This window comes from Balearica regulorum, chromosome 3, assembly GCF_011004875.1.
Source record: "Balearica regulorum gibbericeps isolate bBalReg1 chromosome 3, bBalReg1.pri, whole genome shotgun sequence".
In the NCBI taxonomy this organism is placed as follows: Eukaryota; Metazoa; Chordata; class Aves; order Gruiformes; family Gruidae; genus Balearica; species Balearica regulorum.
The window spans coordinates 97,661,727-97,801,484 of NC_046186.1; the positions used below are offsets into that span (position 1 = coordinate 97,661,727).

Genomic DNA, 139,758 nt, shown 5'->3' on the forward strand with positions numbered 1-139,758 from the left:
TCTTGTGTATAGGGGTGACTGATACCAGCACAGGTTGTTTTTTTGTTCACCTGTAGTGCCTGTCCACCAGGGTTTGAGTAGCTGCAGTGCCTGTTGGTCTGATTTCCCTCTCCTCCCCCTGAGGGTGCTGCCTAATATCGAGCAGTGCTTGACAGATACTGGCCAGGGCCCAGTGCAGCACGGTAAATTGTGCCTCTTTGGAATAGCCACGGCATTTTCCTTTCAAATATTCTATCACTTTATCAGGGTCCTGTATTTAGCAGTGAAGTTCCAAACCACTGGAGGTGAGAAGTTCTCTAGGTACCTGCCCATATTCTCCCACATGCCATGCCACCCATGACTATGCAGCCTTGCGGCAGATCTCTGGGTGGAATTCATAAAACAATTTTTTGTAACCCTAAACAAGACCTAGAATGTATTCAGGAGACATAGCAATAGGAACATGCTGGCTTGAACATCCCAAGGGTATTCTAAATTCTTAAAAACTGTAAGGCAAGTAAGGATTTACATAACACAAGCACGTGAACAAACATAACACTGTTGTGATCAGCGACTATTTAACTAAAATAATAAATGTGTATAACAAATTTGTTTTAACACACTCTGGTCAGATCTGTCATTATCTCAGCCCTTCAAGCCCCATGTTGGGTACCAAAAAGGACTGTCATGGTTTAGCCCCAGCCAGCAGCTAAGCACTATGTGGCTGCTTGCTCACTCCTCCCCCCCATCTTGGTGGGATGGAGAGGACAATCGGAAGAAAAAGGTAAAACTCAGGGGTTAGGATAAGGACAGTTTAATGACAGCAGAGGGAGAAGAAAATAACAATACTTATAAAAGAATATACAAAGCAAGTGATACACAGTGCAATTTGCTCACCGCCCAGAGCCCAATGCCCAGCCTGTCTCTGAGCAGCGACCCCTCCTCCCTGGCCAGCCCCCCTTATATAATAAACATGACATCATATGGTACGGGATATCTCTTTGGCTAGTTTGGGTCAGCTGTCCTGGCTGTGACTCCTCCCAGCTTCTTGTGAAAATTAATTCTATCCCAGCTGAAACCCATGACAACAGCACGCCTCTGAAGATCTAAAACCAGGAAACAGACACACTGCACGAAGAGATTAGGTAGACTATGAGCATCTGGATGAATCTATAGCATACCCTCACAGCTCACTGGAAAAGTCCATACACAGAAAAAAACGCTGTTCCAACTTGTATTATAAATAGGCAGTATTTTCAAATGGAAAACTTTTCTTCTGAAGTCTTCCAGCATCAATAAGTATAAGCTTAGAAAATGGAAAATTAAGGCTTTATAAAGCTCTAAACAATTTTGTATTTGACTTTTCACCCAGCTGCAAATTTAAGGCAACCTGCATATAGTGTTGTGGGGTTGGGGTTTTGGTTGGCTGGTTTGTGGCTTTTTGTTTTGGTTTGGGTTTTCCTTGTTGTTTTGTTTTATAATCTTGCAAAAATGTCACTTAATGGTGGTCACTTGTTTGTGTTAGATCTTAGTTTCTAAGATTGACTTTAAATTAAAGGTCACAGTTAAGTAAAAATGCACTTTACAATTTTGATGATTCAGGCTCTCCAGAATATCCTCTGCTGTGCACAGAATGCAAGATTTACACCCTCAGCAGGGCTAATTAGGGGCTGCAAGACAAGCATTGATTCAGGGATGTTTAAGTTACTGTTGCAATGATACCTGTTGAGACAAAACCAAGTCATAGATATGTACAAAACTGAACAAGGAAAAGGAAACCAAAGCAGGAGGAAAGGAAAAAAACCAAACCAAACAAAAACCCAAATAGTAATGAATGGGAGCTATACGTTTTTCTGTTTTGCTAAAGCTACTGAGAGTTCATTAACATTCCTTCAGATGTTTTTTTGAAGGGCAGTTCGGGGCATTTTTAGTTTTGTGTGCTTTTTTTTTTTAATGCAGATATCTTCATGTTTTACCTGCTCTAATATAAAACATATTTCTTCATTAGCCATAAACCATTTCTGTAAGAAGAGGAAATTTTTTCTTTTGTTTTGCAAATTGACTTCCAAATTATCATTGAGTTTTACAAGAACTATTAGGAAGAAAACTGAATAAAATATAAATCACTACCAAAAAGCTTTTAGAACTAATGAATAACATCATGTCATTAAAATTTTATTAAGATTACAAGTAAAGCTGTTCAGATTTTTACATCCTATTTATATGTGAAAAATGTCAAAACAGAAAGCTATTAGAAATATAAAATAAATGTTAATATTTGCATTTTGTTAAAGGTACAGTCATCGATATTTTCATTCAAGTGCTGCCACTTCAATGAAATGTACCAGAAAAAAAAACAGACAAACTGTTTACTGTAACAAACAACTAAAAATAACATCTAACAGTTTATTTGTAAACCATGCCCTAGTTATACAAAACACTGGAAGAATGACTAACTGGAAGAATAACTTTATATTTGAGGCCTGTACAAGATCTTAGGAAGTACTTAAAACTTAAATGATGGTTACCTTAAGGACACACTATACTCAGGATAAAAGATGCTTTTATACTGAACCCAGGTCCCAGTTTCCTCTTCAGTATTCTGGTCTTCTATTGCAAAGAGATTGAACGATGTGAACCTTCTTACAGACACTTGTTGGAGATGCACATCTTTCAAGTGTTTTTTCTTCAGAACCTTTGAAATACAGAACAAATTAAACATTAAGAATAAAACTTTCCAAAAAAAGAACAAACACAGGCTTATTTAACTGAAGAGACAAGTCTGGAATCAACCATAATAGCTATGCTATTAGCTAATAGCTATGAGCACCTAGTCCAAGTATGTCAAGCCTGGAAAATAATAGTGGTATTGATGGTAGGGGTCAAGAGAATAGGTTATGAATTTATTATGTATCTCTCTATATATATTTTATCTCAATAACTGTAAAGCATATGAACTGTGTTCATAAGTACACAAAGTTGCTTTTTTAATTCCCGTTCCAGCAAACCCATGCCAGAAGTTGAGGGGCAGACTGGGTTCTTCCCTATCCTCCCACCACCAGTGTGAAACTTTCTGTGCCACTCACTGTCCCTATAGATTAAAAAAATCTGAGTGATATGTATTTACCAGGTAGACTACTTCCTAACTTAGAAGTCTACTGCTGCACACTTGCAGAACTGCTGCCAAACTTGCTACCTATCCCAGGCCCCACACATTCAGATGCCACAACTGCATATTCCCCTACCAGGGCCCCGTAAGGGGACTGATACATTAGCCAACTTTGACATGATCCCCAAAACACACTGACAGCACCATGTTCAGCGCTCAGAGACTGAAGAATTCAAAGCAGTGGCAGAAGCAGAATGTTCCCATTTGCATTTTATGTAATAGCTAAATGATTAAAACTCTTGTTCAGGAAAGTGAAAACATGGATGCTCTGTCCTGCATAGTTGGCTGCACTCAACCATGTCTTCAGGGAGTGAGGTATCAACTCCTCTGTACAGGAAAACCCGGCACCCAGTCCGTTTGAGCTGTATTGCTGCACAGAAGACAACTAGCGTTTCCCTACCAAAAAGGCTTATCCTTTAGGTCAGTGATGTGGAAAGAGAGATGTCCTGGGTTTAACTTCTTTCTCCTAATGTTGGATGGAATACATAAATAATTTTCATTGCATTTTTTAAATGAAGGTGCATAAGCAGTCCACGGAAATGAAAAAAAAAAAAAAAAGGGAGCAGAAAATAAACTCATCACTATAAATAGAGCTACAAAGAATCCTTTACTGAGTAGGACAGTATCACAATTTAATTTTCGTGCCAACCAGAGCTAAAACTGAAGTCCTATGGAAGTGGCTGTCCAGAATTACGCAACTTGAAGTGGAAGCTTTCCATATAGGATGTGTACAACAAAATAAAGGGTCATAGATTTATTCTTTTTTTTGCTGCATCCAACCTTTGTCAACCATGCTTTAACTGGAAATGCACTCACATCCAACAGCCTTACAATTTGGTGCCATAACCTATTATTTTGCAGAATACTTGGAAATACTACATATGTGAGCAGAACAATTGTATTTGCTATGCTCTTAGTTTCTAGCAGTAGGTCTGCTGCATCAGGCTTTCTGCTTTTGGATCTATTTTCATTGGCAGGTTTCAGCATATGAAAGGCACAGGCATTTTCATCAAAGTATTAAAAATGGCTGTTTGCTGTCCACATTATTTCTTCTACTTCTGTAACACATGGGAAAAATACACACATGAAGGAAATTGCAAAAATAGCAAACCAGGAGAACCATATTAAAAGACTAGCAGAATTAAGACCTTTGTATAATATCAGCATGCCTGGAAACAAACCAGACCAACTTGACAACTAAAGAAAACCACCAAGATCTAATTTTCATAAAAGTGTATTGTTTTACAGCTTTTTTTTTTAAAGCAAAGGCAAGCCATTACTAACAGGAAAAAAAAAAAATTCCAGCAGTGACAACACTTTTCTGTTTTCAAGGTTTTTCTCTACAGAGACACCTTCTAGCCGCTCTGTAAAATGCATTCTCTGAGTTAACAGAAAATTTCATGAGCATTTGAGTACTCAAAAAATTTCTCCTACAGCCTCCAACTAAAATCAAGAGGTCTAAGATCTGAAAATTACAACAGCAGGTCAAATCTTTTAAAAACTGAGAAAACAGAGCACAAAGGAAGAGTATGTTATATTATTTATACCTAACTTTGCATTTTTACACAGGGATTTACTTTTTTTCCTCAAGTCAGTTCCTAAAAGCATGACATTTGTGTTACAACCTACAGAGATATGCTGCTGCTATAGGATAATCCACTGACAAAACCCAAAAGGTGACATATTTAAACTCATAATAATGTTTTGAAGAGGTTGAAAGATAGTCTCCGTTTTCATAATGTCCTTCCAACGAAGGTGAAGCTCCCTAACTTCCTGCGGACTGCCATTATAAATGAACATGTCCCAAGAACCTATAAAACCAGCTAAATATCAAAGCAAGCTAAAGGCTTCTCAGCAGAATGGACACAATTCTTCTTTTTAATGATGGCAGAGTAGACCTATGGTGGGGAGGAATCACTGGACACCACTGTTCTTTGGCTAGGGCTGGTGGCCTCTTCATCTCATCCCTCAGTAGTTTTCAGCTAATTTTCTCTGCATATTTTTATTTTAAAAACTACCAGAAGCCTTGTTTCACTCTCTTCAAGGTCTTCTTTTAGTACTGAAAGGCCCTGTCTTCTGCACAAGATCTTTATAGGCATACACAAATGCTGAGCTTGAACATGAGTCATACATACAAATATTACCTTAATAAATAATAATAGTTTAGGTTCTGTAATGAAAAATTCCCTTACAACAGTTAGGTTCCTTAAAAGAAAAACACTCCAAGAACAACAACGAAAAACCCCAATGCAAGCTCACACTGATACCCTGTGGTTTTCCCTCTGTCAAACTCGCATTTTCTTTCCTCTCTAACTTCACCTAGTAATAAAGAAGTCTAAGGTGATTCTTTCTTCATTAACACTTTTAACATCTAAAAAAAAAAAAAGCCAGAAAGCATCACCACACTGTCTCCTGTTTTAGAAAGATTCTAGTAAAATACTACCACAGATCTAAATTACAGGCCCCTTGGTATTTAATTGCAATATTAAGAATCCTGATAAAACCTAAAGATGTTTGATCACTTAAAAAAAATTTAAAAAAAATCAAACAATAAAACATAAGGCGAAAGACAGTCGCTTGAAATTTCCTATATTTCTTCCATCTCATTGTGTATGGCCTAGTTGCACTAAAAGCCAAATTCAGTAACAGCTGACATTCTACAACTCTCTGCTCAGTTCTACAGCACTTACCTGAACACACTATTTTGTACATGCAAGAAAGTTTCTACATAATCAGCTACAGCATAATCTGTAACTACACCATCTCTAAATATTGTCAGTAGGACTGTGCATTATTTATTTTTACAAATACTTTATTTACCAAATTGGTTTATTCAACTGTAAACAAATTACAAACTCAAGAGTAACAAAAACATGGAAAAAGATCTGGCACATATAGGCACTCTTCACAGAGAGAGGAGCAGGAAGAAAAGAAAAATTGTTTTAGAACTTCTTGTGTTGAGGGGAAAAAAAAAAGGCAACTGCCCTGTCCTCACTTTAGCTTTTACTTTTCAATTCTGAAAGCTAAAGCACATTAGCAGGTGATCAAGACTTCTGTGAGAAGAAGAGCAAGAGGAAGGTAACAGGCAGGATAAAAATATAAAGCTTACAGATTTCAGGCAAGTCTTCATTAAACTTTCTATAGGGAGTAACTTAGTTTATGCCTATTCCTCTAACTTCTCTGCTAAAGACTACAGACTGGATAATGCCATCAATTGCACAGACTGAAAGAGCTCAAAACACAGCCTGACAGAATTTACTTGTCATTTATAAATGCACACTGCACATGTAACTTATTTTCCTTGATTCTGACAAGCTAAGTTTCAAAATACTGCCAAACTTCAAACTCAGTACATACGTAAATTTTATTGATAAAAAACACATAGGAAATTATGCAGACCCCTGGTTCTTTATGCTAGCTTCGTAGGATACCTGATAAAAGGGCTTTTTTCTTAATTAAATCAGCAAGCACACATTCAAGCATCTTTACCATAGCAAATCAATTTGTGTATGCATTGAATGAAAGTAAATTCAATATATAAACACATCACAGAACTGATTTTGCATAAGGCGTTATTATAAGCAGTATGAAAAGCATTTTTAAAAGCACTGTAAGAAACACTTTGACAGTGCTCCTTTAAAAATGGATATTAAAGAACGTTGATACCTTCTTCCAATCCATAGATAGATCTGAGCAACACTGTAGTAAAGAGTGATTTTTACTTCAGATGTACCAGTAAGATTAAATTGATCCTTGCTCATCATACCATATAAAAATCAACAGAAAAGCTAAAGAACATAGAAAAACCCAGAGAATCTGCAGAGGAAAAGGCCAGAGATACATGTAGTTTGAGGAAGAAACAGAAGCCGTCTCCCCAAATACCTACACACACCCCACAACCCCCCAATTCAATTGTTATGAAAAGTTCCTTATGACTTTAAGAGTCAGGGACATGCCAAAGGCAGTATGTTGAAAAGAAATAACAACTAGTATAGCCGCAGAGCGCAGTTTACATAGTCTGCTAGAACAGAAACCTACAAAGACAAACCTGATATTCCCACCAATGACTTTGACATTTCCTGCTTTACAGTACAATAGAACAGAAGTTTGTCCTGTTGAACAGGACCGAGGAATTTACAAATGAAAAACACATACAAAGAAAAGGTCAATATTAACATCCCCACGCCTCTCCAGTTACCTGACTGCAGCCAGGTGCCCCTTTCAACCCAGCTGCTGCCATCAGCCCCACTGCCGGCACTCTGCCTTCTGGGGAGAGCTTGGGGTGGGCAGCTCCATTCGCACAAAACTAAACATTTACCTTAGGTGGTAAATATCACTTCCCATAATAATAACAACTAACGAAACTGATTCGTGTGTTAAGCCTTTACGTATCTGCTTATCCACAGAGGAATCCCTTCCAACCTTGCACGGCTCCTAAAGGGTCAAAAAAAGTATGGAAGGCCAAAGCGACAAGCTGCTGTTCACCCAGAGCACAGGTGTACCTGCTTGCTGCTGCTTCTTCCTCCTCCAGGCCGGGCCCCATGACTCACCAGGCTGCCAGCAGCTGCAGGTAAAGAGCAGTTTTGCATGCCAGGTGAGTGGGGTCTTAGCCCAGCACCTCATGAAAGGCACTTTAGGGGGGGCAAAGGGTGGAAATTGGGTAGCAGCTACGATAACCAACTCCAGCAGTATCCAGAAATGGTGTCTAGCCAGTGTCGGAAAATCCCAAGCTAGGGCCCTCAGGCTGTGGGGTGCCAAGGGGGTACCGGCCCTCCTCCCCTTAGCCGGCAGACTGCTTTTGGGATCTATTGAAGGCACACTTTTAAAAGCCGTGTGTTTGTATGTATCTGTATATATATACATTATTACTTTTTTTTCCAGGAAGAGGACTGCAAACCTCTCTGCAAGCCCCAGCGTACTATTCCTCGCAATCTCCTGTCAGGGGTGCGAGCAGCTCGGCTTCCCGCACGCCTCCAGCGGCGGCGGGATTCCACACCCGCACTCCGAACGGCGACAGAGCCCACTCCCTCAGGCACTGCGCTAGTCCTGCGCAGAGGAACGGGAAGGGACGCGAACCCGCCCCGCCATCCCGGCAGCCCCTCCCGCCCACGGGCTCCCCCTACCTGTCCGAGCAGCCGCCAGCGGGCTCTCGCCGCTCCCGCACGGCTCGCCTCGCACCTGTCGGCGGCGGGGCGGCGCGGACAGCCGGCATCTTCGGCCATACGGCGGCGGGGAGCGCCTGGAGCCGAAGCGGCGGGAGCGCACAGACCCCCTCTGCGCGCGGGGAGCGCTGCCCTGGCTGGCGGGGACTTGCCGCCGAGCCTCCAGCGGCTACCGGGACCGGCCGGGCTAGGGCTTGAGGGAGAGGAAGTGGGTGGCCATCTTTATTAAGGGCAGCGCTGAAGAGCTAAGCTGCTGACGAGACGCGCACTGCTGCTGCGCTACGCCCGGCTCTTCAGGCGCACCGGAGGGGCGGGAGCGCGCCTCAAAATAGGTGGCCTGTGGCTTCCGCGCGCGGTGGCGAAACTGTGTGAAACGAGAGCGACCTGAGAAAGTCGCGCCCGCGATCGTGCTAGCGTGCCCGGCGTGCGGCCCTATGGCCGCTGCTCCGCGCCTCCGCGCTGACATCAGCGGTGCTCGCCCGTCGCGGCTTGCTGAAGCGCCCTGCGCCATCTTGGCTACGGGTAGTCCCGCGAGGTAGCCCGGAGCCGCTCGGGCTCGCCTGCCATCTTATTCCGGGCACCCCGCCGGAGGGGGAGCGGGCCCAGCCTCGCCTGAGACGGCGAGTCCTTGCGCGGCTTTGGCACGGCCCTGCCGCGGCGGTGAGGGGCAGGGCTGGTGGGGAGCGGGACCGAGTCGGGGCTGGGCCGGACGGGGGAACGGGACGGCGAGCGGTGAAACACGGAGGGCCTTTCCCCCCGCAGGGCTGCAAACCTGTCAAGTTTTCCTGCGAGGGGAGTTCAGCTCTTGAGATGATGTGATTTTATTGTTATACTTACTTACAAAAGGGGGGAAAACTCACCAAAACCTTCCCGGTTTTTGATTCTTCAGCATTTAAACGTGCACAGTTGCACCTTTTCTGTTCAGTAGTAGTTTCACTAGAGGTAAACTCAACCAGCAGGAACCACATTTTTGAGTAACATAGCAGGTTAATATGCAGGCCTAGCTGTGTGTACCAGTTGTTAAGAAACAGCTTAAGTTTTACCATGCCTTCTCACCTGCAAATAATTTTAATTTCTTTGAAAGAGACGTTTTACCTTCAGTTTATGTTACGTATATTTCACATACGCAGTGTAAATGATCAGTTTGGGATTTTCAGAAATTTCAGGTCACCTATCAAGAAATGAAGGCTAGGACGTCATGTGTTGGACTGAAAAATCTGCTCCAAGGGCTGAGCTTCAGTGTCAAATACTACTCTAAGCACAACCATCTTCAGACAATACGTCTTTCTAGTAAAATAAAACCAAAAAAATGCTACATCCTGGACTGTTCAGGAAGTACATATACATGCAGGACTGCACCACCTGGAAGCATCCTGCCATGGAGATTCTTTTCCTGCAAGGTACGCTGTTTAAGTATAGGCTTAATGTCAACAACCACCTTGGCATATCTGTTAAGGAAGCCAGCCATATTTTTCAAATGTCAAGGAAACACATTTTTCCTAAAGAGTTTGAAGCCGGGGGATAAATACGAGGATTTCACTTGTGTTCAAAGACATATACTGTTGTTCAACTTTCCTGTCCTGTTTTGAGATAAAGCTGCATTTTGGTTGATTTTCCTGCTGTAGCAACTTTTTAAAAATTGGTATCTTCCTAAAAGATTCGGTTAAAGTGTCAGGAGAAAACTGCAGGGCGGGATCAGCTAGCATAGAGGCAAAGTGGCCAAACTCATGCTGCCAGGCCTAACCACTGTGAGCTGGCTCAACAAAATTTGACCTTTTCTGTGCTCACTAGTAAGTCATGGTTTGCACCATATTAATACTAAAATATTCTATTGACTTCTCATAATTGTATTCACATGTGATAAACTGTACTTTAAAAGGTACTTGGATTTCTTTCTGTAAGTAAATATTGTGTAAATGAGTGGCAATTTATGATGCACAGAGTCAGAAAATGGTCTGAAATAATTTCAGGTCTTTCTGTTTTTTCTAATACAGCATTTGCTAAAGGCATTGTAAAAGCTTAACTGCAGTATGACAGCCTATAAGCCAATTGGTGCTTTGGTTTATCTTAAACATATTTTCAGATGCATGTGTGGTTGTTCTAAAATTGTTTCAAGTTGAAGTGTTTCTTCAGAGGTGACCCAAATATCATCTTGTTGTAACCCTCTTATTTCTAACCATAACGCAAGCAGTTCCTAAGTCTGCATCTGAAATACAAACAAATGTTTCAAGGAGAATGTATGAAATCTTGATGGATAAGAACGTGTGGTTCTGTTTATTCATTGGCAGTTCACTAATGGTTACAACAGTTACAAATGCTGATCTGTGACACTGGTTCCAGGATACAAATAGGTGGGTTTCACCTGAAAGGAGGCTGTGCTTCTTTGCTTTGGAGCAAATGTTTGCAAACCGATTGTCACAGAGATCCTCTGCTATCCTCAAAATCTTCCTAGATGCTCTTCTAGATAACTGTTTTTTCCCCAGGCAGGGAGGTGTACAGTAACTCTAATATATACCTACACTGTGGCCACCAGCTTTATATAATATTTCCAAATAAATACAGTGGGAACTGTTGAAAATAGAAGGAGGGGAGTCATTAAAAGATTCATAAAGTGTGGAACTTGCCAGAATAAGTTGTGGATGCTAAAATTTTATGTAAGTATAAGGAGAGGTGATGCATGTACATGAAACAGACTTTTTAAATATCCAGAAACCACGTCCAGCTCAGGAAATTGCTGAGCTAAAATTGTTGAAGTCTGGGGGAATACCTGTTGGGGAATATGATCTGTGCTTGTCCCATTCTTATGCTTCTGTAAGTATCCATATGTGGCCACTGTGGGGTTTTTGTTTGATTGCTTCTGGTTTGGGGAATGGTGTTTTCTTACAGGAATTTTCCAGTGACTGGGGAGAGGGTATTACAACTAACGTGTCCTGCAGTTTCTTTACCTTGACCAATTATGCAGTTGCTCCAGAGCTTCTCTAAGGGCTTTCATGGTTACTTTGACTTGTGCTTCTGATTTGAAATACTAGACTAGAGGGACCATTGGTCTGAACCAGTAATGACCACTCATATGCTCTCATGAATGATGTAGTTTACATTCATAGGGAGTTTGGCAACTGGAACAGATAGTTTTGCCTCCTTTCAAAGTCTACTTGTAACATTCACATTTTAGATTTCACACATTTGTGAAGACAAACCAGGAACAAACCAACAGTTCTTGATGCACAGTGAGGATGGGGTAAAAAGTATGTGATGCTTTTAAAGTTTAGACACATTCACATAACACATTGAATGTTATGAAATGGTACTTTGTGTGATCTGCGCAGTGTTATATACTGTGATATATGTTAAGCTTATTATTTGACCAAACGAGACTTTACAGCAAGCAAAAATAAGTAGCATTGTGCTAGCAATTTTAACACTTTTTAAATATTTTTACAAGAGAAGACAGCTTTGTTGGCACTGAGGTAGCAGTAGTCTGTTCATGGATCATGGAAAACCAGAAGCTTATTCCTGATAAAATTGTTGCAGAACCCGTATCAGCTCACTGCTTCACTTCATTCTGTGCCATATGAACATTTATACCAACGCTTTTGAGCAAGTGGAGCAAGAACCTGAACAAGCTGATGGGACTCCTAGGTACAGGGACAGAGGTGTGGGCAACATTGTTGTCCAGAAAAGGCAATGAGAAATTACACTCTTAAGACAGGAAAATTACAAGAAAACACCTCTGAAGAAGGAAAACTGAAAGAATTCCGTAAAAATTAACTAAAACCTAGTTCTAGAACAAGAACAAACATTTATATATAATCAATTAAAAACATACATTAATAGTACATTCAATTTTGAAGAGACAACCTCAATAAATGTGTCAAGTAAAGCACATTTGTCAATGCCTCCCTAAAAGATCAGGAAGAATTGAAAAGAAAAATTGATTCCAACTGTGTTTTTTCTTTTTAATGGCATATACTATCGTAATAATGCAAAGTTGGTTTTAGTTCTGAAGCTGGGGAAATACCATCATTGCCTCAACAGATTCATGTTGGAATAGAGAGTCCTGGGTTGTAGCTGTTATTCTTTCCTTACTTAGCAGGAAGGAACAAAAATCCCTTCCAAAAGGAAGCAAAATACATCCATAATAACATCAGAGCTTTTGTACAAGAATCTTGTGAAATCAGAGCAGGAAAACTGGAATAACATTTCAGCAAGATACGAAGCTATGACAAAAAGAATCAAAGCAAAATTAGAAGAATTGCACAACAGATATACCTTCAATTCAGGAAGCCCAAGGGTAAGTGGCAAAAAATACAAACATTTCTCATCACTGAGTACAAACAAAAGGCAGTGAAGCCATGCCTGCTATAAAATGCTGGTTTACAGATCATTTTATGGCGGTAGTTTTGAATATTTTAGTAATTGTGGATAGTAACAGCATGTGTTTAGAACAGGTTGCATGTGTTATGATAGTGTATTTACCTTAATTTCACCATAGGCAAAAGCAAGTAAAGATACAATAATCATCTGACTTTTTGATAAAGGATACAAGATGTTGTAAGTTACAAGAGCAGCTGCAGGTGACCTGAGCCTTTTGTTCAATTTAGAGGAGGTATAGGAAGCTTAAGTACCCTAACTTTGAAAGAACCTTTCTGATGTCTGCAATTCCTTCTTCAGTATCAGATGTATGTGCTATATTCTGTCATTTGTGTATGCTACAATTCTGTTCTACAGAACAATGATTGAATATAGGGATCCTAAGGAAATAGTCTAACTATATGGTGGACTTGAAACATGTTTGTTTTGTGTTGAACAGATCAAGTTTGGAGAGAACGTGTACTTTGAAGAGAATGGCTGTATATTTCTTTCAAAAGCAGATGATGGTAAGGGATTTCGCTTCATAACACGGGACGATTGTTAAAAGTGTTGTACATGTATCACTTAGTGTACTTCACTTATATTAAAGCTTAATTGCTCTCTTTCTTAAAATAACTAAAGATATAAAATTTACAAAATTCTTTCATGATTGATTAATTTTAGAATCCCAAATCTGAAAAAGTGAAGAGAGTTAGGGAATAGTATATATTGATACTAAAGCAAGTTTCTGAAGAGGAAAGAGAGAAGTCGCTGCTTTTCAGAGCCCTAACTTAACATTGCAAAAAAAGGATAAGCACATTCATGGCTTTTTTATTTCTGAGGGGGTGGGGAAAAAATTACTAATTGTATCTAGTAAAAACAACTGTGCTTTAAATATCTGAACTTTAAATTTTAATACATTTATTAGAAGCCAAGATCTATACTTGTAAAATATTTTTAACAACAACTACAAGACTTTTTTTGTCCCCTGGAACTGTAATTTTTTTGTTTATTTTTACAACGTGCATTTGCAAATACCTTGCAAGACAAATATTTGGTGTTAATAAATTCCAGTAGTACGTTTGTGAACATTACAGGCAGGCTTGTTAAATATAGGCATTAACAACCACTGCTCATTTTGACAGTACCTTAATTACAGGATATTTTTGCTATCTCCTTTTTTTTTTTTTATATATAGTAGATGAAGGAAATGTTGACATTTTATTCAGTACTGAAGATCTTGGTTTTTCTGATGCTTTTATTCAACGGATCAGAATTTCACCAGATCAGAGATACATGGCTATCAGCGTAAAAAGTGAAAATTCTGAAGAGGCAACCTGTGTTATTATGAAACTTGGTCATTTTCCCATCATGGAAAAAGTAATTCCAAATGTATTTAGTTTTGGTAAGTTGTTTATAAATATCCTGTGGATCACACCAGCTTTCAGCACAACATTTTTGTTAGTCTACAAATAATATTAAAATATTTAAATTTTAAAAAAAGGTAGAAACATTTTAGCTTTAATCCTTACAGCTGTTGAATTGTTTCTTATATAAGATTTCTTCCACCTTGTATAAGATTTCTTCCACACTACACGATTACAGGTTATCTGCTGTGGATGAAAGTGACTGCTTTTGTGATACAAGTTTTCCTTCATTGTAAAAGCAAGCATTTATACATTTTTGAACAGTCATGCGTATCATTCTTTTTATTTAATTCAATGCACTTTAAAAATTTACTGACATAACTGTTGCAAAATAAAGATCTTTTTGAGACATTATCTAGTTATTAAATCCTTAGAGCTACAAGTCACTTAGCTTCGCTGAAGAGTGTGCAAGTGCTACTTGCTATTAAGTATTGGCTGGAATTTCAACTGGACTCTAGTATGTGGGTCACAATTCAGAGCCCAAAGAAGTCAGGCCGTGAGTCAGTTCTTTCAGAATAGATTATAGAGCTTTACCTTGCTGTTAAAATAAGCAGAGGTAAACTGAAGTGAATGGGAAATCTTTTGGGTTTTTTTTTTTTTACAGTATGTTCAAGAATATAGCAAAAAGAGAGCAATAGTGTGTATCCAAGTTCTATATCTTGTATTTTGGATTATACTGTTAGATGTTATCAAGTATATGTGGTACAGTAAGCAATTTGCCTGGGTAGGGCACGAATTTAAAACTCTAGGTAAAACTTTCTTGTTACAAAAATGAAAGATAGCAAGAATTTAATGTTGTGATTGCGCAACTGAAGTTTATAATGCCTGTTGAAAGCCAGGCCTGAAAATTTGCCAGTGACATTTTTTCACTGTACTTGATTCGAACATGTTTCTAAGTTTGTCTGGAAGAATCAGTACATTTAAGAAACCAACTCCCTGTTGCCTACACAGGCAGATAAGAGTACAAAAAAATGACTGTCAGAATGGTAGAGCTTACTCCCATTTTGTAAACTTACTCAGGTGTAAGCGAGGTACAGAGGTATCATGAAGTACAGAGGTATCATGAAGTACAGAGGTACCTCAGTCATGACCAAGAGAATTAGGTCTTACAACCACTTGCAAAGTATGTGCTTCTATTGCATGATACACAATAGCATGCAACAAATGAAAAGTTCTTGAAAATTTACATCTGTGGGTTTTTTAAATGCTAGGCTTGGATTTCCCTTCTAAAGGCTTGTGTTCATAGTGAGCCCTCAGCTACCTGCATGCTTTGGAGCCACATTGCTGTTCAGATAGATAGCAAATTGTTTGCATTACTTCAGTGTGGTACTTCCTTGGGTTTTGTACTGAAAATTAGTATTTATGCATAAGACAGCATACAATAACTTTTTAAAGCACATCTGTTAAACATCATTGTGGTGGCTGTAGGAGCAACAGAGATGTCAGTAATTTGCCTGGATCCACTAGATTACTAAACTTCAGAATAGCAAGGTTCCCATATTTATACATTTCTAATGTTGATGAGCACATACAGAAGCATAGAAAACTGGAGAATTTTTATCTCAGCAGTACCCATGGGGTACATGCATCATCTCTTTTTCTCTAAATGGTTTGCATGCAGTCACATGCAGTGCTACTCCCTTTATTATCTTGCTGACTCCATGTAAACCTCTGTTTCTCTGATCAGTTTTAAATAGCCACATATCTTCTAATTTCCTGTTACGTCCAGAACCCACAGGGTCAAGAGCTTCCTCTTACTGGGCCTTGGAATATTGTCCTCTGCCTTTTTTTTTAATGCATTACAAGTTTCTTGTTCTGTGGGATTCAGAGAAAACATTGAAAATTCTTTTTGTGGCTTACCTCAGCCTCTTGGATGTAGAAGTCCTGTCCTCAGTTCCGTGTCAGCTGCAACCCACCTTTTTCAGCATTGGGTCCAGTGTTCATGGAGCTCTGTTTTCTCTCAGTAATAGTATGTACAGTTCCAACTTTGATATGCCTTTGTCTTTTTTCCAGAATGGGCTACAAATGATGTTCTGTATTATACAAGTCAGAAGAACCTTAAATGCCAGAATGTGTTTATGACCACTTTCACTAATCAGAAACATACAAAGTTAGTTTATACAGAACAAGATGCAAGGTAATACTTACCTAAAATATAGCAAGTCCTTTACATATTCTAGAGAATTTTATATGTAAAACATAACTGGTTTGGAAAACAAATTCTTCCGCATCATACCCCAAATGGTAAAAGGCATTTTTAAGTTGTGTTCTGCTGTCAGTAGTGCCTTATACAGTCTGAGAATGTGCTCTGTTCTCCTCTTGATAGGTGATCAACAGAGATTTAACTTTCCTCTCTTACCTCACGAGTTCAGCTGAGTTTATAAATGTCAAGGTCAGTCTCAGGTCAGGGTGTCCTTTAATGAATGCGTGACAGTTTCATACGGGGTAAATCAGACTGTGGATTTCATTTTGTTTTCTCTGCTATTGATGTCTGATACATCTTTTAAAAAAACATAGAAGTTCAGGCTAATCCTTGCTCTGGGTAATGGATGAGCAAAATCATTAAAGCATTCCCAGAGATAGAACTATTGTTGACTGAATACCCTCTCAATAACCTTTCTTTAAGCAGTGGTTTAGGAATCACAGAATCACATGAAGACAAGAAGGCGCTTGCTAAATTGAGTGCAGAGCTAGTTTTTCAGCCACGTAGCACATGGTAGATTTATACAACATTCCATAAATGTTTGTGATTATTCTTAATTCAAGTTACATATTCAGTAAAGAAATTTCAATTATACTTTCATCTAAAAAAAAAAACAACAAACCACCCAGGAAAAAATATCTGCAGTTGAGCTGGAGTAAATAAGATCCTTCTGTTCTAGCTGCATTTAATGCATACTTTTAGAAAAATCAAGTTGCACTGACCTGACACTTCCCCACAGGGAAACTGTTGGCATAATTCTGAAGGTCATAGTCATTACAGTAAATCTACTCGAAACTTACTCTAAAGGTTCATGTGCTATTGCAGCTTGTAACAGAACTCCCTTGTTCATCAGAGATGGCTAGACATGCTTTGGCATTGCCATTCAGCAGTTCCATTCTACATTTCACCACCTCTTTTAGGTACAATCAAATATTACTATTTTTTTTTTAGAAGCTGAAAACTTCTTTACTTCCTTTAAAAAAAAAGCTACAAAGACAAAAAAACCCCATTGTAATATCAAAGTCAGAGTCCTAGGGGAGAAGTGTAACCTGCATTTCAGCTTGACTCTCTTAGAGGTAAGGTCAACAGAGCTGAACTTCTGGAATCTCAACTGAATGCAGTGCTGCGCTCCTGCCAAATTCATGTGTATTAGAGAGGCAGGAGGTTGATTCCTTACAGACTTTAGATCCCTGCTGTGCCTGTCCTCCTAAAGATGGCAAGAGGGTGGAATCAGGAAAAAACCCAATAGTACCAGAAAAATTTGAGGTTCCACCTGCAAATAATTAAAGGCACTGAAAATGCTATTTAAAGCACCCTTTCCTTCACCAGTCAAATATTTTGGAAGTCTAGAGGAATCATTATTGCAGCCATGTATCTGATCTGTATAATGCAGATTACGGTACTCAACCCTGTAATTTCTTAATGAAATCTTCTGGATCTTTGTGTTGGACATAGTTTTGCTTTTAGAGACATCTAGTCTCAAAGATTCAAAATGGTGAAGGAACTGCTGTGTCCCAAGATGTGACATTCCAATTAATTAGGATGACTTGCAGAAATTTGAATCTGAATTTCAGCCTGAACTTGTCTAATATTAGCATCCAGCCACTGGTTATCAATCTGTTTGCTCTTTCTAGATATTAGAAGCATTTAAAGCCTGTAGGTAATTTCAAAACCAGTTCCTAGTTTCCAGCTTTATCACAGCAATACTGTCCATCTTGTCTCATATAAGCCTCTGTACTTTAAGAATTCTTTTTTGTCTTACTTGCTCCAGAGTTAGGGTCAGTAACACTTAGACTTCTTCTCAATTTATCTTTATAATAGCTCCTACTTTTCTTTTGTTATTGCTATTCCCACATGATGTCCTTTATTAATTTTATATTAATTATTTGTTACTACTTTTTTCTTTTTAATAGGGCTGGTTATCAGCTCAATAAAAAGTTCTATGTCTTTGCCTGAATTTTAAAGCCTGTATACATGAATGAGGTTCCAGACTACCTCAGTGATGCAAAAAACCTGGATTCAGTTGGGCAACATGAATTGCTTTCCTCGCAGATTTCAGGTTGCACACACAAGATTGTGGATTTTTGAATCCCAGGATAAATGCAGCAGGAGTGGGTTTGGGAACCAAGTAGTCTGGAATTTCTCCAGCCCACTTACAGGCATGCTGTTTCTTACCTTGCAGATGGAGGCCCGTAAGTCTGAAACAACCGATGTATGTTTAAAATACTAATAAAGTTTAAGTTGGTTTTTTTTTAATTATTCCTTACAGATTCTTTGTGGATATATATTGTACAAAAGACAGGCGTTTTCTCACTATCAACAGCAACAGCAAGACAACCTCAGAAGTTTGGCTGATTGACTGTAGACAACCTTTTAAGTTACCTGCTCTTGTACAAGCACGAACAAAAGGGGTCATTTACCACATTGAGCACAGAAATGACGAGTTATATATTCTTACTACATATGGAGAACCTGCAGAATATAAGGTAATTTTAACCGATATTAAGATTCATAGGATTTATTCAGATATCTGTTGCAGATCATATAGAAATAGTAAGTCTGGCTGTCAGTTCTGTGCTTCACAGCTTACTGAGAGAATTCAAGAGAGTTAAGAGAGCTGTGTGGATTGAAAGACTGATAGCAGTACATGGAGCCTCACCTGTAGCATGCCAATTTGATTCTAACTCCTTTAGCAAGATCAGGAAATGAGTATGCTTTAACAGTCATTTCCCCTATGTTAAAATTTCAGTTGGTGATCTCAGTCTGTACAACCAAGCCACCTACAGTTCTGCTGGCCACACTGAAAGCACTTACTGCATGAAAATCTTCTATAGGTTAATCTGTGAAAATTGAACTTACTTTACTAAAAGTTACTAAATTGTTCTTCCATTTTGCCAAAGGGAGTTTAAAACCCACCAGTTTTAGTCAGGCAAAACCCCCCAATACAAACCAGTAATTTTTTTGCAATAAAAATGTTGCATGAGATCACCTATATGTCTGTACATCTCATTGTTAACTCTTGCTACATCTTAGTAATGCAAAGTTATTTTTTGTTTTTATAGTTGATGAAGGCACCAGTAGCTTCCAGTGGCTTGGAGAACTGGCAGTTAGTTTATGCACTGGAAGAGAAAACCAAGCTAGTAGACTTGGAGATGTTCAGTGATCACTCTGTTATGTTCCTGAAGAAGGCTGGTTGTCTTTATTTAAATGTGATTTCTTTTGTTTCACATTCCGTTCATTCAGTAAAGGTATGGTTTAGCTTGGCTTAAGCAACATAGTGTTTTTCCAGCACTATTTAATTATTTTTTTTAAACATTATAATGAAAGCAAAGATAAATTCCAAGAGTAGAAGTGGGTTAGGAAAACTATAATACTGCCAAGTTTGTCATTATGACGAATTGTATTACCTGTGTCTGTTCTTCAGGATTTCATGTGGTGGCTTATTGTAGCACTTACAAAGTTACAGATCAGCTATCCTATGAGTCAGTTCTTTCTTCAAGTTATTACTGTCAACCTCTTTACAATACAGTCGATTTCTAATGTGAAATAGGACTTGATTCCCTAAACACTCTACTTCCTTTTACTGGGCCTATTTTTGGTTACACTCATCAGTGTAAGCAAGGAAATAAGCCTGGCTCTCCCACAGAAGAAACATTTGTCTTCTGAATGTTCTAACATGGACACTGTCCCATTATAAATGGGATGAGTTGATATTGCAGTACAATTTGTGCAAAGTATTTCTTCTTTTCTCTGGTTGTTGCTAAATACCTGTGGATTAAAACCAAAGTGATCCAATTCAAAACCATGATTTCTGGAGACCATTCAGATGAAATATTTAATTGATTTGTTTGCCTGAAATATACAATCTCAACTGCTTGCAAGTTTATTGCGACAAGCTACCAATGCTGTGTTTTGTAAAACTGCTACAGAAAAAAGGTTTTCAAAGTACACTGTATGGTCTCTGAAACCTTCTTTTTTGAAAATGGTCATAGTTTATTTATTCAGAAAGGGTCTGCAGTTACTCTGGAGAACTTGGACTTTTGCTGCCATTTCAGAAGTCTCTAGCAACCTAACCTAAGTAGTGGCCTGGCAGAAGGTTTGACTATGTCCCTGCTGCTCTCAAAGAATGAATCTTGATTTCTTTTATTCTTAGCAGAGTCAAAAATCTTAAATATAATAGCAGTAAGTGTCTAAGGGTGAATGTGCCAGAAAAAGGTTTTGTTCTTCACAATGGCTGGCACTAGGAACAAAGTTAAGAGGCAGGGGTTTTCAATGGCTTAGCATTACTGAGCTAACTCACAGCAAAAGCATAACAACTGACATGGACTTGGCTGTATAATATGTTGAAGTAGGACTGGAAATCAGAGGGGAAATAGGATCTAAAAAATAAAAACAATGCAGAATCATTTCAAAGAATGTTTTAATTTTTTAAAAAAATCTGCGCTAATGCCCATTTTAAACTGAATTTGGATTTATTTTTCTGTTTTATTTCATTGTTGAACTTTATCCAATGGCCTTAGGGGAAAAGTTTGCTAAAGTCTTTCACTTTTTGACTGTTTCATTACTGAATTTAAAAGAAATGCAGATTGTGCTACACACAAACTGAAGATAATTAGCTTGATATTGAAAATCTTTTCCTCTGAAGGACACACTAGGCAAAATTAACAGAAACAGTGTAAGAGTCTCACTTGAAATGCTGTGTTTTCTCAGCTACCTACATGGGCCTGTGAATTTGAATTGGAATCTCATCCTGAACATACCACCAGCACTTGCTATTTTCAGCTCACCTCCCCAGTACACCCCCCTAAGCGTTTTGCATATTCATTTAAAGAAAATAATCTCATTGAGCAAGCTGTGCAAGAGGTACCAATTATTACGAATTGTCACACTACACGTTTACTAGCTAAAAGCAAGGTAAGATTTTTAGTCCTTTTCCCATTCCCTTTATTCTTCCCTTCCTCCCCACCCATTTAAAGAAAATGCATTTGGCAGGGAACAGAGATTAAAAAAAAAAAAACGTAAAGAGCAGTTGGTGCTATAGTTACTAAACAGTGGGTGTTTTCTTCAGTGCTATAGAGAAGAACAAGAGAGTCGTGATAAGATTTTTTTTTTTCCATTAACCTGGGTATGCTGGAGGAGATAACTGTACATGATGAGTCCAGAATCTTAGTATAGTATGACTTTGAATTGCTGGTTGGTGTACAGTATCATACTTTCCATGATAAATGAAAAAGATGCCAGCTGCTGAAAAGAACACCCCACAACCAGCTGCACAGCACAGATCAAGAAAGGAAAGTTTTAACAGCCTGAGCTTTAAAAAAATTGGAGATGTTAATAAAGAGTTTGTGCTGCAGTAAGTGGTAAACTATTTTGTTAATAATAGATATTCTTGGTGTTAAAGGGGGAAGAAAAACTTGGGTGCTTTGGTAGTTTAAAAACTCCTCAGGTGTTGCACTTAAATGAATTTTATACTCTGCATCCATAAGCCTACACAGCAGAGGTTCAGTCTCTTGCTTTATTTTTCAAGAGTGCTTTGTACATTCTAAGTGAAAAAAATTACTGTAATCAAAAAACACATTTTAAAATAAATAATTGAAGTTTTCATTGCCATGTGTCATTGAGATTTCTGAAATGTCCTTTATTGTAAAATACTCCTTCATTTCCAGGATGAAACTTTGGTGCCAATTACAGTTTTTCATAATATGAATTCTAAAGAGCTACACAGGAAACCACTTCTAGTTCATGTATATGGAGCTTATGGCATAGATTTGAACATGAGCTTTAAAGAAGAGAAGCTGATGTTAATTGAAGAGGGTTGGATATTAGCATATTGCCATGTTAGGTAAGTCAAATATAAAATGGAATTAAGATTTTTAATCTGTGGGATATACCGATATTTCTTGATGTGCAACTCAAGAAGCACAGAAATTTTTTTCATGTAGCTATACCTAATTCTTCATGCTTTTCACTTCCATCTCTTTTTAGATTTTTTTTTTAAAGTAGTTTTTAACAAAAAAAATTACCTCAGGGAAAAAACATACTTTGAAGATTACATACTGCATTTAGGTTACTTAACAGGATGGTTTCACCTACCAATCTTTCAAAGTCTTATTACTTCTTGTCTCGTCTACACTCAAGAAAAATTTTGATAACATTCAAATTGCATTTGCTACCTCCCTCTCTTTCCAAGGGCATTGTGTGCTAATACTAATGTTCAGTCTGCATCTTCTGAAAGCCATTTGCTTTCTACAGCAACAGCTAAGCATTTAACCTGCATCCCTTGTGCTTTTATTGGCTAAATCCTCTGTCTCCAGTTCAGCTACAAATCTACTAGTTTTATAAAACCACTATGCGCAATAGACTTCACATTTTCATTGCAATAATAATTCAGTAGGTAAAGATAACAAAAGAATCACTTTAGGGAGGGGAAGGAAGTGGGAGAATGAACAATTCTTTGAAATACCAGTTCCAAAACAAATTCAGCATACAAATATATTCAGTCTGCTATATTCAGTGGCAAGCATTGTGCTGTTCTTCCTCCCACCTCTCTTTTAGTATCTTAAGATGCAAATCAGTCCTAAATGAAGATGGATTCTTCATCCGAAGATGAAGAATTTTGGCAGACTAATCAGTTAATTCATTTTAAACTTGAAACCTGAATAAGGATACTTAGAACCAAAACAGTGATTGCATAGAAAGGAATATAAATAAACTTAAAAGTTCTGTATTACAAAATTTAACATTTCAAGTAGTACTTGAAAGTAACAAATTAGAAAAAAGAGAAACTTTCTAACAGTGTCAAAATTCAAGCTATGCAGAAGACAAATCCTGAGAGTCTCAGTGTGGAGCTGAGAAATACTATTTTACTGTTTTTAGTAAGTGCTAGTGTTAGTGCTATAAGTATTGAAAATGTTTTGGTTATTTTAATAGTTTTCTATGTGAAAAGATAATGTTAGTGTCTGGTTTTGTATTGCCTACAATGAGTGTCATTTCCTAAATTGGTGCTTTTCCTGTGAGTTGCAGGACACAAGCTCACAATTTTCACCAATCATGAACAGATTTTGTTTGTTTGTTTGCATGTTGTGTATTTTAGCCATAAAGGAAGGTAATGACAAGAATAGAGAAGTGTTAATTGGAAAGGCAAATTATGATTTTGCAATTCTGTGGCTGCTGCTGTCCTTTCATTATCTGAGGCTTTGCCATGTAACGTTTTCCAAAGAGACTCCAACTTGAATTGTTTTAAATTTCAGGGGCGGAGGAGAGCTCGGCCTTAGCTGGCACAAAGATGGATGTCAGCATAATAAACTCAAAGGTCTCTATGACCTTAAGGCTTGCATCGTGCTGTTGCACGAACTAGGATTTTCTCAGCCAAGATACACAGCACTAGCAGCTGCCAGTGCTGGAGGAGTTCTTGCAGGAGCCCTGTGCAACTCTGATCCAGAACTTATCAGAGCCATGGTTTTACAGGTGAGGTGCTGCAGACCTGTTATGGCTTATGATGTTAAACTGTATTTTCTGTTTCATTCTACCAGTTTCAGAATTGGAAACACTCCAATTCAGAGTTCACTTTTCTCATTTGTTTGAGAAAACCTTGACCTAGGCATTTGAGGTCCTGTGTCCTGTTTGCTAACTTTTTTTTTTAATAACTTCTAAGGCTCCTTTTGTAGATGTTCTAAATATAATGATGAAAACTCATCTGCCACTGACAATTGAAGAACAGGAAGAATGGGGAAATCCATTAGCAGATGAAAAATATATGAAGTACATCAAAAGCTATTGTCCATACCAGAATATTAAGTCGCAGGTAAAAGTATGCTTTCTGTGTGGAATCCTACAGTAAAGCGTAGCAGTTTATAAGAAAACAAAAGTAGATAACTGGAATTTAAAAAAAAAAAAAGTCTGTTTTACTTTTTCAGGGCTTTAAAGCCCAGTATTTCAGAATTCTTAGCTGCTGCTTTGTGTTAAAATGAATCATTAAAAGTACAAATATAAACTATTTCAGTAGTAATCTTAGCAATATTTGGAGTCATAAGTGACTGCTGAAATTAACCAAATGCCTTCTCCTAAATAATCAATAGATTTCAAATACTGTTTTTGTTACAGGACTGCCAGAAAGTAATAGATTATTCTATTGTATAACAAACCTTAACATGTAAAAATACCTTCTTTTGTGGGGCGGTTCTGTTGTTCTACTGGCTTTTGCAGACTTTGTCACAGGAGGAAGGAGGTATTTTCCACTGATTAAATACCTTTTCAGAGGCAAACAATGAAATGGAAAAGCAGCTATAGCTTTGACATTGTTATCTCAGAGGAAATTTTTCTTTATTTGAAGTAATGTGTTAGCTATGTTGCACAGCTTCATTAAGTAAAATCTTAGTGTATAAAAACAACTACTTCTTATGTGTAGAAAGATTGCAAAAGTAAATTTCAGCTACTGTCCTAAGGTGAACCATTCCATGATTATTACTCCCTTTTTTTTTTTTTTGCAATCATTAGCAAGCAGGCATGTATCAGACCTTTACCAGTGGAGAGAGGATGTTTTTCATTACCTTTTGCAAGTAAATGATCCCCTAATATGAAGTAATTTTTCAGACCAAAATACTTTTTTGCAGTTAGAGTGATAAAAGTGCTTTTTTAAGAGCAGGTAATTATGTAATAGATGTAGTTTTAGATAAACCTTAACAAGTAGTACAGTAAGACAGAGAAAAATTTGGTACTCACTTTATGAAAAAATCAGTTGTCAAGTATTTAACTGGTTTTGTTTTTTAATGTCAGTGTTATCCTTCAGTTTTTATCACGGCATATGAAAATGATCAACGGATACCACTAACAGGAGTTCTACGATATGTTCAGAAACTTAGGAAGGCTGCACTAGATCATGCCAGGAGAACAAATAAGAAAGGTAAGAGTATTAAAGATACATGGAGTTAACTAAACCAGAGTATTAAGTCATGTAATTAAACATCATCAATATTGACTCCTCCTTAAATGCATTCATTTGTACAATACGATCCAGTATTCAAAGCTCTGAAGTAATTCCTCTTATCTGCAAAGATGAGATGTGCAGTCATACTGACAAATAGATAAACCTTAGCTTCTACAATGCACTCTCCAGAGATGTAAGAGGCACCAGACACCTCTGTATTGCAGAGCTGCCTTGAAATAATATTTAACACATATGGGTTTGACTAACAGCAACAAACCACAAGAGGCTCAGGAAACCCTCTGAGATGAGGGGAAAAAAAAAAAAAGGAGAATATAAGTTCGGCTTCATCTTTCCTAGGCCTCAACATATGGCGACTGTTGGGCAGGGCTAGGTGAACCCACACTGTCTAGTCCAGCTACTGATACGGTCAGACTGCAGGTAACAACACATGAATAAAATTCTTATTTTTGCTGCTCTATAAAAACCTACTCTTCCCAGTTTACTAAAACTGCAGGTGTTAGTCCAAGTTAGAATGACAACAATGCCAAAACATTGATGCTTTTATACCTGAAACGTCACCCTAGCTTTGGGACTGTTTCTACCAAAAGGCACATTCAGGCCTTATTATTTTTCTAGTACCATCTAATCTGGGGAGAGGCTTTTGCCATCAGTACCAAAATAGATCTTGAATTAGCTTTTCTAAATTTCATTACGTCCCTTCCCTGCTAGCAGCACAACTGCAATGGTTGAGAAAGGATAGCAGATACCGCAATTGCTGTTGCAGTCTTTGCACAGAAAGAAAAAGCACGTCTTTCCAAAAAGACTCAGAGAACAAACATGCTAAATATATAAGCATTTTTCAAATATGTAGTTAATAGAAATACAAATAGTTCATCCAGCAAGCCCCTATATGATTTTTTTTTTCTTAAGAAACAACAGAAATTGTCAGGACAGAAGGCAGAATTATCCCTAAACAACTCACATCCCCACTTACCTTTTTCCTTGTTCATTCAATGTCAAGTGATCGCTAGCTTCATTGTTCCAGGAAACTGCATCCCTAACATCATCTTAGACATCCAGGCAAATGGCAGTCATTGTATTTCATCTTGGGAGGATTCACTGAATGAGGTATGTTCCTTTTATTGCACACATCCATAACATGTTGAGGGGAGGTCTCCCCTTGACTGGTATTTCACCTTCAGTAGTTCATGCAGTCATTGAATGTATGTTTCAAGTATTACAAGAGAAAAAAACCACCTGCTAGAATTAAGGTTGCTCTTGAAACCTTTTATACATATTGCAGGAACAACTTATATATATTACGTGTGTATATATATACACACACATATATATGTATATTAATATGTATACATATATCTAAACCCAGCCATTTTGTATATACATAAAAATATATATCTATATATATTTTTAGGTATCTTTGTACATATTTTTTTATATATATAAAAAAGAGAGCCAGTGACAGAGCCAGGTTATTGACGAAAGGTTCTAAGTTGTGCAAAACATTGTTCCAGCAGGAAAAGTCTTGCACTGTAGAGAATTAGGTGCTTAAAATTGACATACTAGCTATTTCCTTCCATTTCCTTATGAGTACAACATATACGATGGGTTTGATCTTTACATTTGAAATGCATGATCTGCACTATCAAAGGACACTACTACAATGAGATTTCAATGTTTTGCACTTTGTACAAGCATGCGTGCATGCCAAAAGCAATGTACCACCAAGACCAGTAACATTGTTACTGATGTCTCAAGACTGTCACAGTTGGATACAGATTTTATTACTGTTAATTTTAACAAATCCTAGCAAATGTTATTTGGTTGTTGTGGCAGTTAGGCCCAAAATGAATTCTTTCAGGAAAAGCCTCATTCTGTCCTAGGGTAAGGGATTACTTAACATTAGTATGGGAAAGGGAGAACATTAGAATAGCTGCGCAAGAACCTGAAGGTTTATAGTGCAAAGATTTTTTTTTTAATTTTGTAATAAAATATTTTCATTATTTAGGTTGCCAGACACCTTGCTTTTCTGAACAAAGAGCTTGAAGTATGCCATCTCCAGCATCAAACAAAGTCCTGCAAATAAACACATTGACCACCTGAAAAACTTCAGGTCAGATTTCTATGTACATGAAAAGCGAATACCTGCTCCAGAGGATGCCTCCTCTTGGATCCGTGCTTTATGGGTGTAAGCAGACAAGAAGTTCAAAGTTGGGTGTGGCACTGGCATATAAACATACAAACTAAGGGCTGAATTTCTCCCCTAACAGACAGCACAGAAGTAGCCACCTGCATTAATCAATTTGTTCAGTACAGCAATGCGGCGCTATACAAGTGGAACTGAAGCGCAATGGTTGGTGCTTAAAGCCTAACATGTGAGGGCACGCACTTTGTACAGGCAGCCTTTCCAGTCTAAGCCCTCTTTTCCAAGACCACATTTTACACAAGGCAGTAAAAGTCCTAAGGAGTATTTGATTTAAGTCTCACTAGGGTCTTCTAAAATGAATTCCAATACATAGGTGATGATGACTTTAAAAGTTACTATGAACTGCCACAGGCTTTGGATTCCATAGGAGCTCTTAATGACTAGCAACTGTAAGGGGCAGCACCCAGAAAGCAACTTTACTCTTTCCTCACAAAAATGCACACACTTGAACAGGACAGTTTTTAGAACAGGTTTACTTTTCTTTTCCATAGAACCTAAGGGAGAGTTTATACCATACTTTTTCCTTTTCATCACCAATACAGATAGAAGACAATTAGGTATCCGTTTTATTTTTTCAGGATGTTTATTTTGTACACAAAGTTTTAAAACTGAAAGAAAACTGAAAATTTTTAGCATTTCCCTGAAACCAACACTTTCTAAATTAACATGAAAGCTTGGTTATTCTACATCGGCACTTAACAGTTCATGTAGAGTAAATTGAAGGCACTGGAATAACAAGCTTTTTCTGCAACAAAACAATTTCCTTTAAAACCTTCCATAGTATGAACAGGCTCTGCTGTTTTATATTCAAGGACCAGGCCTTCTCCCATTTCGGTTTTAATTAGTTTGGTATTGACAGCTTTACCAGCATTGCTAAAATTAGTACTCAGTCTTATAACAGCTTCAGATGGAAGGCTAGGAACTATAGCTTGCAGGTCAATTGTCGATTCCTGCCCAAAATTGAGAACCATCATAAAGACTCTGTCTAGCCCATCCAATTCCCTCACATAGACAAAAACATTTCTGTCATTCCAGATGTAGCACATCCACCCCCGATGAATGGGTAGCTCATTGTTACGAAGTAAAGTTAGCTCTCTGTACAGATTCAGGGTTGAATTGGACCAGGTCATCTGGATCTGCAACAGTCAGCATTAACAGGGTCATTTCTTTACAATGAGTGTAGGAAATACTACTTACCCCTCTCACCCACACAGTCTGCTGAAAACACACCTATAAGAATTCTGTTTTGACAATTATCCCTCTTCAGATTTGTCTGCAAATTCCACTAAAAAATTGCTTTTTCTCATGCACTTCCTTGGCACTTGTGGAGCAGCAGAGACAGAGGATATTAACCAGGACAGAATTTCCCCAGCACTAATGCTATTTTCTTCCTCCCACAGTGTCCTTTACTGTACTGTTTATTTGGGAGAAAGCCACAGCCATTCAAAGCTTGATAGTTAAATTTTTTCATTGAGTCTAATCTACTGAAGCCACAGGGTTTGTTTTGTGTTTTATTTTTCCTATCCGATTTATTTTTTTTTCTGTCTTCAATTCTGGTCAGCACTGTACATGAGCAAAATCTGTTTGGTTCACTGCTCAACTGCCTTGAAAAAGGTTTTGTTTACTTATGTTAGAGATGGTCTATGTTAAGTTCTTGTTACAAGGCCAGTGCTTTCTATAGTCATAGAAGTGAAAAAAGACCAGATTTCAATATTAACATACTTTTAATAATTTTAAAGGACCAAATTGCCACATCTACATTATAGTTGTAGATATCCTGGTTAAATGAATGTAGATGAAGTAGGCTCCTCGCTCATGCTAGGATTTCCTTTTCTAATAAAATTTGTTAGGATTCAATGCCTTTTTATTTTCCTCCCTTGAGTTTGTTCTTACCACCTACACTACCAATTCCCACTAAGTAAAGGAAGTCAGAGCAAAATAGATACATTAAAATATTTTTAAACCATCAAGAGTTAGTCACACTTACAGATACCTACCTCAACATTTACACTTTGATAGTCAGAGTTAACAGGTAACCAGCTACTGTTGCCTTCAGTAAAACCAGCATTCGCTTTGCCATCCCACTGCATTGGGGATTTCTCTGGAAAGGTCACCTAGAAAATAAAGCGGTGTCAGAGCCATTACCAAGAAGTTAGTTGTTTTAATTAGTATATTAAAAAGTTATCCCTGGAATAGCATCTTCTCACATCTTCCAAACAATCACCATTTCAAGTATTGCTTTCTTTGGTTTAAGTTAAGCTTTAATAAGGAGGATGTAATCCTGCTCCAAATCTAAAGAGAAAATAAGAATTGGACAGTTCCTGAAAGAGAGGATAATGGATGGTCTCATGGATACAGCATCACTGGCTAAAATGTCAAATTCCCAAATGACTCCACTAGAGTTGTCTCCCCTTGCAACTGATGGTTGGATAAAAATTTACTAATGACAGCTAGGATATTCTGATAAATACCTAGATGTGCAGTGAGTGAATATGTGAGGTAATGAGTCCTAAGAAGAGAGGCATTAAAATAACAGTAAGCAACTAGTAAATGCTATTCAGTGTGTGTTCTTTCAAACTATCACACTTTTCACCTTAGAACTCTTCAAGCTTACATTCGCAAGGGGTACAATTTGGACAGGACTGTTTGCGTTAAAGATAAAATTATTTCCAAGTGCAAAAACTTTATTGAAAAACAACTTTTAGCTGATTAAAAAAGCGTCGATGTACAAAGTCTGAAGTTCTTTTGAAGAATTCAGAAAAGTTCTGAAAAACTTCCTCATTGTTATTGAAGAGCTTGCCAAAAGATCTGACACTTAAATTTCATGATATAAGAGGGCATAAAATATTTTGCACATACTTTGAGTGTTTGTTTTCCATGAAAACTGTTTTTCATATAAAGGGCACTTTTCAATACAATCTGTCAGAACAGCAGCTCAACAAAAGAAATTGTCACTTTGCTTTGTGACGTTATAAATAACGGGTTTCTCCTTTTAGCATGTTCTGAAAAGCAGGGGAAAAAAAAAATCCTAAGTTTTCAACACTGGTAACACTCCCTTTCATCTTTACCTCTTTCAGCTTCTCCTGAAGTGTTTCAAATGCTGAGGCTAAAAAACTATACCCTGAGCAAATACTCTCCATCTTTCTAAGACACCCATTAATCAGGGATTCTTCCTCTCCAGGCTGAAAGAAGAGTGTTTTTGGGCCGTTACAAAGCCGTGAGCCACAGGGTGGCCACTAAAAGAGAGTAAACCCTGAGGAGCCAAGGGCAAGCCATTTTTCTGAAGAGCATCATTCTGTCAGCAGTAATCAGCAGCAGGAAGAAAATGCAGGAGGTATTCTGACCTAGGTGTTTCTCAGAGGAAATGAGATTCCCTTTTAAATCAGAGAATCACTACCTCACATCTGAATAAGACAAACCTGGCGATGATCCTGTGCTGCTTCAAGTACCTCTTCCCTTTGCTACAAAGATAGCCAACATCATTGGTAACATCATCAGAGGCTGCCTCCTTCCCTAATGGAGGCTTTCCACAGTGAAAACAGCATCTGCCATAGGCCCACGTTCTCATGGTACTCAAAGTGGTCATAAGAGGCAGAGCTGAGCTGTTCTCTCTGGGCTATGACCATTTCCAGTCATGCCCATACATCTTGGGCAATGAGACACAACAGAACACGGGTATGATCATAGAAGAGACAAGAAGTTACAGGGGCTGAACGTGAAAACTTTTAAGTCACACAGGTCAGCAGAGCATGAAAGGTACAGATGCTTTGTTTTAATCCCCTGACCTCGAATAAACTTAGTTCGTTAGATTACAGAAACTTTCAGAACACAAACATCCCGTCAGGCATTACTTGTAGCTCTGATCCAGTGAGTTAGACACCTGATTCCCAGGCTTAGGTACCTGAGGCCTGTATAGGAAGGGATTTAAGAGACAAATGAAAAAAGCCTTGCGTGACGAGCAAAAGCCACTTCTGATTGCCACTGGGCAACACTGAGCAGGGCTGGTCTGTACACCCACCCCTTTCTGAAGGCCCCTTCTTCAGAGCTTGGGCACATTGTAGAGGGCTGATGGCTTGGCCAGGTGCCTTTGCATAGAGCAAAGCAATCCGCAGGAGATGGTGACTGTAGCTACGGTCTTCTCATGAACTCTGACTTCCTTTAAATAGAAGCCAGGAAATAATGGACTTTGACATAGTAATTAGGGTACTTCTGTGGGAGCAAGGAGATAGCGACTCAGATGACCACAGTGCACCTCTCCTAACCACTAGCCCAGGCCCTGTGTTAGCGCTTGCTGCCCTTTCTGCTGAAGGAAAGCAAAGCAACGCTACTACAAACCACGCAAGACTGATCTGGCAGACGACAGAAATCTGGGACTGTGATGGCAGTCTTGCAGTTCAGACACGCATCAAGGCCTTGGTTCTGGTCTCTGGCCTGGCCATTTCTACATGCTGTCCAATGGCTTTGCCATGGGGAACACCGAAAAGCATCTAAACAGCGAGAAAGACTGTAGCTGATTAACTAAAGTTCTTGATTTTTTGGAAGTTCTGTTAGTCAGAACTAAACAATAACAAGATCAGAGTTTATACACTCTTTGCTTACGTTTTCTGAGGCAATGTTCTCCATGCCTATTTCTTCACCATAGTAAGTTACAGGAGTACCAGGGAGGGTTAAAAGCAGCATATTTATGACATTGACGTACTCCTTCCCAATCCGAGATGAAATCCGAGCAGCGTTAGGGCTTCCAACCTGAAGAAAACATCATTCTCTTAAACATACATTATAAAATTCCATACATACGTGGAATTGGTTAACTAATTTAACAAGGTAAAATTTTTCTTTCTCCTCCAGGCCTGCAAGGGCAATTATCTTGTTTATCTTGGTGCCAGTACAAACTTCTGACCCAAGTAATTTAGCACACAGATGCCCTGGTAGCAGCACATGAGACAGAACTGAGATCACAAATAACAACTCTCCGCAATTACAGTTCCCTCAGATTTCTGCCATTTTCTCTGCTGCTTGGTGGTGGCACTTGTTTTGAAGAGATCTCTTGCACATCCCAAACATGCTTTCTAGCAAAGACCAGCGAAGTTTTAAGTTAACTGCCCTTAGCTGCCTGCTCTGTTCTTCCCTGGCCCTGGAAGGTTTCCAGAATCCATTGCACTGAATCAGTTTATGGCCAAAGATAATTGTGTCAGTTTACGGCCAAAGATAACTGTACCACTCCCATCCTCACTGGTGGTTTAAGCCAATATCCCAAATGACGTTGGGGACATTGAGGGAGAGGCGTGATCGTAAATTCCCTTCTGTCACCCTTGCACGGGGAGTGTAACTGTTACCAGAGGGCAGGACAGCCAGTTGTCCAATGCCAACGACTGCAACTACAGCAGCTGAGAGTTTCACGTGGATACCTCCTATAGCTCAGCCATGGGCTCAGGCTGCTGATCTCTGAAATCAGTGTGTGTGTGGTGAGGTTTCTATCACCTATAGGTTCCTATGACCTATAGGATCCTATGAGCTTCTTATAAGAGTTGATCTAAAACTCTTACCACCCAGTTTGGCCATTTTCCTGCAGGCATGTTTTTCATCCACAAGTTGACAGCTTCAAAAATACTATTGCCAGATAGATTTTTCATGTTAATTAGGTTGAAGTTGAAGGGAAAATCTGCTTCTTGGATAAAAGTTGTTCCATAATACATCATTGTTGCTTCGATGTTGTCGTTTTCATCACCATCAGAACCCATAAACCTAGAAAGAAGTACACAAGTATTTTTTTGGCTCATTCTTGGTTTGCACAGAGCAGAATAAAGTTAGGAATGGTGTTGGACATACTTAGAAAATAGCACAGCATTAAAAATTATGTTCACTTCCCTCCTCCCCATCAAAAAAGATTAATACAGAGAATATTTTGTAAAGCCAACAAGGAGACATGGAGAAATATTTCTAAAAATATCAACAAAAAGCTGTAAGTATCTGACTGAAGTCTTATCTGAGTCCACATCCACACAACTCCATTGCAGCAATTTCCATGCTTTCCTTCACAGGACCTGTTGAACATGAGCTAGCAATGTACCCTTGCCCCAGAGAAGGATGACACTAGGAGAAGCGTTGCCAGCAGGTCAAGGGAGGTGATCCTTCCCCTCTAGTCAGCATTGGTGAGGCCACACCTGGAGTACAGGGTCCAGTTCTGGGCTCCCCAGTAGGAGGACACGGACATACTGGAGAGAGTCCAGCAAAAGGCCACTAAGACCATTAAGGGACTGGAGCATCTCTCCTATGAGGAGACGCTGAGAGAGGTGGGACTGGAGAACAGCAGTCTCAGGGAGGGAATCTCATCAGTGTATATAAATATCTGAAAGGTGGGTACAAAAACGACTGAGCCAAGTTCTTTTCAGTGGTGCCCAGTGCCAGGACCAGAGGCCATGGGCACAAATAGAAACACAGGAGATTCCCTATGAATGTTAGAAAACACTTTCTCACTGTGAGGGTGACTGGGCACTGGCACAGGTTGCCCAAGGAGGTTGTGGAATCTCCCTCCTTGGAGATGTTCAAAAGCCAGCTGGACACAGTCCTGAGCAACCAGCTCTAGGTGGCCCTGATGAGCAGGGGAGTTGGGCCGGATGACCTCCAGAGGTCATGCGTCCGACATGAACAGTACTACTAATACTGTACAATAAATCGGCCACAGGGCTGATTAATTACAGTCTCTGTGGTGAGAATGGTCGCCCATTCTGCTTACTTTTGTACAGTCTGCAGATAGAGCAGAGCTACCAGGGCCAATTCATTTCCTTTCTCTCACACGTGGGAGAAGAGGTAATACAGCCTATGCACCACTATTTGTGTTTGAGGAAGAAAACTGTTTGTGGCATATTATGTTACTAAAAGAAAACATTTTATTGCTAGCAAAAGGGTGACAAATATTAGGGAAAAATTCACTAGCTGTAATTTACCTGTATCGGCCAGGTTCACTGCTGAACTGATTCATGGTTTGACGGAAGCTACGGATGATATCATGCATACCAACTTGCGTAGTTGTGTAGTCATGGTAGAGCTGGGAATAGGCTGTGATAGTGTCCTTAAAGGAGGAGGCAGTGTTTCCCATTAGTTCACCAATATTTTACATCTCAGAACTCTCCAAATTCTTCCCATCCTTTCCTGAGACAATGCACCAATCCAGATAAATTTTAACTGAAATGAGTTTAGCATAGTAACACAGCGCAGATCTGAACTGCACCTGGGGACCTCTGAAGATACGATAGCAGAGGGTTGATTATTTTGGATCCCATCTTTCAAGAGGGAAGGTCCACCCGCAGCATTAACCGACTGAGCCCATCTGCAGCACCGAGCACAGCCGGTGCTGTGGCTACACACCAGGCTGGAAAGACTGACAACGTTGTTGTAACTTACAAAGGCAAGGAACGATACTTGTGGAGCTGACCAGTTTGATGGGATCCCCAGCTCCGCAGGGAAACAGCGTCTTAGTGCTGACACTATCTGGGAACGTCCCTGAGCTCGCTGCCTCAGCAAAAGCAAACACCATGAATAACAGGGTGCATGCTTCGCAATGTGTCTGGCCACCTCTCCCTGCGAATATGAGGGGGGGGGTGTTTTATTCCAATTCCTACTAGCAATGTCAGAGAAATACACGCTAGTGACTGCTGCAGGATCCCAGGCGAGCAAGAGCTCTGAGCTTACCTCCTGCAGTGGGCTCCCCAAAGATAACCAATCAACTACTAAAATCCTAAGACTGGTCTTTTAGAATATAAATTGGAAAGCAAATTATTTCAAACAGAAAATTCGAGGCGACTGTGTCGGAGCAGAAATACAAAGGGTCTATGGACAATTCTCCCACCCACAGTGGTGCTCCCTGCAGGTCTCTCACTGACCTACACCCTCGGCCCAGGGGCTTCTTCCTGGTGTGTGCTCCTTCTGTGGAGAGCCCAGGAGCCACCCGCCTTCAAAGGACACGACTGACTCAGTCTTCCGAAAGCCACGATTAAGGCCCAAGTGTAGAAACGTACACTCTCTTGCCACAGTGGGAAACACAGGAAAAAAAGAGACAGAACATATACGTTACTGGATTCTGGGACTTGTTCACTTGAGGCTCATCCCGTAGATGTGTTGCTTCTAAAAGAAATTTAACAGCGCTGAAGCTAAATCCATCGATTCCTTTGCCAAGCCAAAATTTGATAATATCCTAGACAAAGGTAAAAGTTGAGAATTCCAAGTGAGCCCATCCCATTCAAAGTAGCACATACTTAAAAAAAAATACCTACTAACAGGTTTAGTTAATATGTAACAATTTATTTTTTAATTTGTACTTCAAATTTTACTAGAAGTTAATCATGTTGATCTAAGGTCAAACTAAGATCTAAATAAAGTACATCTTACTATTTCATCCAGTTAAAAAAAAAAAAAAAAAAAAAAGACTGCTTTAACTTCTCTGATAATTCACGTGACCAAAGCCAGGGCACGCCTTGCTAAAAGCCGTTTCTAATCTCATCCATCAAAACAACTGGGCTCATGCTAAGCACTGTTGTTGTTGAACACCCATCATGGCTGCACATAATGAGAACACACTGATTCAAATATGCAAGAATATGTTGTTCTGCACAGACCTTGTGCCACCAATTTCATTTTATACAATAGAGCTCTTAAAATATTCGCTCTCTCTTATTTGACGGATGTGAAATTTATTTTATTTTCAGGCTTATTTGTTGATCTGCAGGAACATGAAAAATAATTATCCAAGTTAACTGCTGTTGATTTGTAATTTCACTATCAAATTCAGAGATTATTCACTATTAGTAAAATTATATTGTACTTCAGTAGCTGTTACATTACTGCAGTTTTAATTGCTGTAGTTTTAACAAAAAACTCTAAAGTTCAGTCACTCTTGAGTGGTTTCTGCAAATGTTCTTTTAGACCAGATACTTTTCTTCATCTAAGAACAAAAACTTTTTTTTTTTTTTTAAAAAAAAGACAGCTATTGAATTGCCTTTTTTTGAATGTATGAAGTACACTTGCCTGAATAGGGTGGAGTAGAACTAGTCCACACTCAGGCTTTACAGATTTTTGTTTGACAAATAAAGACTCCTCCTTAGTGAGTTGTACTTTCCTGTAGAGCCATTCTGAAAGCAGCAGCAGCTGCTTGGTGGCTATTCAATACTGAATCCACCAAAAATTAATTCATGCTTATGCATGTGCTCATCCCAAAAGCAACACCAGGTATCATCAGTGCAGATACCAAGCCCTGACGTGGTACTCACTGAGACCAATCTACTTTCATTTATGCAAGAAAACTACAACATAGCGGCTGCTAAGGTTCACTGCTCTTGCACGCCCTGTGGCAAAACCAAAGTCTTGAGCTTCTCTGGACAAGTCCATTTGCTTCCTGCTCAGTCATCCTAACATTCTGAAATAGGGTCTTGAATTAAAATACTAAAGAATAATCTTTGTCTAACATACTGGAGCGATTAATGATGTTCATAAGCATTTACCAAAGGTGGGTGGGTGTTATCAGGCCAAACTTACTAGTTTTCATTTCTTTGCATAGTAAATACAACATCTATTTGATACTGAAGCTTCAGTAATGTATCAGGTACCATTCAAAAAAATTAGCCGGGACCATTGAAAAGTACGTGCGATGCCAGGAAAAAAGGTGTGAGTGGAAAGACGTGGCATTAAGGGAAGTACCAAAATGTGGACAGGTTACTAGTGGAGTTCAAGGATCAGCCTCGAGAGCAGTCTCATTTCATGCTTTAGTTAACAAGTATGACCAAAAACATTTTGTTTCTTCATGCACACACAGTACCTGTGGCAAAGAGCGTGGCCCAAGAGAGACAGACCATCAGAGTAGAATTGGGCAGCTGTGAAGACTACCACCACAGAAATGCTCCAAAATTCAACAGTACAAAGTAGCAAACACTTAAGGACTAAATCAAAACACTTAAGGTAGCTGTACTACCTGATAGGGTATAACTTAAAGGGGGGGGGGAGAAAAATAAAAAAAGCAGGAATTGTCAGGCCCCCCATGTTTGGGCCCACTTCCCCGTATTTTAATGAATTCCACATTGTCCGCTGGGAGCCATGATGCAGACGGGCATAAGCTTTGACCAGAGCACCACCCTGCCTTGGTGAAGCACTCTCGCTGCGATGGCTGTTCACCTGTCCTCTCCCCTGTAAAGTCATCAGAGACGTAGACAGATCGAAACTCACTATCTCCCCCTTATCCGGAGACCAAGGCATTCCTTGTAATTCAAATCAGCATTGCCTGGCTTTCCTGAAAACGCAAACATCTCTTTGCTAAAACAAGGTGCCATTTCCACGTTCGACGGGCTAATTAACAGCTCCTTGTATCAGCAGAGATAAAAACTTGTCTCCACTTGAGTGATTCAGCTCTGTTTCAGCACAGGCTTCAGTGCAAGAGCGGCTTTACCTTCCACGTCAATCCTTCCATGAATTGTTGTCCTTGATACAACACTCAAACCCGCTAAGTGCCTTCATCCTTGGCTCTTGGAGACTAGAGCCGAAAGCAGTTAACCGCTTCCAGAGAGCGGTCACGTTGGGTTATTTGACTACTAGCACCAACTTCAAAGCAAGTAACAGCAATCTTAGGACACAGAGGGAGAAGAACCTATGCCACTGGACGAGATTCTGCCCAGACATCTTTTCTGTTAAATTTGTTTAATACTGGCCATCTGCATTTGAGAAAACCCTCAGGCTGGAAGCGCTGCCAGGAATAAGTAGCAGTTAAACAAAAGGATGGAGAGTCTCACTTCAGGGAAGACTGGAAAAGCGGACCAGTTTAACAAAAAGTTTAACAAAGGCTGAAGGGGGATGTTGTCAGAGCTGAAAAACAAATCAGCATAAACAAGGGTGGGAAAAGCTATTTCAGTTGAAGGACAGGTTTGGTTCGCGGAAAGCTAAGCATCAACAGTTTGCGAATAAGATTAGGCTGAAAAGTAAAGGGCTCCTGAAACATCAAAGCAAAGAAATTTTACAATAGCATTTAGCGGGAAGAGAAAGCGAAAGGGAGGTCCTTTTGAAGTGCAATAGCCTGCTCCAAAAACCCATCAAGATCTTGCCAGGCACTTGTGAGAGCAGGGGACTTAACCCTGATAAAAAAGCAATAGTCATACCCTCTTCAAATCCAGCTCTGCAACACCAGTTGCTGCCAGTACCTCCACTCAAGGACAATTTTATTTGTATTTTTTTGGTTGTTGTTGTTTGCTTGTTTGCTTTTAAATTAAGGCTTGAAGCAAAGTAGCTCTGATACTGGAAGCATTACAGCATAAAGCTTGAGTTTTGCTTATAAATTTAATGTTTGTCTAGACAACTTTTTGTTTCAATTGTTTACATACACTGTAATCCTTGAATTACTTCCAACTAGATTGTAAACTGTGGAGCACAAATAATCAGATAAATTAAGTGTAGAAATAGCTGCTCTGCTGTTGGCGCAGCAGCAGTGGGTTACATACTTACATGGATTTCTTGTTGGACAGCAGGGTTGCGAAAATTCAAGTCTGGCTGTTCTTTCCCGAACTGATGAAAATAACACTGCTTTCTCACGTCGTCAAACTGCCAGCTGGAATTCCCAAAGACACTCACCTGCATGTATAAGGGAGGGGGATAATCAGAACTCCTAATTTAACAAACAATTACTCCTATGCATACTTTAAGATGTGGTGCATTACAAACGTAAAGTACAAAATGCCTAATCAATGGACTAAATTGAGTAGATTTGGGTACTTATGTTTTACTTTTCCTTCTTCTGCTGGTCGCTCTCCCTTTAGTCATGCTTCACCACGGGTATTTCTTGTTCAATGTTCTGTTTCATTCTGTGCTGGGTTTTTTTGTTTGTGGGGGGTTTTTTATGTAGACTTTCACTGGGAATTATTCAGAATAGAGGGGAAAGCTTATTAAAAATAGCTTTAGTTAACTTAGAGCTTTCTGCAATTTGGTATTATCCCTTTGAAGCATCAACAACAGTCAGCATGTTAAAATGTTAACTTAAGATGTTAACCATCTCTGTCATAAAAGATTCCAAAAGCTAAGATAGCTCTTAAGACCCTAAGTTTAGGGAGAAATTACACTAGTCGGTACAAAATATTAATTCCACCTGGAGTTTTTAGAACATACTAGTTCCTACTCATGCACCCATCAGTTCAAATTTCAAATAAATATATTTTAAATAGGCAACGCACTTTGTGGTCTGATCACCTTCCAGAAAAAGGAAAAAACCAACACTACATCATTTTGCTTCCCTCCCCACCAAGTATGACTTCAGAGGAGCTGGAACGAAGTTCCTAGAGCAGAGTACCCAGACACAGATGGGGGCACCTGGTGAACAACCTCTGAACAACTCGTGCACAACTGTCCCTTTCTTTAGCTTGTTTAATGAGTGAAGATTTAACACTGAGGTAAAGAAACAAAAGTCACTTTTTAAATTCTGTTTGAAGATGGAACTCCTCCTCGCTGTGCTGGTTTAAATCTTAACCTGCCCTAGCTCACTTCATAACATCAGTTCGTATCTCTCAACAGTCATTTATAACCCGGTGTACAGCTGGGTAATTACATTACAGCTGCTTTTGCTATGTGGCAGCCTACATCCAGCTTGGGATTTGCAGGTGTCCCTTCCCGTGTTTACCCAGTTGTTTGGAGGAGTGACCGAACCAGCCGCCTGCGTGCAGTTCTGCCAGATGTAGTAGTCCGTGTACTTCCCAGTCTGATTGCGACTCAGCTGAAACCATCGGTGTTTGTCACTTGTGTGGTTTGGTATTAAATCCATTATCACCTTCAGCCCTTAAAAAAAAAATCAAACCATAAAAAACCCCCAAACATTAAATTTAGCCTTTTAAGATAAAGTTCACATTTTTTCTAAATGCAGTATCAGGAGTGTTGGGGCTTCGTCCATCCCAGAGGTCTGGCAAAAAAGAGAAGCAAAAAAACCCCACAAAAAGCCCCAGACTACCAACACAGTTCAGACTAATGAGAGTCTGCAACTAGCTGCAACACATCTTGCTGGTACTGTTCCCCCCAGCCCCTTGCTGGGGAGGGAAAGAAGGGGGAAGGAAAAAAAAAAAAATCAGAACAGATTTCTGCTGTTATGAACCACTTCCACTAACTCCGTCTTCAACATCTGTCTCCCACCTCCCAGGTGGGAAAGGCACTTCACCAGTCTAGCATCAGGGAACGCACATTCTTCCTCACACTTCCTAAGCACTAGACATTTTTTTGAAATCCCAAGTGTTTTGGGGACTGGCAAACCATTTTCCATTCAGCCCAACAGCTGCAAGGGGAAGCACCTGAGCAAACATTTGGTCTGAGGCATAAACGCACCAACCAAGGATGCAATCGCAGGCAGGAAGCCTATGTTCCCCCCCCCCATCCCTGTAATTGTTTTCCTGCTTTTTTTCAGAAAGCAGCCATCAGTCATAAAATTCAGTCACAAACAACTGCATCTCAGCCTTGACCCCCAGGCTACCGATGCCCATACCACATGCACCAGGGAGCACGGACATACGCCAGCTCACCACCCACAAACATCCTCGGAGAGGACCGTGCCTACAGAGGACATACACAGCCTGACACCATTGCCGTACCTCCCCGCGCCTTCCCTTCACCGGCATCTCCATCTGCTTCTGCTCAACTGCCAGATACACAACTGAAATCTCAGCTCATAACCTAGTGCTACAAGGGGCACGCTGTATAATGCGTGAACATCTTTTTTAATAGAGTTATTTTGCTCGGAGTTACAGCTTACCTCTGTCGTGTATGGCTGCAAGCAGATTCTCAAAATCGCTCATTGATCCAAACATGGGATCAATATCATAGAAGTCTTCAGCTCCATACCCAAGGTCTTTTAATGGGGACTTATACAAAGAGGTGATCCAGATGGTTTTTATATTCAAATACGTGATATGGTCCAGTTTTTCTTGGATACCTGTTTAAAAGAAAATGGCATGGTCTGTTTAGAAAAGACAAAATATTTCTGTTGAAGTAAGTTTGCCCTGGGCTGTCAGTCAAAGATGGTACACACGCCCCTTGGACACAGAGCCATCCTGTTTTCACTGATCTCAGGCAGCAGGGCAATCTTGACATTTCTGCAGGGATAGCATAAGATTGCAGAACAGAAACCATTCAAAGCCACTTTTATAAGGAAGATAAAGCAGGAATTAAAAAAAAAATCAGACTAAAGCAAGTTTCTACTCTGTATTCTAAAAATATTTACAATTTCATTTAACAAATTTAGCACTCGCTCCTGAAAACAAACTCCTGTGTTTTACTAAAACACAGCAACAGCATTACTTTCCCATTTCAAAGAACAACAATTAATCCTCAGACCACCTAAAGGGAAGCACAATTTTAATGCAAAGATGCCAAGCTTTCCCTGCCGTCAGGGAAAAACTCTTATGGGGGTTTTCCTGTTATTTTCTTTAATGACACCTCACTCCAGCCTCCCCCAGTATCTTCAAACCCAAAACTCTCCTTGTCTTCCTGACATGTTACTACTGGCGTGCAACTACAGACACAGTTTCTTTTCTTCACTTGCCAGTAGAGTATATTATAGCTATTACTTCTTGTTTAGAAGTTTATTGTCTGTTATGGTGTTGAGCCTTCCCCTTCTGAAACTTCAGTCTCAGCTAAGCTACCAATACCTGGCATTGCCTCTTAGTATCAGGTATTAGTATTCTATATAATATATAGAATATATTATATAGATATAATATATCAGTATTCTCAACCACCCAGACCACGAACAAAACACCCAGACCATGAACAAAACAAGAAGTAACACATCTTTCTCCTCTTTGTCACTCTTCCAGCCAACCTAATATGACAAAGTGCTCGATACCACCTGTCCTGACCGAGCTCAGTTTCGTGGAGGTATTTTACTCGGGTGGCAGTTGCGCTGCTGCTCGCTCTCACCCCCACCTCTAAACATCCGTTCTGACGCCAGGCTTAGATTTAACAACTTGAGCAAGAAGCTCCTAGATCTATTAATGACAACGTGAATTGCCATTAATGATTAGTCAGACAACTTTTATTCCTCTTTCCAGTACGGTGGCTTTTTCTATCAGGAGATTTCTCTCCTTTTTTAAGCGTATAAGCGTACGCGCACACGTATGTACGCACGCAGACTACTTCCACACAGCTTTGCACATACCAAAGAACGGAAGTTCACCCACCTTTCAGATCCCCGTTCCCATCCTTGTTGCTGTCCTTGAAGGAACGAGGATAGATCTGATAGATAGGACTAGCCTGCCACCAGTCAAGGCACTTTGGAGACAGGGCAATAATTGCAATCGTAGCGCACACAAGCACGACGGCAGCGGCGATTATGAGCCAGAAGAGAATCTCCCTGGTGACTCTGTACCGGGCTTGGCTGGAGAACTTCAGCAAGACTTCCTTCGGCATCCCCGCGTAGGGCTTCATCACCGGCTCTTCCATAGCTGCTGGGTCCGCATCAACAATGCACGTTTTTGGCATTTCTTCTTGGCTACTGGTGTCAGTCACCTTGTCATCAAAAGCCTCATTTTGAACAAATCCGTTGTTCTCCACACCTCCCTTCTCGCTCAGCTCCATAGGTAAGCTTTTAGCTTCCTCCTCGACCATTTTACTTCATACGTCTTGTCCTGGAGACTCCGGCCACAGCAAAGGAGTGTTGCCAACACACCTTTGTTCAGTGAAATGAGAAACAGCATAATTAGCATCTAGGTTTATAAGCAATCCTGACCAACTGGGCAAAGTTCAAAAGACAAAGAGGGCAAAGTGCTCCTGCCCTTCTGCCTAACAGGCATCTTCAGCAAGATAACAAGACACTAGAAGAAAGCACAGCCTCCCGCTCCTACCAGCCAAGCCGAGTTACATTTACTGTTGCGCTCTCAGGTACGCCAAACTTCTCTTCCTTTTGACGGCAGGGGAAAATTTTGGGCTTTTTACCAGTAAAAGATTTAGTAAATTCACAGCTTTCCAGTCTAGTCATGATCTCCCCTGCCTAAAGCAGTCTGAGCATTAAGGAGTAATTTAAACACGGACAGCAAGCGAACGAGCTGTTGACAACTTTTGGCCCCAAAACAACAATACAAACTAAGAAGAAAAAATACAAAGGCTGGTTGTGCTTCATTTCTCACAGCTTAGAAAAACAACCCCCCCAAACTAACAGAATCCAGCCCACCCACAGCTCTTCAGCAGTAACCACGATAAGGCACATACCGATCCTGCGATTCACAGCATGTGACAGGTTGCTACACCCAGAGCTGTCCCTGGGTCAGGACAGGATAGCACTGCACACGCACCAGCAAGACTCAAGAGAGAAAAACCCGCTGCCCACTATTAAAATCCCCCCTTTTTTTTAAAAAAAAAAATTGTTTAAAGGAAAGCAACCTTTCCCTTCTCCCTCTTTCCCCCCTATCTACAACTCTACCAGCAAACAGCAGTGCCCAAAGTCTGCGTAAGCGTGCCTGAGCCCCAGCTGCCCCGAAGCCGGCCTGCCCGCATCCCCCAGGCCAGCCCCTCCAGGCAGTGCCCTCTGCCCAGGCATACAGAAAGCAACGCTCGTTGGCCAAGGAGCTGCCTTATCACACGTAAAAGCAAACATCTGCCCACGACCATTAGGGTCAGGGTCCCAGGGAAATTCCCATGGGCAAACTGCAGTGGAGAAAAGGTTGGGTTTGGCCTCAAAAAAAAAAAAAAAGTATCGTTTGCCTCAAGCCATGAAAGTAGTTAATAAACTAGGGACTGAAAAATGTCCAGCATGCAATATTCGCATGATTCAAAAATGTGCTATTTGTTCAGTAGCTGAGCTAAGAAGAGGTCTTTCTCTGACAGATTTAGTCCTTTTGTACCCCTTCCTCACAAGGGCTGCAGGTGGAGATCTGCTCCACCATCATCCTCCGTGGGCTGCAGGGGGGGACAGCCTGCCTCGCCATGGGCTTCTCCAGGGGCTGCAGGGAATCTGCTCCAGTGCCTGGAGCACCTCCTGCCCCTCCTCCTGCACTGACCTGGGGGTCTGCAGAGTTGTTCTCTCACATCTCACTCCTCTTTCTGGCTGTAATTGCTGCTGATGGTTTGTTTGGGTTTTGTTGTTGTTTTTGGGGTTCCCCCCCCCCCCCAATTTTATTTTTCTCCACTCAGGGCATAAGCTTGTATTTGGTATCTGGTTTCAATGTGTCAGTCTTCATTTGCTGTATATGTCATTAATCTTTTCTATAATGCCAACTGCTCCCCCCCCCCCACACCCCCTTTTCAATTGTGTCCTTTCAATGATTTCAGATTAAAATAGGAAATGTGTAAACACAGAAAATTTTGAGATTGCATCATGTACGCTTCAAGACCTTAGTACTCCCCCACCTTGCTTTTTCCCAAAACTCAGAAGTTTAAACCTGCCCCTGGCTTCCTGCACTACCCAAAAGCTCCATCGAGCATCCAAACTCAGCAGAAAGCAAAGCAAGTCAGAGGCAAGAGCAAAGGACGACCGAAATGCAGCCGCCTGCCGCGGGCGTGTAGGTCAGCCGAGCCAACGGGGCTCTGGACAGTTGGGCACAGAGGCAGGGCTCGGGGCCGGGAAAGTCCAGGAGCAGACTCACAGCACCCTCAGTTGTGGGTTGCTGAGTTTTGTTTGTTTGGGGTTTTTTGTTTGTTTATGAGTGGGGTTGGGTTTTTTTTTGGTTTTGCAGGTTTTTTTTTCCCCGAGACCATAAGCATATTTCTAAATTGTGAGGCTGCCACAAGACAGAATCAGAGTTGAGAATACAGCTATATATAAGAATATATATTCTGTGCCTTTGGTTATGTATTTATGCATACACACACCTCAGCACCATGTCTGACCCTCCAAAAACCTCATCACTCCCCACAAGAACAAAGCCAAGTCTCCCAGATCATGACCAAACCAACATGCAAAACCAACACCTGTAAGGTAAGGCTTGGCTCCTGCTGCAATATTTAGAAAGACAGAGGTAAGTAGTATGTTAAAAAAAAAAAGCATTGAAGGACGTGTACTGAAAAACATCAACTAGGAGTAACACTGACAAGCAGACTGTACGCTAGTTATCTAAGTAGCAAGGTCATTTTGTTTGCTTATTTGCTTTTTGTTTATTTTTAAGATGCATTCCCAGCCATAGCATCGCATCCAGCAGGGTCAACCACCACCCTGCTCATTCCGAGTCTTTCCTACCAGACTAATGAGGACAACCTCCCTGCGTTTGTTAGAAAATACAAAGGATGTATTCATCGGGAAGACAACTGCATGACAAAACAGCAAAAGCATCAACAGTGACATCTAATCAGATTTTAGTGCTGCTTTTTCCTTTCTCCGTTTCTCTCTAACATCACGCCTGACACACGAGCTCGCAAAGCCAAGGCGAGCTGTGCTGTCGGTTTGCTTGCTACCACATCGTGATTGCGTCACGCCAAACTTGCCGCAAGTCACGGCCAGCATCTCTCTGGAACGCAGCCAGAGTTTGAGCATCCTCCTGTTTACTACCTGCAGCGTGGGCATACAACAGGAGAAGGTGGGTGTCAGAGCGTTCACATATTGCAGATCAGCACCTCTGCAACCCCCAGAAAGCATCTCTGGCCCATCACTGGGACACAGGCATGTAATTTATCATAACAAATAGCCGCTCAATGGGCAATGCTACACGACCATGACTTAAGTTGCAGTTTGGTGTATAATTCACCAGCATTTAACAATTCAACTCTTATCCCTGACTGCAGGTTCCTGCCTTCGATTGCCCCCTGCCTCGTGCCAGGTGAAGTGTTTAGGCAGCTGCATGGTGACCCAGATAGGGAAACAGATTTGGCTGAAAAAAAAAAAAAAAAAAAAAGGAGTTCTTTCTTTCTTCAGACAGCTCTATTCCTAATCCACCTGGTCCCCATGAGACCACATGAATGCTTCTGCCAGCCCAGCACTGGGAGGAGCAGGACAGGCAGGGAGAGCGGCCAGGACACAAAGCATAACTGCTCGACTGAGCAGCTCTTCAGTCAAATCACATCCTTTGTTTCTGTCCCTTAGAAAAAGCCAGGGAGTAGAGAGCAGTTAAAGTCTCACGCCCATGAGCGCTGCTGGAGCCAAAGATGCAGAGAGGGCTTCAATTCTGTTAGTGGGTTACCCGCAATCATGCGTGAAACCTGCAGAGCATCTTCACCGAAGTACTGCATCACTACTACACAGAACACTGTTGAAATCCTGGTTCCAAGCGAGTATTTCAGGCCCCTCCTTTTCTTTAAGCCAGTAAACTTAATGGTGATAATTGTCTGCGTGGACATGTGCGCTTGATCTAAAGATATAGGGAGGTTACTCTTCACATGCGTACTTCTTACGACTGATAAAGGCAAATTTAGTATTTTGGTAGTCAGAAGCTGCCATTGCTCTCTGTATGCATGGTTTGGAAACCACTCTCCTTATTCGAATGTCTTCCAGGGGCACAAAGGCCAACACCCGCTCTGCGAACCCTGCTGTGCAGAACTGTGTCTTCAGGAGCTGCTCTTGCCCTAATATAATCCCTAAGTAACATTAAAGGCTTATTTATACCTTAAGTAGGACAGATCACGTCTTAATTGCCAAGGGTCCGGCTGAAAGGAGGAGGATTACACTGCTGTGGCAGATAAACACAGCGTGCACGCATTCGAGGCCGTGTATAGGTGAATCTGTGGGTGCTACCTCAACCTTCCTCCGGTGGCTATGGGGCGTGCAACAACACGGGGACACGTGAAATTATTTTAAAACAGAATATAAGCCACCCAGGTTGCTCTTTTGATGAATATATGGTTTTTACAGCCAGGCTGCCCGGGCTTACAGACTTCAGTCGCATTTCAGATCAACTCCACGTTGCTAAGCAAGAGCAGCTGCAGCACAAGCGGGTACCAGCAGAGCACAGGTACGCTGAGGCTGGACATCTGGACCTTGGATGCTAAAAATTCTTCTAGAAAACCTGGAGAGAAAACACAGCCGAGGACCTTAAAATAGGTCTGGACAATCACCTACCATGGACCCTGGAGAGCAAGCCTCCTCCTATGTGGTTTTCTTCATAGACTAAAAATAAAACTGCACAGGTATTTTGGTTTTGTTACAGACCTACCTATTTCTTTATTTTTTTTTCTCCTTGTCTTGAGGAGTCACTCGCCATAAAATTATTTGATAAAAGGAAACTGTAAACTTCATCTTGAGAGGCAGATCACCAACAATTCCCACTGAGCTTTAACTTTTTCCTTTTAAAAATGCATTTTATGTACGCAGGCATTATGCTTCTGGCTTGCTCTCAAGCAACCCTGAATCGGTTCCCTCCTGAGCAATTTTATAGTTTAGCAGGAGTAACTAGCCAATGCAGCTGCGTTAGCGGAATCCACTGAAAAGCATTAAATAGTAAAGAAAACACTTCATATTCTGTGCCAGTTACTCTGTTTACCTCGGGGCTAGATAGGGAAACAAAACCAATCGGTATGTGGGCAGTAATAGCTGCTATCTCCACACAGATTGCCATGGTTATTTCTATAAGATGGAGGGGTTAATTTCCACAAGTATTTCTTATATGTAATTATTTAGATGCACCGGCTGACTACATAGTCTGCTGTTTGATGCTATACAAATGCCAAGTAGCTTGCCAGTTATTCGATACCATACATATTACACCGCAAACCACACAGAGGGGTGATTAAGCACCCTAATGCGCGAAGTGTAGGAAGATGTTTATTGTTAAGAAGTTCTCTTGCTTAATGCTTTTTCATTAAATGATTCGTGATTTGTTACCACTGGAACTCATCTGACATAATGCACTTTACCTCTAAATACAACCTCATTACTTACAGAATCAGGCCCATCAATGTAAAGAGGCAAACACTATGGTTGTCAGTTTTTCTCACTGGCTCCCACAAGACTGATGGATAATCTGACCTTTAAAGCTACATTTCAGCCAGCGCTAAGTCCTCCCTTGAAGCAGAGGGCAGCCATGGAGAGAGAGGTGCTCTCGAGGAACAAGTTTCTGACGCAGTATCTTTTACCACGGGCATCCCTGCCCGCGCGTGAGGTTTCTGCCATCAGCCTGAAAGTCCTGGAGAGTGGCCAGATGTCATCGCGTGGGACACCGTGACATGGTTTAGTGGAGGGTTGTGTTATTTTTTTTATATATAGTGCTCTTGGTCCACTAATGGACTACACGATTAAAGGTTAATGGCGTTGTAAACACTGTAATTAGCTACTGCCTGGCTCACAAGACATTTCAGGGGTAGGTTTCCAGGGAAGGAGGCCTCTGGCCCCTGTCCCCCCCGGGTGATCAGTATGGTTGGCTTCTCCCACTGGTTTTAATGAAAACAATTATCCTCTAATTCTTGTTGTTGGCATAGCTGCAAGAACAGCAGCAAGCAGAGTGACTCCTCCTGGCTGCCCTCCCCTCCAGAGGGTCAAACGCTATGCTGTCACACATCCATAGACAAACTCCAGGTTTGCTGCCCCTGCGGGGGGGCTCACTCACATCCCTGCACCCTCCTCAATTTACGCAGTTACCACTCTTCCCGTCGCGGCGTTTGTCCCTCGCATTTCTGTCCTAGAGGATGACAGCTCTCAAAGTCTTTTCTTTTCCAGCCTAGTCCTTAAAACCTTTGCCGGTGAGAGACCCACACCTCAATTTTACCCTTGTATGAGCTGGGGATGTTCCGCATAGTATTAAAGCCTGCAAGACCGTTGCTGAAGTTTTGATGGCTATAAACTCAAGTGACTTGGGGTTACCGAAAGATCTCTGAAATGGGAAATTCATAATACAGACACAGCACAGCTAGGCAGCCCAACAGGAAGCCAAGCAGAAGCTCAAAAATAAAATGGCATTGCACTGCAGCACCCCCACATCCATCCTTTGGGTTACCAAAGGACAGCACCCCACAGCAAGCTGCATCTGTCCTTGCTAGAACTTATCTCTGACAACAATTTACTTTCACTGAACAGTAACCATGGAGCAAGTTCTGGTCTGTTGAGCACTAAGCACTTCCTAATGTGGAAGGATGAAAGGATTTTCAGGGAGGAGCTGTCAGGCAAGGAATACTGTGTTCTGCCCCTGCATGAGCACAACTCCTGCCGTACAATACAAGCTGTGCTGCATTTCACAGTGCCTCAGTTTCCCCACCTGCTGCTCCTCAGCAGCCCTGAGGAGAAGGACTTGGGGGTATTGATTGATGAGAAGCTCAACATGAGCCGGCAGTGTGCGCTTGCAGCCCAGAAAGCCAAGCATGTCCTGGGCTGCATCAAAAGAGGTGTGACCAGCAGGTCGAGGGAGGTGACCCTGCCCCTCTACTCTGCTCTGGTGAGACCCCACCTGGAGTACTGCATCCAGCTCTGGGGGCCACAGTACAGGAGACACATGGAGCTGTTGGAGTGAGTCCAGAGGAGGGCCACGAAGCTGATCAGAGGGCTGGAGCACCTCTCCTATGGGGACAGGCTGAGAGAGTTGGGATTGTTCAGCCTGGAGGAAAGAAGGCTCCGGGGAGATCTAATTGCAGCTTACCAGTACCTGGAGGGGGCCTACAGGAAAGATGGTGAGGGACTGTTTATGAGGGAGTGTAGTGACAGGACAAGGGGTAATGGGTTTAAGCTGAAGGACGGTTGATTTACGTTAGATGTTAGAAAGAAATTCTTTACTGTGAGGGTGGTGAGGCACTGGAACAGGTTGCCCAGAGAGGTTGTGGAGGCCCCATCCCTGGAAGTGTTCAAGGCCAGATTGGATGAGGCTTTGGGCAACGTGGTCTAGTGGAGGGTGTCCCTGCCCATGGCAGGGGGGTTGGAACTAGATGATCTTTGAGGTCCCTTCCAACCCAAACCATTCTACGATTCTATGATTAATTACACACGTAGTATCACAGTTACAAATAGCACTGAGCTTCTCCAGAGCTTGCAACAGTAAGTTTACTCCTTCCCTGCCTCTATCTAGATAAGCCTTCCTGCAACTCATTTGCTTTTTCACATGTATCAAATTGGTGGCAGGCATTTCATGATCAAACCTACTCAGGTCGCGCTCCCCTGAAATAATTTCCTGCTGAAAGAGCTCAGTTCAGATCAGAAATCTCCCGTCTTTGTAGAGAACGCTTCACTCTGTAGTACTGAACTGCATCCCAAGGCTTTTGCAATGGCTGTTTGTGACCAACAGTTCATTGATTCCACGTCAGACCATAACAGTCCAGCAACAGGAAGGCAAGCAAGCGTGTAAAAATCAATGTGATTAGGAGTGAATCCAAAGAATTGGAAGTACACATTTCTGTAAGAAAACCCTAACCCAACCAAAAAACCAATTCTCAGGTTCAGGTGGACTGACCTCACATGCTGCACAGCAAGAGCTAGCGCATACAAGGGTCTAGATTCAAGGAAGGGGCTCTGGCCAGCACAAACTGGATCTCCGCATCAAGGAAACGTTTCACAACTGTAAGCAGCCATTTCCAAAGATACTTATGTCCACACTGAGTGGTTCATGTAACAGAACTGAATCTTAAATTTCTTATTTACTTGAACATACAGAGACATGGAAAGTAAGGATTGCCTTTAATTCCAGAGTTAGAACCACTAGAAAACTAATTTTAAGTACTAACTTCTACACACCACCTAAACCAAGTTTTATTTCAGAAATTGCCTGGCATTCCAGGATCCTGTTATCAGGGTGCAAGCGTTGCTTGGTGACAGGCGAAGCAAGCATCGCATGCAGTCAGTACCAGCCTTTCCATTTTGAACTTACTGAATCCACTGAACTGTGTGGGCTTTTCAGGCGCCATCTCTCACATCACCTATCTCCATAGAATAGTTTCAGGCACCCGGCTTGTCTATACTGGTGAACCAGAGAAAAACATAATCCCACATTCAGCAAGTCTTCACATAGTGCAGTCAAATCCCCCCGCCCTTGTCACTCAAACAGTGGAGTGACAACTGTCACACATACCCACTCCCCTCCGCCTGGAGGATAATTAAGACAAGTGTCTGGCCTTCATTAGATGATGCACTCTCTCACAGATCTCATGTTTTTCGCTCCGCTGCGCTCTTTAGGGGTCTCCTAGTACCAAGTACAGGGGGACTTTTATCCACCCAGAACAAAACCAGTTGGCATTGCAGACAGATCTTCCAAATATTTGAGTACTGAAGGCTGAATAGAAAGACAGGTGTACAACATCTTTAAGTCACTGGTAATACAATAGTCATCTTGTACATTTTCCTCCTTTTCCTTAATTTCATCTAAAGGCTTTTATTTAATGCAGTTCAAAGCACAGGAGCTACTAAGGCTGTATTAGAAGTTATATCTACAAGAGAAACTTTTCAGTTTCATTTGAAGTAGCACTTGAAATACAGTAACAGCATATAAAATAAGTTGCTGCGGTTACCCACTTGGATCTCTGGGGTTTTTCCCCTCTAATAAGTTGAGTGGGAAGTTAAATGCAGTAATTTTAATCTCTGAAGCAACAGCAGGGAACTCGCTAAATGTTTTTAAGGTGAGGATGAGTAGGAATGAAGAGATGAATGTAAAATATATTTCACCATTTTAAAATTTGTCACCTAGTACAATTAAAAAAGTTCCCATGACTAAACGTAGAGACTGAGAAGTTGTAAATCAATCACATTGTTGGCGTTAGCAGACTACTTCCTACAACTATATCCTATGAAATTAAGTGTAGATTTAGGAGAGCTGGAAAAAGTATTCTGGTTTGATTTCACACATTCTCTGCTCCCCAAACTGAAACATTATTAAACAAACTAGAAAAAAACCACACCTGCTTTACATACCCAGGCCAAAATCCTTATTGCACTGTTAAACTTACGGTGTGTTTATGAACTGAAGACGACCATTAGATAAAGGATTAAAAAAAAAAAATAGTTCATTCTCCAGTTTCTCCTAAAAAACCCAAATTAAATACTGTAGATTATTTGTCCAAGCTTAAGCAGACATCCACGTTCTTGCAAGTGAGTAACCTGCCAAAACAAAACCAATATTCACAAAATGGATTTGATGGGGATGGTGTTAATAAGTTTCCTTACAAAAATACTGGGAAATATCTTTTCATTAATGCAATCAGACTTTAGCATGTATGCATTTACTTCAAAGTTTCCAACTAACTTCAACATGTAGGGTATTTACTAAACTCCATGTTCACCCCACAAAAAATTAGCTAGAATACATGTGAGGAGAGGTGTGTTTTCACCAGTTTCTTTTTAAAAAAAAAGACAATTCGGATTTTTTCAAGGAGAAATTAATGCTCTTGCAAGGAATGTAACATACCCAAACATTTTTGTGTAACCTTTCTAAGTTCGGGACACTAACTACTGAAAGTAGTGTTTTATCTCACAAGACAAAGAATTTTCATTCTATGAATTTCTGTCCAATTTCTTTCACATAAAGCTTTGCAGCTCTTTGAAAGTGATAAAAGCAAATTCTGTTTGGTCATTTCCTGATGTAACTTCGCACAGAAGTTCTCTGAAAAATAGGTGTTTGAAAACATCTCATAACTACCCAACAGACTCCAGAAGCCACCTGGAAGAGGCCAGAAAAATCAGTATTTTTGTATTTACAGACCAGATGAACTTCCAAGATCATCATGAGGGAGTTCATGAATTGGATTGTTTCCACCTTTTTAAAGGTCAAAGCCAGGGTCCTGACAACATCAAACACTATTACAACATAGCTTCAACTTTCCCAAAACTCACCTTAAATTCCCAAAGTCTGAGAAAGCAGAAACCCAGGGTAACAGTTATTTCCAGAACAGACTTGACACCAGGGAAGAAAAGTTATTTTCAAGAACACTGTTTCAATTAGATGCCACAAGTCTTCAGAATGCATCCTCCTACTACAGAGTGTTTCGCTTCGTTCATTAGCAAGGCCAACTGCTTTCCCAGAAAGATTACCAAACTGATGGAGAACAGAAGTTTTTTTTCATTTTTTTTTTTCCTCTAGAAGCCCATCCCCATGACTTGAATCCTTATCAGTCTTTGGTAAGTTTTAAAAGCAGGTACTGAAGCAATCATTAGTTGGTGTTAATTCACAGTCACTAATTGCAGTAACAGCACAGCAAAGCTTTTATTGTTGGAATTTCCCAGTCAAGCAGCATATAGACAAATAAGGACAGCCAAGGACAGAAGCTGGAAGTACACATCAATGGAGAAGGAAATTCTCGATGATCCAAATCAGTCTTTAAATCCAGGCATCACAGCAAAGGAGAGCTTTAAGAAGGTTTTTGAAGAAGGAAAAATAAGGTATTTGGGGGAACATGACCATTCAGATGTAAAAAAGGGCAAAGCACAGCAGCACCAATTAAGCATGTAACAAAGCGAATGACAGAAGGGAGAGATGAGCTCAACCAGGGAGCTAAACGCAAAACAGAGGCACAGTAACCCTAAATTGCAAAAGTACTTGTCTGTTGATCAAAAGAGAAGCAGCTAGGTGGGAATATAAGATGGTAAAAGCAACATATAGCTAAGTCAGGTCTGCACAGCAACAGTCCAAATAAAGACGAGCAGGATGAGATCAGATGGGCACACTGAGAAAAGGGTTACAAAGACACCTAAAACCCCAGGTGGAGTTTCAGCTGCATAAACTGCACACTTACCTGGATTATACTGCAAGAGTTCAGTGACTTGGGTACTCTCTTGTGGTTTTGTCAAGTTGCCTTCATCTCTGGGAGCATCCCATGCAGCTGCTCACCTGCATCAGTAGAGCAACCTCTCCCCAATTTTATTTTATAGCTAAAAATACCTATAAAGAGCTAAAAGCAACATGCCTTCAGTAAACAATCCTTAAATCTAAAATTTACTTTTTAGCCCAGAACAACTCAAATTAGTTAATAGATTAAAAACTGCTTGGCACTGTGGTTTTTTTGCCAGAATAGACCCAATACCTAACATCAGGCAGCGTTGGTTTTTGCTTCATCTTCCAGAAGTAAAAAAATCACCCACTAAAGCTTGGTTCAATGCTGTAACTAATCTCAAATTCTTATTGATTTTGATTTCCACTACAAACCTTTTTTTAAAGTGCCAAAGAAGAATGACTGGTTTTCTGGAGCTAATTTTGCTTTTTAAGATTTAAGCCAGTCATTATGGCTGACAATGTAAGAAAGCTCACAGATGAAGGGGCTGACTTAACTCCACTTTATACATCATACCAAGAAGCTACCTAACCACTAATAGCTAAGTCTGTGATGTGTTAAAAGAATTGACATCTTAACCTACTTTGAGTTTTGAGTGTACAGTTTTGGTTTTTCTTTCTTTTTTACTCCTTCACCTACATAACAACAGCAGTTCACATAAGGGGCATGAAAAGTATGGATATTTGGGAAGTCCTGCAAAGGTCTGCGTACAGGCTCAAATAAGCACGCGAAGATCCATTCTGCTAAGAAGAGACTCTCACTGTAGTTAAGCTCTCGCACAAACCTTTTGAGAAGATCAGGATCACATCCACTTATATTTGCATCCATTTCTTTATTCCCTATTCCATTTAACATGTTAATGAGGATCAGTTAAAGCAAATCTTTATTTTGCTCAAGATTATCGGAGAACTGACACAGACTACTTTGTCTCTGTAACAGAAGTAGTCATAAAAATAAAGAGAAGAAAAGAATCGAGCTGACTTTGACATTTCAGAAAGACCTGAGGTGGAAGAGACACTCCCCACTCTCAGCATTCTACAGAAATATCTAAATTATATTGCGACCTGATAACTAATAAAGAGAACATAAATTTAAAACAAATGTTAAAAGTGACAGGTTATGGCACATAGTAAAATATATGAACAAATGTTATCAAACATCTCCAACTTCTAACACTAAGAATACACAGTCAAAAAACATTGTTCCCCCCGCCCCCGGCTGCTGAAATCTGAACAATATTGTGATTAAACTAAAAACTTGTTTAGAATTTGGAAAGTAGTGCTAATTTAGAGGAAAAAAAAAAGAGGTCTTGATTTACATTTTGTTGTAGCCGTGCAGGCAATGGTCCTTCTCTTTGAAGAACCTGTGTGCCTGCTTCACTCCTACACGATAAAAGCGTAAACCCCTTTATTTCAGGAAGACTATCCACATGATGTGAAAAGCTACATGGAGAAGTGTTCATAGGACTGGAGCCTATGGAGTACAAGAGCTCTCACCAATGGAACACGGTATTAAAATTGCAGTTCACAAGGAAAGCATGCAGGGGTTATGCTATACCAAGCAGGTCCAACAAAAAGAGTTGAAAGAACAGCTTAAGAGACTCAGAAGTCTACAGGTTGTTCATAAATACACCCATTCCACAGTAACACTAAGTATTCAGACAGGTTACTACCATGCAGTATCAATAACATGGAGGACTTTGTCCTCCTCCCCCACCCCCCCCGCCTCCAGCTAAAAAACTTCATCAATAAATTAAAAAAAGAAAATCAGTGAAAGTTTAAACGTAAGAGTGTTAACATTAGAGAATTTTCTATCCAAAACACTGTACAAAAGTAAAACTTTATAAGTCCAGCCTCAGATCTTGAAGAAATTTCAAGAAAGGAGTTGACTACAAAGTCAAGTTTAAGCTGAATTTTTAGACTTTAAATGAATGCTTTCCTGCAGCTGGAATAAGATTCATTCCAGCTGAACTTGGGATGGATTTTCCCTCAGAGCTCTACATGTTGTTTGTGCTCTTCCATCTCCCACAGAGAAGACTACTTTGAGACTTCTGGCTTACTGAGAAAAAGAGAGCCATGTTTCCTATAGAACAAACAAATCCATCACTAAGAGACACCTCTTCAATCCTATTTGATTATCTTTTTATACAGAACACTTGCATCTTCTTGATAAATCCTTCTCAAGAAAATATAAAGCATTATCACACTGTTTTAGCAATCCTTTATTGAAGATAACAAGTTGGTTATGTTCACTGTATTGTATGAAACATCACAATATCATACTGGGAAGGTACTATCAGTACAGGGTTGGACCAGAGCGGACAGTCTGAACAATAAACCATTTTGCATTCTTCATTCCCTATCTTTTAACAACCCCAAAAAAACCAGTAAAGGGACAAATACCTGTTAACATCATCATTTAGAACACTTTAACTTACAAGGCTAAAATCTAATGAATAAATAAAATATACTGTGGCAATAATCTTCTCTAGACCAAAAAAAAAAATAAATCAGATACACAGTGAATCAAAATGATTGGGAAAGCTGGCCTTCGGCACCAGTATGAAAGAGCATGTGGTTTTTACAGACTCACCATGGGGATAAAGTTACAGAAAAATACCATGAATTCCATTTGACACAAAACCAGTTGATGACTGTCATTAGCTTAAAACTACACACAAGGGCAATTACATCCTCGCTGAAACACAGTTTAAACAAATAGGAAAATGTTTACAAGGCATCCACAGCATGTAAATCATGTACAGATGGATACATTCATTGTTTCCCCTCCCCAATAGCTTTTATTTTAGATAAATACTTTACTCTTCCCCATTTTCAGCATTTACTGGACTCATTACATGCACAACTCAAAGAAGTCAGAAAAAAAAGTCAAGGTTATTGCAAAAATAGAATTAAACTAAGAATCTTCAAGTACCTTACATGACAGCCACTCTGTACCATGCCCATTGCTTATAAAATGAAAGGTCATTGAACCCATGAAAATATCTCTAATATTTTCTTAATTTAAAATAGATAATTTTAAGTGTATTTATAGTAATCTCAAAGTGATAATTTGAAATTTGAAAATAATGCAAACAATTAAAAATTATACCCATATTACACAAGACTTTTGTCTGTATCTTAAGCTGAAAAAAATCAAAAACTATAGAAAACCACATATAGAACAAAAAAATAATCACAATTTACATTATAATAAAGGCAAATTTTCAGCATTTTTTAAAAAAACCTGCAGCTGTGAGAGATGTCAAAGCAAGTCACTACTAACTATAAATTCATCAGTTTGGTTTTAAAAGATTTTTCTCTAGCAAGAGTTTAAGGGTGTGTTGTACACATGCGTAAAATTCTTACTGTTTTTAGATGCCTAGAATCTTCATATATTATTGCCAAATACACGTATCTTCAAGCAAGCAGTAGGCAACATATCACAATTTGGACACCGCAGGGAAACCTAACGGTCTGGTAATACAGGTAAAACTGGAAAATTAAAAACAAAAAAAAATTACACATCTGATAGCGTATTGCCCAATTGAAATTACTTCCAAGCCACAGAGCTGCAAAGCCTTCCAACTCGGTAAAGTGAAATAAGTAACGTCTCAAACAATGACTTGTACTCTCATGCTTGGGTGTTCCACATTTCATTTAGCCATAGTGTATCTTCAGAGCACACCTACAATCCCACGCACCTGAGGTACGTACACCGATCTGCTGAGAGAATCATTCCTTCCTTCCTTCCTTCTTAGGGCCACAGTTCTTTACAGATGTAATCAGTATGCCTGAGGCTGGTAAAAATACTGTAGTACAGGCAATGCTAAGAGTGGCAATATCAGAGAACACAAAAATGAACAAATGATGGAAAATTCTAATATCTTTCTGCCCATTTCACAAAATGTTGGAAATCCACCAGAATATTTCCCTTGTATTGAAGAAAACAGATTTAAAAGTTTTGTGTTTTTTTTTTCCCCCTTTCAGAATCAAAAGCATTTTAGTAGATTTGTAAGGCTACCACGGATCTTCTAGATCTCCAGCACCCTACAGGGAAAGAAGAGGAGAAATATTACTACTCACCAGTACAAATGAAAACATTTTGTTGCACTTTGGATTTCAGTGGCATAATTAAGCAGAATACTAGTGCAAGACAGATGACATTTTCCTTTTTTTCCCCCCATACCTGCTCACTTCCATACACAAACATTCTCTGTTCTTCAGCTTCATGAAGGAATTTACTTTTACGAAACATGAATCCAGTAAAGCTATTATAGCATAAAGCCTTAAAACCAAATATTATCTAAAATTGCACTAAGTCATAGATATCAATAGATACTACGTCTACGGACCACAAAAAAAAAAAAAAATCTATAAAATACTAAGGAACTCAGCTCTTCAGGTATTCCTGGTCCACAAGAAATTCCCGCAGGCTCTTTTTCATTAAGGCAGTGAAATTTGTACCTATTTTTGAACAATGATATTTTTGTGCAAGTGTTATATTATGAATTGACCACTGACAGAAGAATTCCAGATTTAACTTATTAGCAGATTAGTTACCACCACTGTAAATTCCCAGTATTATCAGTGATCTACCCAAATGCATGTACATACACATATCATACACCAGAAGACATGGAAAAGATTGGGTAGAAGGTAAACTTAGGTAGAACAGCCAGGTTTTCATTTATATGGCTGTTTAACTTGAGCCTGAGACATGTTGCCAAATACAGGATTATGATGAATGTGCCAAACCCAAAATTACTCAAATATTTGTAGAAATTAATGAACATCATGAGTTAATATCAGAAGCTCTGAAAAGTTTCAAGTCATGTCAGAATGATAACATTTCAAAGGAAGTTTATTACTTGCTTAAAAGAGTCCATATGCATACAGATATTATTCCACAGCATATTCTTTATTTTGACTTAAACACAAATTCTTAGAACTTGACACTAGTTACTAAATCTAAGTACATTTTCATTTCTGGATATATGTTATGCTACAACCTGGGAAGTAATAATACAGTCATCTAGAAAATAGATATTTATGATGAACAGTGGATACAATCTAAATTGGAAAAAAAAGTCAAACACATTTCATGAAGAATAAGTGACAACCTAAAATGTAATAGCTTTTGTAATTTAGTTTGTAATATAAACTATACACAATTCAAATACAAACATGCAGTATATGATGCTGGGGAAAAAAGTCTGAAGAATTTGTATAATTCAATTAATTTGCACAAAAGATACGATTAAAATGTGAATTACTTTACAATTAGCAAATGTATACCATCAAAATTATTATTTAAGAAGCCACTTAAAAGAAAAGGTTAAAATTTATTTTTGCATTAACATGTTAGATTCCTATTGTTGGTGTCACAGGATTTAAAAAAAAGAATCAAAATCCCAAATGAGAAGTTAACTGCTTGCTACACAACATAAGATGCAATTACTATAATGTACTATAGTAGCTGAACTTCTAAGGAAAAAAGAGCTTTGTATAAACAATCTGTACAAATAACTAAAGTAAAAACAAACATATTTCTAGGAGAGATGTGACAAATGTTGAGATATAAACAAAGGAAAAGACGCCAAGTGAAGCGAAGCGTTAAATCCACTATGTAAAACATTATGTCTGTTTATCGCTCATCTCATTCATCCCTCAATCTTCGTTTGAGCTCTGTATTTCAGCAAGGTGATTCCCAGATTCTGTGTGGGTGCCTGGTACGGGGTCACTGGGTCCAGCATGTGTATCTGAAGTAGATGCTGCAGCTGATTCAGCAGTGCACTCTTCTCCCTGCATCTTAGCTAGCCTGTAACTACTCAGCATCTCTTCCAGAAGGTGGCGGTAGTTCCCCCTATGATTAATTCTCATTTGCCTGAGCGCTTCCACCAATTTTCCCTGTGTTCCACTTTCCTCCGCTTCGCCAGGGTCCTTTTTTTAAGATTCAAGACCCCAAAAAAATCAGGAGTTAAACTAGGATATTTTCTAACGACATTAAAAAAAAAAAGAAACAACACAATTTTTCTGAATTAAAAACATCAGCTTTGCTCTATTTGAATCTAAACCACCTTATTAGCAACACACATCTTAGACGAACATGGATGATACTGTCCTATTTTATGCAACATAATTTAACAAATGATACCTATTGCAACAGCATTTTTAATAATTTCAATTTATTTTGAGCCAGACAGTTTCAACATGGTACCTCCTCCCAATTAACTCCACCTTGGTTCAAATTGGCTTTTGATGAATATAGTCGATATTCCCCCACAACTGTGGTCAGTGACAAATACGAAAAATGTAAGCTTCTTTAGCCATCAGGTCAATATCTTTAATTGTGAATTTCTGCACAGCCAATAGCAACAAAGTCCCATGAAAAACTTACTAAAGCGAACAGATAACTAGTACTAGCAGTTTAGTTGAAGCATCACATCAAAATAAACACTCAAATGTTTTAGGAAACAATCCCTCTACATTAAAGACTGATCTTTGCATGCATGATGCTGCCGTGAAAGAAATGTGCAGCTACCTACCAGCACCAGGAGTGGTGGTGGCTGAACAACAGAAGACACTGTGTTTGGCAGATGTGCATGTTGGCTAGACAAAGTAACAGGTATAACAGCTAATTCAAATTAAAATCTAGCAACCTACAGCACAAAACTTGAGTAGTAAGCACTGATTAAGGAATGGAGGTCTCATCTGCAAGCCACCTATCTGGCTACAAGCATTCAGTTGAGAAAAATTGGGTGGTTTTTTGTGACAGACTTGCACATCTATTACAGTGCTGAGACTGATACTGGGTATTTTAACTAAGTGCTAAAGCAGTACTGTTGCTTTAAGGGAATAGCACATTTTAAATTATTAATATCTAGCAAGTTATCAAGCTAGACAAATGGAACTGAATCTCTGGAAGCTGGCAGGTTTTGCAATACATTAGAGGCAAAATCCAGACTGCCTTTTTCTCATGCTGACTTCATTTTATTGTCATCTAGTCCAAAAGCTTCATAAACTACTAGTATTGCAGTCACTCATTTACAAGCTTAATAGCAACATTAAGACAATATCTTGGGTTCAGTAGGGTTTTGGATGCTGTAATGTTCCTGGAATAGAAGCTCCAAGACTCATTAGTATAGTCTAAGTCAAAAAGGGGACAATTTTAGCACAAAAATGAATGTCAGTGCATATAAGGCTATCCCTCTAAGCTTAATTTGTTGCATAGAGACATACTTCCACTGTGGTTTGCTGGTCTTAGTTTGAGATGTTTTGACTCCCATGTACTAGCATTTTCATATTCAGATAGCTCTTCAAGAGCCCAGTGAGAAGAAGCAAGTTAAAGGAGACAGTTTTAATGAATGAAGCGGGACTGTGCTCATGAGGCATTAAAACAAAGTCAGGGAAAACTCGGGGCATCAAGATGAGGCTACAGATGTATCCTATTTCTTAGGCTTTGACAAAAAGTACTATCTGTATTTATCTAGCTAATATTAAACAAGGCAGCATAACTGAAGAATTCCAGTTTTTTTAAAGTTCAGCAAACATCTAAATTCCATAGTTCCTCCAGCCTATTAGTGTTGCTCTGAGGTTGACAATAGCAAATATACACCCTGAATCTCCACATTTCACAATATTCAAATCTTAAAAAATTCTTTTGGCAGGTTGAAGTGAATACTTTTGCTCCCACACCACACTGAAGACTAAAAGCAATAAGCAATATAATAGCAGTTCTGAGACCCCTAAACAATTCAAATGCTAGCAGGAGTCGAAGCAACAGTGCTGTTAGTGTTTGGTATTCAAACTCACATCCTGCTTTGCACCCAGTTTGATGGCAGGCTATTTTGTGCTTCCCTCATCTCCCTCAGTGCTAGCAGACAAGAAACCTCACGAACAGTAGGACAGAAACTGCCCCTTCTATATACTATACACTGTAACACAGATTTCTCTCTAATGATGTGTGACTAGAACAGGTGCCTGAAAACAGTGATTATTGTGCAGGTTAGCATTTGGCTTCTTTCATGTTCTAATTCAACTTGGTGTTACTGACCATAAAAAACAAGAATAAATTTTTGCTAGCTATATTTAACATAAGCATTCACAATTTTTACACAAGTTCTGCTCTGTTAAATTATGTATATAAAAAGGGCTACTACAGGATTTACAATGTTTAAGGGTGTAAGAGTTTTGTCCATTTACATTGTTAAAATTATCTGTGGCAGCCCTTAATGACACATGATTTGATACAGCAAAGTGCCAGAGTATAATATTAGTAAAAGCAAGAGAGAAGCATGATTGGTTTCAAACAAGATACTCAAATGCAGCTTCAAACAAATACCACTGAAACTATTAACACAGCCACTGTAATTTTAACATTGTTCCTTATGTTTAAGGATAAGTATACACCCAAGTAGCCTAATTGGATAGTAGCCTTGTATTCGTAGGAGCACATAAAAAATAGTTGAAGAAATAGAGCCATTAGAGAAAGAGTAATACTTTAACATGGTAACTAGAACACTGACTTGGTGGTATTGTGACATTACAGTAGTAACAATTATTTAGCTACAAAGAAGTTCTTTTAAAATCCCTTTAAAGATCTGAAACTACCAAGTCCCAGCAGACAACAGATTTCTATGATTTCACTCACACCTTTAAAGGCACAAGCCACCACATTTATAGCAAAAGTCCCTCTGCTGAAACACTGGCAGAGTTGCTCTTTGTGAGCCCAATGCAGGGCTCTCTCCAGCCCCAGATTTACAAAATACTTGTACTCTGCTGAGATTCCTAAAAAAACAACTTACAACTGCTATACCCTGAAGCCACACTAGTGATCTCTGAATACTGCTGTAGTAAGGATTCTTTCACTCCTCAGTTTCTCACTCTACACAACATATCCTTACTTAGGCTATATGTTAAAGATTCTCAGAAGATGCACGTGTGAAGAACTGGAAGAAGTTATTCCACAATCACTAGCTCAGATGACAAAAAAAATTCTAAACACAACACTAACTGGAATCTGTACAGTGCTGAGTAAAATGAAGTTAATCTAGAAAAAGATACCACCTTGGTTTTGATTTACATACTTTCTAAGAATTTATTTGCAAAGCTATTATGATCCAGTTCACAGTAAGCCAGGGTAGCTAAAGTTGTTCAATGCTAAAAAGTATAGTCTTTAGAAGGAAGTCATGCTCTCAACTGCAAAAGTTAATCTGGTTGGAGGTTTTGTGTTTTTTAATTTTTTTACTCATGTATTAGTATTTTTACATTAATTAATTACATTATTTTTTGTCAAGGTAGAAAAATGGTTCTAGCCTTATATAAAATCATCAGATGAAGATGACTGTCACAGGCAGACTGTCTAGTTGTGCCAAATGCTGCTGGTACTTACACCCACGTGCTAACAGCCACGTGTTCACTGTTAGCTACACACAGGGAAAGATTCTCAAGTGCAAGTCAGTGCACCTTCACGCTCTGCAGACTCAGCATTTATGCCTGCAGCTCGTAATTTTTAGTATGAAGACCTGCTCTTGCTTGATACTACTTTGGAACAGGGGCATTATTAGTTAGATTTTGGTCTCCCTTGGAAGTGTCATCATTGGGATGTACTGTGTTTCCTTCGTACCTGTGCTTCCTGTTTTAATGCGAGATGTTTAGCAACATTATCACAGTGTGTAGACATCGTGGAGAGTCTGATGTTGAGTAACTGAACAGCTTCCTTCCCTTTTCCCCACTCATGCACTAAAGTATTCAGTTGAAAAGACTAAGATCACCACATATATACCTGCAACTGAGTAAGGCTAGCAAGGAAGTAATGTTTTCATCACCTCAGAGATGAGGCCCACTACATTCATCCACTTCAAGGACAGTAAGACAACAATTCCTACTTGCTAGGAAAGTGCAAACAGGAATCACATCTATGGTGCATCCTCCTCTCAAACTGTTCTGCATCAGAATCACTTTGGATGGAAAGCAAAAGGTACTGACTGGCAAATGACATCTTACCACACGATCAAACTACAATTTAATCCAGTGTATTTAAAACACATCATTATCGAGATTTGCACTAAATGTCGACAGAAGGTACAGCTTACAAGGCAGACTTGAGCGCACTGCTCACGCTTCATATTAAAGAAGCCAAATTAAAAGGACTCAAAACAACTGCCCAGGGATTCTAGTGGCAATAAAGGGTCAAAGCTATTAATTGTAAGAAGGGCTATATTCTTTTATAAATAACTTGTTTATTTAATTCAGTTACCTTGTTTTATTAAATTATAATGGATGATGTACAAGATTTTCACAGAAGTAGCCAATACACAAAAGGATGGTGTACTATATGTCAGGACTTTCAGCAAGCTTGCATGGCAACTGAAAAGTAAATTTGGGCTTAGGAAAGACGGATCATAAATGCAACTATGGCATCTGATATTTCTAGAAAGTTACCACTGACAAACTTTTTTTTCTTAAAAAGACCAACCAACTTATAAAACCTATGCCATAATCTTCAAATAAACCACTTTCACCAATAACTTTACCCCAAAAGCAGGAACAAAATTATGGCTAAATATGAAAAGCAGTAGCAGGCTGACAGAGGTGCAGAGTTTCCTGAAGGACTAAAGAAGCTGAAAAGAGGAAAGTTTTGTCTAGCTTGTTTTGGGGTACTATTGCACAATTTGTTGAAAGTTAAATGAAAAGTGTATATTGTATTATTGTTGAACTAAAAAGAGGAGCAGATCCTAAACAATAAAAGAGTTAGATATTTCTTCTCTATTTGTACTCTAATAAAATAGTGGTCTCTTCCACCTATACAAGCTGTCTAACTTAAAAGAATAAACCAAATACAGGCAGCCCAGAGAAGATGACAGTGGGAAAAACACAGTAATAATTGTGGTGAGACTGCATCTTCACAATTTCAAGGCACACAATTGGTCATTTCAAAGTATTTAAAATAAAAGTTGACATCTCCCCAACACCAGTCATTGCAATGACTACCTGGCTGAGGACCTTGTAGCCATCTCAGAAAAGAAAAAACATGACAAAGGATTTACTAGAAGATGAATGGTACCTTCACAGATTAGTTCACAAACTACAGGAAATGACAACATGTGTACAAGCAGTGATGGTTTGGTTTTTTTAAAAATTTAACTGCAACCGATATGAACACCAGTTATTAGTCTTTATACTAAAATTAAGAAGAATCTAATAAGCAGGTTTAAGGTTACAGTAAACCATATTTCAACACACTATTTAAAATTCAACGTTTAGAAACTGGGCAGAAGAATGTAAGCCATTTTAGAAATCAGAACTGAAGTAAATTAAAAGTCACTTTACACCGTCCTCAGACTACTGCACATGGGATATTTAAAGACAGTGTAAACTCTAAAAAATACTAGTCTTATCAGCTTTTACATTCAGTGTACCAAGGTCTTTCACACTTGTGTTTGCCCCCTCTTCTACTAAATCTCAACAGTAGACATAATAGCTAGTTAAGTAATGAATATGCTGACCATATTTTTTTTACAGTAATAAACTATAATTTAGAAAAACCTTGCATTGTTGAGTCACAGGTTTGACCAAAAAAGCAGTAGTCAATTAAATGTTTAAGCAGTCTTTCAGAATTGGGTATTAGTTTGCTGTCTTTTTTTGTGGATGAAGTTCTGCATCAGATCCATCCAAAACAAGGTCAAAATGAACAGTAAGCTACAATAAATATTTTGTGTTTCTAATACTTTATTGGCAGTGATGTAAACTTTTGCTTAATGTACAACACTACTTTGACATTCTCATTAACAAAGAGGTGTAGCAATCAAAATGGGAACTTACCCCCTCATTCTCTCTGTGTGGATTCAGCCTACTATACACAGCTTCAATAATATTACGCCTAAAAAGAGAAGTTTTAAAAAAATTAAGCACAAAAGTATTTCAAAACATTGAGAACTTAAGAAGTTTGAGCACAGTAATAACTTCAAAGGGTTTAAGATGTTTTTTTAATCCTGCCTCTTAAAGAGATTAAGTCCACTCTCAGTGTCTCTACTTCCTTTCAATATGATGTCTGGGGATTTACCGGTAAGTCAGGATTTGTAAAGAGTAAGCAAGGCAAAAATATTTCCTTACCTTACCCTCCCCACGGTTTACCCCTTTACACCTTTAGAAGTTTCAGCTGCATACTCAGATTTTGCCAAGAGTAACATTTAAATTTATGTTTTGCTTATTATAACAAAATTCTTCAAGTTAGTTGCTTTTTTTGCCTTATTTCTGGATGTGAAACTTGAAGACAGTTGGGGTTTTTCCCGTTTTTATTACATATGCACAGGTTACTACTTGCCTATGAACTTCTGAAGTGCAGTGCCCAGAGTATAAAACCTCTGAGGTGTGTTGTCTAGTGTCTATTCACACTGTAGATATTAAAATCCAAATGCCATTAGCTAGATTTTTTTTTCTGGCAATGTCATATAAGGCCACACCTTCACAGGCAGGCAAAATAAGCACAAAAACTTATTAAGAAACCAACCCCAAAGTATAAACAGACTTCTGAGAAGAAAAAGGTTATGTCCCTGCATCTTCAAATCACAGTAAGACCTGGGAAAAGTTCAGACAAGTATAAAAAATATGATAAAAGTGCTTGACAGCTTCAATAAAAAAGAACTGCTACATGAAGACTCAAGTCTGGAATTGGCCAAGATCTACAAAAAAAGTTATGTCTTACAGAATGTGGATAAGCACCAACTGTTGACTCTTCCAGACAAAGAGCACAAGGGCATCAGATGAAAACAGCAGCAAATGTCTCAAAAATACACAGCGATGACTTTTGATGCAACAGAACCTTTTCTGCCCCAGAATACTGAGGATGCTAAAAGTTTGATAAGGCTCCTTCTGAACATATTAAACTTCATGGGCAAAGAAATTCTAAGTCACTAAGTACATAAACTACCAGAAGATCAGGAAGCACCTCAGCTGTAAGCTGAAAAGAAAGTAGCAATAGGGGAAGTATTTTACATGTTTTCCTGGTTTTATATTCTTCCCTAGACATGTACTTTCAGCTATCCTGAGGACAGGATACAGATCTAGAACAATCCTTGGTCTGATCTAGTATGACGAGTTATGTTCATACCATGGAAGCAAAAGCACATTCAAACCAGAAGAGTTTGGTTTTCAAATGGAATGTTAGAAGTAGGCAGACTTCTGAGACAAAGCAATAAATCAAGTGATCTCAGTATGTGCTGTCCAGCATCAGAATATATTTTTCTAGTCATGGTCCAGCACTTAAAACAGTATCTACTAAAATACTCAGAACTCAGAGATGGTTCGTGGACTAGTGAATGCAGGGGACAGTGCATTAAGTCTCAGGATAGCCACTAATGTACAACACTGAAAAGACATCCTGCTATCATGTGTTCAGAGGCAATATATATTGATGATGAAATTGGTATTTACCTAGACACACCACATCAAGACAAGCAGAAGGCACAACAGATACACCTGACAACCTGAAGCCTCAAGACACTGGTGTATATGTAATTTGTGCTTGTTCACACACAAAGGTTTTGGGGTGTCTGAATGAGCTCCTGGAACGGAGTTCAGAATTAAATTGGTAGTGACACTTTCAAAAATTATGTCCAATATGAAGAGCGCACTGAAGAACACAACTTCTCCAAGGGCACATCAGTTAAAGACAATGTTATAAGAATTCTGAAAGAGTTGCACAGCTGAGCTAGCATGGGATCCATCAGCACTGACCGAAGATTTTCCCAGCAAAATGAAACCGAACCTTTACGCAGATGATACAGGAAAGAGTTCTCTCCATTTAGTTCCACATTTAGTGAAGGTGGAATGGCACAATTTTGACCAAATGTCTGTGCCATGGAGAGCAATAGCAACTCACACCAGTGTAACAGAAAACACCTGGACAGTCCAAGCAAGGCTGCCATAGAAGCAGCAGATAGCCATTGCAGAGGGTTTAAATTAGACTTCAAACTCAAGCCCTTGGGAATTTTCCTATCTTTGCAATTCACTTTTTCTTTGAACAGCACCTTTCTTTGTACTTTCCTTTGAAGGGAAAATTCAGGGGCAGGATGTTGAGTGGAAGCACTGACACCCAAGTGACAGGGTGGCTCAGAACTTTTGTTTTCTTCAGCAACAAGTGACCGTTCTTTTGGCAGCATTTGAAGTTACAGGGGGACCTGAGTCAAGCCAGAAGCTAGTCTTTGAAGAGTAAGATTTTAAAGGATAAAACACCACCATCAAGTGACCACAGCAGAGTTGACCCTTTTAGATCTCCTGCCTCAAAGAATGAGCCAGTACAGGCTTCTACACAAGCGAGACGCTTGAAGGAAATATACAATGCCAGTAGAAGTGGAGCTACTTCAGAGGTTCCTGAGGTTTGCACTAGTCAAGGTAACATCACATTGCGTTTCTACAGCTCAGATATATTAAAAACCAGGAGCAACTATAACTGGTGTTAAACCCAAGGATGTCAGCCACAGACAAGCTCTTTCTGCAACCTGTTTCAGCCATGTCTTGGGAGTTCATACAGAAGGACAAAGTGTGAATTCTTCATGTCCTGGTAACATTACAGGATCAAGATCTCAAGACAAAGACTATTCTGTTGTTAGGACAAAAGTTTTAAGTTACAGGGTATGTGGTCTGGGTTGTGTAGTCATACTTTTTCAAAGCTTCGATTCAGGAGCTCAATCCTGCAAGTAAAGTTAACTAAATACATCACTGCCTGTCTTTGTCCTAAGTTTGAAGGTCAGGAAAACATTACTCAATATTGTGTGTTATTCTCTTAAAAGAAGCTGCAGGTACACCTCCTGAAGTCAGTTTTCTGTAAAGCAGGACTTTAAAAGTCAAAACGGAGAGAAAGGCTTCAAAAGGCAAATTCTGAACATAAGCCCATTAAAAAAGCAACCTGGGTCACAACAAATTAAAATGAATTTATATGCAAAGGTTCCAAAATATTGAAGCAGTACATGTTACAGTTATTAATGAGCAAAACAACAAAACACACCAAGTCATTCAGCAGTTGGGAGGCACTAAGAAGAATAGGCACACCACAATCTCTCTGAATGCCTGGAATGTACACAAGTGGAGAAAAAGGCCCAGAATGTACAGGTACTTTTAAGCCTAGAAAAACAAATAATCATGGCAAACAGTACTCATGAATAAGTACACACAGTGAAAATAGATGTATACACAAATGCTCAGAGGACAGGACTTCATATTTTGAAAAATACAAAGATTCCAGAAGCAACGTGACCCATGCCAGGGAACAACAACAGGTCCTGCTGTCTGGGGAATTCTAGATTAACAATTGTTTATGCAACCCTAAATTCTGTTCATTAAAATCCTTAATTATAGGTTGTTAGAACATCACCCATCAGCCTCCCCAGAAAACCAATGTAATTTCTGAATGTTTATTCCAATTAAGTTTTAAAATGCATCTCCTAGTTCAATATTCTTGCTTATCTAACATTCAGTTTAAGACTAAACAAAGAAAAACAATTTTCTTATAAGAATGTTTGCTGAGCAAACAAGCATTGACCCAAACTTATAATGGACACTAGGTGGTGGATGGAATACAATATCAGGAAAATTGACCTGGTATTTTGATACTCCAGTTAAGAACTACCAATATGTAACAAACGTAAAGCAATAAAGAGCCAAGAATAAATAATTTTTATTTTTTAAAATGGTCATATGGAAATAGTAAACTAGTATGTTATGTACCAGAATATGATCAGTTTCCTCTTACCATTCCAGAATGGGAATGGTGACAGAAATGTTTAAGTAGTGCAAAAGGTAAACTAGCTTAAAATATAACCCCCAATTTTTTTCTTTGAGTATAGCCATTACAATAAGAAAGCTTTAAAACAATTAAACAGAAGTATTTGTTTCAGTTAATTAAACAGTTGAAGAAATTCCAGTACTGTACTCACTTGCCAGCTAAACCACCTCCTGGTGGTAAATTAGGGATATTCTCCGCAGTTAAAATACGAATAACATGAGCAAGATCAGGCATTCCTTCTTCACCCGATTTTTCCATAATTTCTAATTTGAAAATAGAAGAAGTCCTCAGATTACTCAGTTAATACCACCCATTCCTTAAGACACTAAAATATAGATACTATCACTTAACAGAGACATTATGAAGAAGTTTACATGTAAACAGGAAAACATTCTTTACATTTCAGGTAAATAGCCTTTGCATGGTGGAACACAGCTATTCATATCCATAGCCTGCCTTTCCAGTATGCTTCTAGCCATTCTCTCTCTCAGAAAAACTTGGAAGTAGACTGTGAACTGGATGAAATACCCTGCAGACAGCAGCCTGTTCTCTTCCAGAAAAAGTCTGGTTCAGTTACCTTCCCTTTGCATTGCAACACATGCTCAGAAGTTACATGCCATAAGGCCAATGCTTCCCAGGAATACAGCCAAACTTCACTGAGAACACAAGGTATTACTTGCAAAGTCCTGACTCTCCAGTGCATAAACACCAAGACCATCACGCAATAAAATGGGCTATTTCATATGCTTCTATCACTCAAGTGGCCAAAACAGAATATAGAACTGACAATGATTAATAATATGGTATTCCATTTTCAAAGTAGAAGTATCACACAAGTACAGTGCTTGTTAAGTTGTTCTGCTTTGGAACAGAACTGCCTAAATTGAAATCAATCTTCACATGTTCTTATTCAAAGCTGCTGTAAGGTGAACATGTAATAGCTGCATATACATTCACACAGGCATAACACTACCTGCCTCCATTCAGCCTCTAGTCATTCAACTGCTACCATGGCAGAAAAAGGTTGACCAAGTTATCTATAAGCTGTAGCTGTATACGTGTCACATTAAGATTTTTTTTTCTTCTGAAAAATCAGCTAAATTAATGGAGTGCCATTTCCTGTACACATTGTTCTAGACAAAAATTCTTTGAGTCACAAAAGAATTAAGGAGAATGAATCCTCTCAAATATCATCCTAAAAAAACCCACTTCAGTCAGTCTGTACCCTGGCTACTATCCAAAGATAAACAAATCATCTAAATTTCTTACAATCGATTGATTATATTCTGGATGCTTGATTTGGAACCTGCAAATAAAGCTAGAAGCAGCTACAATTTGAATTTCTGAAGTTAGCGGAAAAGCACGTTACCTACCTACTCTAAAGACTGCAACCCAAGTTTCCTGGTACTTAAACCTCTCTTGATGTCTATCATCTATCTAGAAAGCAAGTGATATGCAGGCTTCTCTCAGGACTAGTTAAACCAATAAAGTGCTTCCAAAGTACTTGCTTACTCTGTGTCAGGGAGATCTGCAGGAAATCCCCCCCGCCCCCTGCAATTCTACTTTTAGAATAGTTTTACCATCCTGTAACAAATAAGGCACTACGCTTCTAAGCCCCAATTTTAAATCAGCACCATATAATCTCTGCAATGAATAAGCTGGATATACTATTACTAGAAGTGATTAAACAGTCTTCCATGGAACTTATGTATATTATCATACACCCATCCATTAAGAATGAATCATGGCTGGCAAAGGAAGTGACAGCTGAAAATCTTAAGACTTTGATCACTTCTTCCATACACGTTCACACAAATCAGCCACAAGTTCTCTTTTTGTGCAGATCTACCTAGTTAGAAGTAGACTGCATCACCACAAGATAATTTTGCTTGGTCACATCTGAAAGGAAGTGTGTCTTACGCATATACTGCTTTTTATACCACGAGCACATCTGGTTCTATACACACGAAAAGTAGACAAATAGCAAGAAATAAGAAGAAAGGCTATAGAAATAGGCAATTACTAAGTATTAATGCAAGCATAAGGTCTTTGTATCTTCTTAAAAAAGAATTAAAGCAATCACAACTAAGGATTGCTGTACATTGCTTGGCACTGGAAACTTTCACTGTGTAACCACTTCTCAGGGAGTGCTAAATTGAACCACCAGCATCTTCTCTCCATTTCTAGAAGGAAATCAGGAATTCTGGTGGAACTATCTCCTTTTTCTCTGCCTGATATTAGGGTGAATACTTTCATGTAGAACATTTCTCCTTTCTTAAAAAACAACAACTTCCTAATAGAAAATCCGAGAATAAAGCCAACGACCAAGCATGACCTTTTTTCATTACACATCAGTTAGCAGATACACACTGTGGATTTGTTTGACAAAGGCCACTAGAGAAAGAAACTAAGTGTTTTCACAAATTTATAGGCATTTACAAGGTTTTTGCCTTCATCCCTACAATGCTAAGCATAACCCTGCAATGAATTTTTTCTCTTGAATGTGCAAAATATAATTGCAGAATTTTTACACCTGCATTGCTAATGTAATTCAGATGATTAAAAGAAAAATTTCCTGATATTATCATATGCAAATCCATGACAGTCCACTAGTCTACTACTTTACTCCTAAAATATTTTTCACCAAAAGCCTAAGACTTAATGCATAGATAGGCATTTCAAAAATTCAGAATAAAAATTATTTCAATTTTACATAATGCAAGTCCCCAACCAGACAGCATTAGAAGTTTTCTATGTTCCAGCATCTCCTCTGATCTCCAGCTATAGGATTATGACAAAATAGTTTTAAATACAGTATATATTCCAAATATGTAAAATGCACTATCCAACTCACTGTATTAACTGAGTATTCAACTACTTTTAAGACTATTTAAATCTACATGGAACACATGTCCCTATTTACGATTTGGGGTTGGTTGTTTGGTTTTAAATCTGCATGTCTGATATGCTTCAGTTTATCTGAAAGTGTATCAGAGAACTGAACTGACTTCTGTGCCTAGTTTTCTCTTCCCATGACCAAACTTCAGATCTTAAAAAAAAAAGAACAGAAAGTAGCATTTGAAAGTGGCAGCAAGAAAAGCCTGACCTAGCATATCTTAACTACTGTCCAACACATCTGCATTACTTTGGCAATTAAACTATTAAGTGACTCAAACCAGAAGCACGGCTGTGCTCACCGACATAAATGACTTGATCACAAGCTGTCAACTATAATCTCCTAAGTATTTCAGAATACTCTTGAATGGGTAGTTTTGGAATGCAGTTACACACATTCTGTCAACCTCAAGACCCAAGCTAGCAGAAGAGCTTTGGTATACAGTTGTTCCACTAGAAATCTCTGCAAACTATCACTTGCTGAGTTTGTTTTTAAAAAACAAAGAAACCCACGCCACCTCTGTTAAAACAAAAAACTCTGTTTTGGTATGAAAACAGTAACTTATTTTAGTAACTCAGGAAAGATCTTACGGAACTATTAACTCATTGTACAAATACGCAGGACCTCAGCATTCTACTTTGGAATGTACAAAGCCAGACTACAAGTGTTATATCTGTAAGTATTAAACTGCTTTTGAACACAGAGTTGTTTAATTAAACACCATGCCTCAAACACCACCTTTCTCTCCAAGCCAAAGTTTAAAATGCCCAAGCATAGCAGCGAAAAAAACTGTTATTTTTAATGTCAACAAGAGAACAGAAAAATATTCTGTATTGAACAATGTACTTTCAGTAAGAACAAATATCATTGATCAAACTAAAGTTGCTTTAGGAAGTCCCAAAGGATTTTATATTAAGTGCCAAAGTTGCCCTGATTTAAATTAGTCACTTACTGAAAGATGAGAGTATCTAACAGAACTCATAGCTTGTCGTCTTGACAACATCTCCATCTTTGGGGCTTAGTAGTTCTAAGACAAGCTGATTTGTTTCAGCATGTTTTTACTAGAGGTATAAAGATAATTGTTATTGGCTATCAATCAACTGTACATAACTTGTGAGCTGTTAATTCTTTAATAGAGAAAGAAACATTTATCATGAACAAAATCCATTATTTGGCTTTTGAAAGGAACAGTCATCATCTAGTCTGGTATTTTAAACATTAGTAAATCTACTACAGATGCTCACTATACACCATCACTTGCTGTAACTGAACACAGATTCTTGGACTTAGCTGCCTAGCTTACCACATTCAGATCCTCAAAACACATCAGAACTACAAATGAATGATAATGAATATACTTCCCTGAAGACAACAACCCTAAGGTATAAACTATATTTAGAACACATCTAAAGACATACAACTTCTGTCTTTTGAAAATAACTAGAAGAGATTATCAAATCCATATTATTAACATCATAACTTATCTACCAGGCTTTAAGTTTTCAGACTTAAAGGCAGTTTAAATCTCTCAAGCACAGCTCTTCTATGCACTGTTTTCCAGACTACTTGGTCTAAAGACTAGTGCAAAACTGATTATGGCAGTTGTCCTTTTCTGATCAAAAAGATGTTCCCATATTCCAAAACTTTTCCTTACTACTCCAACGCTTGAGATCATAGATATGCTACTCTCATTCCTTGCTAAACTCTTGACATTCAAAGGCCTTGCACTCTGTCCAATTAGCAGAACACAGAATGATACAGAACTCATGCAGGGGGGGAAAATCTAGAAGAGCTGAAGCAACAGAAGTCCAAGCTTTGAAGCAACTAATTTCTCTGGAGCACTTAAGCTTAACAATAATTTTGAGTTACATTCGAAATGGCTCTGCATAAGCTCAGACTACAAACTCTCCACTTGTTTTTGGTGTGTGTACTACTTGTTAAATATGACAATATAGCTAAAATACACTTCTGCCAAGCAGTTATTTTGATAGGTTAAAGTAGTAACTTAGACTACAACACTGCATTGTTACTAGCAGACAGTGCTTCCTACACCATTCTCAGTTAATCCGATCACTCTGATCTGAAGTTGACAGCTTTTCTATTAAGCTTCTTAACATTCACTTATGAAAGCAATAAAATACACTGCATTTCCATACATTTTTCACCTATTTGCTAATAGAGAGAGGAGCCACCAAAGAGCTGGGAATACTAACTCATATCCACTCAGTGCACACCTGACTGCTGTCAGTGAAGGTAACTGCTCCTGGCTCTCTCCCAGAACCTATTAACAGCTCATGTACTCTACTCATAGGCAGATAATAGGTATTTATCTTAACTAGTGTCATCTAGGAAGCCTGGGATGTAAGCCAAGTTCTGAGAAACGTGCCTAGAGTTAGCATTTGAAGTGACCATTAGCTCTCTTTAATCTCAACAGAAACTACAAATATGCAAGCCATTTCAGTTTAGGTCCCATTTAAAGAAGAGGAAAAGGCATCACACACATCACCAGCGTATTCAGCCGTAACTTGTATCGTAGCTTGAAGGCCTTCTTATATATATTTAAAAATTAAGGTTTGTTACATCAATTATCTAGATTACTGGGACACTGACGCAAACACGAAAAAATGTCTACATTTACCTCATTTGCTTAAGACGGAGTGTAATTAAAAAAAGATATCTAAACAAAGAACAAGTGATGTTCACAGCTGTTCCACACAAATGAAAAATTAAATGATAAAAATGTCTACAGTGTCATTTCTATCATTAAAATGTTTGAGAATTTTTGATATTGAATTGGCAAAACAGTTGTCCACAGCAATAACGTTCCAGTGGCAGCATGTGGATTTCCATTGCACTTGCATTTTACATTGAATTAGCGTTAAGTTATGAATGGTTAGCTGTGCTATTTTCGTTGTTGTACACTCACAAGATTCTTGATGTCCTCAAATCTATACATTACTTCTCATTTATATCTAATGCTACTTATCTGGATATGAACTACTTCCTAATGAAAGTATGTCCAATCACTCCTTTCAGTATCCATTACAGCACATTAAAAAGCCAGTGGGTGTCTCAGATAATCAAATAAACTAAAACCAACACAAAAACCAGAAGTGGCATTTATCTCATATGCGATTGTGCTGGAGTCCCGTATTACTAATTCTCATCAAATAGTCATAAGGAAGGAAATCAAGTATTTTACCTATACAGACTATACACACCATGCTTGGGTGCCTGGAAAGTTTCTGGGTCCATGTTGAGAAGTCACACCTTTCATAAAAAAAAATGCTCAAGCTCAGGTAGTCAGTGGCCAGAGCTGTGATTTATGTCATTGAGACCTTGTTACAGTCTCAAGATGGTCGCTTCACACTGGTTCTGACCTGCAAAGTCCCAAACACCCTGGCAGCCAATTTTAAAATTACTTTCATGGAACTCTGCTAAACAGTCCTGTAGACTGCCAATATCACATTTTTCAGTGTGAACACAGAAAAGTACCATCAGGACAGCAATACTATAGTATAAAGCTAAACCACTTTTTGCAGCACTTGCAACAAATCCATCTAAGAAGGCTACACGACTCATTATCCATCTATGAAGGGACCATCTCTTCATGAAGAAGAGTTTAGCTTGGATCTGGTGACCAGAGTATTCTAGTCCAGTCAAGAAAGAGCACAAGTTATCTCAGTAAGCTTTCTCTCCAGTAAACCTTTTTCTTCCTTGAATACTGTTGCTATAACCGATACCTCCAACAAATGTGTTGTTAAACTGCATCACTGTAAGCGGGTGACAGCACTTCAGTACTTTTCTGATGAGATTACAGAAGTTTAAAGAATCATAACAACAAGGCTTTCAAAACCTGATGACTGCTTCTCTCCAACGATGCTACTTCGCAGTATTATCCTAGCAACACTTGTAACAGCAAGACAAACTGTTCCAAGAACTCAGTTATTTTCATGCCTGGGTTCCTTCTGCAAAGACTTGTGCCAACGTAAGAACGGTATTATAAAAAAAAGGCAAAATTTTCACTATCAGTCCTGAACCTTAGTCAGTTCCACCAAAACCGAGCTACACCTGGATCATTAAAAAAATAATTAAGACAACTGAAGAGACCAGGAGGCCACTACATACAGCTGTGGTCAGACCTTAGAAGAGCCTTAACCAGTGATGAAAGTCATTAGGTTGAAGCAGGCTTTCAAACTGTTGCTTCTAAATGTCAGTTCTTCTGACATTAAGAATGCTGCAAAAATCAATAAATATACAAGGGCAAGTCTTTCATTCTTAGTCAAGCTGACTTTCCTGTCACTATTTCTGCTTAAGGAAAGAAGTTGCATTCGACCTTTTGGATAAGCAAAGATACAAAAATCAGTGACTAAATGAAACTGGTTAGGAATTAAGTTTAGTACTCCATGAAAATTCTAGATGATTATGTGGTTTTTATTCACATATACACGCACAGCTGGTAAGTGTTCAGAATCCAAATGGATGCTTTAAGGCTCTTGTATTCATAGGTATTTTCATAATTTACACTCTGAATTTTCACAAAAGTGCATTTTAAAAAGTTGTTGGTATGAAAGTGAACTTACAGCTGCATTAAATAGAAGTGGTTATAAAAGCCTGGATAATTGTCCCTTCACAAAAACCTGATACAACTTTTTCTTTTTGTCACTTTCACAAAAAAGGAAACAAGCATCCCAAGTATTCCTGTTAATGTCTTGCTTGCTAAAATATCATTAAAATTACCACAATTTACTTAGCTGATATAACACACTGCAAGGTCATTGGTTGCATTTTGACCTGTAAAGATAGAAGTAAAAACCTACAGCTCACATTAAGAAAATGCTTGTGGAATACCAGAATAAACTAGCCACATGGTTTAAAACATTTTTCCTGACACACAAAAATTCAGAGTTGTAACCAGGCCTGAATTTGACCCAACATACAGTGGCATCATGGCTTTCAGGTTTTTTGTTTTCATGCTCAAGAAGGTTACAACAGCATTTCTAATGAACCAAACTGATTTCTTACCTTCAACCCGTGATTCCAAGTACTTATCCAGCTCTGCATCTTTTTTCACCGCCTCATCTGAGACCTTAGGAGCATTTGAAAAACAAACTAGTACAATACTCATGTTATCACGACTCCCCTATATGACGAAGAAAAAAAGATAGTTAGGATCTTTAGTCTTACTTTTCATTTTTCTATTCTAGTCACATTATTACTTGTTCCAAATACAGTACTAAAGCTATACCTGGAAAAAAGAAACCTTGCAATAAAACTGTATTTTGATTAATAAGAACCTCTAAGTTTCCCAACTAAACTGCTCGCTAGAATTAATTTTACTGATTTTTATTGTACATTCTTAGCCTTGAAGTTTAAAATATTTAATGGACCTATTTACATGTCAACCATTTAAAAATAGTATCAAGAAAACAGTTCAGAAATTAGACAGTCATTTAATGTTACCTTAATTAAAAAACAACTCATGTTGCAAAATGAAATGCAGAATACTTAACCTAGACTACTAGAGTAGCTAGCTCCAGCTACTAATTGAGACCATTCATGTAAGACATTACATTAACTACAAATCTGTTTATCAGAATGCACCCATGGCATACAGCGCACCTTAAATAAAAAAAATGGAAAATATGAATTAATTTTGTATGGCCAAGCTGACCTTACAGACTATCGTGCTCAGGAACATCAGCCAACAGCTTTTTCAGATAATAACTTTAATGCCAGTTCTTCACTAGTAAGCTCTGATATCACCTTCCCGCTCATATTTAGTTTTCAAAATTATCATCCATGGTCAAATTTAAAAACACTGTCTAAGCCTCTTACAAGCAGATCCAGTAGAACCATAATTTAAACTCCTGGTTTGAAATAAAGATCTTAAATTTCTACCAAAAAAAAAAAAAATTAAGTGCCATTAGTCACTACATATTGTTTCTGTGTAAACCCAACCTACTGGATAGTTCCTATCATCTATCACAACTCCTCCTTCTCCTGACAAAATTAACTAGGAATCTGACATCAGATTAAACTCCTTCAGAAGTACTCAGGAGTTATTCTATGTTCCCTTTAATACCAAGCACATGGTGACACCTATCTTATACAGCAATTAATATCATATGATACAACTCACACCCTGAAGACAGAGGACAACATTCTAATTTCGTTACAAACCGCAGAGATCCAGGATCTGACTTGATAAAGTAAACACAAGGTCAGGGCTCAATTTTACTGAAAAGTATACTAGTGTGACTATTCTTTAAGAAGGCTGGTCAAGTGCTTGGTCAGAAAAGCCACAGCATTTAAACCAATCATTCAACATATGGTACCTGCTGGAATACAACCCTGTTTCTGGAAAAAAGATAAATTCTTTATTGTTAGGATTCTGAATTTTAGTATTTTCCTCAAAATTGGAGGTTTGGTCTATGGCCTAATGAAGGAACTCTATTTGCCCTAGTAGGAGTTGCACTTTTCAGGGAATGCTGGAAATGGTATACCTATGAAACATTTGTAGACTGTCCTGTAGTTGCTCTGAACAAACTCTAAATTTGAGGAGCACAAGCAAGCTCAAATGTAAAAGTAGTGCTTCTCCATCTAAGCTACAACAATAAGTTGAGGACACCAGTTCAGATGTTAGACAAACCATACCTTGAAGAAGAGATGGTGCAAACGTTGGGTTTATGCAAAGGATATGAACTCTGCCCAACTTGAAACAACAACAAAAAACCAAAATACCTTGCACAGAATTTATTAATTTTTAAAAAAATTGTATTTGGAAACAAAGTTTAGAGCTGAAACTCTATGCAAGCATTATTTGAGAAAATAATAAACCTTTATTTTTGCAATTGCTATCACCTCTCCAGGCTATCACCTCTCCAGGCACAAAGGATAAGGCTGTATATTCTTCAGCAAGGATATATAGTCAAATGAGTATTTGAAGTTTGAGGGAAGGAAGAGGGAAAAGGGGAAGAGTAGGCCAGGAACTGCTGTTAACAATGTACCCATCTAAACAGAAGATCATTTTAGAACAGCTGCTTGGAGAAAACAGTTACATACCTTATGTAAACAAGTGTCCACTACCCAATTGCACACTTTTTCCAGGTCATCTGATACTTCAAGTCTAGACTTAACAAATTCACAGAGCTCTTCATTGCTCATTACATCCCAGATTCCATCACAAGCCAAGATGATAAACTCATCTTCTTCTGCCCTTAAAATTTCACAAACCTCAGGCTCTGGAGAAACAAGTTGTTCTGTTGGGCCTTTACCGTCAACACATTTGTAGTCATAGTCCCCCAGAGCTCGAGAAACTGCCAATGAACCATTAACACGCTGAATCATTACACTGCCTCCTGCATTCTGGATTCGCTCCTTCTCCCTTGGGTTGCAAGGTTTGTGATCCTGTGTTGAAAAACAGACTTGTCCATTCCTATAGAGAACCGCACGTGAATCACCACAATTGATAAAGTATACATGCTCAGGTGAAATCATAACTCCCACTGCTGTTGAGCCACTTCTGTCCATCCCATTTCTGAGGTCTGAGAAATTGCGCATATACTCATCAATTTTCAAAAAGCCAGTTCTGATTCCACTCTTGACATTTTCCACTGAAGGTTCAAGAGCAGATCCAGGTTTTTCTGTCGCCCTAAAGTCTTCGTTGTTAGTGATATGTTCTAGTAAGTGCGTGGAGCAATAATTTGCAACGCGAGATCCTGCGTGACCATCATAGACAGCAAAAAAGGACCAGTCCTCTAAGCCATGGGGAATACCTACAACAGCTGTGTGAGCATCTTCCATTTCCACTCTCCATCCCTGCATACTGCTGAGGCCATAACGCAAGCCATTCCCTGCACCATGAGCATTATGTTTTTCAGTTTTTGGTTTATCCAAAAATGCACCCATGTTTATGCAATATTGAATCTGGAAAACAGAGAAGAAAAGTCTTATTTATAAAACCACCACTCCATGTAAGCTTTGTTCTCCCTTTCCTGTGTTGTTTCTTTATAAAACAAGTAATAAAGCATGCACATGTACAGAAGTCAACAATTATAATGGAGGCAAAAAAGTAGTAAGTGACACGAAGGAAGTGTGAACTTAGACCTCTGCTGGCATTTTTGGTGGGGTGTTGTGTCTTTCAAAGAACTACTTCATCAAAATTAAAGGCTCTCCATATGAAGGCAGAGAAGTTCACATACCTTTGCAGCCCTGACAATTTTGTCATTTTCTGCAGAAACTACTTCATGCTGAAAAAACAACAACCATATTAATCCTATTCTCTTCCCAGTTCTATTGTGGCATGAAGAAAAGCTAATACTTCATAAATAAGAACTGACCGGTCTCACTAGCTTTGCATCTATTGTACTACTTCTGTACTCTTGTAAAGCATGGCAAAAGTGACAACAGGGGAATGCAGACCATCTGCCAAAGGAAACAAGGCAGCAAATCCCATTTCGATCCAAGAAAACTTCTCACAGGATTCTCTTCATAAGTTATATTTAGTCCTTTGTAAAACAAGATCTCCATTTTTACCATCCCTAAAAGACATTCATGTGTTTACATGCAATTTTAAGTTAAAAATCAAGATCAATGCATCTTTGAAAATGTTTCCACTTACAAGACATATGAGCTAAGGGAAGAAAATAATCTGCAGAAAGTTAGAAGTTCTTCAATATCTAGAGACCTACTTCAAAATATATAAGAATCAACCATCCCCAGAAAGCAAGCTTGCAGGTAAAACGCAAGTAATCTATATTGAAGCTTTGGAGGACTTCTGACTTCCTCTCCTGTACCACACTACCTTGCACTTTACGATGTCAGCAGAGAATACATTCTTTAATCCACAGATCCCATAGTACTTTTCTGAGAACTTCAGAAACTCAGATACCACAATCTCTGATCATGCTAATAATGACTGCCCCATGAAACCCTTAGTGACTGGATGTGAAAATTATGGCAATCTTTATCCCAAAAGAATTTGGGAGAATTCTGCCATGACTGATCCTGAGCAGTCAGTCACCAGGTCTCTGACACACTAGTATCCACCAAGCCTGCAGTGTCATGATAATCTAGTTCTGGTTTAAGAGTGTGTTACCAGGTCAGAAAGAGATGTTAGGAAATCCTTATTTCTACCATCCCTCTCATCTAAACACATTTTCAGCATACACAGCTTACTCTGACAGAAGAGAAAGAATACTACAGTGCAATGAGGAAAAGATTACAGTTAGATTCTGCACTCCATCTCCCTTTTTAGGGTAAACTTCAGAACTTCCTTCTAGATAATTCAAGTTTCTGCTACAGTGACCTCCAGGAAGTACTGAGGATCTCCAACATTCCACAGACCCCAACAGTTTGCTCACCAGTTACGCCTCTTGAAATATAACTCCCACTCTTACTTTAATACTAATTTAGACAAACTTCCTGAAATCCTGCATCAACTCCTTATCTGGTTTAATTTTAGCCTAGTTTTACTGTCTGTCTTAATTCAGGTTTAATGGCCTTTGATTCAGGTGCTACTAACATGCAGAAGGAGCAATGTGGTTCTGTAAGAGCCTGAACATCATATAACTTTATGTACTTTTTCTTTAAAAAAAAAAAAGCAGAGAGAAAGCACCTGGCTAAGTCAAATCAACTGAGAAACACCAGGATGTAAACAGCTCTTATGTTCAAGTACTATGTTATGTTCTAATTACAAGTCCTCAAATTAGTGTTTTATTCCATGTCAGAACAGATAATGAGACTCCATATTTAGAAAGATTTGCTAGAGAAGATGATTTCTTAAACATTCAGCTAGAAATGGAGGTTTTGCACAAACAGTATAAATGCTAACACTGTGCAATTACCCCCTCTAGTTTGGCTATAAGATACTACCATGATTTTTGATCATTTCTCATTTATTAGGGAACTCCACACTGGCATGGCAGTTAGCTGTCTCTATGTACCAATCTTCTGCTATCAAGAAGTCTGATGTTACAACACAAGCCTCGTGCTTAGTAAATTGTCTCAAGTAGCCATTAAAAAAAAGGAATCGTGTGACACCAAAGAAAGTGTCCTGCGCCTTTTATGCTCTCCAAAAAGGGCATTCCACATACAAGGTACACATCCTCAGCTGCAGAATCTATAGTAAAACCAAATTATTAATAGAACATGCTCAAAGTTTGTTGTCAATTTTATTTTATTCCATATAAACATAAAAAGAGTCCTCAAACTGGATTTTATAAAGCAAAATCAGAAGTATCAGTGTCACAGATAATGGCACATCTAAACAAAAAAAAGTTGCAGAATGACATCAAACCTGCATCTAATGTTCTCAAAATACTTCCTGTACCTTTAACAACTTGAAAAGTCATTAAGCCCTTTCAAACACAAACTATCCATCCTAAACTTCTCCCACTTTCCCTATTAGTTCAATTTTATGATATTATCTAAAGAATCTTACACACAAGAAACCACAAGTATTATTTTTATTCTTTATCTCTGTAGACACCATCCACTGGCCTCTCATTATATTACCTGGGATAGCAGGGGTGACGATAAAATGACTACACAACCTTATGTTACGTATTGTGAGCTTCACACTGCACATAATTTGCAAATGAAAGTAGTAAGTTACATTCTGCTCACAATTATTTGCATCATTATTTTCCCTCTTTATCTGAAAAGAGTATGAGGTATTCATTACTTAGTAAGATACACAGCCAAAATGCTTTTCACAACCCTTTCTCTTGAAAGATCTGATTTAGCTTTGAAAAAAAAAACCCAAAAGAATCAAATGTCAAATGGTATCATAAAAGCAAAGCAAGGCAGTGCTACACACCACCACAAACAAGTGCTCTTAGTCCTCTCAGCAACTGATGTTCTCAGTTAAGAGCTGAACAGGTTCCACACAGTTTAATAGTTCAACTAACATCAGTAAAGGAGATTCATGAAAGGATTTTAATAGCTGATTACCACCCATTCACACGTTACACACAATATAAAGCTATTATAAAAACACACAAACACATTCTTAGCAGTTAAGTGTAATACAGGACTGAAACGCTGCCAAAAAATGACAGAAGTCCTCCAACACTACAGACCTTGTATGAGATACCTTTAATTATGTCATTATGTTCTTCAAAATTGAAAGTGTGGAAGAAACCATATGACTGATTAAGGAAAAAAACCCCATCTATTTGCAAAAGCCTGTGAGCTCAGTATTGAGTGCTGTGTTTTTATATATATATAAAAATATATATATATTAAATTTTTTTATATATATATAAATGAAAAATACTGTTTAAAAAACACCAAAAGCACATGTTCCACATCTTAGCTTTACCTATTTCATAAGTAGTTCACTTCTTACTGCACAGGAGTCAGAAACTGAAGAGAAAGATGATACTATACAAGATTATATTCTTGATATTCTAAATATCCTGTTTAATATTACAAATCTTTAATAAAGGATGCAGAGATTGACTTGCAATCAGTAAGAAAACAGTAAGTTTAGGAATCAATTTATGGCTGGTCCTATGAAAGACACCAAACACATAGAAGAAATCTATCACTCTGTATACGTATATGTATTATGTACTCTATATAAGGCAGCAACTGGTTTGAAGACAAGCTGAAAAAGTCAAGCCATTTCAGTGACCATGGAAGAAAGAAACGATTTCACTGACTCTTTGAAACTCAGGTTTTCAATTAAAATTATCTGTGACATGAGGCACAAAGACAACTTAAAATGAATGAAAATCTGTTCTGTTAAAAACTTCATTTTTAACAGGAACAACTATTAAAGATGCTAGGAAGTTACAGAAAATAAGCAAATGACATGGCATACAGGTACGTACAGTATATTCCTATCAGGTGTTATGCACAAATTAATTTGAACTTCTACATTACAGTACCAACACACAACTATCTCCAGCAGTAAACTTAGCTGTGTATCTATGTACAAATTAGTTAAGGAAATCTGAGATAGTTTAATGAAATTTGTGGTATAATGCCAGACTTTGCTTTTCTAGCAAGCAGCTTCAAAAAAAAAAAAAAACCCAACAAAAAAAAACCTCCCCAAAAAACCAACAAACCTCCAAACCACCAAAAACCCCCAAACAAAATGCAACACAAAACACTAGTTTTCTCCAAAATGAAAGGTTACAAAAAAGAAAACAGTTCCACTGGAAAAACCGTACTCTGGTACTCACATCTAGTTTTGTCCCTCTTAACATCTCAGGCTAGATCAGTAAACAGACTTGAGCACGTAAAAATGGGACTTGGCCAAATTGACTTGTAAAAATCCTACAGAAGGCAAAGTCTATGACAGGTGTAACCTGGTGTTTCCATCTCTTATTTTAAGCACACTAGGCTAGATACAAGTCAATCTTGACCCAAGCACCTATGTAACAGTTAGGTCAGAATTCACAAATTATAGAATCATAGAATCAATTCATGTTGGAAGAGACCTCTAGAGTTTATCCAGTCCAAGCCCCTATTCAAAGTTCAATCAATATGATATCCAACACCAAAGATGGCTCAGGCTGTTCAGATCCTTGGCAAGTTTTGAACATCTTCAAGGATGGAGAATCTATAACCTCTGAGCAACGAGTTCATGTCTCACCACATTCATAAGGAAAACAGAACTCCCATCACTGCATCTTGTGTCGTTTGCCTCTTACGCCTTCCATTACACATCTCTGGGAAGAGTATAGCTCTACCTTCTCTATACCCTTCCATTACATACTTGGAAGACAGTAATTAAATCCATCCTTTGGCCTGAGAAAATTTAATTTCCTTCTGGTGAAAATATTTACCCCACATAAGATTATGAGCTGAAGTTTTCAAAATCTGAAAGACTGTCTACTGTAATTCCCAAAACTTCCTTGGAAATGGAGAAGGCCTTAGTTCTCATCCATGCTCCACAGATTATTCTCTAAACCAGCATATATTCTTCAGATCAAGAACAGAAACCTTGGATTCCCTTCTTCCAGTAGTCTTCCCATCTCTAGGAAGAACAAAATAACATTTAAAAAAAAATCAATTACCTGGTAAGTGCCAATAGTCACCAAGGCTCAAAGGTTTTTGGAAGGCCTTTAAAGGAATAAAATAGGGCCTTTTTCCCTCTCTGGCAATGGAAAAAACTAAACCTGAGCAATAAACTGCTAAAGTGGCAGCTCTAGCTACCGTTCTACTGTACACTCTTCATCTCTAGTTTTAAAGCTATAGCTAAGCCATTTCCAAGAGTTCAGGGCTGTAAGTCTCTAACAAAAGCTGACATCCCTTTCCCAGAGCAAAAACCTAACCCAAAGCCTACTTCTCTGAAGTCCTAACATATATTCTTCTCTGATATTTCCTACTCGATACAAATCCTACACAAGGTCCTTATCTCATATACAGGGAATATAAGCAATAATTCAGGCTCAGGAAACCAGAGACATCTACCCTTTTGAGGTATGGAAGTATGAAGACAAAAGCCATGACCTCTAACATGCAAGAAAAATTTGTGATAAGTATCCTTTTCCTCACAGCTACACAGTGAAGACTTTCTTTGGTATTAGATCAGCTAGATATAGTAAAGGGTCTAAAAATTGGGTCTGTGCGTAAGTTGAATTTCTCTGTTTAAAAGAAAAATAACCACACTCACTGATTTTCTCCCAAGATCTTCTTATAAAATGGCAAATGGTTCTTGCTCAGTTACAGATATCCATGATTTTCTACTACATCATGAAAGGGAAACAGGCAGCTATTTTAAATGAAAAGCATGCTCCCTTACATATAGATGTATATTTAACAGGCAGAAATATTTACTTGCTGGCTGTCATGAAGGTGGCCAAAATGTAATTGGATTATAAAGGTCTAAAAGCCATAATCAATGTTTTTGTAGATACTATAAAATAATTTTCAGATTACATATCAGTTTCAACGAGAACATCAGAACTAGACTAATACCTTGATGGCCAACAGTCCCAAAGGCAATAACATATCTTTTCATATAATGAGAATGGTCCAACATGAATCTTTTGGGCTTAGGTCATAAAAGCGTACTGTAAATTGTCTCTTGCTCAGAAGGGTTCACTCAACAGGCCAGTCATTTTTAATAAGTCAGTGCTGTGGAAAAGAAACAGAGCCAGAGTTTCCTGTTACAAAGCACATGTGCTCCTGCTATAAAAAAAGAATGACGTTTCAAGACAGAAAATGCTACACTGGATATTAAAGATGTAAACTGACAAAAAATAATGAAAATATCTGTGACAATTTCAAAGCTTATTGAAAGTGCAGGAAGAAATAACTTTTCTGGATTAAGTAAAAAATTTTAACTTAGCCGTGGTAGAAAGCTCCTCCGTCTTCATCTTGCACTCTAATACACACACTGTACACATCACATGTATCTAGACACACTGTAGATAGTTTTGATGTTCATAAAGATTCCCTGTACCCTTCAATTTATACAAGAAAGAGTGACAAAATATTATAAGTAATCTTTTACTAATCTTGTGTTTACTTATAATACACTGTCATGATACTATCACCATAGTTACATTATACTATCTATTTATACTATATGTATACTAAATACAAGTTCATTCGATGAGTGAAACTAGGTTTAAAGATCTTTATTTTTGATCCCAGAAAACTTGGGATCACTTCTGACTTACTGACCTTAAAAATGCTGGCACTACATAAGTTTACATTAGGCAAATAGTTACTGAATTTTTGAGCAAGAGCTCTACTTGAAGCTTGGCTGTGACAGCTACTCTAACTATGTAGCCACAAGTACTAGTAGAGTCAAATAGCAATTATCAGAATTGAAGAATGAGATGTGAATTTTTTACTTTCACTTAAAAATGAGCTACATAAAAGGACAGTGATTAACATTCATGTCCACTCCTATGGGTTTACTTGTTTTGAGGTTTTTTTTGTTTGTTTTTAAATAATCTGTGGCCATGGGAGTCACCATCAGGAAGGATCTCAGCTGACTAGAAATACTGACACAAAGAAATTAACTATCAATATAAACCTTTAATATAGAGCCTACTAGCAAAAACTTCTCCTGCCAGGATGACACAAAAGAAGCCCAATAAGCTTTTACCCAGGAATTTAAAAAATTTTGCAAGTTATCCCCATCACCAAGGAGAACACATGTCTAGGACCTACAGCTGTAACTTTGAAATTAATTTCTGCATCCCTATTGCTACAACAGTTGAGTGAAAAGAAACAATAACAAAACCAAAACACACAACATCCCCCCACCAGACTACTTTTAAATCAGCAAGTTAAAAAGGAGATGAAGATTCAAGAATGTGCTTCAGCTACATTAAACTGGTCTGGAGGTACAAAATAATCACAGGCGTATTTTAACACTGTGGATTCACATCTCTTTTCAACAACAGTAGCAATACCTAAAAATATTATTACTTCTGCTCTGCCTCAGTTACTCACCACTCCATTGTGCTAGCAATTGCTTTTCTTTCAGAACTGCTGTACAAGATGTGTTTTGCCCTTATTCTTTGAACTGTTTCACTGAAGAGGTGCAAAGTAAGCTTTAGTATTTTGAAACTTCATGGCTTTGATTGTATTGGGTTCAGAAGCCAGCAGCTCAGACAGCCGCTCCAAGAGGGTAGTAACCTTCAACAAGGAAGGCAGTGAGAGAGAACAGAGAGGAGCACCAAGAGCTAGGTTAAGAGCTATAAACTTTTTAGCTATGTTGTTAACACCAGAAAAACATACATGGTCATGGTCTTTTCAGAGATTCATTTCATATTCTGCTTTCTTGCACCTTATTAAAACATGGATGAAGCTAGGTAACTGCAGATCTTCAAGCTCAGCTTATATGGCAACTGTCTCTCATGGATGACTTGCACACTTCTATGCTGTGGCTTCTTATTTTTCTGGAATGCAGTTTGGTAGGTGCAAAGTTAGAGATCATACCTCAGATACTCAAGATTAACTTCAAAGAAAACTTGAAAGTGGACTCTGAATCTAGCTTTGCAATCACAGCATATGGTACAAAGCCATCAGTGCCCAGACTGATGCATTTTTAGTCACCAAGACTATCACGCAGATTCACCCTTACATAAGTTGCAGAAGTCGACTTCACAGAGTTTTTGTGGCTAAATGAAAGTTTAAAAAAATAAAAATGCAATGCTCTTCCTTGTTAGCTACACATAACTCTGTGCCTGCCAGTGTGACTTCTGGCAGCAAGTAGCCATTAGTTCACTTTAGCACCACAGCTAGGGTCTTACTGAAGAAGAGGAATACAGTGTCATTCTCAGTAAGAAACACGCTACTGTAGTCAATTGCTTTACAAGTGTCACTCATCTTAGTTTTCCAGGTAACAACTTCAGGTTTTCTTTACCAAGATTTCCTCCAAACACTATAATGTCTTGGAAATTCAATCTCCTTCATTATCTGTGAACAGTTTATCTGAGTTACAGACTGACCATACAAAAAGTGGTATGTAAGACACGTAAGTACCCAGGCTGGATCACCAAGTACAACAACATTAGGTCCACACAGTGCAAAGCAAACAGACTATTGCTTCTAGCACCTCGAGGGGAACAGAATAAAGGTGAAAGTCAGTAAGAGCCAAGATAGATCTGCGTAAACCAGTATTTGTGCTTTTGTACCATTTTCTTGAAGTAGGAGTTTGGTGCACCTGAGTGAAATGGGCCTACTCAGTTAAATCAGGTATTACCTGTTCAGGCTTATTAACGCTGAAGTCACTTTGTGTCCTTAACTCAAACTGTGCAACTAAGTGTAGCTTTATTATACCATCCAGAAGACTTAGACTGTACTCTTATCTCTACTGACCATACTGTGACAAGATTTATATCCCATGATATTAACTGAAATTCCTTTTGTTTGCCTGCATCCGCTCACATTTCCTGTAGCCAATAAGCATGTTCTCACTTCTTTACTGAGCTATTCAAAACAGATGCATGTGTGGCACTTGGATACTACAAAGCATTGCCCTAGTATAAAAGTGATCCTTCCCTAATATAGTTATTTCTATGCAGAATCATTTTTTTGGTTCTTTAAGTTCAGTAAGAGACCAACTATTTTGAGTTAAATTTAGTTTGCTCCTTTTTAACCATGAATCTAACCAGCACCAGCCAGGTCTTTATTAAAGAAATAGCATGTAAAATTTTGAAGAAAGAACCTGTGTTTAGCCATTCCACTATTGGTATTAAAATTGAAGAATTTATTTCACTCATTAGCATGAAGCAGTGTGTCACTAAAATGAGTTTTCCCTCATTCTAAATTTAGGCATTTAACACAAATTTTCTTACTTTTTTTCCCAATGTTTGTTTACTAAGTTTCAGATGCATTTTTGTGAGAATAGGGCAGCAATGAATCACCAATTAATATTGTCAATAAATTGTTCCTAAACAGGTCTCAAAGACCAGATTAAGTGTTCTGCAGTAGGTCTGCAGAACCACAGTAAAACACTAAACCATTTATTTACATAATTGAGGGGTGCCTTGTTGATTCACACACAAATCTGAGGAAGTCAGACAGAAGGGCTGGGCTAGATGAGTGCTAGAGGTCCATTCCAACATAAGTTAGTCCATGACTTGCACAGTTTACAAGTTGTGCCTTTTTCAACCTGTTACATCACTGCAAATTAAGCACAAACATTCAATCAAGACAACAGTAACAAAACACCACCTCAAACCAAACACATTTGAGCCCTTCTTTAATTGTAGCCACAGAACAATCAATGCCACCTCCTCAGCACAAACCTGTCACTGACCTACACATCATCCAGCTTCAAAATAAGACATATTAGGTTGCTTGATATCAACAGTTCAGACTCTTGTCCTGCCACTATTGACAAATGCAGCTTAAGGCAAGCAACTCTTCTTGTCAACGATACCAAAATGTGAGGTCAAGACTGAAAGGCTTTGACTTGATCATAATTCTGCAGATTTAGCACATGCAATAAAGCTATTTCACAGCTAGCCTTCAAAATACACACTCTCTGTTTAAAACCAGGAATAAATTCTTCAGAAACATACAAACCAAAACATGCAATCTCTATAACACGTACTTGTAGTGGTGTATGGGGGTTTTTTTATTAATATAGTTTTGTAGCTTTGAATGGTTTGGGTTGGAAGGGACCTTCAAGATCATCTAGTTCCAACCCCCCTGCCATGGACAGGGACACCTGGTTTGACCTGGTTGCCCAAAGCCCCATCCAACCTGGCCTTGAACACTTCCAGGGAGGGGCATCCACAACCTCTCTGGGCAACCTGTTCAGCGCCTCACCACCATCACAGTGGAGAATTTTCCTAATATCTAATCTAAATCTACCCTCCTTCAACTTAAGGCCATTACGCCTTGTCCTATCACTCCATGCCCTTGTAAACAGTCCCTCTCCAGCTTTCTTGTGGGGCCCCTTCAGGTACTGGAAGGCTGCTCTGAAGTCTCCTCCAAGCCTTCTCTTCTCCAGGCTGAACAACCCCAACTCTCTCAGCCTGTCTTCACAGGAGAGGTGCTCCAGCCCTCTGATCATCTTCATGGCCCTCCTCTGGACTCGCTCCAACAGCTCCATGTCTTTCTTGTCCTGGAGACCCCAGAGCTGGGTGCAGTACTCCAGGTGGGGTCTCACAAAAGCAGAGTAGAGGGGGAGAATCACCTCTCTTGACGTGCTGGTCACACCTCTTTTGATGCGAGACAGGATATGGTTGGCTTTCTGGGCTGCAAGCGCACATTGCCGGCTCATATTTAGCTTCTTGTCCGCCAACACCTCAAGTCCTTCTCCTCAGGGCTGCTCTCAATCCATTCTCCACCCAGCCTGTATTCATGCTTGGGATTGCCCCGACCTATGCGCAGGACCTTGCACTTAGCCTTGAATTTATCATTTTTTAAAAAGAAGTCTGAGTAAAAGAACATCAATTTTTAGTTCCTTACACACAGGTTGAGGAGATAGTGATTGAGTAGTGGGACAACAGTTATCTTCATCACTGTCTGATAAAGTTATGATAGAAAGTCAGCAGCCAAAACATTTTCACTGACTTGGAAGACATCAATGTTTCCCCTTTAAAAGGTCATTCAAGACTTGAAGCTACAGTGGACTTGTTACAAGAATTTAGAGGTTTTCTGTAACTGATTAAAAAAGGTAGCTTAAGCAGTACTGCTGCTATTAGCGCATTTAAGTACAAACCTTGAGGGGAAAAAAGCCACACATGTAGATGGTAAGCTGATCTCGGCACATGGTGGCAAAATGTTTTATTACTTTTACTGACTGACACTATACAGTCTTTTGTTTGAGACAATACCTTCCTCAAAATCTGGGTCAGCACACATTTAGGTGTTGAAAAATTGTATTTTTTCCATTTATTAACTGTGCTTTGTACTATAGCAGAAAAAGGTATACTTTAAGTTATATTTTCTCCCTGCGAAAAATAAGATTAAGTAAAATTCAAATGCATTTAAAGAAGAAAAAATACATCTTTTTATCCTACCTGTTCTGAAATGTCTCTTAAATTCTTGGTCAATTACAAATTGCAAATTACAACACAGTGAAAGTAAAAGCAGTAACAAATTCTCATAAATTTCCAAGTGGCAGAATCTGTTCTTACCTGTAATTGCAACCTTGCCAAGGTTCTAGTTCAGTGCTGAAAGAATTAGTTTACATTCCTGCTGCCAAGAAGCACATAACAGAATGACTTGCAAAACCTTGAGATAACAGTACAGGACACAACATCTGCTTTATTTTGGTAGTTCCTAGAAAGAAACAAAGAAAGTAGTTAGCTACTCCAGATGGTTTACAACAGATTTGTACGTGAACTTTTTCATAAATATAAGGGTTTTTTCGAATAGAAGTGCTTGAACTAAAGCTACACCTAGATGTCAAAAAAACCTTTCAGTACACTCTTTAAAGATTCATACTAAGAAAGAATCAGATTCCTCCTCCCCGCCCATTTCCTTCACAGCACAGACTAGCACTTAACTCCTCTAGCCTACTACCTGGCATTCAAGTCTCTAAATTCAGTAACAGAAGGAATAGCTTTTGCATGCCTGCTAACATAACTGTGCTATTTGCTTAATTTTATTCACCTGCTCAAATGACAGACTACACTCATTGAGTGTTCGACAAGACTTAAACCCACCACATACAGCAGGTATAATTTGTAAGGTCTTTATTCTGCTTGCTTAGATGTAAAAACGCACAAGAGTTTAAAACAAAGACAATGAACTTCAGTTGCAAAACTATTTCAGCTCCTCTGAAATAAGAATCATAATGATTCTTTAAAAGTAGTTTCTATAAAATTAACCATAAATTCAGCTTAAAATGTGGAAGTAGCAGATACACATCTGAATTGTTAGTTATCTACTAAAGCATCTAGGTCTCTGCCCATTGTTTTGAACAGGATGCAAGTGCCCAAATTCCTTCATGGATCAGAGACTACATGTTTAATCTTAAAAACCACTGCATCTTACAAAAGTTACCATGACAGTACACTGGTAGAAGGAACAGGAAGAATTCTGGATAACAGCCAGCTTTGTCTAGGGCATGAGGGAAATACAAGTCTTATTGTAACACTGATGATTTAAAACTGATTACAGCACTCTGATGAGCTGAATGATAAAGAGGACACACTGCATGCAGACCTTGACTTTAAGCCCACTGATTGAAGAACGGAACTATAACGACATTTCATTATGGCTTGCCTCTTCCAAACGCTAACTAGGGTTCTTCAACTATCCAAAAGTGTCGTAAGAAATTGCTCAAGAGACGGAATACTTTGCTACCACTGAAGAAGTTTTAGTCCTGTAACATTTATACTGCTTCAAGTCCTGTATTTTCCCCAATATTCTCTCTTAGGCACCACAACAGGATGAATGGTTCAAGGAATCCAGCTAAGCCAGAAAAAGTCTATTTTCTGCCACCTGAGCTCTCTGAACAGGCTTAGGAAATTTCAGGATCAGACAAGTGCCAGTGTGAGAAATGCAGAACCAGCAGCTGCTGCCGATTCAGATTTGCTCAGAGTATTGTGAAACTACACCTTAAGCAGCATCCACTAAATCATTAACGAACACTGAAGAAGTATTTTGAAAGAACTAACCAGCAAGTATCCTAAATCACTGCATTGGACTACATGGTAAAAATCCTCCCAAAAGTTAAAAACTTCATCAGTAAAAAATAAGTTGTTTGTATAACCAAGAACTTCAGGGGAAAAACCCTAAACTAAAACAATACACAAGCAGCCCAGATTCACAAAATTGCACTAAATAGCTCAATTCCCTCTTCTTAAATACACCAGTGACTAGGACATGAACACAGAATACGTGACCAGAACACAACTCCCTTCAAGCACTATCTCCCATCTTCAGAAGACCCCTTAACTAGAAGGGTACAGAGTGCTTGCAGTACGAAGTGCTCAAGAGCCTCAGTTCCTCTGATGCTACTCCAGTAGCCTTTAGAAGTGGCTGACTCACAAAAGCAGAGCGGAAGACAAGCATTATGCTTCCCAGAACCAAGAGGTTTGACCCCTCCTAAATTCTTCTATTTTACAACGGATGTGAAGGCATTCCTTAGACAAGAGTGACTTTTAGCCTGGAGACAGGTTGCTTACAGTAAGGCAGATTGAAAGATGCTAAGAGCATCTTATCCCAGAATATGCTCCTATTCACTCAAATTCTATCTACAATAATTCTTAGAAGTAAGAAATACAGGTAGTCAGCATCTCAAAACACAAAAATATCTTAAGTTATATATTCCACCACTAAACACTGCACCAAGAGGGGACATTACTCCTACTTATTTCTGCACAGTAGTTATTCTTCTCCAAATAAGCTGCACAATTTTTTTACCATAGGTAAAGACACTTAGATTCATGATACAGCTTTGGGATAACAAGATGTTATATCCAGTCCTCAATAATTTGTGTGTAGAAAATGCTCACATACACAAATTAAATGGTTTTATCCAGATTGCTGATCATAAATTGTATCACAAGATTGAAGCTGAATGCTTCCTGTTAAAGACTTAACAAAATTACAAGACGTATTAAGCATTTTATGTGGGCTCCTTAAATCTTTGGGGTACGTAAACAATGTGTGAGTAAGATAATTCAGTAAACTTTTATCATTTTTTCTACTAAGACACCAGTACCCTACAGTAGAATAGTTTTTAACTGAGCACAACTTAAATATTCCTTGGCTAATAAAGAATTTGAATTTCACCATGCTTACAGGAACTTCTTCAGAAGAGAAAGACTATAAAGCCAATCTCATCATTAAGTAAATCACTGCTAAAGAACTAAACCTAATATTCAATAGTAAGCACATGATATTATTCAGTCTAGAGAAATTTGAAGAACCCTACCATGTTATTTTACAGAAGGGCAGGCATCAAATGCTGGTCTTCCTGATGATTAAATACATACTTAATAACCCTAGTGGCAAAGCACTAATGATCCTCAAGCTGAATCCTAATGTTTAAAACAAACAAAGACCACTACAACATCCAGTGCTTTGCAAGTTTCCAGACTATGGTCAGAAAAGCACCAGAATAGCACTGGGTTTATCCTGCTCCACAACCAGCTACGACTCTGACCTTTTACAGACAAGTAAATCATTGCCGCTTTAAAACAAGTAAACAAACAAACCAACCCACTCCCTGAACATCAACAGAAAGAGCTATAATCTAATGTGTCATAATTGACCTTATGACATCACTGCCACTATCATCCCCCAGAATTGTAAACTGGTTCACTGTATTGGGTTTGTGCAGCAAGGTTTTGGTAGCGGGGGGGCTACAGGGGTGGCTTCTGTGAGAAGCTGCTAGAAGCTTCCCCTGTGTCTGATAGAGCCAATGCCAGCCGGCTCCAAGACGGACCCGCCGCTGGCCAAGGCCAAGCCAATCAGCGCCTCTGTGATAACATATTTAAGAAGGAAAAAAAACAGTTAGAGAGAGCTTTTGCAGCCAGAGAGGAGTGAGATGATGTCAGAAACTCTGCAGACACCAAGGTCAGTGCAGAAGGAGGGGCAGGAGGTGCTCCAAGCACTGGAGAAGAGATTCCCCTGCAGCCTCAGAAGACCATGGTGAAGCAGGCTGTCCCCCTGCAGCCCATGGAGGAAGGGTGAGGGGGTGTAGATATTCCACCTGCAGCCCGTGGAGGACCCCACACCAGAGCAGGTGGAGGCACCTGAATAAGGCTGCAACCCCGTGGGAAACCCATGCTCCTGGCAGGACCTGTGGAGAGAGGAGCCCATGCAGGAGCAGGTTTGCTGACAGCATTTGTGACCCCATGGGAGACCCACACTGGAGCAGTCTGTTCCTGAGGGTCTGCACCCCATGGGAGGAACCCACACTGGAGGAGTTTGTGAAGGACTGTAGCCCATGGGAAGGACTCATGCTGGAGAAGTTTGTGAAGGACTGTCTCCCATGGGAGGGACCCCACGCTGGAGCAGGGGAATGATGAGAGGAGTCCTCCTCCTGAGGAGGAAGGAGGGGCAGAAACAACAACCGACCGTAACCCCCATTCCCCATCCCCCTGTGCTGCTGAGGGGAGAGTAGGTAGAAACCGGGAGTGAAGTTAAGCCTGGGAAGAGGGGAGGGGTAGGTGTTTTAAGATTTGCTTTTATTTCTCATTGCTCTACTCTGGTTTGCTAGAGAAAAATTCATCTAATTTATTATCAAATTTCAGTCTGTTTTGCCCATGACGATAATTGGTGAGTGATCTCTCCCTGTCCTTATCTCGATCTACAAGCCTTTCATTACACCTTTTTAGTTAAGGAAGGGGACTGATACAGCAGCTCTGGTGGGCACCTGGCCTCCAGCCAGGGTCAACCCACCACATTCACACAGAAGATAGATAGTAAAAGATTTTGCTGAAGTAAAAGATACTAGGAGGGAGAAGGAAAAGACCAATAGTGTAAGCTTACCACAGGTTAACTAGTTTACTGCAGGCTCCCAATTGCATGTTCCCAACACACAGTAAAAGTAAGATAACATCCCTCTCCTAAGAGAGGCATTCATTTTTTCCAGGAATAGAAGAGCACATACCAAGGGAGTGCACTAGTTGTGCTGCAAGTTCATGCAGCAGTTCCTCCTTCATCTACATATATGATAAAGTCCGAACTGAAGCAGGAGTTAATTTCTGTGCAATAACTTGAGACAACGTACATCTTTCACCCTAAAGAGAAAGTTGATCATCCTTTGTAATAAAAGGATAATGAATTCTCTCTGCATTTGCTAAAGGTCTCTTGGTTCTATTCAAGGACATGGTGAATCAACCAAAACTGGGCAAAGCCTTGATTTGTGGTTTTATGGGTGTGGGGTTTTTTGTTGTTGTTTCCCTCTCCTCCACCTTCAAATGTGAAAGATGCATTAAAATGTTCATTATTACAACAGTTAAAGAAAAGAGAATGGACAAAAGTTTGAAACTAAAAACCCTATGAAGCAATTTAATTGCTTTATCTTTTCTGAAGCAGTTGAATTAATATTATGGTTTTGTTAAAGAGTGCAGCGGTATTTTACCACTGCATTTTAGAAGTAACATCCAGGGTTTCTTAAAAAGCTCAGTGTCTTGAAATAAATTTACTTGGGGTTCTGGTGAAAATTTCCTTCAGCAGTTTGAAGTTTGCAGTTCAAACTTTTATTGACAGTCATTTGAACTATTCAAGGCTGAATTTCCAACAGGAACACACTATTACACTAGTATTTTACACTAGTCTGAAAGCTTGGTAATAGTATGGGCTTAGCATTCTAATTAGGTCCATACTTTTAAATATCACCTCACAAATGGTGGACTTCAACTACAGCATCAGAAAGCTGCCTTTGGTACATCCAGAAAGCAGTTACGAAAGTTATTCTGAACTTTCTTCCTGCAGACCTATATTTACTAGGTATTTGTAAGGCATCTCTAATTCCTGAATTCTCTGTAATTCTCTTTTAGGTAAGTTTTAGATCAGTAAATTCACATTATGGCTATGTCGATGCCTTGGCAGCAGTGGTACCTTACCCAATATTTGCTCTCAGCAGCTTGTTCCTGTTTCCATGCTAGTGTCTGTTGCTCAGCCACATAGATAACTGTGCTAGTACAAGTGAATACCTGAAGCAGAGACTGCTCATCGGCTAGATGAGCAACTCAAACTCTGTTGAATTATACAAGCAGAAGATGAAGGAATACCAAAAGCCAGCCTTACTAGAATCCAGAATGCATGTATGCAATCTACAATTGCCTACTGGGAGTTTGCTGGCAAGCACTTACTACTCTGTCCTCCTGTAACAGATCAGAGTTATGCTTAGCATAACTCAAGCACAGAAATGCAGAATCATCTTTGAATCAGTTATGCTGGACAGCTTTTCAAACATCCAGTTTCAGGAATGCTGAAGAAAGAGGCCACCTAACATGCTTCAGTAAAACTACCTAAGTACAAAACTTTTTCATTTTCAGTTAGCTGAACTAAGGAGAAGATAGTATCTTCAAGAGTTAAAGTGTATTGCATTTACATGATAGTATTTCTTTGCAAATAAATCTCAAAACTACAAAAAACGATTGTAAGCAGAGGATTTCTACTTTGAATATGTTTATTGGGGCTGCTAGGACTTTCTAGAGAAGAGCTTGCAAAAGTCTAACTAGTTTTTATCATATCTTACGGCTATAGTGTAAGTAAAGATACACATTATGCCTTCCACAGCAATCCAGGAGTTGCAGATTGAGGAAGATATGATCATATTCTGCATGGTTTTGGGGGGGGAGGGGCAGGGCCATTTGGTTGGTTTTGTTTTCTTCTTAATGCAAAGGGCAGAGTCTGCAAACATCCATCTTCCTGATGGGGATTCAAAGTTTCAGCTCAGACACACCAGAGTGATTTGCATGGGCAACATAAGATCATGTTTACGATTACTGAAGTGCCTCTTGTTTGAGCACATTCCTATGGCATATCCCCACGAGGTACATTTATTACCATCTCACTATCTAGGATACCTAGGTAGCAATAGCTAATGAGTCAGTTTGAAACCATCTGTCCATTTGTTGCCTCTGAACATCTGGCCTTCAAATCAATGTTTAAAAAAAGTCACTCCAGGTGGATTACTTAGATTTTGTAAATATCCATCTGCTTAAAACAAGCAGAAATCACAGGCTGAGCACTAGTTAAGTGTTCTGAGAAAGAATCCACCACACCTGTCATCTGATAACATTACAGGGCACATCTACTCCGAAGTCCTCTGGGCCAAAACGGCATGTCCCTAAACCACACCTCGCTTCACACAGATGTGAACTGTGTCATCCACTCTAGCTACTATAGCAGTTTTAAAGAGCATCCAGACTTTGTCATTCCTTTTCCCAGGAGAAGAGCAAGGTGTTAGCAAACTATGGTATTATTCAAATTCAGAAGTAATCTTGCAAATAAAAACTTTCTCTGTTGATTATGCAGTAGAAAGGGCTTAGCCCTTTCTTGCCAAGCCTGTCAAGAAAACCCCCGCAGCAGGGGGGTTGGAACTAGATGATCTTTAAGGTCCCTTCCAACCCAAACCATTCTATGATTCTACGATTTTAAGTGTAAGAACTCTTACAGAAGCATTTGTCAGAAAAACCAGAGAAAGCAACAGATTTCAGATCAGTTAATTCTGCAGCAAGTATGTGCATTTGGATACTAAAGAAACTCCGTTGTTACAGACTTCAAAATATTGTAGGATAAAGAGGTAAGAAACTTGGCATAATTATCTACTTTTATTGTTAAGACAGCAAAGGCGACTGAGCTCCAAAACGTTAAGATGCTCTAGCTGTAGGACAGAGTCAGGAAGATTGACAGTTTTCAAAGAACTGATATCATTGTGAGTTTCTTGCAGGAAATGCTCACAAAGGGGAAGAACAAATTCTGTGCAGAAGTCACCTGTTATGGTGACTGACATGTAAAAATTCTGTAACATCTTGACTAATTCATCTCTGAACAATCTTCAGTGATTTTTAAGCCAGCTAACAGCTAGAGATCCCAAAAAGTTAATTTTTATCTGGGTGGAGAATCTCTCCCTAGCATCTAGTGGCTAGCAATGCATTTAGAACAAGTCAGCTTTTGAATGAAGTCCAGCTACCACCATTGAAGCCAATAAGTAATTTTTTTATCTTCAATACCACATCCTATATTTTTGCTGCTCCTTACAGAAAAAAAGCTTAAACTCTGTTTCTACAACATGGCTTCCTGTACAGATCCTGTATTTAGAGCAAATATCCCACACAGGATTCTCAAAGGCACAATAGCATCCCATTTTTTCTATCAAGGGAATGAAGCCATTACAATACATGCATACCAACTAGTCACATTTTCCCCTCTTACATGCCGAATACACACAACCCTAAGTGGGACCACAAGTATATTCAAAATGTAGAAGGAATTTAAACTCCACAAAGTGGAGTGTAAAGTGAGCCATATTACAATATTTCAGTTAGCACCAGGTACAGAAAATACAGTAAGAACTCCCTAATGTTGATATGTTTGACAGTGACAGAAATCAAGTTGTATCAAATTTCTAAGGGACAGCAAGAGTAGTTTTTAATTTCTTTATATATTATATTGATAAATAGGTGAAGGACTTCCCCTCTCTCCAAGAACACAAGTAAGGTTCTTATTCTGCTCTCATCTTCTAAGGGTAAGTCTTCAGATATAAAAATGAACTAAGCCTGAACCATCACAGTAGATTAAAATAAAAAAATAAAACAACTTGGACACTGCTGATGTTCCTGTGCAGACAGTTACAGGAGTGCCACACTACTTAACCACTTGGATCTATTTGTGGCTTTTTTAGCCACGTTACCACTTGCTAGGTTTATCCACGAAACGAGTTTGTTTAAATGCAAAAAAGGTCATTCAACACCATAATAAAATCACCAGCACATTCAAATCAGTAGCATAAGAAGACCAGTACTACAAGCTGCCAAATATTAACACTTACTATGCTATAGGCATTTTAATGTTTACTGCAAAGAACACAACTTGGAAAGAGATAATTCAAGCATCTGTTATGTCAACTAACAGCCTACATACACACACAATCTTCCAAAAGAACTAATTTAAATAAGACAGAAACTGAAGTCTCTAAATAGGAATTGTTAAAATACATAGTTATTTTTATATCTCAATTACAGTTTTAGAACATTTTTTTCCTTAGTCTCCTCCACATTAAGAATCTTTTCTACCTATTAGCAAAGTTACTTCAGTAACAGTACTGTATTAGTATGAAGAGAAGCAGCATTTAGAAATGTAAAGACATCTTAAAAATATTAAGAGGGTCTATTAGCTTAGAAGGTCACTCCCTTATTGCTAACACAGATTTATCACCTTCCTAAATCAACCCAGTTGAACTGATTTGGTTCATTTCAGATAAGGAATATCTCAAAGCATTTTAAGGCATTTATAAACAAATGCTTAAGAAAAGCAGCTGATCCTACATGATATGTAATGATATATTTTTACACTGCAACAGGACCAATATACCTGTAATCAGATGATACGTACTATTCAATCCACAGTATGTTACAGAAAGTTAGGTTTCAGATCACAGATGGCTTGTCAGACTACTTCAGAGAACACGATACTCCCCCCTACACTTTTTTAGCATGCTCTACTTTTCCATCAGGCTAGAGAAACTTTCTAAGGAAAAGTCTGAAGTCTAATTAAAAAAATTACTATCTCTAGGAACTGGAGAGTGAAGCAAATTTCCATTACCTTTTTTTCTGGCAGCAGTCTCCAGTATCGTTGCCTGGACACATGGAATCTTTTTCAGGTGTCTGCATTGAGGCTATCTGAACTGCTTCACTTGTCATCTAAACAGAGGAGTACTTGGCAAGAAGTAGCCATTTGGCAACTTGCAAGCTTAAATACTCAAAGTTTTATCCAATTAGTACTGTAACTTCAGTTTCACAATAAATCACTTTGACTAACTTTTAATCAATACAGTTTAAGCTCTCTTGATTTGCAATATATATATTTGAAACTTCAGCATTGAAATATCTACTGAGTAAAAACTGTTTTAATTTTGCCACTATGCAAGTATCACGATACATGTTGAACTATACCTGCAAAAATTCAAAGGGCAATTTTATCAATAAAAATGTTAAAACTAACATGCAAGATGACCATGCCAGCTTTCAAGAAATCAATATTAGAGAGGGTGCTTAAGGGCATTACAGGCAGTCAATGCAGTAATGATAGGTCTACATAGATTTGACAGCAAAAAGGATTCCAGGAAGCAAGCATGTTAATAATTCAGCATTCATTTTAGGCTATTCATCAGGTCAGACATCAGCTGCAGGCAAATTTGGATAACACAGATTAAGACACCATCTCCAGCTCCACCAAAGGTCACTGCTCCTATACACTGTCGCCTGCAAGACATGCCCTTACTAGACTGAATGGCGATGGGAACATCTTATCACAAAGACATATTAAAAAAAAATTCTACATTAATTGTAGCAAGAGGGCAGACACTCTGTCATTTCATTTATAGAGGCAACATGTCAAGATACTTTAAAACAATTTTTATCTTCCAAAGCTCACATCAAAGTCTTAACATTTTACTACATGTAAAGCTTAACCAGCATGTATTCTATACTAGGTTTAACAAACTGTCTGGATGAAACTAGGTATCCATAAAAAAATAACATCAAGACACACAAAGGAATACTCTTAAGTATTCAGGCTTTTGCAGAACAACCCAAAAAAAGCTGATGAATTTATCAGTTAAAAAGAAAAGTAGACATTCAGCTTGGGGATTACACAGATAATTCAGTAAAACCTACTATATAAAAACCAGAACCACACAGTCACAACAGATTAGAAGTAGGTATGTGAATAGAAGACTGCTGATCTGAGCCTTCAAATAGGTGCTGAATTCAGTACAACGAGTGCCAATTTCAGTAGCTTTCTAACTCCCCAAATCTGACGAGCTAGCATTAGGCAACCAGCTGCCTACATTAAGTGCTACTTGTACTTTCCAGTCCCCAAAACATCTCCTACATCCTTCTGAGTGACTCCATGTGAATGTCTCCACCATCTGTTCTATGGCTGGATACCATGGGCTTGTATTCCCCTTCTTACACAAACTACCGTCTCTGCAAGGGATAGCTATGTGCCTCTCCATTCTTCCCAATCACTTCTTCAGTTCCTCCCTTTGACTGCCATGAACATGATGCTAGTCCAGTCAACATTCTCCCCAAGGCTGGTCCTGCTGGAGGGAATTCCACTTCGTCTGCTACAGGTTTTAATCCCCTAGTCCTTGTTATATCTTCCACTCTTCTCTGGGAGTGGTGTGGGAATGACACAATAAACATTATTAAACATCCCGTTCAATGGTGCATGGAAGCTGAAGACAACGGTTTCACTCTACTGAACGATGTTAATGGCTCCCACCACTTGATCAGTGCTCTGACTTGCAGACAGATGACAACTGTCTAGGTGATTGAAGCTATGGTTTTATTGAAAGAAATGCAACTACCATTCTTTCCAAAATGCAGCAAACCTGCCCTCTGACTCCCAATTATTTCTCGATATTTTGAAATCAACTGGAAACATCATTCAAGAGCTATAATACTGTATTCACAGAGAAATTACAACAAGCTCAGCACAGGACCTTAAAAAAGATTTACTAAGACACCGCCAATTTAGTAAGACATTCCATTTTATATCATGCAACTTAGCATATCAGTTTTAGAAGTAGGAACACCTATGCTACCCAAAAGACAGCTTTGCATACTAAACATTAGTTACAAGTAGCAACCTACTTAACTATTTTAGTTAAGGAACACAGCCATAGCTAGCTTATACGCCTCTGATTAGTGTATTTCCACAGAATTATGCTGAAGTATTTAGTACTTAATATTCATAATATTCTGCAGGAATAGTATAATATGCAAGAAACCAAGAACTCAGAAATAGTACCATTTTGCAAGCCTCAGCATTCATGCGTTTTGTCATCTCATCATGGACAATTTTGAAAGTCTTACCTTGAATGCAGTACAAAAGTCAAATTTCTTCCAGATCTTTGTCCTTCTGATAAAGATTCACTTTAGAGACTCTTCCTTGTATATTAGGGGTGAATAAAGCAGAAGAGCCTGTGAGTCTGAAAGTAGTAAGATGGAAGAATTGACCAATTTCTCTCCTAGTACAACACAATATTCATTAAAATGCTAAATCTCAAGAACTGCTTAATAGCAACTTCTAGACTGGAACTAATAAAATACATGAACCACTGGAAGCGGACAAGTTAGTCGAGAAGTTTCTACTTGTCTAAGGTAATGCAGCAAAAGATCATGTGAATGCTTTTCACTTGTTAAGAGATGGAAGTTTGAAGTGGTCTAAGCTACACCATTCAATGGTCACTACTTGCCAAAAAACTCCCACTGTCAATATGTACCACCTTCACAGACATGTAAGCAAATCCATTTCCAAACCAGGGATATGTATAACTACATGACACAGACAGAGGCTGTGCACTCTTGCATGCATGTTTAAGTGTGGAGAGGATGGAAAAGTCTGGCATACTGATGTAATTATTTAAAAGAATATATCCAGATCCTGGACTCAAACGAAAAGACTGAAAATTCAAGCTTATTCTAAAGCACAGAAACCACGACAAAGGAGCCTGTTAGTAGCCACTACAGATTTCTTCAAAAGCAAAAGCAGAAACATACCTGACTATTCACCACAATTACCTTGGTTATGAGAAAAAAAAGTTCCTTTTCTCACCGATGCCTGAGAACAGCTATCACAGTTAAACCCACCATGCCTAGATACACCAGTATATAATTTCTGCAGCATGAATCTGACTAAAGCCTTCTCTGTTCTGGATGTGTCTACATGTAGCATCTAGGGTGACAGATTCTTTTCACTGGCCTGGGCAAAGAGGGAAGTGAACCAATCTCAGAGAAACCGAGATTTAGTTTCCTTTTCCAGTATCTTTCTTCCCCACCACCAGTAACTTCAAACTACAAATTGCTTTGTTTTACCACATGGTTCAGAATAATGGGTGAAGGCAAGTGAGAGACAATGCATATTGATCACTATAAAGTTCTAAAGTTTCTTTTTCAACACTGAGAAATAATATTTTTCCTTTCTTTCTTAGATGAAATGAGCTTGTTCAATGAACGTACCTTGCTTATTCCATGATTACTCAATAGGTAGATTTCAAGTAACTAATGCTTAATAGCAAAAACAGTCAACAAGAGTAACTGATTACATTCAAGTTATTTTATTTAGGAGCACTAGAAATAAATACTACTTACACAAAGAATCAAGATTCCAAATAAAACAAAATGTATTGATAAGTTTGGCTACTTGGGTCCCTGCCATGGGTGACTCTTCAAAGAATGATTCAGAGTGGAGGGGACCTAACAAGGTCATCCAGTGCGATTTCCTTCTCAGAGTGCAGTAAGTGTTGAACTCAGTGCCAGTTGCTTAGGGCTTTATCCACTCTGTTCTTGAAAACCTCCACAGAGGCTTACAGGTTACCTCCTACAACCTCTTAACAATCATCCTTACTGTAAGAGTTTTTCAACATATATCCACCCATTTAAATTTATGACCACTGTTTCTTGTTTTCCTACTGTGCATCTCAGTAAAGAGACCAGCTCCATCTTCTTGGCATCCATCCTTGTATAGGTGGTTGCTATTGGGTCCCTCCTAAGCATCTCTTCTCCAGAGTAAACAAGGCCACAAAAGCTCTCAGCATGCCCTCACAGGTCACATACTCCAGCTCCCTGACCATCTTGGTGGACTTGCCCTGAGTTTATCAACATTGTTCTTGTTGGGGATAAAGAAAATAGGAGTAAAACTGGACACAGTATTACAGATGCAGTCTGGGAACATCTGGAACTAACACCAACTAAGGGGGAATAAAGCTGTTTTCATCACTACCAGGGTGAACTGCTGACTTGTATTTAGCCTGTTGTTCGCCAGAACCAGGACCTTCTCAGCAAAGCTACAATCCAACCAGTCTGTAGCACTGCAGGAGGGTTACTGATCCCGGAAGCGGGACTTGGCACGTGCCCTTGTTGAACTTTGTTAAGATTTGTACGGGCACATTCCTCTAGCTTTTCCAAGTACTTTGAGATGGCTGCCCTGCCTTTGAGCCATGCAGCTCTGTGTCCACCCTATACTTGATGAAGGTGCAGTCCACCTCCTCCTCCAGGTCATTGACAAAGACATTAGAAAGAGTAGGTCACAGCAGACCCTTGAGGAGCACTAGTTGTAACTGCTGTCCAGGCAGAGTATGAACCATCAGTCACTCTGAGACGACTCTTCAACCAGTTTTCACGTCTAGTCATCCTCCCATTCAAACTGTAAACAGGAATATGCTGTGGGACACTGTAAAAAGCCTTGCTAAGGTAAAAGTAAAAAAAAAAAATCCACTGCTTTCTCCTCAGCTGAAGGCCTAGTCATTTGACAGAATGCAGTCAGGTCGGTCAAGCATGACTGACCCATTGTAAAATCACACTATTTCCAGTCACTTTTTTCAAGGGCCCCAGAAATGTTTTGTTATAGGTTGATAGAAGCTACTTATGGATATAGTGCTATCCAAGTAAAGCACTATTTAATGTTTTTCTCAAGTGAAAGTTTTCTTTACTATGTAACATAGCAAGGATGCCTGAAACAGTGAACAGAAGCCATCTCTAAGCTTCAACAATTTGCAGAATTCAAATGCTCCAAAGCCTAAATATAAGAACTCTGTGCATAAAAATAAGCAGGTCTCAACAAGTGAACACAGCCATCAAACAATTGAGCTTCTGGCTAACTTTCAAGGTATCTGGCAACAAGACAGTAATAGCAGAGGTTATAAAAGGAAAAACTTGGTGTTCCTAACTCTACCAAAAAATTTATTATAGAAACTGGTGGCAGAGAAATGGATGAGAAAGGAGTGGAAAAGAATAGCAAATGGCCAAGAAAACTTAAACATATTTCATTATGCACATTAGAAAGAATTTCTGAAATTCAGATTGCTTACATCTTTTCAGATTAGTTAAATTTCTCCTGGAGTGTATTGAAAGAAAACCCACTTTACTGAGACCTCTGAACTTTAACAAATTCAGGAACTTCCAGACACAAAACCAGTCACTGCCTGACAAACAACCGCAAACTCTAGTCTCTACCAACGATGAGATTACTCATGTTTCACCCAAAATATTTCAGTCCCTTTGCAGTTCCCCAAAACTTATGCTTGAAGCAGGGAGCAGATAAGATACTCTAGCTCCATATTAAGCAGTGAACATTGCCAACACCACATCGGATGAGCAGAGGCAGTCCTCTTATCCCATAAGGAAATTTGCAAATGTGACAAAAAGCACAGAAAGCAAGCTTGACTCGCTCAGGAGCTTTCTGACAGACTCCTTACCACGACCTTTGCTATATGAAGTTTTGGGTTCTGCTGTACTCTCATGTGCCTACAGAATAAAGATATTCTTGTCAGCAAGTGCTGATATTTAATTAAACTGGAATGACTGCTGTGAGGGGAGTCATTTCAACATCTGTAGCAGCAGTACGTATGCATTTGGGGAAAATCCAAAAGAAGAGATGGGCATTTTTAATTTAGTTATAATAGAGGTTTTAACATGAACATTTAATTGCATGTTCTTTTACTTTAGGATTGCAACATGGCTGGTGACACTGCTAACACTGTCACAGTTAGGTGACTTCCAGTATGGTCTTCTCTTCATCAGCAGTAACATTCCAAGTAAATTTAGGACTTTCACTCACAAGATAGGTCATCAGTTATCCAAACCATCAGTGTTAAAAACCCATGTTAATAACTACACTTTAAAAGAACCTCCTTTGAAACATATCAGGATGTAGTCTTACAAGAAATTAGGGTAAGCTAAAGTGGTAACTGCTGTAAGCCCATCTCTTGCCAGGTATACTTTCTACTCCAGCTTTTGCATTAGTAGTTGCTCTCTTATCCTCATTTAGCAAGCTGATTCAAGAAGTTAAACTGAAAGAATATTAACCTCGGCAATAGATGCCCAACATACACACATCACATAACACTCTCACCACAAGATGAGACACAGCCTAGTGTCAGCATGAGGAGGAAGACAAGCACATGGTGAGAGGCAGAAGACTGAAGAAATACAGCAGCACTAACATACTGAGGTAATTATATGAGAATCTCTTCCTTAATGAAACAGTCAGGGTTATGAGTAGGTTCCAGAAACAAATGCTTAAGTGCAGGCAAAGGCCTAACAAGAAGTCTCTTTTCTGAACTGTATCAACATGCAAAGTGGTGAAAAAACCCAAATTATTCTAAGGACCTTTAACTAAAAAGAGAAATATCAGATGCTATTCAACTAGGCAGCATGTAGCAGAAAGCTGTTTGGGTAGAGGGAATGAACTTCCCATAATGAAGAGACAAAAACAAAGCTATATTGTGTACATTAAGTGAGCCAGCTTCCAAGATGTTACATCCATTGTTTTTAAACAGCTGTAAAGAAATAACAACAGTGCCTGGCTGACAAAGGAAGCAGATGTATCTAGTGTCCAGGACTCTCACTGAGGTAGCATAAGATTTAATGACTAGAAATCAACATAGAAGAAATTCAGAATTAAAAACTCAGCTTCAACTGAATTGCACGCTAGCTGCTACTTTAACTGTGGTGGGTTCACATTTGTCTGCTCTCTAAGGTTTTGAAGGCACTACCCTTTGGCAGTTGAGCCAAACAAGCTTTACTGCTTCCCCTCCCCCCCCCCGCCTTAATGGAAAAATAATTCTGGGTCACATTAGCGCACTCTAATTTTCCTTTCTTTCCTTCTCTGAACATGGCAGTTTAGTCCAAGTACATCCTTTCAGTCTCCCAAAGACCCAGGAATCTTTGCTTCCTCAGCGATGGTGATGGGAGTCTACCAGTTCTGTGACACCTAATAATAGATCATGCCATGCATTAAGTTTTGCTCTATCTGGAGGATTTTTTTTTTTTTAAATAAAGTTCAGGGTGGGGGGGGGAGAAAAAAACCACACTAACTTTTACACAGTTCAGGAAAAAGCACTATAAACTAAAGCTTTTCCCAACTCCCCCAAGAAAGGACACAACAGGAGAAAATGAGCTCAAAGAAACCACACATCAACAAAAATAAGGAGAGAGAATGAAGACTAATATAAAGAAGCTCCTCCCCATCTTACCCAGCAATACAGCTATCAGTGGTCAACTTATACTTGTTGGTTTTTAACCATGCCAAAGAGTCACGATACCTCTGAAAGGCAAAGAATTCCAGTAGGCCAGCGGCAGACAGCAGAACTTGGTAATAAAAGGTTGCAGATCTGCTGATAAAAATCTTTCACATGATGAACAGATGAATGAACAGAACACAGAACCCTGTGATAAGAGAATAAGGAAGATTACTCCTCCATGAATAACGTGCTCTGCCTACTCAAGTATTCTCTGGATTAGCTTAAGTTCTCAGAGAATTTATGACTTCTGTTCTTTAGAAAGCATTGTAGTTTTCTTCTTCACTAAGAACACTACTTTTTCTTTCCTCTCCTGCCTCAGTTCAGTTTCTTTCCTGTGGTAACACAGACTTTGACCCAAGGAAAGGAGAGGATAAACCCTAAGTGGAAAGAATCAACAGTTCTGAAATTGAAACCAAATAAACTGTGCAGAAGAAAGTTCTCTCACAGGTAGTTCAGGTTCACACATTCTTTTTGAACCAGTGATAGGTTAAGATGATTACTAAAAAGAAAATAAATACAGAAGATGACGATGGAGATTCCAATACAACATTCTAGGACCATTACTTACTTTAGAAAGGCTTCAAGCACAAATCTGACAATTCATGACAGATTTAAGCTGTCATGTCTCCCCTGCATACAAGAGCTTCTGTTTTAATCAGTGCTTCAATAAACAAACAAAACTTATGGAGAAAAAGACAATATGGAGAGACATCATATTAAGATGTTCTCCACATTAGCTTTGTATTCTTTGTGAAGCTGACAATGTAACCAAGTTTCAAGTCTGCTCAAACCTTAAGATACCTTTCAAAAAAATGAGCTACTTCAGTTATGGAATTGCTACCCAAATTTTTGTTTATATAAAACACATTTGAATCTGGTAACTCTGAACAACAGAAAACAGCAGCGAAAAAAAGATCACTTCAAGTAGTAACCGACCAGTACTTTTCCTACATGGAAGCCTACTTTCCCTCTGTCAAGATTCAGAAATATGAAAAATTTTAGATTGAAAATAACACAGTCATTAAATATATCTGAGAATATACTTTTTTTATCTGAGAATATATTTTCAAGGAAAATATTTTCCAAATACAAATTAATAAAGGGTTTAAAAAAAAAATACAATTTCAGAATACTTTCCCCAGCAACATTTTTCTGACCATGTTAAATTCTATTCCCTGCCATTGGCAACAGCAGTGCACAAGCTCATTTCAAGAATCCTGAACTGTACTTGAATTTTATTTCTTCCCCTCTGATTCTGTAAGTCAAGTCCCATTTTGCTTAATGTTAAAAAAAAATCAAGAAATTGTTTTGACAGTCTGTAATCTTATCCCCTTCCCTTCAAAAGTCAGATATTCTAAGTTGACAGCATTCCTTGTTTTCTTTAAATTCAAACAATACCACAACAATAGTCAAAACCACATAGTAAGCTGTTATGGTTAACAACAGCTACTACTTTGAGTTCACTAAATATTTTAGAGAAGTTCTTCTCTGGCCTAGAGTTGCTTGTGTTTGGTGCATTCTGGTTAAAAAAGTGAGAATTCATCCTATTGGATTTAATGTTACAAGCTAGATATTGATTTTCAGCAGCTATTAAGCTCCATCACTCTCGCACTCAAATATAGTAATAAAACATATAGAAGCATGGACATAGTCCAGCATGGCAAACAAAAGGGGAAATAGAAGTGAAATAAATTCTATTGTTTATTATGATATCAAAGTAGGATACAAGCCACCAATGTCACTATGGCAGAGTCCTAAGAATGCTCTTCTTCCACATCACACACAAGCCTAATTATTACTTCAATTTTAACACATGGGAATGTTAAACTATAGCTTTTACCATTTATAAAAAAACATGAGCTCTTACAGCCTGCCTGCAGAGGAGACTGCACAGCTATTTGACTCTAGCAAACATTGTGAAGCATTCTCTTTCCAACATAATCATCCACAAAGGTGATATGCTTGTCTTTTCCTCGATTCCACAAATGACTATTAAAAGAGAAAGTCACCTTAAACTGTTTCCAGTTTCTTTACGTCATAAAGATGCACAGAATCTAAAGGAGGGTTGGTTGGAAAACCTCCCACAAAACAAGTAATTGCTATTATTAAAGCACCTTTTCAATGACTGAATGCCTATGAACTTCTAGGTTATCTTTTAAACAGCAGTTTAACTGTGGTACACTTATGGAGGAATTACAGAACAGGCTTCACACACCTTTCTTCCCCCAGCTCTAGCTATTGTCTTCAAGATCGTTTTCATTTTGCTTATATATGAACCCCCTACTATTTGAAGTTTTATGCACAACCTTCTGCTAGTTTAGAAAAAGTCTCCTCAGAGTAATATAATCAGCCACAACCTAGACTTTGGATTATTCCAATAAATTCATCCACCAGCCTAAGCAATCAGTAAGGAAAAGAGCAGGAAATAACAAATCCAGACCAAGTATTAGATATTTTAATATTATCATTAGTAGTACAACAGCATTTTTCATACTTATACACCATAAAAGAACATTAAAAAAAGACATCTCAGATAAAAGGAAAAATGAAAAAAAAAATCCCTTGCTGTAATATGTCTCCTGGAAAAGTGGTAAAGATGCAGAAAACATGACAAGCTAACAAATGGATAAACATCACATCTGAGGAATCAGTTGGATACACCTATAGGTAGCAGTCCCACAATTACTGGATAACACTCACTAAAGATGCCTGTAAATCCCACCTGTAATTAGACACTGTTAATAACCTCCTTAGAGGCGTCACTTCAGTTCTTATCGAGGACATCCAAAGTGAGGCATTCGTGAGTCTTAACAGACTGTATTGTGCACTGGGGCTCTACTGAGATAGTGGAGCTGCTTTGCCTTCTGAGATATAGGACTGATCACTACGTAGGGGAGTCAGACTACCTGTTAGGTCTGGATTCAAGTTTTACAACAGCTGAAATAAGAAAAGCACTTTATGTTTGTCTTGAATATGCACACTAAAGAAGAGCACCCTTTTCCTCAAAAGTCAGCTATAAACAATTTTCCTTAAACGCCCCACAGAGAATCAAACTCAATGTCAGCCAGTAGAAACCAATGCCTCCAACCAGTACCATATCTGAAGTGAGGTCTTGTGCACAAACTGGTATACAGAGTATCTTTTGACCAGGATGAGATTTTCTTACTGGAAACTACAACAAATAAAACAAGTATTTTATTCCTACACTAGGGAAATGGAGAGCAGGAGCAGAAAGGACACAGAAAGAAACTGAGTAACATCTGTGCTAGATTCACCTTTCATATCTTTGCAGAAGCTCTCTGAAGTCAGTGCTTTGAGCACAGGCCCGCTTAAAATAGAAGCAAAAGGAACAATTTCTTTAGCTTTATGCACTGAAGACAGAACTCTCAGAACTCAGTCTGCAGTACCACATCGCTTCAGTACAGTACTTCTCATCTGAAGTTTCAAAGCACTTAGAGTTTCAGCAGCTTTTCAAGGTCACAAGGGTGATCACGAACACAAGTCCCTGCCCCCTCCAATTCCTAATTCACCACACTCAAAATCCAGTCTAGGCTTCAATGCATCATTCATCTTCAAATCCTTCATTTATGGTCCAGAATTACCATACGTGGTACCAGCGTGTAGTACAAAAGGCTGTAATATACATCAAAGGCAACTTTAGACCTGTCTATATTTATTTGAGGGTAGTTTAAGAAGCATATTGGATACCCTCAAGAATTTTACCTGTACTATGGAGAAGAGATTTTAGCATCCATTAAGAAGTTGCCATTAAGAATGTAATTCCCTATTTCCTGCTTCTAGATGGCGGGGCAGGAGGTAGAAATACATTTAACTCTTCTGGAAGAAATTTAAAATAGTGGTAAATACAAAAAGACAGTAAAACAAGAGATACCATTAGTGGACAATAAATAGAACACAACCTTAGAAAACCAAGCTACAGTGTGCCATTCTACCCCTCAAGTTTTTTTGAAACTGGCCACAATTGAGAAGTTAACAGCAGTAAATATTTCAGAGATAATCAGGTCCTATGAGTTTTGCGGAAATAAAGAGTCAGATCAAAGAGAGACATCCAAACTAGTGCCCCTTGAGGACAAGTGCAGCAGAAGCTCAGCTATGTTACTAAAACCACCTTCCCATACAGGACAGATAATGCCCCAAACACATGAAAATACTTTCAGAGCTCACAATACAGTATACCCAGAAAAATCCAACCACAAGAGACAAAGCCACAGGAAGTCAGGCTTCATAACCTGTGCTCACACAGCTAGTTTCATTCTCGATTAACTGAAGTAAAACCATGAAAGAACTACTTTCCAGAATTTATTGTAGTTCTAACACCAGTCATTTTCACACAATTTCAAAACCAGGCACAATAATTTGGGAACAGAGATTCAGTTACCAAAGACAAACAAACAATCCTTACTCAAAGAGCAGCAGGATAATTTCTGCAATCCTGACAACTGCACTTAGGGGACAGAAGGCAGAATCCAGCCCCCCGCACAGCTCAACACCCTCTGCAAAGCTCCAAGGTGCCTTTTAGAGACCTAATCGGTACACCTCCATTAGCACTTTATTTTAGATCAAGAATGCGCTTTTGAAGTAAATCTGAGTCACCTCACTTGCTGTGCTTTGGTTCACACCTCAGAAGTTTCTGGACATCCCTCACATAAACCTAAACTCTGGGAAAACACCTCATACCCAGTCACGTTTGGAGTATACTTGGTCCACAGAACCAGACTACAAGTAGACTGAAATAAAGCCTCATGAAGTACACACACTGTGGACACTGGGTCTGCCTAACTCGTTGCTTCACTCTACAATCTTCTTCAATTGCAGCACACTGCTTGCTAATGTAAATATAATCAACGTGGCAGATACTGCCCATTCATTTAAGAGAGCCTCAAGCAGCAGTAACTAGACCCACAGACTTAAGCTGCCAGTGCACACCTCATTAGCCCTAAAGAGGAGGGCTGCACTGTGAATTTGAGTGTTCCTTTTCCCAGAGTAACTACAGCAACAGCATCTCACCGCTCATACACTTTTGCTTCCACCCCTTTACAGTTCAGAGCATCAAAAGGTAGTGGGATACATCTAGGAAAGTTCTCTGAATAAAGTTAAAAAACCCAAACCAACAAAACCAAGATCTACACACTTCATGCAGCACCTACATCTACTGTTTTATAAAACTTTTTAAACAACACAGAAAACACAAACCAATAACCCACATCAGTGGCTCCACTGTAGCTGGTAACAGGAAAGAAAGAGCAGCACGTGCTCAATAATGCTTTATATTACTTGCACATCAGCTTAACCAACAAAGCTGCCCAGATAAGAGGTATTTTTGTTTTTGAATAAGCTGACCAACACAATATTCATTGTTTCAGTTTTCCACTTGAATCAAAACATCAGTTCTTTACAAATAGTTCCATCATTTGAGATTTGTTCTCTCTAGTCACCAATTTTTCTTTTGCTACACAAAACTTGAAATACAATATCATGAGTTTTGAACAAATAATACCTGGCTTTAGCAGGACAGACGAGCTGGTGAGAACAGGCCAGAGCAGCATTGTATGAATAAGTTACAATAAAGAGTTACTTTCTCTACTCAACAAATCATCTTACTTCCTTACCTCCTTGATAAAACCAATTAATTCATATACTAACAACACAGAAACATGTTTGCTCTACATTCAGTAAATGTCAACTTCCAACTGGGATGCAGACACAGAAGTAGGATTACTGAAGACAACATTTTCAGTTAACATGCTAATCCCCTGAAAACTGTGAAGACAGACAGATGCTTTCCTTTGTGACTTAACTGGAAGTTTGTGATCACTGACTTGTCATTACCATACACACTAAAGAGCCATCTTAAGCTCTCCAGTACCTAGTCTGAAACATCATTAAGCAATGTTCTCCTGAGCTGAATTCCTGTTAAAAACTTGTGAAAATAGACTTAAGCACCTAGTTGTACTATTTATTTGAAAGAAAACTCAATGAAAAGTTTATTTCCCAACGAAGATGCAGAGAACCTACACCATGAGATAGTAATGTAGCAACACCATAAAATGATGCATTGAAGTAATGTTAATGTGAAACTAATGGTGCATGGGGAAAGTAAGTTGTGAGTGACTTATTTTTCCTCACAGAACAATATCTGGGCCTGAATAATTTCCTCTGAAATCATAAGAAAGGCTGTTGTCCACTGAGGTATGGGGTTTTCCCTCCTATCATCTCCTACATTAAAACGTCTTTGTGCCTCATCTCCCAATGTACATTTTCCTAGGATACAGAAGACACATTTAAGCTACGCTCATTGCCAAACCTTATGTTTCATCATGCCAATAATGTCTCAAGAACTTGAGATGAGCGGTTCAGCCCCTCTCAAGAAACTCAGATGATCTATACCAGCTCAGTTATTTCTTAGTATCTCATGTAAAGCTTTTCAGATCAGTTTTCTTTTGGAGTGACACTCATTAATTCTTCAGATTTTGTATTTGGCTTTAGCACATGATACAGATATAAATCTTACACAGCTTTATTTGCCAAATTTTAAGCAGTTTGACCAAAGTTTCCCATGCTAGATAACTGCCCAAGACTGAAAGATATCAACCAAATAATTGAGAAGTTTGCAAGGTTGTCTGTTAAAGAAAAACAGTTTTGATGATCTTTTTGGAAACTAAGCATCCTTATTCTTGCATCAGGGACCCATCTTTCATTGTCTATGCAAATAATTTCTCTTTTCTGGACTTTTATAGTCCAATGTTATTTGATTTTGGGTGGCCTTTTTTTTTTTTTTTAAGAACCTGCAATAACTTGTCCAGATTTTGAAATTAAATTCCCTGAAGATTATATGCATACTGTATGTGCTGAAGACCAGGGCTAAACCAGACCTCTCTTGAAGTTCCATAAAACATTTATCCTACATTCACACTGCTAACAGACAGTGAGAAGGAAGAAGCCACAGTTCATATCCTGTTACAGAAATTGCTTTCCACAATCCACACATGGAGTCTAGAGCTTGGATTCTTTCACCAAGGCCTTCCCATTCACTTGGAGGAGACTCTGCGTGCACAAACCAATGGTTGGTTAGCTATCTTCTGGTGCTGACAGGAAAAAAACAGCTATTTACCACTCACTAAGCTACAACAGTAGGCCTACATGGTAGATATAAACATTCCTACTGGACTGATGATCCAAGACATTATCAAATGATCAATTTCAATTTTCACATTTTTTGGGGGAAAAACACCAACAAAACAAACCCAAGAAAAACCACACCACCACCACCTCACACCCCCCCTCTCCCCAGGAACATTATGGTAGCATTTAACTAGGTGTGCTGCAGTTTGCTTCATTCAAGAGGAACATGCTGCTCTACACACAATCCCCATCCCTTGCTGCAGTCTAAATAAAACCTGCTCAAAGAGTGACATTGATAATACAAATACTTCAGACACAGATTTTTACTTTCAATATTAAGAGTGGATTTTTACTGCCTTTTCACTTTTATAATATGGAAGGAATACATCCATGTAAGAAATACTCCCTACTCTCAATTGCCCACTGAAAACAATAGTTTTTAACACTGAGCATCTTAAAAGACTATGTTCAACACAGATTTCACAAGCTTTAATTTCAATTGTGATGGGTTTATATTTCTGCAAGACAGGGTCTCAAGTTTAGTAAGTCAGAAGCACACATTAGTGATCACCATTGGAAAAGTTTAAGCAAACAATGAGAATTCCAGACCAGAGACAAGAAGGGAACTAGATTATCCAGGATAACTACTATGAGACTACTCTCTTCTTTCTCTAGTTCCCTCCTCACTAACTGACCTCACAGCTACCACAATAAAAGAAAAATGGGTGCTACGCACTTTCTATACAGCCATCTCCATAATACATTAATTCCATTTCCCTCATCTTGATGTTATGTGCCTTAATTAAACCACATATCCTATATAACAGCCTCCTCTAAATATCTGTGCAGAAGAGATAGGGGGCTGTGTGAACAAATAATACATACTGTCAAAATATGGGATACACACATGCAATTTTTTCTCATTTCCACCTGAGCCAAACAGCTTTTTATTCTAAACAGATCATCTTTTCACAGATCTCTGAGTCTCAAATGTTTATGCACTAACCCTCTTTCAAACACAAGCATATGCCCAGTACAAAAGACTTCATACCTTCTGGACACATGCACTCAGTTAAAGTGTAAAGGTATATATAAAGCATATAATACATGTATATAATAGACACATTCGAGCCCCTGAGCCCACATATACATTGGGCTTGTCTACACAACATTAAGTGGTTTTAGTTAGCTGCTGACCTGTCAACACCATTATGAGTGCTAGTTTCAGCAAAAGTTTACCCTTAAAGTTAATGGACAATTTACCCAGTGGAACAAACAGAACAAAATAAACAAAAAACCCTTGGCTATTCTGTAGCCTCCCGTAATCTCATAATATTCATAACAGTCACAAATTGCCTCATCTTCTTTCACTTTTTTAATTTCCACTGGCTGTCAGAACTATAAAATAATTCTCTCCATACTGAGAGGAGCAAAGAATCCCTGCAGCCTCCCACCTGCTCAGGACACACCTGGGACACCGGACCCAGTTCATCATCCTTCCACCCCCACCATTTCAACTTTTCATAGCCTCAGCCAAAAAAGTCTGCCTCCTCTCTCCATACCCAAACTAGAGTTCCCACTAACTCAGCAAAACGAAAACTCCAGTTTCCCTTTTGCACAAATACCATTCCCCTGATACACACATATATACATAGCCTAACATAATCTTCACTCTGTATATGCATAATCCCCACAAACTCACCCTATCCCCCCTTTTCAAATGTACACAAACCTTTCAAAGACTCCATCGTTCATTTCTACTTCTAAATATCCACCCAAGTGCCCTCACTTGCTTATAATCTGTGGTAATCCCTGGAAATTTACCCACAATAAAAGCGCACTGATGCCCTTATAGACAGAAATTTACGCTGCCTGACACCTGCCACAAATATAGATACCTACAATTCTACAACTCCCCAGGTCATGCATGGACTTTTCTCCAAACAACACTATCATGACCTCAACACATGACATTTGCTACATGTTTTCCAATTTGTATCCCATGGCTCAAACAACAAATAGCCAGCCTTTCAAGTTCATCACAGGGGAGACACCAATTCACAGCTCCTCTCGCGTTCCCAGGACACAGACCACGCTGTTTGGTGCCCCAGCGCATCTCAACACACAACAAACAGGTCTCAGGCAGCTGGTGACAGCCAAGCATCTCTCTCAACTCTCAGTGTGAGCACCAGACAAACCAACTTACACGCAGGAAGAACATGCATGCCTTTCTGTCCACATACCATCTCATATTACACACGAAGGTCTCGCACATTAAGTCTAACCACACTGGCCACCAAAGAAAACAAGTTCAGAACCTTGTAGCAACCTGCTAATACTGTGCCTGTAAGTTCCACATCGGCTTACCACCCAGAGCCTCCCTCCTCCACAATACTTAGAAGCCAGCCAACTTATCACCTTACTTCTCACAACACACACAAGATTGTTTACCTATCACTCCTAAATTCATATGCCTTCACATACCACAATTCCTAAACACCCAGCATCTGCATCCCCATGGTACAAACATACCCCTCAACCTACCACAGCACGCAACACAACACACATACAGATTTTTCCAGCTGCCTCCAGTCCATCAAAATTACTTCCTCGCTTCGACTAGCTACAAATTATAGTAAAAATACATCCACGTTTATAGCCACTGGGTTCGCAGAGTCAGCAAGCTTCAAACTACAAGACGACAGAACAGCCTCCAACTTCTTTCCCCCTCCACGCTAAAGGCGCCCAGGCACTGCCCATCCGCCTGTGACTTCACCCCCTCCGCACACCACCGGTTCGGCACAAGCGCCCGGGCCTAAGGGCAGATTCTCCCTCCAACAGCAGGGCCTTACCCGCGCCCCGCCGCCTCGCACCGCACCGCCCCGCCCCGCCGGTAAACACCGGGCCCCGCCGGCCCCAGCCAGTGCACGTGCACAGCCCCGGCCCGCCGGCCGCCCCCTACCCCGGCTCCGCACGCCACTACCGGCACGCCAGCCACCTTCGGACCATTGCCCAACCCGCACGGAGCGCTACCCACACGGCACCCGGTCCGCCGGCTCCCTCACCCCACACGCAGCGACCGGCGTGCGGGGCCTGGGCTGCCGGCCCCCCTGCCGCCGCCCCGGCCCGCCCTACCGTGGCGCGCAGAGGGCGGGCCCACCGGCCTCCGTCCCCGGCTACGCCGGGGGGCTTGGCTTCCCCGCCACTTCCTCGCCGTCCCTCCTCCGTGCGCCTGCCCCGGCAGCCCCAGCTCCCTCACCGTGTCAGTGCGGCCCCCGGCCCTCTTTTTCTCCCCGCGGCGGGAAAAGGCGGAGGCCGGGCCTACGCGGCGCCTGCCCGCTCCCCAGGGACGCACACGCAGCAGGCCTCGCCCGCCGCCCCTCCGGCCCCACGGAGCAGGCCGGGCGCTACCAGCCCCCGCTTCTCACGGCAAGCGCGCAGGCCTTGCCGCTCGGTAACGCGCGGTCAGGCCTGGCCCAGCCTCTCGGCCCCTTCCCCCCCTCTGCCCGCCTCGGCCCGGCCCAGCGCGGACACGACCCGTTCGCCCGTGCCCCACGGCCAGCCCCGACCCCTCTACCTGTCGGCGAACGAACACCGGCGTCCCCCGGCGTCCGGGCCCCAGGCGGCCCGGCAGGGCCCGGCCCGGGTGTAGGGAAGCCTGGCTCAGCCTCAGGCGCGGGCCGCCCCGCTCCGGCCGCCGCCGGCCGCAGTCGCCGCCCGCTCGCGCACTCCGAGCGCCGCCAGCAGCGCGGACATGTTGGGAGCCCCTGTCCCAAAGGCCGCCGCTAGGCCCGCCCTCCCCACCGCCCACGTCAGAGCGCTCCGGGAAGGGCGGGCGGGGCACGGCCCCCGGCCACACCCCCACCACCCTGCGGCCGTTCCCAGCCGGACCGCCCCGCGTCCTTCCCAGCCGACTGGCTGCCGCTGCCGTCGCTCACACCGTCCCGCCCCCTCCCGATGGCCATTGGCCTCCCGCCCTGCCGGCTCTACCCCGTCTCAGTGTCATTGGCCGATCCGTTCGCCGCTCACCCACCGGACCCGCCCAAAAGCTTTCCCCTGATTGGACATTTCCCCTCTGCTTTGGTAACTATTGGCTGCGGCTCTTGTCAGTCAAGGTGCTAGCGCGCGGACTCTTGTCTTTCTCCGCACTTTTTTTTTAATGCGGCCTCGTAGCCTGGGCAGGACTGACGGAAGCGGCTGTCAGCGAGCGCCCTTGCCCCTCCCAGCCTCCCTCCCCCCCGCTACATCCTTTCCCTCCCGGCGCGGTTTGCCTGCAGGCCATTGGCTCTCAGCGCCGCCAGTCCCGCAGCCTCTCTCGCCCCGGCCGCCGCTTCGCGAAATGGGCGTGAATCGGACGGTTGGGTGCCTTCTCCTGATTGGCCGTCGACCCTGCCAATAAAGCGGGACCGGCGGGCGTAGGGGAAGGGCCGGCGGGCCCCGGCGGAGCAGCAGAGCGTGTCCCGACCCGCGCGCCGCTCCGCACGGCGATTGGTCGCTGGGCGGGCGAGGAGGGGGAAAGGTGCACGGCCTCCCCCCTGTCCCGCGGGGGGCGGCAAGGAGTACCCGTATGTTCGCGCGATTACATCACCGCCAGCCAATCAGGGAGCGCGGGGCCGGTCTGCCTGTCGCGGGAGGGCGGGGCCTCGCGCCCGCCTGCGGGGGCCGTTGCGCTTCACGGGCCCGGGGGGGTGGCGTGAGGCGGGAGGTTGGGTTGCCGCCGGCTCCTGGCTCGGTGGGCGGAGCTGCCAGCTTTACCACAGTAAAGAATGAACTAGGAGGTGTCTCGGTCCTCGACCTTCCCTTCCGCCGGCGGGGCTTCAGCGGCGTGGTCCGCTTCAGGGGACGGCCGGCCCCCCCGGGGGTGCCCGAGGGAGTCTTCTCGGGACGGCCCTTTCTGCCGCCGGGCTCGGCGGGAGGGAGCCGAGGACCGAACCGGGGCCGCTGACGACCCGCCGCCTGAAAAGTAACGGCAGTCGGGGGAGGCCGCCAGTGCGGGAACGGGCAACTGCTCTCACCTGTATGTCCCGGGGGCTGCAGCGAGAGCCTCCCCCGGGAGGCCGTCATTAACCCGCTGCCTGGGCTCGCCTGCCCTTTAACGTATTTGCCGCCCCAAACCAAAAATGTTTATTCGGGAGGGAACATGAAAATCTGCCTGATGCCTCATAATCCCCTTGCTGTTTGCATCTTTCTCAACGGGCAGGCTGAAACCAACTGGGGTTCATCTCTCTGGGGAGGGACCCGACTCCTGCCTTGCTCCGCAGTCCTGAACGGCAGTTCTGCTGGCTGCAGTTAGCCACGCCATAGCCTTTCCTCATAAACTAAATGGCATAGAAGCGATGTCCTTGCCTTACACTCCTGAGTGCCTGAAGTTTAACATACCGTTCATACGAATAGCATACAAATTCCCACACGATAGTCTACTGCTGCCCTTGTCCCCTCACGTTGAGGTGTTTCCTCCCCCACACTGTATACATCGCTGTGGATGAACACTTGTCGTATGCAGGACTTGAGATCATAAGTCAAAGCATAGTTTATGTAGCTTTTTTATCCATCTGTCTTTTCTGGAGTGTTTGCAAAGGAGCCGGCCCTGAGAAAGATGGGAACTTTCCCTTCTGGAATTGGCATTCTCTCCCAGTCTTCCACATCGACACACTATGGGATTATTTTTCCAGGCTCTCCAGAGTTATGTCCACAGTACAGAAAATCATAGAATGGTTCGGGTTGGAAGGGACCTTAAAGATCATCTAGTTCCAACCCTCCTGCCATGGGCAGGGAATTCTATGCAGCTTTTAGCTTTAAGGTCATTGGCAGCACCACTCACGTTGGAAAACGCTTACACAGAGCTCTGGAGGCACTTTGAGCTCAGGTAACTGATGCAACTGCAGCTCTAAGAGCTGAAGCTTTGCTTTCTGTGGGTTCAAGTGCATCTACTCTGCAACGAGAAGATGGGCAAGGTCACTCCAGTGTGACAGTGCTGCTTCCCACAGCTGTCTACAAGTTGACAGTGTTGATTGAGAATGAAACCTAGATTGCCTCAGCACAGGCACTCGCGAGCAAGTTCAGAAACGACCAGAACACTGAGACTGCAGTTACCCTTCTGTCATAGAAAACTTGCTCATAGACAAGCTAATTTGAGTGCCCAGACCCAGCTGCCAATCAACCTAGTTAACTTGCAGCGTCCACACGATCTGGGACTCAAGATATGCTTGTATATCTAGCTAGGGATTTTTTTATTATTATTTATTTTTTGCCTTTCCTCAGGCTTATATCTCATAGTTGTTTAAACACAATTCATGTATTACTAAAGTGATGACAAATCTGGCTAAAAATTGCTGTATCTTTGGGTCGATGATTGTAAAATTCATTCAGACCAGATACTTCTTGGACTTTTGAATTAGTTTTTATTTCAAGTGATTCACCAGGAATTTTTTTTGAGAGCCTGTCACTCTTTAAAGTAATGGTAAATCTTGCACAGATTTCAGCAGGTACAGAACTGGGCTGTAATTTTATCAGGTTTCTGTTTACACCCTCTACTTTGCTTCTTGGCTACCTGCCAGAGAGATACCAGAGGTAGCATTAGATAATTCTGCTCAGTATGGCCAAGGTATACTCAGCTGCTACTGACTCTTCCTTCTAATTTACTGTAGCAGCCATTCTTTCCACAGTGATTACTAAAACAAAAATGTACAGAAATACTGTAGGAAATCACAAGTTCGTCTTTCAGTTATCATCCAAATCTTCTGACCCTGCCTTCCTCCTTGCTGCTAGGTTCGACACTTTTGTTCTTATCTCCTTCGTTTCACCTTCAGCTCTAACTGCATATATTGTTTTAAAACAAATTCAGAAAAAATAAAATACTTCCTGATCATATCACCTGACTACCAGTACAACCTTTACAGAATTGACTTCCCAAAATAATAAATATTACCCTATATTCTCTCTAATGTAATAAATCATATCCCCTATTGCTTCTCAAACGTGACCTGCTTAAATGTTAGAGATGATTAACTAAAAACCTACACCATGCCCAGGAGTCCTTAACCCAGCGTAAACAGCACATTCCTAATCATTAGAAAATGTGCATATCTGGCTGGTTTATGTGTGCTAAAACTAAACACTGGCATTGCTCAAGAGGTGTGTGTGGCAAGAAGCACAGTGACAGGCAGCAGGGGCGGTGGGTGAAGTAATAAGTAGGTGAAATAATGGTTGTATGTGGCAATCTGGAGTTAATGGCTAATCTAGGGATTTTGTGCCTTTTCGTGGCTGGCCCCAGTTAAGCTTTGTGTAAGATTACTAAAGCAGGAGATTTGTTTGTGAGAATACACATGTGCTGGATTGACGGTAACGTGCATGCCTGAAAGGGTATGCATTTTTTAATACATGCAACGTCCATCTGATTCTTGGTGGTGATGAGAATAACTGTGAACTACAGAAATGTTAACCAATAAATGGGAAATAGATTGTACAGGTTAAAGGTAATTTGCAAATGACTTTATTTGATACTGCACTTAAGAGGAACGAAAGTGAGTTTTTACTACACAGAGTTTTTTAAACTCCTGGGAGTTTATGTTCTACTGTTATTGGTGAACGGATTTGAATGAGCTGTAAAACAGGTCTTGACAAAATACCAGTAACTTTGGGAATCTAGTCAATCTGACAGCATTTTCACATCACTGTCTCAACTTTTACCTCTGTTTTTGAAAAAGTTAGCTTTTCATCTGAAGCATGTACCCATGTAGTGTTTTAACTGGCCTGACCACAAGTGGCAACTGCTCTAGTTTCACAAGAAAGCATTCTCAGACACTGAGAATATTCATGGTACATGAATTTTTTTATCTGCAAAGCAAACAAGCTCTTTCGTTTTCAGCTGAGTAACTTCCCATGGAAATTAATTCACTAAACAACAGTAGTTAAGTTCTTCACCACTTCCCTGCATACCCCCTCTAGATTACACCATCTGTGAAGAAAGGAAGGAAATCACCACAGATAATAAGGTCATCTTCATATTAAGAAATGAGTAGAGAAAATTTGGAAAGATTCATGTAATATTTCGTCTTGGTTTTGCTCAACAAGAGGAAGATTAAATGCTAATACAGCAATGGGGAATAGGATGAATGTGGGATGGGTAGCAAAGAAAAACAACTAGATGCAAAGGCAAAAAAACAATGTTACTGTGTCAAAATGAAATAACTGAGAAGTCAGTATACTATTTCCAGCATTTGGGGAGGGCGGGGGAAGGAATTTCACAAAACAGTTCAGGACACCTCCCTTATGATAAGAGAAAACTCGTGTAGTTCGTAACTGGAACACATGGATTAGAAGGGATTTGCAGTTGAGGAAACACAGAAGTAAAAATAAAGAGGGGTAGTACCATTCTATGTTCAGGAAGCAGTGTTCTGCAAATAAAACATAGGGAATAAACTAGCTCATAATTTAGTTCCAATCTATTTCTGGAAAAGATGGTTACAGAGTGTATTGAGAGGAGAGGACTGAGAGAGTGTTACAGACCCCTGGGTGGAAGTTTTGGAAGTACCTGGAAAACTCCATATCATTAAAGAGATGGTACCGCTTGGATGCAAAGAACCAGCCAGTGAGATTTCAAACTCAACCCAGTTAATGGTTTGGGGAATACACACTACTCATAGTTGGGGCCAGACATTCTGGACTGTGGTAGTCAGTGAATTCGTCCTCCAAACTGTCATGAAGCATGTAAGAAGAAAAGCTTTTGGATGGTTCAGGAATATGCCCTGGAAGGCCTGACTGTAAATAACAGCAGCCCTGGAATAGGTGATCACAAGTTGTGTGATGAAAGGTAGGGGTGAAAGAAAGTAGAACATTCTCAATTTCAGAAAGGGAAACTGTGATAAATGGCAATAAAATCAGCTTGTATAATGAAAATAGGAATTTGAATGTGGAAGAAACAGGTATCTTAAAACCAAACTTGCTAATTCCATTGGGATGCTGTATCTCACACAAGGCATAAAGGTTTACAGGTAGAGGCTTCAGGGCATAAATGGAAGAGAAGTGACATCAAGAAAGAGGTAAGAATAAGCAGAAAAAAATGGTCTGGTTCAGGAAAAATTTCAAATGTCAATAAATGTGAGAACGAAGGGAGAATTTATCTGGAAAATCAGGTTAATTTAGACCTTGCATACGATATCTGGAAAACCAGCAAGATGTTATCCAGCTGTGACGTAACATTGTAAGAAAGAAGTGATGTCGGTTTCCAGTGAGGAAGAACTGGAGTTTAGAGATAGTCTACATCTGATTCTAAAACTAAATGCGTATTTCGTCTCAATTTTCAGTAAAGATGGTGATGTTGAACACAAGGTTAGAGGGCAAGATGGCTAATAGCTAAGGAGGGAAAGGAAATTGCTAGTATCACATGTAAGATGAAAATAAAACACAGTCTACAGCCTCTGGGCAGAAAGAACAGATAATGCCCATTCCAGAAGTCAGAAAACAGTGTCAAATGAAATCGCTTGTCTCATAGCAAGCTTTTCAAAGTAAGTATAGCAGGAAATAAAAAAGAGTAATGTTGTTTTACAAAAGGTGGACCTTACCAGATTAACCTAATATCTTTCTTTGATAACATCATTCAACTTCTAGAAAAAGGAGGAGATGATAGGAATTAGCAGAGCAGTACTAGAGACTAATGGAGGTGATGGACTGTCCAGAGGATAAAGCAAAATCTAATCATCAGAGGTGAAGTGTCTGAGTAAAGGTTGTTCTCTTTTCTTCCTCCCCTCCCCAAATCAGTTTTGGGGTTAAACCTATTAGATGTTTCCCTTAATGACACTGACACAAGAAGATGGTGGGAAATAAATTTGTAAATGACCCAGTACTGGGAGGTACCAACCGTAAGGAGAACTAGGAAACCATACACAATTAAACTGGTGGAGAAATAGAAATACAGTTGACTTCTAGAGTATAAAAGCAAGACCTTTAGGGATTAATATCAGAAATTTCCTCCAGCAGCTGGGAGCTCATCACTTCAAAAAGATGACAAAGGAGGACAGAATACTCTAGTTTATCACAGCACGATACGAAATGCCATTCAGTTTCAGCATTAGAATGACAAATGCAATCTTAAGCATGGCTGGGCAACAGGTTAAGTGCCTTCACACCGGCACTTAATTGGCAGTGTGGAAGTACTTGTTTGGAGCTCCACACGGGTGGCCATGAGCTGGCTTTGAGAGGTAACAAACTGAAGGGGTTGATGTGACATGATTATTTCTGTTGCCTTCATTTGAGCTTTGTTCATGTTGTTAAATGGGGTAGGGACAGAGATCCACAAGCTGTCAAGCCAGTTTGTAATTAAGCCATGACTTAGCATGGCTTAATAAGTTACTACTCCACAGACAAGCTGTAATAACTGCCTGTGTGCACGCTCCCAGCTTGTCCAGCTGCTGAAATAAAACATGTTAGTTTAAGCTACTACACGCTGCTGTAGCATCCTAGCTGATAAGCAATAATTTGCCTTGGTAACCCAGTCACTTGTGAGCATACGTTCACAGTTTTCTTCCTTGCTACTGGGAAGCTCAGAACTCAATGCAGTATCGTAGGTAGCACGGGAGACAGGCTGGAAATGTTAGTTTTGTTAACTTCTTGCTGAGATGTCTCCTTTGGCAGTCTAAAATCTTGCTGAACGTTTTACTTCGATGTTAGAAAAACAATTTTTGCTTAGACTACTCTCACCCATCATCCTTAATATGTCATCATTATTACTGCCCTGGTTTGTTCTTCACTGACTATCTTGACTCTAGATTACTTTTTCTATGCTTTGACTGAAGTATTTTAAGAGAGCTTAAAATGCTCAAGCATAATCTACTCTAAAGTACTTATAGTCTTATCTTATAAACTTACGGTATTGAAGAAGTCAATCAAGTTTGGTTAGCAAGTTTGCTTTTAGGCCCTGTAAAACAGACAACTTATGGTAAAAATAGCCTCTCAATTTTCAAACATCTTTCAAATGCTGTATAGATACAACTTTATCTAGTACGGACCATTCTAATGAAAATTCAAAAATAAGCATGAGGTTCAAAAAGAAAAAAATAAATCTGAAGAAATGATCATTGAAATATGCAGCTATTAATCAAGATATATTACTGTTGATGCAGCTCCATTGCTACCTTTTGCTGCCCACTTACACTTCTGCCCTAAGCATGTCTCTAATAGTAATCTAATAACGACAAGTTAACAGCTTCCTGCTTTGTGCTATTTTCCCAATTCATATAGAATCATCATTACTGATAATTCACTATTTTACCCTTCCTTACAGTAACTGTGAGAAGTAATTGCCGGGGAGAGTGGCAAAGGTTGCTTCATAAAATCAGCGACACTTTAAAAATACTTTCCCACGTTTCCATTCACCGCCATCTCTTTTTCCTCTCCCCATCGCTGAGGGAGAACAACAGCTTGAGAGCCCCAGTGAGAGAGGGAGCTTGTAACACACGCTGTTCTCATCTACCCACGGGTAAGAGAAGCTGCCCAGAATGGGGCGGCACATCAGGCAGAAGCAATCTGATCTACGCGAGTGGTTTGTATTATTCGAGGATGTTTCTGGTGAAGGCATTCTGTTAAGATCAGCTGAGTTATTAAAGTGGAAGGGATGTGGCTCATCATCCTTCTGAGGGGAAAAACACCAACAACCAAACTGTGCGCAGTGTGAAGGGTTGCCCTAACACACACTTGAAACATTAACGGTGAGCAAAGCGGGTCTTGAGAAGACTGTTTTTTAAAGATCAAGGGGGAAAAATGTCATCTTCTGACAGAAGCTTCATGCACGTCCAGTAGGTCACTGAACCTTTTCCTAAGGAACTCTACTGCAGCAGGGCTGTTGAGTAATTTATAGATGTGTGCAACTGATGAATACTAGTTTAAGTAGAAAGGAAAGGTGGCAAGAAATGAAACGAAGAAGAGCAAGCCCACAACAAGGGAAGGGCCTCTGTTTCTCTAAACTCTTGTACCATCTAAGCAGTGCTCTCTGGTACCCATCCCAGTGGTGCACGACCCAGGAGAAGTGGCCCGCAGGCCAGAGCCGCAGACGTGATGGGTTGTGAACTTGCTAATGGAAACGGTGGTGACGCAGAGTCACCAATAGCAAACCCACCCGGTCAGACCAAGAGGCTGCACAGCAGCTCGCTGGGAGGCAAAGCTAACAAGCACCGTTGGCAAGAGGGATAACGCTGACTTCAAATGAAGCTCCTCACTAAGCTGTTACAAGAAAGAGTTAATTCTTCCTTTTCGGCATTTCTGTAGAGTGGTTTGATAGGCGCTATCCCCAACCATGAAAGCAGCCCATGACAGACACTTTGTCACATTGCGGCCACTTCAATTTTAAGCTCTTTGCTCAGAGCTTAGCCTTCTGCATGCTAAATCCAGGTATATCTCCTGCATCATCTTGCAATATCCATTTTAAATGTTAAAACGTGTAAGTATGTAATGAATCTTTGCAAAGAAAAGCAAAGCAAAACGTAGGCCAGGTTTCACGTTGTTATTTATTAAGGGTTTTTTTCCAGTTAACAGTGGGGTTTTGTCTCCAATTATATACTAACAGACAGAGCAACTGTTTTAAGGTAAATATGTTGTATTTGGTTTTGAAAGTATTGTTCAATTCTTTTTTTTCTAGTTATTAAATCCTTCCTAACATAGAAGGATGTATGTATTTCTTACTAGCATATCCACATGGAGATTATTCATGACAAGGGTATTAATTTATATAAGCTATTCTTCTGGCTTCTAGAAATTATATTAGTGTCTGGACAGAAAAAAACCCCACCACTCAGATACATTCTCACCATGGTGACCTATGAGAGAACTGTCACAACATAAGCTGCTGTTGCCACTACAATTTCCAGAGCTCCCGCTGTTCATGTTGTTGCTGCAGAAAAAATTCCACTGCCCTTCGCTGCACTTAAAGCTCAGTAAGATCAGATTGCAGCTTAAAGGTAATGTTCACACTTTACTGTACATCAGTATCAAAGAGAAAATGAGATGATCAAAATATGCCAACGATAATAATAGTGTCAACATTAAGTATGCTGCGTACTTCTTTCGAGGTACCGAGCACTCTGACTCCCTCCTGTTTCAGCAAAGGGAAACTCTCGTCATGATCAGAGCCTTCGGGTTCAGCTCTGCTCAAGCCAGGTACCGCTGGTCTTGGTAAGAGTACAAGCCAGGTAGGAAGTAGAGGATTGATCCCCCTCATGGGAAAAATAAAATCTAGTGATGTTTTCGAAACACAAAAATAAATTAGTAGTTGCAGTTAAAGAGAAAATATAAAATAAGAATAGTCATGTTGTGTCTCTGCACGATGAGTGTTACGAACTCTGTCCCCAGACTCCAAAGGACTGCCCCTTAAAATAGACGCGTCGCAAATGTGCCTTTTTGCCCACAGGAGAACACCTAAGAGCAATGCGTAAAGCATACATTTTTAACAGGCTACCTGTTACCCAGCTAAATAAGTATGTTTCAAATGATTAGAAAAGATTTTCTAATTTCAAAGATTATCTAAAGCTAGTGACAAGAGGACATCGGATTTTAAATGTGAATGTTCAGCTCCAGAGAAGTGAGCAGTTTCATGAATTTTACACTCTGCAGTACAAAAATGAAACAAAACCAACAAAGTCTTGGTGATAGGACTTGACATTTTAAAAGCAGCATTTCTGGAAGTGAAAGGGCCCCCAGAAGACCTCTGATTAGCCTGCTCAGTATCAAGAAACTATGGAATAAATAACTCAGAGAAACTTCTGGGATATCTATAATTAACTATGGCTAAGGGAATTAGAGTTGGAAGTTACTGCGATAGTTGTTAAGCCTCAGAAATGATAAAGTGAGCAAGTACGAGAAATGAAAGTTATTTGAGAAAATGCTCCAAACCCTAACCGGACCGTTGTTATGAGTGACATCTCCTGTATGAACCCTATGCATAAAGTCATTCATTTTTCACAAGCTGTGAGGTTAGGGTCAGATGTACCATTGGTAGTTTTATTATATGTCATTTATAAGATCTTAAAAAAGCCATGAAAAAAAGGTTCATAATAGGAGTTACGCTGTCTGGGAAATGGAGACCCAAATCAAATTATAGTTCAACAGACTTTCTAAGCAGGAAGGTAAATCTAAGTTTGGAAAACAGTGTGACACAGGATCGCTGCGTATCAGAGATGATTCAGTTTGAGACAAGCTTAAACAGATTTCTTTCGCATTCATCTAAATAGCTCAGGTTGGTCAAAACTACCATACAATATATTAGAATTTTCTCTGAATTGAAGGAAGCAAGGGAGGGGAGATGGTCCAAAGAAACGTTCTGAGGTTTACCCTCCCTTGCGGTGAGGGAAGTCCCTCATACTTTGGGCAGAGGCAGGCAAAAACCCAACCAAGAAGTACATCCCGAAGTGCAGTTGTACTGGCTCCTTGGCTCCTGAAGGCAAACTGCGAGCGATTGCCAGAACAAGGCACATACTGAAATTGGATTTTCTTGTTTCTATGCTTATTGTTTGTATATTTAAGTTCATTTCCATTTTGTAATCAGAGACGTAACCCTTGCTTTGCCATTATCATTTTTTTTCCTCATTTAACTTTGTCTAGTAATAACAGTGATTTAAAGTAACTGTGGCAAGTACAACACATTTCTGAAGAAGCATCAAGTCCAAATGAGTTGGCACACATACCTTTAGGATACCCACAACCCAGGAGAAATTTGAGAAACGAAGGCTTTTCTCAACAAATAGCAAGAGTCAGTGTTACGCTACGGGAAGAAGTCTTTCCAAGGGAGCCTCCATTGAATATATGAGATTGCACAACTGCAGATGCCCAACTGAGATTAAATCTTTTGGAGGTTACACAGTGCTCTGGCACTACTGAAGATGCAATGTATTGTGGGGAAGGAGGGGTGAGACAGAAGAACAGGTAGAACTCCAAGACAGTCAAGTGCAAGTGTGGCAGGGAACCCCAGACAGTACAACTTCCAGGATAAGCCAAGTGAATGTCTGACATCTAGGAAAAAAGATTCAAGAAATATCAATATTGCATTCCATTGCAAAAGGGTGTAAGAACAGCAAAATTCCAAAAGCTGGAAAGGAAGGAATGACAACAGAGACATAAAAAGAGCAGGGACATTCAGTCTCCGGTGGCTATGGCTTCCAGGTTTGTTTATTCAGTCTGTAACCCTCTGGAATAGACTGTAGGCAAGATGACTAGCTCTGGTAGTGGCAGTAGCCTGCTTCTCGCCACTGTTCCTTCTAGAGGCCCTTTCCCTGCTAAGCAATAAAACAGGGGGAGGACCAGAGCCCCTTGAGAAAGAGGGCTTTTAGAAATGAGCTACTGTCAGAACAATTAACCCAGTAATCACTCTTTTCTCCTTACAGGTCTGCGGCACTGCTGAGGAAGAAGGAAACCAATAATAAGCTGTCCGAATTGCTTGGTGATACTAATCTACCCTCAGCTGCTATATTTCTTGGGCACTTATCTCTTCAGGGTGGGAAACTTGCTGCCAGCAACCTGTTGTAAATATTCAGTAATTACGGCACTTTCAGGAAATCTCCGTGTCCTGCAGCAAAGGACGGACTGCAGTATATGGCCCTCTCCCGTCACTAGAGATGGGTGCGGTGTCTCAAAAGCGGGCATCTCTACTGCACAGCATCTGACAGGAGTTCAGCAGAGTCCTCTGGCCATGCCTGTTTGACAGAAGTCATGGATGGTCTCAGATAAAACGTAGGCTGTGACTGGCAGCGCAACAGCAAGAGAAGAAATAGGCAGAACATACAGGGACTGAGGCAGAAACACATATTTCAACTTCCATTCAAACCTTGTCACACAGCTGTGTGGTTCTCCTTGTATCGTGCCCCATTACAAACAGAATCTTAATGACCACTGAGGGTTGAAGTAACAAAAAGAAGAAGTTATACTCTATTTTCAAGCACATTTAACTCAAACCACAAAACCAACAAGTTCTAAATTCTAGTGACAGAATTACAAGAAAGCCCTATGTGAACAATGGTGCGGGCAGGAAGGTGTGACTAAAGACTTAAAGTCTGGGATTTTTCTTTTCCAAAAGCAAAACAGAGGACTGTACACGCAAAGTACACGGAAGCCAGCAAAGCAGAAACCACAGGGGATGAAGCGTCTACTCATCCAGCACTTTCAGATCTAGAGAACAGGGCAATTTCGTGAATCCAGACATGAGAAGGCAGAATCATAGACAAACTCATGCAGATTCAGAATCATGCCTGACTGACTGCAGGAGCAAGAGAAGTAAAACACACAGTCCCCAAACACTGTCAAAGCTGACATACTTTTGAGAAATGACATAAATTCCTGAAGAAAGGAGGAATGGCATGCAGCTTGGGGGCATCAACTGTTCTTTCAGAATATTGGAAAAGTGGAGAAAAGTCTAGAGACCTCGATCAATTTACTGAAGCATTTGATCATGTTTCTTTTGGGGGAAGATGCATGCATCTCATTTTCTGTTGCTTGAACATTCATTAGTCATTTGTCAGAAGAGCTTAAAAAGCAAATCATGCAGGAGTAGTCCAGACAAAATATTTTTTTTTTCTCCTCTCCCTTAGTTTTTGTGTGGAGGGGAAAGAATCCTGGTGTGAGGATGAGACAATCATAAATTCTGATTTAACAAATGTGTAAGTCTGTATCAAAGAATACGAGATCAAAGAGAAGCATTTATTTGGTTCCAAGAGAGAATCTCACTGGCATTTGTCTCTTCAGTCACTGCAGCTTGTACTATAACAACAAGAGTTACTTTTCAGGCTGCTACATTACATCAGATTTTAAACAGAACTTGGAGACACCCAAATAATTGGACTGATCATGTTCCCATTAAAGTCTGCCGTAAAATTCCTATTTCAGAAAAAGCAAAATCAGTCTTAAGATATTTGTAGTGGCACTTAAAATTGCTTTCACACCTAGTTTTATAGCATTTAATTCTGTTTACTTCAATGGGGTAATACATGATTTTTCAGTCTTAAAAATAAAACCAGAATCAGGTCAATTTGTCTTGTTATTAATTATTCATTGCCTAAGCCTAGGGACTTATTGCACTTGAGGCCCGTACACGCTTCTGCTAAAGCCATAGCAAAAAGGCAGCAATTATGTACGAGGCCTTTAGGTCCATAGCATCAGTAAATTACCACTGCTTCTATACACCTGCAGTGTTTTCAGACAGACCTTTGTATTTGGAAAGTACAGCTGCACTTACCCACATTATTTTAAAAATTGATTTCAAAGGATTCTGCAAAACATAATCTGAGCACGCATTTAATAAGACATAAATACAAATTAAGGCAACCATTGAAGAAGTGTATCTGTCTCTGTAGTTAAAGCCTACTAAATTAAATTTTAAAGAATTCACTCGGACTGGAAATCATATCATTGTGTGTGGGCATAGAAGAAGGCTCAGTAAATTCTGGCTCGGTGGGTGAGTCAGCGTGAGTCATCAGCAGACATACCATCCTACGGTTATATGAATCCACAAGGTACATTTAGAAACATTTCACAGTAACAAAATAATGCTATCCTCCTGCTTTTTGTCTAGATGACATTAATGACAGCCCCAACTTTCCTAAAATATTGTAGGTGTTCTCAGCTTGACATGGGAGGTTAAAAAAAAAAATCCCTCTTTATTTTGGTATTTTCATTAAGCAAAGCTAACACAAATATGAAAAGCTGTGAGGAAAGCCGCAGGTTGTAAATAAAGTCACTTATATAGTTGCATTACACTGACAGACAACTGAGCAACATCTGCTTTTCAGGTGGATTTCCGATTACTTGATTGAAACACGAGGAGCTGCTTTTTCTCTCTTCCAATTTTTATCGTTTCCATCTCTCAAAATTTCAAGTGCATAATAAGATGCTATGACAAATGAAGTTATTTAGCTGACATCACCAACTGTGTCATCAGCGAGACAGTGTCAATTTTGTTCAGGAAGACTTTTTAATTGTGGCATCTTATTGAAAGACTCTGAATGCAACATAGATGAGCATTTGTAAGGCTGAAACTATTCTTGGTTTCTGCTCTTCCACTTTCCTTAATTTCCATGGAAAAGTTAAATTGTTTACTTTTTATATATCATTTTCTTCAAACAGATTTCATTCTCTTTCAGCATGTCATTCCCTATGCGATATATAATTACCTAGCATAGCCCAATTTGTACAGCTACATAGGAAACACATTTTTCACTACTTCTCAGATTAATTTTGGGAGCTCTACTATTTACTTTTTCTTTAGTTTTGCTAAAAAATAAGGAAAATTTCACAAGTAATACGGATGCACTTAGGATCTAGCAAACAGACACAGCTATTTGGCCGACTGATCACCTCCCAGCCCAGTCTGGAAACCAAATCCATGGCCACGATTAGTCATCTCCTTGGACCCCACTTACTAAAATGATGCCACACAGACGCAGCCAGATTCACATCAGCTAATCTAGTTACAAAACAGAGGCCCTGGTTCTATCAGATACGTTAAAATCCATGTAAATAGAAATGGCGTAACCTCTTCTTTTAGGCCACAGGCTCTTGCTTCCCGCTCTCCCGGTAGTTTGGGAAACGCATTCTGAATTTGTTCTTTCATTATCCTCAAGGGGAGGATGTTTCCTGGATTTACCCCTAACTATTATGGTTTGTTTTCCTAATAAATTCCTTTCTCAGGAAAGTTGTCTCTGTATCACCTACCTACTATTTCAGGCAATTAATACTGCCCATCATTTGCTATTGCTATGCGCTACTCTTCTTAGTAAAAACTTGTGGGTTTTTTTTGTTTTTATTCTGTGAATTATATATTAACACTTGCAAAAAGAGCGCGCACTCCTTGAAGGCTTTGCAAGAAGCTCTGAGGGCAAAGTGTTTTGTGTCAGAGGCACCTTAATGCTGGATTTGGCCTTCCAGCCTTTAAGTGCAACTGCAAGGACAAACTCAGCGCCACGTTTACCAAACGTCTCTGCTGTTTACTCGCTGGGCAATCAGGGCTGCCAAGTCCCCCCACACAGCCCAAAGATCTCAGCGCTTAACCCAAGTTGGAAGGAAAATGAGTTAGCTGCTACTAATAGCTAGCATGTTGCAAAAAACGCACACAAAGAAAATCAGAAATACTTTTCTTCAACCATGTTCAATGATACTATTCAGTATCAGCTATTATTACTATTCAGTAACAGCTTTACCTAAAATATTTTACTCAAAGTCAAATCTTGTAGGACATTGCTGCTTTTTGACTGTAAACAGTGGAGAACGGAAAACATTTTCTGCAGAAAAATGCATTATTGTAGATACATATATGCAATATCCAGTTAAGTACCTACACATACTTATCTTTTTAGACTATATTCTCAGCATGTCGTCTTTCCACAGAAAGCCAATATTCGATATGCTTTATATATTTTAAGCTGTATTTTATACAAAAATGTAAAGTAGTGTCTATTTTAGTAAACTCATCAAATGTTGCTGGAAGCAACACTCAGTCTTCTGATACGTTGCTCTTTCTTCAGTATTCCTTACAATTAAAGTGGGCTGATGAACACTAGTTTAAATTATCAAAAATGAGGCAAACTCTCCATTTCCTTATGCTTTCTATCAGCTACTGAAATTCACATTTTCTGTAATTTCAGGGGAGTTTATTTCCAAACTTGCTACAAGTAGGGGAAATCCAGTCTGGTAACCATACAACAGGTTCAGAACAAAGGATTTGCCAAAGATGATTTCATACTTGGCTACACCAGATGACCTAACAAACAATAACTCTAGAGTTACCTTTGAGGGAGAATCCCTCTTCCAGCAGAGCCCGAAGGAGGTGCATGGAATTTCCCTTTCTTCCACCACAAGTTCTCCCAGCAGAAACCTTAAAACTGAAGTTCACAAACTCACACCTAAAAACTTCCAGTCAGATCCACAGAATTGGAGACCTTGCAAGTAATCTACAGGCTTACAAGAGGGAAAGCACAGGTGTATTTACCTCCTTTCCTCCCTTAAACACTTCCAGGTGCATTTAAAAGCAAATTCCTGAGCCAGAGTCTCTGCTCAGCATCTCACCTGCCTGGGCAGTGGAAGCTCCCGGGTGCTCTGGCAGTCTCTGCTCGCTCCCATTCAGGCTGCCTGAAGGGGTGGGATGGGTTGGTCTGTCTCGGGGCTCCTCCTCGCTTCAGCTACACAGTCATTGAACAGGTATCCAAAAAAGCATTTAGGTACATCAGTGCCCTTGAGACCTCACGTAGAAATTTGAATGAGGAAACTCCAGGCGCCCCCCCCCGCCCGCCCCAAGTCTTCAGAAGGGCTTGCTTCAAGGGTTTGGGGCACTTATTCTTAAAATTCTGCATGGCTCCTGTGGTATTGTACTGATTTTCTGATTTAAGCCATTCCTGAATGCGCTTATGATATCACTTTCCATCTTAATAGCCAGTGGATGAATTCAACTGAGGAAATATGCTGTCATTCTGTATCCTTGTATTCTGTGTCCTGGCTGGAAAGGGACTAGTAAAGGCTTTTTCTATTCTAGGAACAGGTGGATTTCCTAAGATGAAACTGCTGAGTAATCTTGGTCATTTTCCAGTGTGCTGCTTCATTTAATGTAATTTAGAGCATCATTTTCATGCCTGTAGCATTTAGGTAATCGCTAGCTAAGGGTTGCTGATAGTATCAAACATTCAGCTCTGCCATGGAGACCTACTGCTACATTTTCCAGTTTAGATAAATTGGCTGTCAAGATCGGGTCCAAGTGTTGATGTTTCAAATAGAAAAAAGAGAGAAAGTGGGAGAGAGAATGAGCAAGAGAGGGAAAGGAAGGAATGAAGGAAGCAAGCTCTGGAGAAAAAGTTGGGGTTAAATTTTTTCATTAATTAGGTTGTTATGTAAAATAGCTGTTTAAACACATATGCAAATTGTTATTTTTCAGCACCCTTTAATTTTGCTACTTGTTAGATAAAAAGTCAAATAAAATTTCTAAAAATAAAAATGAAGCATGGCAAAATCAAACTAAGTTTGTTCATTGACAGTGACCCTTATACTTTGGCAATATTTAATATCACTTCAAGGTTTTTTTTGCACGAATAGAATGACTATGTAATATGCAGGGCAGTGGGGAATCTGACAGCATTGTACAGGTTTATATGTATATGGACTGTATGCATATACATATAGCTGTGTAATTCCGATAAAAAATAAACATCATAGCTTTGACTTAAAACTAGTCAATGCTACCTGCTTTAATTCTCATGCATAATTTTCCCCCTTAAACATCTGAAAGTAACCACTGCTTAGCTCAGGCTCCCGGGGCTACAGGCAGAGAGAGTGGAGGGCTGGAGCTGGCAGGGTGCTGGGGACACGGACACGAGAGACAAAAAGCTAGAGATGCGTGGGTGATGATGAGGGCCATAGAGCATAGCTGTAAATAAAAATTAGCTAAAAAAATGCGATTGTTTCATTTTCTCTTTTTTGCACACCAATATGTTTATGTAGACTGACTGTGGGCAATGTTAGCGTCTGAAAAAAGAATTGTGCGTGTGGCTGAGCTAGCTTTTACTGGGTGGGAAAGTGGGAGGCAGTGAGGAGGCAGCGGTAGAAATTGCAGATTATACATGCTTAGGAAAAAACCACGTCAAACGCGAGCATGTAAAAGCTGCTGGGTGTCACAGTGCATAGTGCTGAGCCAACATTGTTCTGCTCTCTGAACTGATTGATGAGCAGATTTGACATCTAGCAACTCCAGTCATGGCACACGATGAGCAATTTTGGAGGAAAAAAAAAATCCAGCGGGGGCAGGGGAAAAGGGAAAACTGGCTACTCAGCACGGTCGGGGTAAGGCTAGCCTCTGGCTCAGTCAAAGCCACATCTCCGGTCTTTTCCCAGTGAGAGTCTGACATAGAATTGCTCTGTGGTATGAGCCCCATCCTTCCTTAGATGTTACTAATGGTGCAAACCGGTTAATGAAAGGCTTGCGTGTGCTGCAATTTTTGTGCGGAAAGTGCGCGGGCACGGGAAAGTGGAGCGAGAGGATGTTTGTGCTGCTTGTGGGCAACGGGTAGATTGGGACGATGAGGTGCGTAGGACGGCAGAGCTGCTTGCAGGACTGTCCTGCCCGGCGCTGCTGGGGCTGAGCAACCCTGAGGCTTCCCCGGAGCGCGCCGATGCGCGTGCTCTTCTGCTGACAGCCGCTTTGCTTGGAGGCCAGGACGGTGCGGGCAGCCGCGAGAGTGGACCTGGGGATAAGGACTCGTAAGGGAGTGCTGGCAGAAGACAGTGCAGTGGAAACCAATGCATGTAAAACTGCTTAATTATACAGTGCTTAATTATATATATTGTATCTAAATGTAGAGAACAATGAGTAGGAGTAGCCCATATAAGTTAGTTGCCTGCAAAGGAAAAAAATCCCCTAGGTACTGCAGCTGGGTAAGCGAATTTCATCTTACAGGTTTGTTTCTTCTCTTTCTTTTTTTGGAAATCCAAAAAACTTCTCTTGTAAATTTGCATAGCCGTCGACTTGCTGAGGGTAATGCTACTAACTACGTTGCCGAGAGAAGTCCTCCCAAAAGACTAAAACCTGTGGGTTTTCTTTCTTTTCACATCACTGATTCATCGCTTGCTCTCCTCCCTCAAGATTTACAGTACGTCAGGATCTGACTGGAGGAGCTGTCTGTCATACTTCCAGTTAATCAATGACCTACTTTATTATTACATTTAAAGCATGGGCTCAAAGAGAGGCTTTTTGCATCGAGTGAAGATCTGATCAATAACTGGCATGAAGGACACGGCAGGGAACAGGGCTGTGGAAGAGAGAATAGTTTTTACTAAATGTCATTTCACGACACCTCCCCTTGGTAGTCCAGTCTATTTTAGGTACCGCAGGATGTCATCATTCCAGTTACTCTTTCAAATACAGATGTGCAGATTGTGGAAATATACTGAGCACCAAACTGGAAGCCTTTCATATAAATATTAGCACATCACAGACGGAAACAAAACAAACTTTATTTTCGTTCCCCGTCATTTAATTGTATGCATCTTCTCAGATATAATTGCAAGTACAATACAACTCAGCCGGCCTTAGGAAGTTAAGTGGAACAGTGAGCCCCCCAAAAAATTATTTTGTACTGGACTAACAGATGGGAACTCTGTTATGAAACTGATTTTGTAAGAAAGAGTGCTTACTGGTTTTTTTGGGGGCAGACTTGTTCCTTTGTGTGCTCTGTACCACAAACACCACATTTCATTACAAAAGTAACCACTTGATACTTTTATGCACCTCTGCAAAACTGCCATGAGTAGGAGAGAAATGAATTGAGTTCTCCTTTGTCTCATTTATCACCAAGAGGATTACTATTATGTTTCTATCATACTATATATAACTAACATATATATATACACGGTTATGCTTCTGCAACCTCACCTAGCCAGTAGATTCAGTGGATTTATATTAGTCTCACCAAAGACCGAAACCACCCACGGACTGGCACAGCTGAAGAAAGATTTGACAGAGTCCCTGTTGTCACTGCCACGACTGGAGTTGGAGAGACTACTGTCTGAGTTTGAGATCCGGGCTGAGTTTGCATGGTTCCTAACGGGATTCATCTCACCTAGCTGTAGGCAAATGTTTGAGTCGATCAGAAGGGTAAGTAGTCACCCTCACGTCTGCAGATGGTTAGTCATGAGTGACACCTAGGGTCTGATGCATCTTCTAAAGGTGTCTAACTTTCTCAATGAGTCAACCCAGGAAGCCCAGCGAGGCCCTGTCC

At 39.8% G+C, this 139,758-nt stretch overlaps 4 protein-coding genes across 25 annotated transcripts in view; 1 reads left to right on the forward strand and 3 right to left on the reverse strand.

Moving 5' to 3' along the window:
* CAMKMT (calmodulin-lysine N-methyltransferase) overlaps nt 1–8,402 on the reverse strand; it is a 225,839-nt gene extending 217,437 nt beyond the window's left edge. The window contains exons 1-2 of the mRNA XM_075749116.1: nt 8,272–8,402; nt 2,508–2,674 (exon numbers count right to left, since the gene is read on the reverse strand). Of these exons, the coding sequence (XP_075605231.1) occupies nt 2,508–2,674; nt 8,272–8,370 (266 nt within the window). The 5' untranslated portion in view covers nt 8,371–8,402. The remainder of the gene's footprint in view (nt 1–2,507; nt 2,675–8,271) is intronic.
* Nucleotides 8,403–8,527: 125 nt separating this feature from the next.
* On the forward strand, nt 8,528–33,150 carry PREPL (prolyl endopeptidase like). Of its 13 annotated transcripts, none has more exons than XM_075749106.1 (16): nt 8,792–8,970; nt 9,468–9,710; nt 12,404–12,601; nt 13,121–13,187; nt 13,859–14,065; nt 16,101–16,224; nt 18,560–18,776; nt 19,353–19,538; nt 21,001–21,204; nt 21,957–22,132; nt 23,541–23,757; nt 23,945–24,094; nt 25,066–25,192; nt 26,262–26,344; nt 27,243–27,347; nt 30,622–33,150. In XM_075749106.1, exons 2-15 carry the CDS (start codon nt 9,492–9,494, stop codon nt 27,318–27,320), a joined length of 2,253 nt encoding a protein of 750 aa, XP_075605221.1. In that variant the 5' UTR covers nt 8,792–8,970; nt 9,468–9,491; the 3' UTR covers nt 27,321–27,347; nt 30,622–33,150. The 13 variants fall into 13 exon arrangements, with proteins under 13 accessions (XP_075605220.1, XP_075605227.1, XP_075605221.1 ...); XM_075749102.1 differs by having other exon boundaries at nt 26,238–26,344; nt 30,622–30,743; XM_075749101.1 differs by having other exon boundaries at nt 26,238–26,344; nt 30,518–30,644.
* SLC3A1 (solute carrier family 3 member 1) lies at nt 28,003–43,186 on the reverse strand. Its single transcript, XM_075749114.1, has 10 exons — nt 42,629–43,186; nt 41,203–41,382; nt 40,087–40,241; nt 38,922–39,047; nt 35,515–35,634; nt 34,388–34,512; nt 32,987–33,185; nt 32,040–32,186; nt 29,438–29,554; nt 28,003–28,576 (listed from the first exon to the last, which is right to left on the reverse strand). The coding sequence occupies exons 1-10, from the start codon at nt 43,053–43,055 to the stop codon at nt 28,136–28,138; spliced, it is 2,037 nt and encodes a 678-aa protein (XP_075605229.1). The 5' UTR covers nt 43,056–43,186; the 3' UTR covers nt 28,003–28,135.
* Nucleotides 43,187–56,247: 13,061 nt separating this feature from the next.
* Nucleotides 56,248–119,935, reverse strand: PPM1B (protein phosphatase, Mg2+/Mn2+ dependent 1B). Of its 10 annotated transcripts, none has more exons than XM_075749094.1 (9): nt 119,604–119,854; nt 103,674–103,789; nt 101,398–101,495; nt 92,298–92,442; nt 79,792–80,655; nt 77,752–77,869; nt 69,982–70,093; nt 65,870–65,927; nt 56,248–58,093 (listed from the first exon to the last, which is right to left on the reverse strand). In XM_075749094.1, exons 5-9 carry the CDS (start codon nt 80,635–80,637, stop codon nt 58,064–58,066), a joined length of 1,164 nt encoding a protein of 387 aa, XP_075605209.1. In that variant the 5' UTR covers nt 80,638–80,655; nt 92,298–92,442; nt 101,398–101,495; nt 103,674–103,789; nt 119,604–119,854; the 3' UTR covers nt 56,248–58,063. The 10 variants fall into 10 exon arrangements, with proteins under 10 accessions (XP_075605209.1, XP_075605210.1, XP_075605211.1 ...); XM_075749089.1 differs by lacking the exon at nt 56,248–58,093 and adding an exon at nt 58,946–59,986 and having other exon boundaries at nt 119,604–119,842; XM_075749090.1 differs by lacking the exon at nt 56,248–58,093 and adding an exon at nt 58,946–59,986 and having other exon boundaries at nt 101,398–101,544; nt 119,604–119,842.
* Between the last annotated feature and the right edge of the window lie 19,823 nt (nt 119,936–139,758).

Coding starts and splice junctions, on each gene's coding strand:
- SLC3A1 (XM_075749114.1), bottom strand. CDS start 43,055: ATGGTCGAGGAGGAAGCTAAAAGCTTACCTATGGAGCTGAGCGAGAAG. Junction 32,187..32,986: donor GAAAATGGCCAAACTGGGTG/GTAAGAGTTTTA, acceptor TGTTTTCTTCAG/GTTGGAAGCCCTAACGCTGC. Junction 28,577..29,437: donor ATCAAAGTGTAAATGTTGAG/GTAGGTATCTGT, acceptor TGACTGTTGCAG/ATCCAGATGACCTGGTCCAA.
- PPM1B (XM_075749093.1), bottom strand. CDS start 80,637: ATGGGTGCATTTTTGGATAAACCAAAAACTGAAAAACATAATGCTCAT. Junction 65,928..69,981: donor GGAGGTGGTTTAGCTGGCAA/GTGAGTACAGTA, acceptor TTCTCTTTTTAG/GCGTAATATTATTGAAGCTG. Junction 59,987..65,869: donor CACACAGAGAGAATGAGGGG/GTAAGTTCCCAT, acceptor TCTTAAAAAAAG/GACCCTGGCGAAGCGGAGGA.
- PREPL (XM_075749112.1), top strand. CDS start 9,492: ATGAAGGCTAGGACGTCATGTGTTGGACTGAAAAATCTGCTCCAAGGG. Junction 13,188..13,858: donor TCTTTCAAAAGCAGATGATG/GTAAGGGATTTC, acceptor TTTTATATATAG/TAGATGAAGGAAATGTTGAC. Junction 23,758..23,944: donor TCAGAGCCATGGTTTTACAG/GTGAGGTGCTGC, acceptor ATAACTTCTAAG/GCTCCTTTTGTAGATGTTCT.